The 144,179-nt window shown below is 41.8% G+C and overlaps 1 protein-coding gene across 1 annotated transcript; it reads left to right on the top strand.

Moving 5' to 3' along the window:
- Positions 1–39,537: 39,537 nt before the first annotated feature.
- On the top strand, positions 39,538–40,523 carry HS3ST1 (heparan sulfate-glucosamine 3-sulfotransferase 1). The gene has a single exon (XM_068542277.1). It carries the CDS (start codon positions 39,538–39,540, stop codon positions 40,471–40,473), a length of 936 nt encoding a protein of 311 aa, XP_068398378.1. The 3' UTR covers positions 40,474–40,523.
- The last annotated feature ends 103,656 nt before the right edge of the window (positions 40,524–144,179 follow it).

Here is a 144,179-nt window from a genome sequence, read left to right on the forward strand (position 1 = left end):
CCATTGTGGTCAGCCAAGCAGTGTCATGAGGCTGATGTTGTTGCCTGCTTGTTGACGGACTTGCTTGTTGCTGCAGTCAGTTTTGAAACTTGTCATGATCCCTGCCTCCTGGACTTCATACTTTCCAGTAACCTCATCCCCTACAGTATAGGCTAGACCTAGCTACTTATTTATAACAAACTGCATGTGACAAATGTGACAGGATGTCACTTCTGAGGTTAGGTAATAAAAAGATTCTGCCTTCCATCTGGGGTGTGCATTTTGCTATCTCAGATGAAGCCCACTGCCCTATGGGGAGGCCATATGGCAGGGAACTGAGGGAAACCTCAGAATGGCCAGCGAGGAATCAGGTCCTCAGTTCAATGACCTGTGGGGAACTAAATCCTGCCAACAGCCAAGTGAGTGAGCTTAGAAGCAGATCCTCCAACTCTGAGCCTAGGTGTGACTGCAGCCCAGACAGACACCTTGATTAGAATCTGAGCTACTCTGAGTCAGAGGACCCAGCTTAGCCATCCTGACCCACAGAAACCAATAGAAAAATGTGTGTTGTGTTAAGGCACTAACATTAGGGTTAATTTGTTACACAGCAATATATAACTAATACACCCAACTGCCATCAGTTCAATGTTATCATTATTTGAAGTACATGTGGTGAGTATAATTGTTTTAAAATGTCTTTTAAAAATACACTAAGAATTTTCATTGGAATGAAGTAAGTCAGAAAGAGAAAAACAAATATTGTATATTAATGCATATATGTGGAATCTGAAAAAAAAAATGGTATATACGATCTGATTTACAAAGCAGAAATAGAGACACAGACGTAGAGAACAAATGTATGGATACCAAGGGGGGAAGGGGGTGGGTGGCATGAATTGGGAGATTGGGATTGACATATATACACTATTGATACTATGTATAAAATAGATAACTAATGAGAACCTACTGTATAGCTCAGGGAACTCTACTCAATGCTCTGTGATGACCTAAATGGGAAGGAAATCCAAACAAGAGGGGATATATGTATATGTATAGCTAATTCACTTTGCTGTACAATCGAAACTAATGCAACATTGTAAAGCAACTATACTCCAATAAATTTTTTTTTAAAAGATAGTATATATGCAAAAAGAACAGAAACAGGGCACTGTGGTATAAATGTGACTTCACAAAGTCAATGTCCTTATTTGTAGTAATGACCAGGAATTCTCTATTCTCTTGCAAACCAACAACAAAGTGTTTATGGGACTGTGTTCATTTTTTAGGGCTGCCGTTAACTCAGCACCACCCACTGGATGGCTTAAACAACAGAAACTTATTTCCTCGCAGTTCTGGAAGGTAGAAGTCCAAGATCAAGGTGTTGGAAGAGTTGGTTTCTTCTAAGGGTCTCTCTCCTTGGCTTGTAGATGACCACCTTCTCCCTGTGACCTTGTATGATTGTCCCTCTGTGCATTTCTGTGGCCTAGTCTCCTCTTCATATAAATATACTAGTCAGATTAGGGTTCACTCTAATGACCTCATTTTCTCTTAATTCCCTCTGTAAAGACCTGGTCTCCAAAAACAGTCACCTTCTAAAGTCCTGGGAGTTAGGACATCAACATATGGATTTGAGAGTCGGGGTACACAACTCAACTCATAACATAAGATCATATGTTCACTGGTTCTGGATGTTAGGATGTGGACACCTTAGGAGGCCATTATTCTGCATATATCAAGGGTGGATGATGAAAGAGAGTTTCCTTTATGCTTCAACATGCCACACCTGCGAGTGGAGTACAGCTAGCAAACTTAGAATGATGTGCTCTGCAAAAGAAACACCTCCCATTCTCGCTTATTTAGAAGATAATGGCCCAGTTTGATTTCCCCTGGGGTTGGGGTCTTTTCCTCTTGCTATGTTCCACCCCTTCCGTGTCACTTGCCTTTCAAGTGAATACAAGTCCACTCAGGAAGCAACATCAGCTCTGGTTAATGGCACTACTTGAAATCAGTGACAGAAGGAATATTCCTTGTATTCAGTAAAACCAAAATATATGTGCCATGCACTGTCAGTGGCTGTCAGCTGCGTCATCTTACCTAAATCTCAAAATATTGTCTTCTAAGTACCATTGTGTTTATCTTATGGAAGAAAAAATGAGGTTCAGGGCGAAAATGTGAATAGATTTGAAAGGCAGAGAATCATACTTAGCTTTGTCTGACTCCCAAGCTTTTGCTCTTTGAGAACTCTCCTTCCCTTCACTGCTATGATTTTCAAGCAGCAATGACCTCTGGGGCAGACATTGTCAGTTCACAAGAAGAACTGTTCCCTTAAAGGGTCTGTAATCCAGAGACCATTTAGGGTGCTTAAGAAAGTAGATGGGTTTTGTTGTACTTTTTTTAAGAAAGACGGGACCATCTGATTTAATTCCCTTTTATAATAATGTGCTTGCATTCAGCGTGTACTATATGCTTTACATGTAATAAGAAGAGAAGGGGGCCATTTCTATTTTTACCATCTTAGAGAAGAAGAAACTGAGGCTAAATAAATTGGGTGAAGTCACAGAGCTCATTCTGCAGAGCTGGGATCTGAACCCCAGCAATCTGGTTCTGGAACCTGCTCTCCTGGGGTTTGCGATATCTCCTGAATGTTTACTTTGGAGGAGTTCACTTCATGTTCTCTTTCTAAGTATGAGTAGGGCCTAAAAGGCATAGACTATGAGCCCAATAGACTTACAATAACCCCAGGAAATGACTTTGGCCATGGTAACAATTAGAGAACAGGGCAGTACATAATGAGTGCTAATTGTGGGCAAGGGATAAGTGAATTAGGACCAGGAAAGAAAGAGGGTTAATCAGTTGGGAGATTTTAAATTTACCTCCATAAGTGGCACCCCTATTCTGTGCCTGTGCAATAAAGACAGATGAAAGCTAAATAAGTCCTTCACTACTGAGGGAAGTTACGCTGGAGAATGTACCACATGAGAGCCAAAAGGGCTGCTAGCTGAACCCCAGAACTGGGTACACTTATGTAGGGAGGAAGAGACAGCCCCAGGCCAGAACAGACCTCTCTCCCACAGGGGAGGACCCCAGAGAAGCAGCAGAGGCCCATCCATTTCCCTAGACAGGCAGAGTGTCCCTACCAACCAGAACAGCTTCCAGGAAGAAGTAAATTCAGAAAGGCAGGCTGACTCCAAATAAAGAGCAAGAGCTGGCAAGCGCATTCAATCCTCCAAGGGACGTACTGACACCTTCCTGATTTTCAGCTCTAAGACGACAGCAGGTGCTGTCTCCACTTCACCCTGTATCTCCAGGGCCCACCCCTGTGCCTGGCAGATAGTAAGAGCTAGAAAACTACCTGATGCTGGAATAAACAAACTAATGACCATAAGACACCAGAGCTGAGATCTGAAGCACCACATGAAATCAAGGGTCCCAATGTGAGATAAAGTTTGCAGGAAATACATCTCCATAACAGCTACTATATTAAAGGGCTGATTGTATGTGGGGTGAGAGAAACAATTACACCGAGAACTGAGCTTTTAAGCCTAGAGTGAGTTTACTGAATGCAATTACAGCATGAATATTGGATTTAAATACCTTATGGATAATTCCTAGAATGTAAGTACATTTTCTAGGCATGAAGAGAACCCCAGATCTCTTCTTCTTCATTTGGAGACAGGACATAAAATCCACTGGACTCTTCTTTCTACTTTTTTAAAGTGCAGGGAAGAGAGGAAAGAGAGAATTACATCATGAGACCGGAAAAAAACATAGAAAGACTTGATGTTCACCTGGTCCTAAATCCAGCATTGCTAGTTGTATGCCCTTTAAGAATGTACTTAACTTCTCTATGTCCCTATGTCTCTATGTCTTCTCTTCCCCATTTTGCACATGGGGATAAAAGGAGAATGTATTCGAATCTCCTAGCATAACGCATATCAATAAATGCCATGACTTTTATTTACCTCTACATACCTCCTCCTTATTTCCCATGTTGTCTAATATATTTTCCTAACTTTGTACAAGTTAACCATTTTTTTAAACATGGAATTCAAGCATGGTTTGATCAGGGCTCTGTCTTAATTCTTCTCTGATCCACTTGTTTTGACATCTTCTGTGTACCAGAGGTCAGACTTTGTTTCCCTGCTGAGGTCTCTCATGGTCACAGGACAGTTACAAAAAGGAACTGAGGTATCATACTTGCAGGTTAGTCATTTTTACATTTTATAATAAATATTGTTACTAATATATTGAGATGTCAGCTTGATCATTTTAAATATAAAATGCTTTTTTTTCATTTAGAGCTAAGTTGTCTGAGCTTCAAAGTGTTCTTTCAAATACATATTGCTACCATAAAGGAGAAAAAATATATAAATATAGCTAGCTCTTCTGAGTGTCATTGCAAACTCTTTATAAGAAAAGTATAGCAAAAGTCAGAAAGAGAACTTGAGCATCTTTCAAGACTCTTCTCATAGCTCTGGCTCTATTTTAAATATAGAATCAAAACAAGGCTTAGGGGGCTTCCCTGGTGGCGCAGTGGTTTGGAGTCTGCCTGCTAATGCAGGGGACACGGGTTCGAGCCCTGGTCTGGGAGGATCCCACATGCCACGGAGCAACTGGGCCCGTGAGCCACAACTGCTGAGCCTGTGCGTCTGGAGCCTGTGCCCCGCAACGGGAGGGGCCACAATAGTGAGAGGCCCGCGCACCGCGATGAAGAGTGGCCCCCGCACCACGATGAAGAGTGGCCCCCACTTGCCGCAACTAGAGAAAGCCCTCGCGCGAAACGAAGACCCAACACAGCTAAAACAAACAAACAAATAAATAAATAGAGTAGCTATTAATTAAAAAAAAAAAATGCAAATGTCTATCTGCCTTTGTGTCCAAATTAAAAAAAAAAAAAAAAGTGGCATTAAAAAAAAAACAAAAAAAAAAACAAACAAGGCTTAGAAGTGAGAAGGCAGCCCTGCCGGTTTTCACGGACAATAGGCCACATTCTGGAGGACTTCAGTGGGGACTCCGAGAGGAGAGAGCTGCTAGAAATAGCATGTGCTGCTTGAAGCTGAGAGTTCAGGGTAGGATGTACGGGTGTGAGAATCACAGCCCAAATGTTCCTTTGACCTTCCTAGTATACAGAGAACAGGAGCACATGAGAATCGTCAGACTGAATTGTAATTTTTCTGTTCTGCTCATCTGTGAGCCCCTTCGGGGAAGGGATTACATTTTAATCTTCTCTATAAATCTCAGCCCAGGTACCTACCACAGGGCTGCTATATAGGATTTACCCAGTAAATGTTTCCACTGAACTGACAGGGCTGAAGAGAGAGGAAAAGGTCTTTTTTTTTTTTTTCTTTTTCCTGGAGAGTTTGAACCTCCCAGGACCCTTGAATAAGACCTAAAAGAGAGAATCAGCAAGACCTGCTCATCAAAGCGTCAGTCAGCTTTGGTCCCAGCAAACCTGAAATCAAAGAGAGTGCCACAATTTCCCATTGCCCTGAAGGCTTTCCAGCACTCAGCAGGGTCTAATAATTTGAACAAGGGGACCACTTTGGACCTGCAATATTGCAATTTTTGCAGCACTGATGTGTGTAATTTGGGGCAAAGTTTGACACAGGATCAGAAATAAAAGCAGTATGTTGTCTAGAGTTGTTTACCCAACACAACAAATGGAGCGTAAGGTATGAGTATGAAATTGGGTTTATCATACACTCTTCACCAGAATCAGTTAAGCATTCATCCCTTGCAACATCACCATCTACACAGGGCCAAGCTCTCCATTAGAAGTCATGAGAGGCCAAGGTACTTTCAGTGCTTCTCAAAAAAGTTTTAATTTCTTTTAAAATCAGAAGAAATAACAAGCTTTATATCTCAGAAAATATTTAAATAAATAAGAATAATATACTCTTTTTACACCAATGTGGTCATGCAATATAATTTTAATTTTTAATTAATTAATTCATTTTGGTGAAGGATAGGTCCTATAAAGGCAAAAGTTAGAACTAAACCCTATAACCACATGTGCCAAGAATACATCTGGTATCGGGAAGGGAATGAAAGTTCTGTTTTCAGAAAAAACATCCAATAATCTATTAATCACAGAGGCGTGAAACGTTTTCAAGGACTTATAGATAAAGTTGGGAATTGGACGGGCTGTTGGGGAGGCATGTGAAGGGTGTGCTGGTTGGAAGGAACCACAATCCTACATGTTTTCTGGATATGACCCTCATTTTCTCTCTCACAAGCCGTCTGCTCCAGCTAATTAGCAAGTCAAAAGAAATAGAAACAATTCTAGACCTCAGCACAATCAAATTAGAGGAGTTATTTGAGGATACCATTTCCGCACAGTGTAATCATACTCTCTTTGTTTTTGTCAAATGAGTGAAAATTATCTTTCAAACCCAACTCCCTCTCCTCTACCCAACCAGCTCTGTGGATGGTGGCATTTCATATCTGCTCTTATCAGTTTTACATGTGATCTATCCTATGAAGACAGGAACGCACAATCTACAATTAAACAATACCCATCAAACTTTCTATACAGCAAGGACCTTTTAAAAAATACATTGACGGGAAGCAACGGCATAGCACGGGGAGATTAGCTCGGTGCTTTGTGACCACCTAGAGGGGTGGGATAGGGAGGGTGGGAGGGAGGGAGATGCAAGAGGGAAGAGATGTGGGAACATATGTATATGTATAACTGATTCACTTTGTTATAAAGCAGAAACGAACACACCATTGTAAAGCAATTATACGCCAATAAAGATGTTAAAAAAAAAATACATTGACTTTTAAGGTGATTCAGCACTGAGAGCCATTAGAGCCCCATCTAAATCAAGACTTGAAAAGTTTATTAAAATTGGATTTTTAACCTGATCCCAATTTTCTCTGTTTATAAAGGATCCCACTGGACTCCTTAATATTCATGCTATTAACCTGAAAGATTCAAATGGCCATTAAGGGAGGAAAGGCTGAGGCTGTGCAGGGTAGGCTTACAGATAAAATCAGGTTGAGCCCAGGCAGGTAGAGTGACCGTGGGTCCTGGAGGTGTTCCGAGGAAGCAAGCTCTCTCTTTCTCTCTCTCTCCAAGTCCCCTTCTCCTGACCTCTCTCTTCCATCACATATTTGGGGGAAAGTAAACAACCAAAAATACCAAAAACAAACATAAGCAAACTATTCAAGTGCAGAGAGCATGAGCTAGCAGTCTGTTTTACTGGAAGGGTAGCTGCCTTGAATAAATCACTTCCTCCTCTGGTGCCCTCATTACTCCCACTCACTCATGTCATGACTTGAAACTTTTGTGCCCTTTTTTTTTTTTTTGTAAAATGTGGACATCATGGTTTCTAAGAAGGTCGATGAAAGAACAAGTGGTGAGGTTCATTCATATCATTCACTTTGTACAGGACCTGGCACAAAAGCCTTGGATGAGGGCTTCCCTGGTGGCGTAGCGGTTGAGAGTCTGTCTGCCAATGCGGGGGGCACGGGTTCGAGCCCTGGTCTGGGAGGATCCCGCGTGCCGCGGAGCGGCTGGGCCCGTGGGCCACAGCTGCTGAGCCTGCGCGTCTGGAGCCTGTGCTCCGCAACAGGAGAGGCCGCGACGGTGAGAGGCCCGCGCACCGCGATGAGGGGTGGCCCCCGCTCGCCGCAGCTGGAGGAAGCCCTGGCACAGAAACGAAGACTCAACACAGCCAAAAATAAATTAAAAAAAAAAAAAAAAAAAAAGCCTTGGATGAGTCTCAGCTGGGGGCATTCCTGATTCTTGATCCAACACACAGGCCAGTTACTTCCGCTTCCATTTCTTTCCTGCAGCCTTTATCTTCTGCAGGACACAGTCTGAAACTTAACTGATGCCAGTGAGTCCCGGTAAAAATGGGTTGTGTCAGTCTTGTTTCTCCTTGAGATACGATTTTCTGCTCCCTTAGGGCAGTGGTGATGTCTTACTTTTCCATCTCTTCCTGAGTACCTGGCATAGTAGTAAACACATACCTACTGGGTGCTCTATAAAGACTTTGGTATCTTAGAATATGAGCAGCTGAGAGATCACCTACTAACACCCTCTCATTTTCTAGTTGATGACACTGAGTAAGAAGGTCTTAGGCCACCCATCTGAGAGTGACACCCACTTTTCTAGTTGACTGTTACAGTGTCTCCTATGACCATCCATTCTTACACTGATAGCTTTGAAATGGAAAAACGGAACCACGTCTGACCTAACCCCTGACTCCTTCAGGGAAGTTCAGTTTACAATCTTTTTTGAGAGTATACTATGTTTCAGACACCATGCAAGGCTCTGGCAGAGATAACTAAATCGCACTCCCCATGTTCAAAGCACTTCTAATCTAGTGGGGAAGACAGATCTCTAAGCAGATATTTTCAGTACAGTGTTTGTGTTGTTATAGCAGAGCTGAGTTCTGGTGATACATAAACACCTGGATAGGAAACCTAACTCAGGCCCAGAAGAGGTCAGGGAAGGCTGGCTGTTCAGGAGAAATGACAAACGTTTTGGCAAAGACAAAAATGCTAAATAACAAAATAACCAGTTAACTCTTTCTTAGTTATCTAAGCACAAGAATACTGACCATCGATCAGTGAAATGTTGGCTAAAATCAAAAAATGAAAGAAGCTAAAATTCCAGTCCTCAAATTCTTGCCAGTTGCCAGATCTGCCTTGAGTCACTTGGTGCAAGTGAAGCTTGTAACAGAAACTCAAGGCTGGGGCCTGAGGTTCTAGTTCCCTTTTTGGACTTGTAGTGGGGAACTAAGCAGATCAGTTAACCCGACTTTGGCTCCCAGGGTGCAAATGGAATCACTGCCAGTCTCCCTTCGCATCTTACAAACGAGTTGTGAAATTCAGACTATGGGCACAAAAGCACTTTGAACTCTTAAGGAAAAGTAATCATGCCAACTTAGAACATCAAAGCCACTCCCTATTTTGAAGAACTCATGATCTGTGCTGGGCTTAGCCTCTGGTAGGAGCTTAAGGACACCAGTAATTGGCAAGGGTATATCTTAAACTACCGTTTGACCCGCACAGCCTCATACGTGATTTTACACAGCTTCATAGAATAGGGGGAAAAAAGCACCTCTTTTAAAGCTAATGTAAATTTGAATGTTATGGCTTTTCAAAGTGGGGCTTTAAACTGACTTCGCTTTTTCCAGTTTTACTGAGAAATAATTGACATACATCATTGTATAAGTTTGACATACATCACTGTGTAAGTTTAAGGCATACAGCCTGATGGTTTGATTTACATATATTGTGAAATGATTACGACAATAGGTTCAGCTAACATCCATTTTCTCATATACACACGATAAAAAGTAAGGAAAGAAGAAATGAATGAAAGAAAAAATTCACTTTGTGATGAGAACTCTTAGGATTTACTCTATTCGCAACTTTCCTATATGCCATACAGCAGTGTTAACTATAGTCATCACGTTGTACATTATACCTCTGGTACTTATTTATCTTATAACTGGAAGTGTGTACTTTTTGACCACCTTCCTCCAATCCCAGCCCCTAACCACAAGTCTGATTAAAGTGACTTTTTAAAACATAAATATATATATATATATTTTTTTTTTCTTTTTCTTTTCCTCTTTTTTTTTTCAACCTAAAATAGGCATGTCAAAATTAATCTGGCTCAAAGAAGTAACCAGGGTCATTAAAACCCCTAAAAGTTTATTTTCCAAAATAAGACTTGGCCTTGGCCTCCCAGATGCTACGAGCTTTATTAGACAGCCAGATAGTGTTGGTCGTTATCTTGTTTTCTATTGTGAAAGAGCACTGGGTAACAGTACGTGAGAAAGGGGTCAATTTCCTACAGCATTCATTACTTAGATGGGAGAGTATTTTTAATCTAAGCAAAGTTAATGAAAGATTTCTTTAAACTTAAAGCACAAATTCGAATTCTTCCAAGTATTTATCTTCCAATATTTAAGATATGGAAGAGCTGCTGAAATTTCATCTAAAATAAATTACTTTGACGCTCATCTGGCATTTTTCTTTCTTTGCTTTTTTTTTTTTTTCTTTCTTTTTACGTGTTTGCCGATCTGCCTTTGAGGGCGACTTGCTTTGGCTCGGCTAGGCAGGAAGCCCAGCTTTCCCAAGGAGATTCCAACTCCAGGCCCCTGGAAATCTTAAATCTGAAATTGAACTGAAGGCCGGTCTAGTTCTCACACAAAACTTCCCAGCTACAGGAACGCGGGGTAGGGGGCAGGGAGACCTGCTTAATTTCAGAGCTGACATTTGCAATCCTGGTGCACTAGCAAAGGCAGAGCTGAACGCTCTGCGCTGCCCGGGTGAACCGGCACCCGCTCGCGGACGCGAAACCGAAGCTGGAGGGCGTGTTCAATGGCGACACGGAGCGCTCGGGAGCCGGCTCCTCGCGCTGATCCCGTCCCGGGGTGCCCCGCCACTGGCGTCCCGCTTGGGCTGCGGTGTGTGATGATGGCTCCCACTGCTTCCTGGGCGGAGCAGGGAGCGCCGACGCCTAAAGTGGGCACCTGCCGGGAAGGAAACCGGCGGTGCTGACGCACGTGGGAGGAGCGCAGGTGCCGGGGACCTTGCAAGGCTGGAAAGTGGAGGAAGATGCGGGCTCGGGGTTCGGACCTACCTTTCCCTAGCAAGAGAGACGGAGTAGACAGGACTTCCCAGGTCTGCAGCGACGGCAGAGTCACCCAACCCACAACAGGCCCCACCCTCCCGGTAGCGCTGGTCCCCTCCCCAAGCCCCCATCCCCACTCCCCCAGCCTCCCGGGACTAAAACCCGAGGAACTGCCGTGTCAGGTGGGCGGGACTGACTCTTTCAATACCTATCGGCGGGAGTCCTCAGCCCAGCCCCGCCGCCCCGAGCGCTAAGTAGCCAGCCGGTCACCGAGCGGACCCGACTCTGGGCAGCACCCGAGCGGGCCAGGCAGCAGTGGGCGCTCGCGATCCTCCTCTGCCCGACGCGCTCTCCCTCAGCACCCGGCCTCCTCCGTCCCCTCCTCCCTCTCCGGCTCCTCCTCCTGCTCCTCCCCTCCTCGGGTCTGATAGCCTAGCCTCGCGCCTGCAAAGTCCCCGGCTCGCGGGCAGCCACGAACCTCCGCCACTGCCGGGTCTCAGTGGGTGCCTGCGCCCGTGCCTCACCCGCCTGCCCAGGTCGTCCCGAGGCTCGCTCCGCCGGCCGCCGGTGCTCCACGGCGCTGCCCATGGCCAAGCCCGAGAGCCGACTTCGGGCGCCAGACCGGCTGGAAGGTGGCGCGGCTCAGGTGAGTGAGGAGCGCGCGAGGGGAGGGCCGTCAGTCTGGGGAGTGGCGAGACCAGGGGCCGTCGAGGTGCCCTGACCTGGCAGCCCGGACTTAGGGCAAGAGCAGAGCCCAAGGTGAGTTGAGGCTGGAGCAAGTGGAGTGTACATTGGGGGGAAAAGGAAGGAGAGGCCAGAGGTTTTCCCATCCTCCTAACCTCCTGACTTGGTCCCTCATGTGTGCAAGTCTTCAGGGACTGGTTTTTACAGGCAGGTATCCGGGTTTCTGATTTGGTGGATTGGATTCTTTTTTCCCCCTTACTCCCTAGCAGAGTCAGGAGGTTCGCTCCTGCCCGAGGCTTCTCTCTAGGACCGACCGTGAGGGGTAGCAGGAGCGCAAATCGCAGCGGAGCCCGGGTACCACTCTGGCTGAGAAGTTGGGGCGCGGATACAGTCAGCAAAAAGTCAGTCTGCTGAGGGAGCATCCAGGGTGGGGAAACCTTGGTCTGGTTTGCTTTTGGAGCGGAGCGGAGATGGGGCGTTTCGCGAGGGGCGGGGATGCCCGGGAGCAGAGAGGTCGAGGCGACAGACAGTTACGTACCCTTTTCCCCTAATGCCGATTATGCACGGTTCTGATTTTTCGTGTTACTTTCTACTCTTTTTTTTTTTTTTCTGCATCTGTTTCTATTTCGAGCACCTTGGGTGGTGACGGCAGATGAAGGTGAGGGGAGGAGGGGCGCCAACCCGCGGTGGGAACGCGTAGAACCCGGCTCAGAACCAGGGGCACACTCGCGGAGCCTGGTGTCTCCAGGTGCGCCCTCCGAGCCAGGCGGCAGACCGCGCGCTGCTCCCCCTTCTGTGCCGGGAGCCGGAGGGCCGCTTCCTGAGCAGGCAAAAAAAAAAAAAAAATGGGATGGAGAAGCGAGCGGGGGCAAGAGCTGGGATGCAGCGCGCGGGGTGTGAGGTGTGCTCTGCTCCGCGGACGTTTGCCGGCTCTGTGAGTCTTCCATCTCATCCCCTCCGCCGGGCGGGAGTCCACGCTTCCTCGCACTCCCAGGCCCCTCTCTCGGGAGGGGATTGCATCCCTCTTCCTCCGCCCTCCACTTTGCAGGACCAGTTGTATCCGTTCCTTGTCTTGCGCGAGTCTCGCTCCTCCCCCCAGCGTTGTCCGCCGGCTATTTTTATCCACTACTTGTACAGAGATGCTCTTGGGGGCGTTCTGGGGAGGCGACTCCAAATCTACTGTCTTCTCGCTGCGCTCCCCGAAGCGGTCCCCTGCTAGCAGGGAGCAGCCGCGCGGAGCAGCCAAGGGATGAGGATGGAGTGCGCCCCACTCCTCCTTCTGCAGCCTGAGCTCTCGAAGCCCCGGCACCACCGGCTCGGCTGCTCCGCCCGCCGCTCGCTGCGGGAGCCGATCCCCGGAGAGTTCCTTAGGGCCCGGGCGCAGGTGCTTGACCGACTTTAGTGGCCACAGCCCTTTTACATGCAGGATCCTTTGGGTCCTACACGGGCGTTCTCGCCTCGCTGCAAAATCTTACCTTATTTTGTTGAAATGTAATTACCAAGTTCCACTCAAGTGTTAATTTCAGGAATTTCATGTTAAAAGAAAAAGGAGGGGGAGATAACCCAACTTCTGCCTCCCTGCATTTCTGAAGCCCATTCTTTGGCGTTCGGAATTATTGTTGCCTTCCGCTTTCTCAGTAACGATTGGGTGCGATTCGAATAAGCGTGACCCAGTGAAATTCCAGGAGATGGACGCTTCTGCTACAAATCCCCACGTTACTCTTTGTGTTTCCAGTGCTTAGATTTTTTTTTTTCCCCTCCCATAGGATTGTAGAAGTAACATTGAAATGGACCATTGTGTTACATAAGGTTTCTCCAGCGCTAAGCAGAGAAAGATCAGCTTCTCAAGGAGCTTTTCAGGGCTTCAGCGGGTCCTTTCTAACTCTTTCAGCCGAGTTTGACTGGGATCAGCAACTTCGTGACTAAGCACTCTTAAGTCGAAGCAGTTAATTACGGAGGTAACATCCAGTGAGGATCCCTTACGGAGGCATCTTGAGCGGTGTTTCCGGGCTAGAGATCCAGGCTGAAGCTGCGGGCTGTTCAGGGCACCGTAGCTTCAAGATGGGAAATTCTTTCCTCGGGAAACTGGTGAGAAAGTGCTACCTTGAACTTGCAAAGGGCATCAGGAAAAGTCCATGGTTCTTAGCTGTGTTGTGGTGTGCTTTGTGTGAAATTTCAAGTCCTCCACTTTGCAGATGTTCAGGAACCCTTGGACTCCACAATATAATTGGGGATGCACTTTTGTTGTGAAAAGAAGAAATCCTCTTACTGGAAAAGTCTGGAGTGCTCCTTGAAGGGAAACACAAAGTGGAAGCTTTTCTTATCTTGAACTAAAATTTGATGGCGAGTAGAAAGGGGCTAGGGATGTGGACTGGCTGATGTAAAATTGCTTGATGGGTAAACAGTGCCTTTCCCAGAACAGGGCATCTACCCAGGGTGGCCCATACCCACAGGGAGTACAGAGTCATGTTCTCTCTATTGAGGCCAGTTTGGAGAGAGGGACAGTAAAAGGTAATGATGTCCTGATGGAACTGAGCCTGTTTTCAGGGTCACAGCTGAGAATCCAGGTTCCAGGGCACGCTTCTAAGCCAGGGTCCTTGTGTGAGAGACAGTCTTGGAGGAGTAAAGGCCTGTAGCAACTTTGGAGAGTAGCAACCTTCTAGCTGCTCTGTGGGAAATGCAGTAACTTTCCAGCTGGTGTTGGAAAAGATCTGGGTTTTTCCCCATCACTTTGATGTAAGTATCTTCCTTCAACCTCACTAATGACCCAGTGCTTCTTAGCAAGGCCAACGTTTTCCAGTGGGGAATGGCAAGAGTGCTAGCTGAATTTGGAGCCAGCTTCTTGCCCCAGGACCCTAAGCAAATTATTGTTTACTCTCTGAGCCTCAGATTTTTCCTCTGCAAAATAGAGACTGAAAGATTATGAGAAAGAGAGAAATGTATGTGAAGAGCATTTGGGCAGTTCTCAGACACTGGTGAAAAATGCACAAGGTTACTTAATTTGCTTTTCCTGCCAATTTCATTTGGTCTATTTTAATGCTAAATTTAATTATAGTTTGTGAATGTCTGTGTGAATTACATATGCTAAACATTAAATGAGGGAGAGGATTTCATATAATGGACCACTATCTCCTTGTGATTAAGCCACCTGAAATTCACCAGCATCAGGGCTCCTGGCTTTTGAGAACAATTAGTTTCTTGTTTGTAGAACCAGAGTTAAATTTTTGAGTTTTGTTTTTTTGTTTTTTGTTTTTTTTTTTAGCTTAATGCATTTCGTATGTCTTCAGGAAATATATGTTTCAGGAAGGGCCCTGATATTGATTAACCAAAAAAGGAGGAACTTGCAGATGAGTGTATCAGTTGGGGAAAAGTGATACATGATCAGTTTCAGGAGATGACCTGGGTTTCCCTTGTCTACCTCTGTCATCAGCATAAAGTGTCTCTCTATTGCATTTTGGTGTTCAAAATTTGTCCCCAGGACCTAGCTAAGTGGCTAATACATGCTCGATAAGTATTTTCGAAGTGAGTGAATGAATGATTGAACTGAATCTTCACAGCAACCCCGTGCTGTACACAGGCAGATGGCATCATTTCTGTTTTAAAGATTTGGAATCTGCTGATTAGAGAAGTTAATTAATTTTCTGAGGGTACAAAGGATTCCAGATTGGAGTTCAGGTCTGTCTGTTCTCATTCCATTCCGCTGTACTGCCTGTGTTGCCCTCTTTCTCCCATCATCACTTAAAATCTCCTCCTAATCCATAGTGGACTTCTGCATTTTGGAAGCTTCCCAGCAACCAAACACCCTTCTTATTCAGGGGGTACCACCCTCCCCTCATGGAGGGACTTTTCCATGGGTGGGTGGGGCTCTTCCTCTGTGTCCACATCTCTGTGCCTTGAACTGGGGCTCAGCTGGATGATCCCACCTGAGACTTGGAATCTCGAGGTACTAACTAAAGGACAATTGAGCATTTATTTATGACCGTGGGTCATGAATCAAATGGTGTCAGCAGCAGCCTCAATGTCACAGGATGTCCCAGGGATGCCATTCCTATGGCATTATCCTGACGCTCCCTGGTGCCAGGTTCCCTCCATTCCTTTTCATTTCCAAGCCTGGCTTTTCAGCTTCTCATTAATTCCTAGAGGTAACTCATAGTCTTCAAGTAAATTCTTTCTCTGTTTGATTTAGCCAGAATTGTAACCAGCTGATGCTCAGCCGTTCACAGTTTGTCTTCAGGCCTGCCTCTGGCATGAAGCATTCTCAGCTTCCTCTACCCACAGGGAATTAAGCTCATAGCTTTTTCAGGCCGTTAGAATAATATTTACTGGGCCATAGTTTGTCAGTTGTTATGTGATACCACCAGAGTTTTAGAAAAATGAATACATTATTCTTCCAAGAAATAGCGTAAACATAACTGAAATAGATCCCAGTGGGCATCTTTTCTTTTCTTTCTTTTTTCTTTTTTTTTTTTTTCCATGTTACATGCTTTTTGGTAACTTTCCAGCAGGGGTCGCTCACTCAAATGCCTTCAGCAGCCAGGCAAGGAACAGCCTGAGCAAAACAGGCCTGGGAACAATCAGGGTAAGGGGGGTGGGGGGCTGCAGCTCTGACCCAGCACACAAGTTGGGACCTCAGGCCCTGTCTTGCCACATCTGATTTTTTTTTTTTCCAAGATAGGCTGCAAGTTCACAATTTTATGTAGAATCTACTGACTTTTAAGTACCAGCTCCTAATTCAAAACAATCCTATAGGTAGGCCTCCTCATCTATATCCCACAGGCCTCCAATTTATGGCCTCTGGGTTCCAGGGATAGAAAAGAAATTGGTTGGAATATGAGGCTAAGTAAAATCAGTTCTTGGGAGTATTAAGGCAAGGGTACGCTGGGAGTGTAGTGTAGACAGTACTCCAGTGAGTTAAATTTCATGTCTACAGAATTTGTGTTTGCGGTATTCCTTTTCCTTGTCCTGTAAGCAGTTACACCAATTGCATTTATCCCTTTAACATATGTTTATTGAGTTCCAATCATGTACCAAGAGTTGTTCTTCTCACTGGTGGCACAGTAGGGAATAAAACAGAGGGAAAGCCTTGCCCTTCTGCTTGTCTTCTAGTGGAAGAGACAGGTAAAAGCAAGATGGGTAAGGACAATCTATCCTAGATTAGATCGAGATGTGCTAAGAATAAAAATAAATCAGAGGAAGTGTAAGGGTGCTGGGGTAAAACCTTCGGCAGTGTGGGCAGGAATCTCCAAGTTCAGTCTCTGACTAAGCATAACCAAAGTCAAGTTTCGCTATCGGAAATAAAAGATTTTGGGGTGTGGGAATTTGGACCCTGGATTATATTCTGGGAGTTGCTATTGTGGGTAAACCCCTAATAACAGACTGTTATCTTAATTTTAATGAAATCAACTATTGAGCCCATTCATTGAGTGTCCAGCAGGTGCCGGGCGCTGGATTAGGTGCTACAATCCATTAACAGACAAAACCAATCAAGGGACAGTCCTCAAGGAAATTGTAGACCAGCATGGAAGACATGAATAAATGATCACAAAAGAGTAGATGGCTAAAGTGAACAAGGAGGGTGGAAAGGGTGTCATAAGTATTGAGTTTTGACATTCAGAACGCTGGCATTCAGCATCTTTTTAGTGGAGCATCTGATATGTGTCAGGAACAGTTTAGGTCTGTGCTTCTCAACCTATTTGAATCCTGGACCCCATCATCAGTAAAGATTTTTTTAAAGCTTTTTTTACCTGGCCATGACATTTTGTGTTATTACCAAATTTCATTTTGTGTCAAGAAAACAAAGTATTTAAAAAATCTGTTCTAAGATTTTTGAAACTCTAGTACACCCTCTCCCCAGTCGGCCCAGCCATTAATAGTGACTGTTGTTGCCAGGGCAGTTGTGCAGAAAATTTAAAAAATAGTTCTTGTTCTTGAGGAACTTACAGTTTAGTATGGCAGTCAGATAAATTAGCATTTTTTTTTTTTTCACATATGAGCTGAGAAATGCATCCTGTTTGAGCCTTTGCCTGTGTCATCAGGTAAGCCTGTACCTCGAGAACCCCTTTACAATCAACCTATTTATTTCTTTCATTGCAGTACTCTCTCCCACAGCATGGTTTTGTAGCCATGATGTTTATCTGGAGTCCTCTCATTACTTCATTGGTTCACTTGCTCACTATCTCTCACGCCCCCATCAGAATATGCACCCTGTGTGAGCAGGCATCTGGAGGTGCAGGCTTGTTTCTCCCACCAGCTTCCAGAACAGTGTGTCTGGTTCCAAGTAGTTGCTCAGAAAAGAAACAAGAGGCAACATTTCTGCCTGGGGGAATTAGGAAAGGCTTCATGGGGGAAAGAGAGAGGCTTGCAGAGAAAAGCCAAAGAACGATGATGATACAACATAATCAAAATATGGCCCCAGGCCCTAGGTGCGATCTCATTTGTCGGTTTTAGGGATTCCCAGTGTGGTCAGCCCAGGTAAAGAGCTGACATGCTAAACACAAACCCTTCCCTGATTAGATCCTGGCAGCTCTAAAGCACTCTGGCATGAAAAGAATGAAAATGATTAAAAAGAACAGAAAAAAATGGAAAAAAAAAGAGTGAAAATGATAACTCTTTACTTCCATCTAGTACGTTAATACCCACTGTCTCCTTTTTCTTCTGTACCCAGTCCTTCAAGGGAGACAGGGAGCTCTTAGCATCTTCATTTCGTATTTAAGGAAACCAAGGTCCAGAAGTGAAGCGACTTTCCTTAGATCCTCAGAACGAAGGCAGCAGACCCTGGATCCAGGGCTGTGCTTCTCCGCCTGCAGTGAGCAGATCGTTCAAGGTGGAGATTGGTTAAACCCCTGGAGGACTGAGTTTTCTATAAGCGGAGAAATATATTTAGATTTCAAACATTCACGTCTCCTTTGATTCGTTAAGAACTTCCATTTCAGCACTTTCTGAGATGCGTTTTGTGTCTTGTTGAATTTCCCCTAGAATTCTGCAGATTAGGTACACCCTGCAATAGGGTTGCTTTATGTAAATGTCTTCACTCTTTAGTTTAGGAGAGTAAATCAGAGTCCTGCATCAGCAGTTAAAATACAGTGGGAGAAAGGTGATTGCAGATGCAGCTGAAATGAAAAGGCATGCTCTTCTAGCTGTGCTCAGAAAAATACATACTCAAGTGGCATGGAGTGAAAGCAGGCTGGCACTGTCTCTGGAAAACTCACTTGCACTTAATGTAAATTACGTCTTCAACCAGATTTTTTGCAGTGTCCCAGATAGGAAGGACAGAAAAGGTGTCAATTACAGGCTTCTGGGATTAGATTTCGGAGTTATTCTTGAGGTGGAAACAGCATCGCGTTTGAAGTCATGTCTGTTGGCATTTCTGATCCCCTCCTTACTGATTGTATCACCCTGAGAAATAGACAGTTTTTCTGGGTCTCAGATTTTTCAACATTCTAATGAGGATTAAAAGAGATTGCCCATATCAAATGCCTAGCGTATAGTGCTCAAGAAAACTTATATTCTTCTTATGCAGAGTTGCCCGATTTAACAAATAAAAATACAGGACACCCAGTTAAATTTTAATTTCAGATAAACAGCATATACTGTTTTAGTATAGGTATATCCCAGATACTCAATATTAAGACATGATTGATTGTTTTTTCTGAAATTTAAATTTAACCGGAAGTCCTATATTTTATTAAGCATCTCTATTCTTGCAGTGACAGTTCTGGGTGATGCCTTTGGTGAACGTTCTAGAGCTGGAGGCAGTTACAGAGAGGAGAATACAGTAATTTGGAGGTGAAATGACTTAGCCAGGGATCCAAGGAGAGCAGGAAGGGCTGTTTTCTCTGATGAGCTTAGCAACAGATTAAACCAAGGCAAGCTTACCTGTTTGCTAAAAGAAGCAGAAGAATTGTGGACAAGTCAGATCTCTGAGTGCATTTAATAAGTTAGTCGGATATCTCCCATGCATGCACCAGATTATTCCAAATACCCTTTGGGAAGAAGGTATTTTAATCCCATGAGGCTACCAGGGGAGCATTCAGTCCGCTAACACAGCACATTATTCAACAATATTGCTCCGAGCTCATTTACTGCAGGGCTGGAGTTGGAACTACGAGGCACACACAAGGGTTCCACTGAGTACACTGAAGGAATACTTTGTGCTTTGAAAACTCACACCTGCAATTTCTCCCTCATCAGATGAATCCAAAGCTCATAAAACAGTGAGAGGGCCTTTCAGACCCGCTCCTCCCAAGTAGATGAACTCAGGTTATGAATTGAGTCTGAGATCTCCCCAGGACTGCTGGAATATGTTGTTCTGAGGATGGCCATGAAAATGTGTTTCCATTTCAGGTAATAACCTGCTGGGGAACTCAATAAACAAGACTTTGGCTGCCGGTAGACTTTTCCCAAGCAGGATTTAATGCTTTCTTCTATAGTGAGATACTGCTCATGCCAAAATAATCAGTTTCTGTTGCATCTGATATTACTAACTCCTCATTTAACCTGAGCCGCTTACTAGCATTATGTTTATACAGAATAGGGACCAGAAAGAAGGCAAAGCGGCATGGTGGTGAGGATGTAGTCTTAATCAGCCAGAGAGATCTGGTTAGATCTACTTTGCTACTTCTTGGCCATGCAGTAGGAGGTGTTACTTCCCCTCCCTAAGCCTCAGTCTCCTCATCTTCAAAATGGGCATAATTAAAATTATAACAGAGGATTGCTTAGTGCACATTAAACCAAATAAGTAGTGCCAAGCATTTACATGGTGCCTGGCTCATAGTCAGCTTTTTAAAAAATGTTATTAATAAGACTACAAAAGAAAGCAGTGTAGACCTTGAGACTGCAAACTCAATGTCATGTCACAGAGACCATGGACTGAATCTCATGCATCATATTCCTGGGAGACTCTCTGAGTCTTTTGCCCTTTGTTTCTTTAGTCTTAATTTATATAATCCGTACAAACCTTATTATTTCATTTTCTGGGCCAATAGCTTAGAAGCAGTAATGTAGAAACGGTATTACTGTTAGGGGAAGACACAAAGTACAGAGAGAGAAAGGGAGGGAGCAAGAACCTGGGGAAGAGGGAGGGAAGAGAAGAGAAGGGAGAGAAGCAGGGCAGAAAAGGATTGTAAGAAGACAGGATTTGAAGCCCAGGGAAGTGCAGTGACATCTTGTAAAAGTAAGTCCCTGGTTAAATCCCGTCCCGATGCAGTCATTTAAGTAAATGCCACTCCCTCTCCCTCTCCCAAGGCTTCTCAGGACCCCAGCTTAATACCTATGACCTTGAGGGACGGATGCAAGAACTGTAATGGTGAAACTGTAAAGAATGTGGAATGTGATGGAAATAGAGAAACTGGAACCTTTCCCCCTGCTCTGTAACTGCATAAAGTCCTAGATGACAACTGAACCCAAGGGAACCCAGTGACATTGTGTGGAGGGAACAGCCACTGTGCCCCTCTTGGTCCTCCTCTTGCTGCGAGGGGTGGGTCTGTTATTTTGGGTTTAGTTTTGCATTTCCATTCATTAAACATGGACTCTTATTAGAGAGAGTTTCAGGGTGGCATCTCTCCTACCCCTATTTCTCCCTGTGAAATGGTTCCCTCCCTTCTGATCTTTAAGCACTTTCCACACCACACATCAGAGGAACTGACCTTTTCTTGGGGGACAGGTCTGCCCTCCTCAGTTGTTCAGCCAGGTGGGAGCATCCTTGGGGCCAGAGCACTTTGGAGGCCACAAAAAAGAACTACCCCTGCTCCAGAAGGTAGTGTCTTATCTGAGGTGTTTGACATCGGGGAAAATGATTTTGTTTTTCCCAGTGTTGGTTGCCTTGTTAAATGGAATTATACTTCTTCATGGACCTTTTGCTGCTAGAATCACATTTGATAACATATGTGAAACACTGATTTGAGAGTCTTGTACCAAGGAAGTGTGTATAATGCAGCACTTAGTAGTGATCATTAGCTCTTCTTGCTGGTAAGCCTGATTTTGTGTGAAAAGGAGATCAAGAATGTTGCTAAGGCTGTAGCTGTGTATTGCCTTCCTGATCCCTTTCCAGGTGGTGAGAAGCCCATGGTGCCCCCAGCAGCCTCGCTCATCCCTTTGCTCTAACATAGGAAGGGAGGAAGGTTGGGGAACTCTTTTAATCGGGGAAGGAAACCTTTCTCAAAAGCCTGCGGAAGATTCCCCGGTAGGTCCCATTAGCCAAAAATTTGCCCACAGGCCAGCATTACAGAAGGAGAAACTAAGGCCACAGACATTTGAAACTGTGGAAGAGGCCAATTAATCGAATATGGTCATCCTGAATTGATCCCTCTTGCCTTTGAGCAACTATTACATTTATGTTTGTATCTTGCAATTGGCAATGGCTCCTGCTCCGCTTCATAACATCTCTTATTTCTGTCTTCAGCTGAAATACAAATCCTGTATTCTCCGGGTTATGCTTTTCTTTCCCTCCCCAGCTCCATAACTTTTACAACCATTTGCATCTGCAGTATTTCTCTATGTTAATTTCTCCAGCCCTGACCCGAACAATCTTTGCAAAACACAAATATAATCAGGTCCCTGCCCTGTCCCTTGGGGAAGAATGTCCCATGGAGCCCCATGATTTACCGTATTAGTGTTTGAGTGCAGGACACTTAAACATAGATGAGATCTCGGCCCATCCATGTTGCTACATCACAGCATCCCTTTGGGCAAGGTAATCGTCTCTCTAAACCTCACATACTCTGTGATTTTTAATTATGGATTTTTTCATACACTTATTTAATGTTTAATCTGTTCCCAAGAAATAACTGTTGACTAAAAAAACCTAAGAACCCAATATATTCTGTTTTTAATTCTGATTTGTCAGGATTAAATGTGGTGGTGCATAGGGAACATTTAATGCCCAGAGTGGATGCTCAAAACCTAGCTTTTCTTTTGCTGTTTTGGTTTTTTTAAAAATATGATACAAGTAATGATGCAATTCAAGTCCTGCAGCATGGCATTCACATTCTAATCTTTCAAGCCTTGTCCCTCACCATCCTCTGATCTGACACACACCTTGTGTTCTGACCACAGGACTGCCCATTGTTTCCCCAGATAAATCAGGAACGTGGACATTCCACCCTTTGCCCATGCTGTTCCCTCTGACAGCCTCCCCCCTTTTTTTAAAATTTATTTATTTGTTTATTTTTGGCTGTGTTGGGTCTTCGTTGCTGCATGCGGGCTTTCTCTAGTTGCAGCGAGCGGGGGCTACTCTGTTGCAGTGCGCGGGCTTCTCATTGCGGTGGCTTCTCTTGTTGCAGAGCATGGTCTCTAGGCACGTGGGCTTTAGTAGTTGTGGCACACGGGCTCAGTAGTTGTGGCTCGTGGGCTCTAGAGTGCAGGCTCAGTAGTTGTGGCTCGTGGGCTCTAGAGCGCAGGCTCAGTAGTTGTGGCTCGTGGACTCTGGAGTGCAGGCTCAGTAGTTGTGGCGCACGGGCTTAGTTGCTCCGTGGCATGTGGGATCTTCTCGGACCGGGGCTCGAACCCGTGTCCCCTGCATTGGCAGGTGGATTCTTAACCACTGTGCCACCAGGGAAGCCCTTCCCCCTTTTTTATTAGCTCCAGGCTCTGTCCTTCCCTTAGGTCTGTCCTGGATGCTCTCCAACCACCACCCCCCCAGCTCCATCCATAATAAATAACGTGTATGTGGCAGTTGCATGTGGCAGCTCTGCGGCTCTCTCTCTCCCATGCACAGGGTAGGGTTGCATTTTTGCTATCTGAAGATCAGATGGCCTTGTGACTTGCTGTGGGCAGTGAAAGTAAGAGGAAGCGAAGTGTCACTTCCTGGAGCTTGAAGCGCCAGCTGAGGTTCTGTGCATTTTCTCCCCACTCTGGCGTGATGGCCTGCACTGTCTTTCTAGGTCTCTGAGAGCCTCAAGTGGGCAGAGTCCTGCCACCAACCTGAGTGGGACAAGCCGCCGAGGGAGGAGGCACTGAGATGTGGTGTCGATTCTCAGTTCTCCTGGCTCCTTCTGGCGCCGTGACATTGCTGTGATTGCTGTGGGCTTCACCGCATGCCTCAGGAAACAGCTGCCCCCAGAGAGCAGGATAAACCACTGCTCTTAGAGCTCTGCACCCGCTCCTGCCTGCTCCCCGATCTCAGTGCAGGATTGCTCAACAGAATGTGCCGCTGGGAAGTGAAAGTACCGTTATCATAAACAGAAACATCAGTCTTTGAGAGAAGCCTGATGTTTTAGTTCAGATTTTTTGAGCTCAGGTAGGCAGCTGTCCTTAGTGACTCACCAAGGAATGAAAGTGACCCCAGAAAATGTCCTCTGGGTAAAGTGAGTGCCGCCTGGCGCTCTGTCCTTTCCCTAGCCCTCTCACTGCAGGCAGCCCTGTGTGCATAAGCCTTCCCCTAGCCTGGGAGGCCCCTGTCCCAGGGAAGGCTCTACACTGTTTAGTCTTGAAAGTGGAGCCGGCCTTGGCCTTGCTCTGATCCCAGCCACGCTTCCTCCATCACACAAATTCCAGCAGATGCAGCAGAAGGGCTCTGGGTTGGCATGGAGCCATTAGTGAGGATTCTGATTACACAAGCCACCGGGCCCTGCTGATTTAAACAATCTCATGTGTTCAGAATTGCCTTCACCTGCCGCCTTTTCTTACTTAAATAGTTCTTTACGGTCCTCTGCAAAGATGGTGCAAAGGGTAATTAGCTCATAATTGTTGTCCTTTAAAAACATTAGATTGAGCCACTCTGTGCTTTTCATTCTGCTGTTTTCTTTGTCATCTCTCTCTCTCTCTGCATAGCTCTCAATACTCAAAATTTTCCACTTTTTCTGAAGAATGCTTTTCCTTGTCAATTTTTGGAATGTTGCAATTCCTTTCTTTACTTACGACAATTATTGAGCAGCCTAGTTGTTATAAAAATCTGAATTTTCATTGCTATTATTGTCCTTTTATTTTTCTCTTCAAGCTAATTCATCATACTACTGTTGATTGAACTAATTTTATTGAACTCCTATGTATTGAGGGTCTAACCCTGTGTCAGGTGGACTAAGGTATTTTTCTGCAATATCTCATCTAATTCTTATAGCTACTCAACATGGTAGGAAGCATACCCTATCTTTGGATGGGAAAAAATAAGACCCAGGGAGGCAGGTAGCTTTTCCGTGATCAAATAACTAAGCCAGGATTTAAACCCCGGCAGATATCAACTCACTTGCTTTGATCTTCCCACACCGTTCTATTTATTGCTCTATTTTTCTGTTTATATACTTTACCCTGGATGTCAGTTAAAAGCGGTGAGCTTGGCTTTTGTCCTCATCAGACCTCTGACTGTTTCTTAGGTATTTTTTCACGAAGCATGTCACAAACTTCCCCTTCCTGGCCTCCTTTAAGTTGCTAAAATAGTGTCTACCCCAGAGCCTCCTCCATCTCATTGGGCTGTAAGTCTATATTTCCACATCCATCTTTCCCCTTCCACAGTGGTCCCCTGGAGGCTGAGGGGGGGACCTGTCTCCTTCCTGTATCCCTGGGCAATGCCCGGAAGGGACCTGCCCTCAGGAGGCCTGGTGTCTGTGCCTTGAGCGAATCACATAGACTCCTGGGTGTGGTGTCTGAGGGAAGAAGGAGAGTAATATGTGTAAGAAGAAATCTTCTTGAAATCTAATTTAGTGACTCACACTAAATGTCTTTCTCCCTATGACTCTAAACATTTGAAGGAGACTTGTGGAAAGCCAAACCATAAATTTCAGCACAATCTTCAAAACCTCATTTAATTTGGACCCTTGTGCTTTGGCCAAGCCCCTCCTTTTCCCTGGCATGTTGGACACCAATGCTAATTTGAGTTTGGTCCTAATCTGGAGTACAAAGCCAGGCCTGCATGTTCCTACCAGCTGATGGGGGAATGAAGGTAGTTGTCAAAGTGGGAAAGCAATGTGGCTCAATGATCAAGGGGGACACAGTCAGATTTTTTCTTTGACAACTTTGGAAACATTGTCATGGAAGCATCACATGGGCAGGACCTCAAGACACGTGTTAGCTTCGTTAGTGCATTGATAGCCTTGAGAGGGTGTGAAAGTTGCAGAAGTCTTGAAAACTTAGTTCATCATTGGACCTATCTCTCTCTCTCTCTCTCCCTCTCTCTCCCACACACACACACACACACACACACACACACACAATTTTATGCAGCAGATTCCTTTCAGAAGGAACTGGAATGGGGAATCCCATGGATGAGCCCTACTGAAGTTCCGTCAAATCTAATCAACACCAGAAAACAAAGAGCAATGTAGAAAATCACATGAAGACCTCTGTTTGTTCACTCCCTCTTCCAATGCCTTTGCTTTTTCCTTCTTGTTCACTAAGAATTGGAGAAAGAAATACAGTTATTGGGACATGATAACTCATTCCCACCCCACTTTCCATCTTTGATTTTGAAACACAAAACAAACTATTTCTAAATGCAACTCTGTTACAATTCTTCTCGTCTCTTGACACATTAATAAGACCAAAATAATTTGATGTGTGATGTATGTCTACCCATTATTCTGTTATCTATGAATCTTTCTGCTAATAAGCAGCATATCTGTAGCCATCTCTCAGCCCTAACCTTAGTGCAGTCATCACAGATTTTGCCTCCTCTCCCTCCATTTGCCTCCCAGTACACCCTACACCCCTGCGTGTACCTGAGTTATTTGAGGGCAGGAACAGGATGCAAACTGTATCTCCAATTCCCCAGTGCCTGATACACAACAAGTCTATTTAGGGCTTGGCTGAGTTGTGGCTACGCTAAGCAGGCTGATAATTGGGTTTTTGCAGGTCCAACTATTCTTCAAAAGTTGCATCTTCATTTATTTAGGGAGAGACTGAATGTTATGTGTGGTCAGAACCAAGAAAATGGACCCCTGTGGCAGCCCTCAGCCCTTTCCTGTTGTCTTAAGCAATTTTGCTCACTCCCAAACTTACATCCCTCTCTTACACAAGCAAAAGCCCTAGAGTCCACTGCTTCTATCCAACCTAGGAGGTCCTGAAGCTGACCCTTTGGAGTTGGGTGTGGGGAAGGCTTATCTCACCACACACAACCCCTCAGCCCCTACCCCAGCCTGAAGGGCTTGGTTTAATTGTATATCTTCTAATCACTGAGAAGCCTTTTATATAACGCTATTTTTCTTCATCTTGTTCTGTTCTGGTGGTGACTAAGCATCCTTTGGAGATGGTTCTCTAATCTAGCTGATCCACCTCTTAATCAGGTGGTACGTTCAATTAATATTTGTTAAATGAATGCTGAATACGATCTGAATAGAACCAGAGCAGCAGGTAGTTTGGGAGACCCTACCCAAGGGGACAGTCTTTCCTGCTAGAAGCTGTATTATTTTCCCTTATATCAAAAGGACTTTAGCAGTGTAGAAATTCAAGACATGTTGCTACCTTTAACCCATTAAATTTTAGACTGATGCCAAGTGACAAAACTTTATGATTTATTTTTAACAGTAATTGTTTTGTTTGGAATTTTGGATAATAGTATCTTTTTTTTTAACATCTTTATTGAAGTATAATTGCTTTACAATGGTGTGTTAGTTTCTGCTTTATAACAAAGTGAATCAGTTATACATATACATATGTTCCCATATCTCTTCCCTCTTGCGTCTCCCTCCCTCCCACCCTCCCTATCCCACCCCTCTAGGTAGTCACAAAGCACCGAGCTGATCTCCCTGTGCTATGCGGCTGCTTCCCACTAGCTATCTATTTTACGTTTGGTAGTGTATATATGTCCATGCCACCCTCTCACTTTGTCACAGCCTACCCTTCCCCCTCCCCATATCCTCAAGTCCATTCTCTAGTAGGTCTGTGTCTTTATTCCTGTCTTGCCCCTAGGGGATAATAGTATCTTGCTTTGGTAGTCAAGAATGTTTCTTAATTCTCTAAAGCCTTTGCATTGTAGATAGGTATAAGAGGGCGGATGTTCTTAGCATTTGTGGGCCGATTGTTTCCTTCTGTAAAAGAGGCTTAGAGTATTTCTTTGTCTTGGCCAAGGTCACACAGAAGTCAGGACAGAACTTGGGACTAGACCCCAGCTCCTGACGCCAGCTCAGCACCACGCTCACTCTTGTGCACTGGTCCTTTCAAGCAAAGGTGACTTTGTGGAGATGCATTTTATCTGCCTGAAATGATCGGTGTTAGCAATATTGACTACCTGAATAAGACCTTTATCAGCCACTACGGTGGAAATTCCTGCCAGGGCTGATGATGACATTTGGTGAGGGTTTTCTATATGCAAGGCCCTCTTCTTAGCACTCATGTAGTAAATATCTCCTTTAAGCCTCATGACAATCCTACAAAATTAATACTGTAACCATCCCTACATTTCAGGTAAAAAAAAAAAAAAAAAAAAAAAAACGAAGCACACAGAGAACACGTAACTTGCTCTTGGTCACACAGAGGGAGTAAGGGATGGAGATGGGATTCAAACCCACACTGTTAACCACCAGCCTGCCCCCTCTGAGCTCTTGTAATTCATCTTAGGATTCCTGAATGTCTCCCTCAGATGCCAGATCGTTTCAAATATGTTATTTAAGTAATAATAAATTGAAAATATTTTAAAAGAAGAAACCATAAATCACTCTGCAGCAACATTCAGAAAGAATAAATGACTAGGCTGACAATGATTGAAATTATTGTAGAGTGTTATATTTAATCTGAAGATACTGAAAATATAACGAGATAACAAGAGATCACAGAGAAGCTTGTGTCTAGTGCAAGATATTTTCAATAGATTAAATGGCATTTAAAGATTTCAAGATGACTGAGATAATAAGGTAGGTGTTTCCTGTTTAAAGTAAATTCATTATAGATAAGTTCAAGCTCAAATCAGAAGCAAATGAGACACTAATTCATTTTGTAAAACCTGAAGCTTAAGAATAAAGGAATATTTAACTTAAATAGTGTTTTTAAAAAATTTTTAAGTAAGGGATGAACAGAAATCACAGCCCTATGTGTATGCGAGGGGGTGGAGGAAAAATCCATGCACCACCATTGCTGTATTCAGTGCTGTTACAGGAACAGCAGCAATTTAATTCAAAAAAGGAAAAAAAACAAAAATACAGACAATGTAAAATCAAAACCAGCCATGGCACCATGCTTTAATTCTGTCCATGCCTGTTTCCCTCTCAGCGACTTGCAGGCAGGGATGTCTTAGTCCTCACTGCACCCCCGGCGTGTTTCAAGGTCAGTACTAAGCTCTCACTTAAATGTCTGCCTTTAAATGATCATATTAAACCAAGAACATGCATATCCAAAGCAAAGACAAAAACAAGCTCTTGGACCAAAAGTGAGCAGTAGTTTCCAAGATTTTCCATTAACTTGCCCCATCTTGGAATCTGTGAGTGGCATTGCTGGGATTCAAGCTCAGCACTTTTTGCTTTGATCCATTGCCATGGCTCTTTTTCCCTCCACTGTGTTTCCGAATCTCAAGTCGTGGCCCCTGCTGGCTCCTGCAGCCTCGTATCTGTCACCCTCCCCCATAGACTGTACCTCCACAGCCAACCCCAGCACAGGCTGAGTCCCCGCAACCTGCCCTGCCCTGCCCTGATTCTGCTACAAACTCCATTTAGGATGATTGTCCCTGGGGGACTGTCTGCTGAGCAGACCCCAAGCCTCCTCCCGGGTTATACCCGGCCATTGATCACCTTTTGGTAGAACGGCACCAGGCCCTCCCTGGTCTTCTACCTGTGTGGCCTCTCTCCCCTGGGCTCTGATGCAGCTGTGCCTAATCCCTGCCCACACTGAACACGGTAGCAGGTCTCCTTCCACCTGTATCTTCTACTTTACAGGGTGCTCTGAGGACGGTCACTGGGTTATTTCTGTGTCCCCAGGAACTCAGTATAATCCTAGAAACATCATAGGTGCCTTGTAAAAGTTTGGGGGGGCACCTGAGGCATCAGTCTTTGCAGACTTGCTTTCTAATCTTTTCTTTTTTTCATCTTCACCTGTCTTGGCAACTGATAGCTATTTATTACATTCATAAATAATAATAATCAGGAGTTTTCACATAAATATCCATCGTTCAACCTTGAAAAATCCAAAGATCAGCCCACGCGGGTCTCTTGTCTCCAGCCACATCTGCCGGAGCTGACAGCAGCTGGCTCCTTAGACAGACCACGTACACACATGGCTGCTTCCTGCCGTCCCCACTGGCCAGGAGGCTTCCTAGGCTGATATCACTTGCCTGGTCCAGGAGACCGCTGTGTGCTACCTCTGGGAAAACTTACACAGTGGAAGCAGTTGCAAGCAGACTCTTTTTCTTTACTATTTCTTCTAAGGGCTGTGTATGAGTCTGCTCAGGTAGCTGTAACAAAATGCCATAGACCGGGTGGCTTAAACAACAACAAAAATGTATTTTTCCCAGCTCTCCAGTCTGGGCAGTCCAAGACCAAGATGCCAACAGATTCCGTTCCTGGTGAGAGCTCTCTCCTGGATGCAGATGTTTGCTGTCTCCTAGTGTGCTCAAGTGGCAGACAGAGTACCAATCTCTCTTCTTCTTTTCATAAGGACCCTCATCCCATTGTGGGTCTTATCCTCAGGACTCCATCGATATTTACTTACCTCCCAAAGGCCCCATCTCCAAGTATGCACCACACTGGGGATAAGGGCTTCAACCTCTGAATTTTGGGGGGAAACAAAATTCACTCTGTACAGTCTGGCTCAAGAAATGAGACAAATCTGCCCTCTACCTTTGCCCACCCAGGGGAAGAATTTACTTTGGCTTGTATATACATATTTTCAGCTGCAAAGTATTCTAATGTTCCCTGTCCCAACATAAAAGAAACACAGAGTCCCATGTGTTTCAGCCCCGGTGGCATGGGAATCAGGAGACCTTGCTTTCTGATTCATTTCAGCCCCTACACACTTGACCTTGGAGTTCCCGTTCTGTGGCCACCTGTTTCCCCATCAACAGGGATACGGACAGGACAAGATGACAGTGCAGGGTTCTTTGGCCTCTGATGCTCTGTGTGTCTTTCCTTGCCATTTCTGGGGAAGTGTATAGATTTCATAGGTGCTGGCCATCTGTGGGGTGATCATGGCCGTCCACCTCAGCCAGGGAGGTTCCCACAGTCAGATGGTACCTGTTGGGAGATTGGGTCACACCTGGGGCAGGGATCGAGCCGTGCATATCCAAGTGCACTGAGGCAGCCAGCTCCTGTCTCCTGTCTGCTAGCACGGCCCCCTTTTCCACTCAGCCGCACTGAGTAATAAGAGAGGCCCTGTCCGCCCTCCTGTCACAGAACTCTGCCTGTGCCAGTGTGTTTCTGCTTCTAATGAAGGATTTATTTAGGTCACTGCTGCCTTCTGTGCACAGCACCGCAGATTAAACATGTTGAGGAGAAGTAGCCCCTCCTCCTCAGCCCTCCTGGGGGCCTCCCCACTGCACACATATGGCTGCCCATCACTCAGGCAGGGGGTATTCATGGAGGACCCTCTGGGTGCCCCCTCCCCAGACAGAGAGCCTGGATTGCTTCTGTGTGTCACTGTCCTTTCTTCTGGAAGCCTCTGTCTGGTTGAGTCACTGCAGTACTTTGGATCATGAACAAATGCGTTTGACTAATTATCATCCTTGATTCCCATTTATACCACACAGGCTTCTTTTTTTAGGGACAAAAATAGCTACCACGATTGAAGGGCTTGCCTTGGGCCAGGCAATATGGCAACTTCGTAAGCACCACATAGACCGTTCTGTTTAATCCTCAAAATTGGTATATATTGGGCCAAGGCATTCAATCTAAGGCTCTGAGATTTCAATACTGTCTTGTGGATTTTAGGTTATAGAGCTGAGATTTGAGCCTGAGTTTTTGGCTCTAAATCCTCTGAATTCCAACATCTCCCCTCTGCCCCCCTCCACAGATAACACCACCTCTGTGACCGGACTGATCCCTCTCTATTTTGTCTGCCGCAGGTGGTTCCAAACCTGGATTTAAAAACAAACTGCCCCAACAATCATAAGAAACAAAATCCAAAGGCACGTCAGCCTTCCGCAGCCCAAGGCCAAGGGCATCAGGATCTGAATGTGAATGAACACAGTTGTTCCAAGCTCACTGAATTCTTGCCATTCCGAGGGCTATGGGTGGGCAGACCAGTTCTCCTGGGAGCTTATTGAAACACAGACTCCCAGGCCTCTCCCCAGAACTCTTGGATCAGAATCTGCATTTTGAACTAGATCTCTAGCGGGTCAGTGTGCACGTGTAAGTTTGCAAAGCACCGTTCCTGGTGATTGTCATGGGGCAGACAGAGCTCCTGGGGGGATGCTTTAGTCACCTCCCACTTGCAACTCCTTTCTAGATGCTTCAACCCTAATCTCTCACTAATTTGGAAAACAACGTTGTATGGGTTGACTTCAGACTACCTATGGGGCAGTTTGCCTTTATCATCGTGGTATCATGGAATTCTCAGAAGCTCGGCAAAGCGCTGTGACTGAAATCTTCTGGCCCTAAAGACTTGCCCCGCCATGCTGCCCTCCCTGGTTGGCCCAAGGCCCTCCTTCCTTCAATCCTGAAGAATTACATTCATTATGCAGGTAACCTTTATATATGGAACCTCCCAGCCATGCCATGGAAGCAACAGAGCATAGAAAGTCTGGAAGAGGGAGTGTTGGAAGAGTCCTGATCTTTTTCAAGGGGAAGACAGGGCCAATTACTCCTCCTTTTCCCAGGTAGCCAATGTGGCCCAGAGAAACTTATTAACATTATGTGGACTGACCTGGGGTCTTTTCTACCCTGGACTCTTTCCACCCCATCCTACCTCACAGCAATTACCATAAGTGAATCCAAACAAAAGTGAATGTCAACACTGGATGACAAGTGTCATGTGTAGGCAATTTCAAGAAAATAAATATTAATGCTAGTCTTGAGATCTCACTGTCCTTCTGTAGACTGACAGGCATGAGCTAAATCTGTTTCCTCTTTCTTGGTTTCCAAGATGATCTGCCAAGGATGGAAATTTGACAGCTCTGCCATGCGCTCTTAAGTTAGCATTGCAAAGGTAAAAGTGAAGACATTTTTTTCTCCTAAAGATGAACAAAAAATCCTGTACTGTTAATTGCTCAGAAGTTTGGTTAGATATGGAAATGACAGTTCTGACCAAACTGTCTTGGCTCAGGTATCAGTGCATTCCAGAAAATTAAATCACTCAATACTCGGGGATGCTTGGAGAGAAACAGTTCTTGTAGAGCAGCACAAGAGCTCTTATCCTTCCTGCTATGTTATCATTCTTTGGAGTAAGCTCTCCCCTCTGCCTGAAATGCACTTGCCGCTGCCCACAGAAGGCATCTCCATTCAAAGGCAAAGCAACACAATGGGCTTTACAGATGGCCTGCGGAATTTTAGTCATCACACTTCCTGGTTCTGTGACCTTGAGAAGGTCATTTAACCTTAATAGCATGTTTCCATGTCTGCCTTGGGGAGAGAGACAGGCTATTAACATTCACCGGATGCCCACTGAGTGCCAGGCACTGCACTATCTCTTTGGCGTGGGTAATCTTATTGAGTCACGATGGCATCCCTATGAAGTAGATTTTAGTGCATTTTGCAGAAAGGCACATTGAGCCCCAGAGAGGTGATAAACTTACCTGAGGTCAGTTAGGTATAAGAATTCTAGCCTGGGTCTGTCCAATTACAAAAGCTTCTTTGCTTTTCTACTACTGCACACTGCCTTTTCATTGCTTAAAAAAATATATAAAATAAAAGGAGACTAACCACCTCTTACTATCGTTACAAGTATTAGGGGAGATAATTTATACACGAGTGCCTACTGCCTGAAACACAGTGGGCACCCAGGGAGGAATCTATTTCTTTCCAACCCTTTTGTCAGATCCCTTAGACGACTTGGGTCCCCATGTTTTGATCGTCCCTGTTATCCGAGGAGATTCTCACCTGTGCCAGCTGGGTCACTGTCTTTTGTTGAGAGACTGGGAAGTTTTTCCTGCAGGCACAGGGACCGCAGGTGTCACTGTTCCCGATGCACTGAATTTCCCTCCTGTTAAATATTCTAGTTATTTCATTTTATCCACGAATATACTCCAGTGGTGGGACTGAGAGCAAATATATTGTATTAGTTACATTTGAAATCTAGGTCATTATGTGAATTATGTAGCAAGAAGACTTAAGGAGAAAATTAAAATATTTTTGAAGGGTTATTTCACTGCTTCCCCTCCTTTTGTAATGAAAATATGTTTTAGACTCTCGGGTGATCTTGTCCAATCGCCATGAGAAATTTTGAGTCCCCCTCTTAACATCTGGTTTCTGCTTGACCCTCTAGGGAGGGAAAACTCACTACTTTTTGACACAGTCTTTTTCATAAATGGACAGACTGTTAAGTTTCTCTTTCTGCTGAATTAAAAGCCTTTCTCAGTGCCTTCAGTCATTTGCCTGACTTTCCACAACATTCAATGTGTTCATTCAGCAAATATCATCTCTAGTACCCACTGTGTACTAGCAATCTCGCCAGCCCCAGAGGATGCAGCAAAAAGAGGCAGGACACCGATAAGGAAGCTCTGAATTAACATTGGTTGGGTGGAGAGGCAGACAGTAAACAAGCAAACAATTTTGGATAGTATATGAGGAATATAAAACAAGATGATGGCAAAGAAAGTGATTAAAAGGAGAGTGGGTGGGCTGACATTGCGGGAAAGCCAACATTTGAAATAAAATCTGAATGACAAGAGAGAGCCAGCCTCGCAAAGCCTGGGGCTAGCATCCTGGAAAGAGGGAGCAGTAAATGCCAAGGCCCAGAGCTGGTGTGAGCTTGGTGTGTTCAAATGAACAGAAAAATCAGGGCTTGGCTTAAAGGGGCAGTGAGGCGGGAGGGGCAGGCAGGTCCCATCCTAGGTTCCTCCCTGACCTGAAGAGGAGTTTCGATTTAATTTTTAATGCAAGGGAATCTCCATCTGGAAAATCCTGTGTCCTCTCCCATGTGTTCCCAAGGCCTGGTGTGTGGTCAGCATCTTCATGGTGGGGCCCAAGGACGCCTAGTGTTGCTGATGGGAAAGACTCTTGTCTTTGGAATTCTTGAAACTCAGAGCTTGGTTTATCACTGCAGGATGAAGCAGACAGCCTCCCGGATAAAAGGGAGTGAACAGAGAGTGGGCTGGATCTCTTTTGGGGACCTTTTAACCCATCTACAAAGGGAAGGATGGGGTTCATTTTATGCTCATTCTAGCAAGTCTGGGTCATTCCAAGGAATCCTGTTCTTCATCAAAGAATCAGTGCCTGGCATGATGGTTCAACAAGACCAAAGACAAACCAAGGAGCCCAGTAACTACTTATACACTAACTCTGGGTGTTGCCACCTAGAGCATCACAGGGGTCCTGTGTGCAAAGTTGCCAGCCTAGGGTCCGCTTAGTAGCAGGGTCCACAGATGGCAGCTGCCATCATTGCTTTTGGGAGGAATGTGGTTCGGGCTCCAGGTTCTGTTGAACAGTCTTTGTCTGTGCCTATGCCAGCTCAGGGCTCCAGACTTTCAGAAGATTCCTTTGATAGTATCTAGTTTACTTCTGGAGGGAGAATAATCAATTTATCTTTGTGCTGCTTACAAGTTCAAACTTGCCTTCCTGGTCCTTTTCCTGTTTGGGGAGCTCCTAATTTGTGAATGGGGTAGAGTATCTTACTTATTAAGAAAGCACTTTCCACAGTTAAAGAGATTTCAGAGTAAGAATTGCAACACTGCTCAGTGTTCTAATACCTCTCTGCTGTCCACCTCAGTTGCCAGTAGCCACATGTGGCCTTGAGATGTCCTGTAAGAGTAAATGTATACACACTGGATTTTGAAGACAAAAAAAATGCAAAATATATCTCCTTAATTTTATATAGTGATTATGTGTTGGAGTGATAACATTTTGAAAATACTGGCTTACATGAAAGATGCCTTTTTAAAAAGGGGCTCCTGGAAAATGTACAAGTGCATATGTGGGTCATTTTAACACCTATAATAAAAGTAACAATAAGACATGATCTGTCTTAGGGCAAGATATGACTAAGTGTCAGAGACATAAATAAATAGTGGCTGCTATCACCTTTGAGGGGGGTTGCTGTTACTTTCCTGAGCATCTTTTGATCACCTATGGAGATTTGAGTTTTTTCTCAGAATGTAGTAAAACTGTGTGTTACACTTTTTATTTACACAACTCATCTGCTGCATAACTCCTATGGGGAAGGCACCGTGGTTGGCATAATGGAGGGGAGAAAGTATTGGTGAAAGTGGGGAATTCATCTCAGAGCTTAGCTAAAATGCTAGCTATGTAGCATGAATTCAATAAGTATTTGTTTGATAAATGGAAAATAAAGTGCAGATGTGCTTCACGTTACATTTCTATAGGACATCTCACTTCAGTCCCAAAGTAGCCATTTGAGGCAAGTGGAATTATTACCACTTTACAGATGAGAAAACTGAGGCTAAGAGAGGTTAAGGCACTTGGACCAAAGTCAAAACTGGAGACAGGATTCCTGACTCCATAGCCTGTGTGATTCCTTTAACTCTTCTACTGAGTAGAACAAGTGAATGAGTTTCACCCACATGCTATATGTGTATCCCCTGTGTACCAGCTGATTCTGGAGTTGGCAGCCAGGGCTTGTCACTGCTAGGTAGGTTTTTTGGGGGGGCTTTCTTCTTTAGGATCCCCAAAACACTGCCATTATTTTAAGACCACATGCTAGGGAGATAGCAATAATAACAGAGAGAGTACAGAACTGGAACTCAAGATCCACAAGTTCTAGGCTCTGATTTTCTACCTGACCTTGGGCCTGTCACCTCAGGGCCTCCTCACCCATAAAATGAAAAGCAGGGACTTAATGACATGATGCTCTGATGCTCATAATTCCATTGTCAAGATCAGCTGGCCCAGATGTCCTGGCTTACAGGTTCACCTGAGCTTGGGGATCTTTCCTTTTCTGAGAATGTTACTAAAAGGCACAAAAATTCTCTCTGTACCACTGAGAAATTCACATTGTCAAACTACAACAGGAAGAACTTGGCTCTCAATGGCCACTGTGTGTGTGTAACTACATTTTATATATATTTAGATGTACAAATATATGCGTGTATATATATATAATATATATGTGTGTATATATATACATAAAACTTAGCTAAAGTTTCATACACACACACACACACACACACACACACACACACACACACGTGTGTACATACGAGACTTTAGCTAAGATTTTTTTTTCCATATACCTCAAGTACTTTTGGAATGTAATGTAGATGGCTTAGAATAAGTAAATATACATTTTAGAATCTATTAAATTATAAATGAGGAGCTTTTAAACTACAAACTGCCCAGATTTTTGGTTGTTTTGGAGGGTTTTTGTTTTTGTTTTTTGCTTTGTTTTTGTAAAGGACAAACTATATTTAGTTTCTTGCTTCTGCTGTCTGCTGGTAATTTCCCTTTAGGAAAAAGATCTCAGATGTGCACTGTGCTAATCAAGATGCCTCATAACAGAATGGAAAGACCATGAATAGTCAGATAATATGAATCTCAGATCTGGGCTCTGACCCTAACCCTTAGATGTTGCAGGATCAGGTTGTTTCCTAAGTCTGGATGCAGAGCTGTATGATGGGGATGACAATACCCACCACAGAGGGTATAGCAGTTTAGTGTGGAGAAGCTACTCTCTCCATCACTTCACCCACCCCACCCCCTGCACACGCGCACACACACGTACACATGTGCGCACACACATACACGTGTGTACACACATACATAAACATACACTTGCACATGCACACACATACCCCGAACATGTAAAAGGCAAGCACAGCTGGTCCCTTTGGTCAACCCATATGGGCAGTTGAGAAGGAAATAGAATTTCACTGAAACATACTAAAACGTTCATTTGACTGAAGCAAATGGCCCATTAAATTGGGCTCATCCAATCAGTAAGACCAACCTTGAGCCCCATCTTGTTTGGCCAACCCTCCTTAAATTTTTCTCTTTCTTTTTCCTAAATAAGTATGTCAGGTGATTTGGCAAGTCCCTTTTCTAGTGTTCTATGATTTTCTAAAGGTTTCAGCTTTTTAATTGCTTGATCTTTAATATACATTTTACAAAGTGGCTATTACAGTTAATATCTGAGGGAGGTAGGTCAATTGATCTGATCATAAACATGGAAGTCCTGCCTGTTGTTCTTTATTTACACATTCTAGACAAGTTTTAAGCTAATAAAGTGAATTTTAAACCTGGCATAAAGAAGATGATGGGCCCTCTTGATAGAAAACATTTTTCTGGCTCTGTAAATCCCATAGTCTCCAAACTGGGCCTGTCTGCAACTCTTCCTGAACCGTGTTTAGACAGAGATTACTTAAAAGAGAGTTTCCGGGACTTCCCTGGTGGCTCAGTGGTTAAGAATCCACCTGCCAATGCAGAGGACACGGGTTCGAGCCCTGGTCTGGGAAGATCCCACATTTCGCAGAGCAATAAGCCCATGCGCCACAACTACTGAGCCTGCGCTCTAGAGCCCACGAGCCACAACTACTGAAGCCCGTGCACCTATAACCCATGCTCCACAACAAGAAAAGCCACTGCAATGAGAAGCCCGCGCACCACAACAAAGAGGAGCCCCCACTCGCCGCAACTAGAGAGAAAACCTGCGCTCAGCAGCGAAGACCCAACACAGCCAAAAATAAATAAATAAATAAACTTAAAAAAAAAAAGAGAGTTTCCAATCTGCTGTTTCCGGGAGAGGGTCGAACACGTATTGCTGCTTATCAGCCCCCTAAAAACAACAACCATGGCTCGTGGGTCTTTGGGAACTCCATGCCATCTAGCCCAGCAGTGCCCGTGTTCCTGAGGGACTTTAATGCCCAAATGTGATAAATCTCGGTTAAAGAGAAAAAGGTATAAAGCAGGCAGTTCACAGGAAGAGCCCTGAATTTAGAATTTTAAATTTGGACCGTGAATTTTGAAATGTACTAAATTTTTGTGTCCTTGTGTTTCTATAACTGTCCTGCGTTTCTACCTTACACTGTAGTGTTAGAATGACAATCCACTGAGCAGACTGCAAGACCTGTTCTTTATAAATAGTAAACCCTTGCATGCATGAAGGTTTTTTGCTCTTTCCAGTAACCTCGCCTGTTTATCCCTCTAGGCCCACTTCAAACATTTGCTTTACTAGGAAGACATCTCTAATCATTTCAGGCAAAATGAATGAACATAGGCCCTCACAGTACTCTGCCTAAATTATAATCGTAACATATATCACACTGATGCTTGCAGTCTGGTTGTGTCAATTAACCTTTGCAAAATTTGTGCTGTAATACAAACCACCCCAAAATTCACTGGCTTAAAACCACAAGCATGCATTCTCACTCCTGAGGGAGATGGCTGGGCTGCACACAGGGGACTGACGGGGCAGCTCTGCTGCAGGTGTCTCTTGTCTTCCTCCTGGGACCAGCAGCTGGCTGGCCAGGGCATGTTATTCTCGTGGCAAATAAAAAAAAACCCAAAATCAAATTGCTGGGAAGTACACTCCCCCTACAATGAGGCTATAGAAAGAATTGGATGCAGGGAAGAGTAAAGAATTGAAGTTAATCATTCAATCTTTCAAACAGGTTCACCTGCCCTGTTAGATCAGGAGCCCCTAGTGGGTTGGGGAGCAGAAACAATGCCTGCTTCCATATCACTTGCCCTTCTGCCTGGGGCTGGCAGCTAGTAGATATTCTCTGATGTTTGCCGAGGTCCAAAAGTCCTTCCCAACCTTTTCCTTTATAGCAGATGTTGGCAAACTATGACTGCAGGCCAAAGCTTGGCCTGGTTTTAAAAGCGCCAACAGAGCAGTAAAAATACAAATGTTTGAAAAAAATTAAAAGAAGAAGAATATTTAACGACCCATGAAAATTATATGAAATTCAAATGTCAGTGCCCATAAATAAAGTTTTATTGGACCACAACCACACCCATTTCTTTGTGTATTGTCTATGGGTGCTTTAGAGCAAAATAACATAGTTGGAGTTGCCACAGAGACTATATGTCCCCAAAAGCCTAAAACGTTGACTCTCTTGCCTGTACAGAAACTCTTTGCCGCCCCTGCTTCATAGGATGAAGGACCCGAGGAAGCCCCAGGAGGTGAATGTCGTGCCCAAGACGACAGAGTTGTCAGCTTGATTAAGCCCAGTATTTATGTGGGGTTAATACTTCTCCCCTTTGTTTCCTAGTAATCGGAAGCCGGCGACACCCATGTGTCACTGATCCGGAGGCATCCCTCGCTGCAGCGCTTCATGACCCAGCGGCACCCCGCCCAGTGAAGCCACCGTGGTGTCCAGCATGGCCGCGCTGCTCCTGGGCGCGGTGGTGCTGGTGGCCCAGCTCCAGCTAGTGCCTTCCCGCCCCGCCGTGCCCGGGGCCGAGCTGGGCCAGCCGGAGCTTGTGAGGAAAGCGGCGACCTTGCAGGGCGAGATCCGGGAAGGCGCGGCCCCCAACGGCTCCGCCCAGCACCTGCCGCAGACCATCATCATCGGCGTGCGCAAGGGCGGCACACGCGCGCTGCTGGAGATGCTCAGCCTGCATCCCGACGTGGCGGCCGCCGAGAACGAGGTGCACTTCTTCGATTGGGAGGAGCATTACAGCCAAGGCCTGGGCTGGTACCTCAGCCAGATGCCCTTCTCCTCCCTGCACCAGCTCACGGTGGAAAAGACCCCCGCGTACTTCACGTCGCCCAAAGTGCCTGAGCGGGTCCACAGCATGAATCCGTCCATCCGGCTGCTGCTCATCCTGCGGGACCCGTCGGAGCGCGTGCTGTCCGACTACACCCAAGTGTTCTACAACCACGTGCAGAAGCACAAGCCCTACCCGTCCATCGAGGAGTTCCTGGTGCGTGATGGCCGGCTCAACGTGGACTACAAGGCCCTCAACCGCAGCCTGTACCACGTGCACATGCAGAACTGGCTTCGCTTCTTCTCGCTGCGCCGCATGCACATCGTGGACGGCGACCGCCTCATCAGGGACCCCTTCCCCGAGATCCAAAAGGTCGAGAGGTTCCTGAGGCTGTCGCCGCAGATCAATGCCTCGAACTTCTACTTTAACAAAACCAAGGGCTTTTACTGCCTGCGGGACAGCGGCCGGGACCGCTGCTTACACGAGTCCAAAGGCCGGGCGCACCCCCAAGTCGACCCTAAGCTCCTCAATAAACTGCATGAATATTTTCACGAGCCAAATAAGAAATTCTTCGAGCTTGTCGGCAGAACATTTGACTGGCACTGATTTGCGATAGCTAGGCTCGGAACCTTTCCTATTGTAAGTTCTAGTGTACATCTAGGGGGGAAAAAGAATTTTAAAAGGGCATTTAAGCTATAATTTATTTGTAAAATCCATAAATTACTTCTGTACAGTATTAGATTCACAATTGCCATATATACTAGTTATATTTTTCTACTTGTTAAATTGAGGGCATTTTGTATTGTTTTTCATGGTTGTTAACATGTGTAATATGTCTCTATATGAAGGAACTAAAATATTTCACTGCAAAAAAGAAAAAGAAAAATTCTGGAGACGCTGTCTTTTTTGAATGTAATTAACTTGCCCCCAACTCAAGATAGCTGTCTGTGTTCACTCACTGCACATATTCCTTTATTACTTAAAAAAAAAAAAAAAAAGTTTTTCATAGCTATTATACTCCTCTCCCCTTCTCTCCCTTCTTCATTACCTTTTAAAAATTTTAATGGCTCGCTGTGGTCATCAGATTAATTTTTTTACTTGCATGGTGAGATTTCATTGAGATCCCCTATTATTCTTGGAGGTGATAGTCTCACCCATTCCCAACTTCAGCAAGTACCTGAATGTGGATTTTAACTCCATGTAAACTCCAAGTGAACAAAGAAATTAAGCTGGAGAAGTAGTTACTAACCAGCAAGAGGCTTGCCTCAGAGAGTGCTTGCACTTACTTCTGACTGCAGCAATATGTGAAACTACAATAAAGGGAATTAAACCATTGGCCTTCAGAACGATCTTGGGGCTGTGTACTTTGCCCCAGGTGGCAGTGGGTCTCTGGAAAGCCACTTAGAATAGAAAAGAGGAATTGCAAAACCTATGCATGTCCCCATTTGTAAAAAGCTGACTAAAGGGGTAACTGTTTCCTTGAGTTGGGAGTCTATTAATCTATTTCCTGAAATATAAATATTATACGCCATATACTTTGAGACATAGGTGTATGTATGTTTAAAAATCAACTCTGGAGTCCTGAAGGTGAAAGGAAATTTAAACTCCCAAGGGTTGAAATTGAAAAGAGAAAAGTGCAAAGCAAATGGTAAAAGGTAAAGAATCCCTTGCACCTGCCTCAAGAGGCCAGAGGCCCAGTTTCAGTTTCACTTCTGCCCTGAACAACTGGGTTGTTAGAAGTGATAGAATAAGCCCTTCTGTGCCTCAGTTTTCTCATGCATTCTTCATTCAGTCAGCCTTTTACAGAATTAAATAAATCGGATTTTTTTTCTTATTATGAATGAAATAGACATTATATATAGGAACTCTTTGAAATTTCCCCCAAGCAACCCCAGGAAGAAGGAATTATTACAGCAAGTTCAAAGAGGAAGAAATAGGCCTGAAGAAGATAGGGAACTTGCCCAAGTTCACACTGGCTGTAAGCCAGAGCTCAGAGTACACAGAGCCAAAGCACAGGGTTTTTGGTTTGTTTTTTTTATTTTTTTTTCTACCCAATTTTTTCTAAATTCAAATGGAAAGACCCAGACTCAGAGACAGTTCTTCCTGACATATTCCATCCCTGGTGCCAAATGTCTTCCATCCCAAGAGGTGAGCCTGAGCCAGAGGAAAAGGGCAAGAATGAGCCTGAGGTTCTCTCAGCAGTGCTATCAGGGAAATGAGTCACCTTGGTTATGCTTTGCAGCTGCACCCTGACTTGACCTTAGCATGGCCCATGCCCCAGCCCGGGCCTTGCACAGACAGCAGAGAATGTCTTTTCTCCTCCTTTATTAAGGTTGTCATTAAACAACCAACTCCCCAGAGGGTGTGGCAGAAATATAGCAGGTTTCCTGTTGACGTGGTACTTTGCCATCTGCAGAGTGTTTCTCTCTGTAGCGTATCATTGGATCTTACTTTTATCACACTCATTCAAGACTGAAAAAATGAGAGACTAACAAAGGTGAAATTGAGTTATCAAGTTTGCCCAGGAATTGGGTGACAGAGTGGAGACTCCAATGTGTGTTTTCTGACTCCTAAGAGGGTGCTTTTTGCAAAATACCTATGCATGCCTGTGCCCTGATAAGGATGGTGTGCTTAAAGCCTGTACTGTTGGGGTAAAAGGTGGTGGGTGGGGATGGAGGAGGGGAGGCCCAAGCACTGGAGACACATCTAGCTGCTGCGGCTCACACAGCTGATGGTAGGGGATGATCCAGTTTAAAATGATCAGAAGGTAAAAATTCAATAACTGTTGGTTTGGAGGTATGGGTCTTGACTAAAAATGCATTCATGGGGTCCACCATGGGCAAGGGGTCAGGGGCCCTAGTAGCCATTTCTATTCATCTATTTATGGTACAACCCGAGCCAGCCATTTGGAAGAGAGAAGCAGTATGAGCCTATCGCTCCAGACCTAGCCCAAGCACTTAGATCTCATCTGAGCTCTGTCAAATTCAGAGGAGGTCCTGCAGTAGACCACCTGCACGGAGAGCCAAATGCAATGACTCAGGAGCCAGGTGGGCACCTGATCCCTCTTCAAACACACCTAGTACTAAAGTCTATTAACAGAGAGATGCTGAGGGAGTGAGGTTGCTGCCTGGACTGGTCCAGGCTCAGGGGCAGCCTGGGGGCCTTTGGATGACAGCCTCCCAGACAAGTGGCTGAGGGCAGTTGAGCAGGGCCTCAGCTATTATATATGGAATATTCACTTCACTTGAGGCTTCTGAGTCAGGACAGCCCCCTCCCATTCTCCAGGAATTGGACAGTGCTGAAACCCTGGTAACACTATTTGGTTATCAGCTCACAGCCTGAAAATTTGCCATTTTAGCAAACATGATGATGTGCCTCTGAGCAGAGTGTCTTGCTCTTTCTATCCTGGGAGGCTGTACTCAGCAGAAGGGAGATGTGAGGCAGAAGAGGCCATTGCTCAGGGTGCCTGCTACTTACAGAGGCGGAATCAGAGATCACTGCCAAGAGTTCAGGTATTCATTAAAATTGTATTTTTCTTTTGAGCCCCTACTATGTGCTTAGCATGGTATTAAGCTCTCAGGAGTATGAAAATGTTAATGCAAGAACGAATAGTCATTAACTGTTCTGTGTTTAAATTAAAAACAAAAACAGCAATATGGAAGGGCTAGGAAGGCTGTTCTGTGTTTAAATTAAACAAACAAACAAACAAACAAAACAACACACATGGAAAGGATGGAAAGGCTAGAAAGGCAGGTAGTATTAATTGTGTGTAGACTGACCAGTGCAGTCATTCTCATTGAATTCAAGAACATCCCTGGGGGAAATCAACCAGCCCTGTGATAGAGAGGACTAAACTGGGCATAAGAAATGGACCTGCACTCATTGTTTTAGAATAAATAGAGGAATACTACTCACAATAGGGAGATGGTTGTCCCAGAGATGGGGAATGTTGGAATTAAGGATCATACACAGAAAGTGAGAGATGACAGACATGTTTCACTACACCATTACTCAGGAGTAGGAAGAGATGGGAAATCTTCCCAAAGGTCGCATGGCAAAGCTGTGAACCAGATCACTTATCTTGTGGGCCACAGGACCCTGTTCTTTCCACAGGCAGTCTTCTTGGAGAAATTGCCATAGAGCTGGAGCACAGGAGGCAATGGATATAACCAGAGCAGGGCATTCTGAACAAGGGCAGCTTGAGGAATCAAGACAGTGGTGATGAGGAGGGGGAAGGAAATAGAGAGGTGCAGGCAAGAGACTGTCTACTGGTCATGGGAGTGAGTTAAGCACACTGGGAACTCACTCTGTGGCCTTGACATCTGCTTTACAAGTGGTGGAAGCTTGCTTAGAAGGCACCCATGTGTCTGTCTCCTGTGCAGGTGTATCTGTCATATAAAAGTAACTACCATTTTTTGCATACCTGCTATGTGCTTGGCATTTTAAATACGTTGCTTCTAATCCATTTGACAATTCTGAGAAGCAGGAAATGGCATAGTACTAATTTTACAAAGGAGGAAACTCAAACTCAGACACTAAAGGGCTTGCCCACAATGGCAGAGCCACTGATTGCCACAAATGGAATTTAGGGTCTAATGTCCATGCTCTGCTGCTTTTCAGTCTATGCAATTGTGGGACAGGGGAGGAAGAATTAAAGCATAAGCATCTGTCTATTAGGCAGAGCCTGGAAGAATCATGGGCATCCAGAATGCCAGGATGCACAGAGAGAGTTATATCAGATCATCTTCAAGCCAAGAGTGGCTGGGACCTGATACAAGGGACACATGATAAAGCATGTTCCTTACCGGCAGGTATTCATGTAGAAAGTCTAAGCTTGAGCTAAAGACCAAAGCAACACAATGGAGCTCTCTAAATGGCAAGCAAGGGGTGAGGACCAAAGCTACAGACTGTCTCTGGTTGAGATGCTTGACTGAAGTATTTTGATGTAAGAAATGGCCTTGGTTCTTCAGTTCACCCTGATATCAATATCTTTACTCCATTTTCCTCAAATTTCCCAGTTAGGTGACCTGAGAGAAAAATCAAGTAGAGCCAGGAGACGTGGATGTGAATTCCACCTCTACCAATTTTTAGGTTCAAATTCTCAGAAGCTCAATTTCTTTCTCAATGTAAATGGGCTTAACTCTGTTTTGGGTAGAATTCAATGAGATAAGTAAAAACTGTAAAATCTGTGGGTATGTGGCTTAGTGGTTAAGAGCGTTTAGAATTTCGGGAAGTAGACCAAAACTGGTTTTGAAACAGTCAGCAGGCACCCACTGCCTTGGTTTCTCCATCCATTTCCCAGCTTCGGGACTGTAGCCTTTGCTGTTGGTACACCATCCAGAACCCATTTACCAGGGAAGTGTCCCCATTCCCCACCATCAGAAGAGTTGGCTACTAAAAGCTCACCCTGTACTGTGTTCTGGAGCATTTCTCTTAGTTGTCAGCTGCTGCCTTCCCTGGAGGTGCCTGGGAAGTTATGCCCACCCTTCTTCTCTACTCTCCTTGGGGTTGCCTGTGAGTAACACTTGATTGATGTGGGATGAGGAGTTGGGTGTTGGGGAAGCAGCCCAGACTCCTGGTCTCTGGGCAGGGCAACCTCTATGGTACAACTTATGCTCCAGAACTCCTCCTGGGATCAGGCTGAGGCTAGACTTCTGAAACCACACTTTAGCTTAGTTTCTTCTACCTTATCCTGTGTCCCTTGTTACCCATTTCTTCTGTAATCCCATTCTTAGTAAATGACTTGCCCAAGAATACAGGAATCCCCATCTCAGGTTTGCTTCTAGGGCATACAGTCTAAGATAGTAAACTTGCGTACATGTCTTATTCTCTCTATATTTCATATGAGTAATATGATCAGCCCACAGGGTTATTATAATTTTTCCAGTTAAATAACAGACAATAAAGAATGAGTTCGTTTTATTCTCTGACACATAAAAGAGGTAAATACAATAATAGACACAATTGTTACCAAGTACAATAGTTGTTTCTTCTTTGGCTTATCAGACTATCAACATACTGTTCATGCATCAACATCAAACTTTAACTTCATGAAAGATTTCTGGTTCTCACAAATATAAGGGCATCACGCTGTCTTATGTTACAGGATATCGTATCTCTATTGTTTGATAAGTATTTCATTTCGAGCTTGTGCATGAATGTTTTCTGCTCTTGGTTGCAACACCTTGGCACCTAGCACAGTGCCTGGCACATGGTAGACAGAAAGTACTTGTTTGTGGATTGAATTGTAATTCTAGCCCAGTTGTCAATCTGATGTGAAAATCCCCTCTACTATATCCCAGCTTCATGATCTGACCTCCTGGGAACACCTTCTCTGGGCCAGGCACTGCTAGCACTTCACAATATACTGCTTTATTTAATCCTTAGAAAACCCTAGGGAAATAATCAATCCAAGCTCATTGTTTTTTTCTTACCATCGTATCCCCAGCAAATAGAACAATGCTTGACATAGGAGTTGCAAATATTTATTAACTAAATGAATCATTCTAATGACCAAGCTCTCTCCACTATGCAGTACTATACAACAACTTCCTGAACATAGCACTAGTGGAGAATCCAGTATTCTCTAAGGCAACCCATTACATCTCCAAATTGGCTACTAAAATTCACACTTCCTGTAACTAAATCTCTATTCCCATAGCTTCCTCCAATAGAAATGAGTTCTACCACAGGGCGTCATGAAGAACAAGTCTCATTCCACTTTTTCATGTTGGCACACTGGATAAAACACTGGCCTTGGATTCTGAAGTCCTGAACTTAGAGATTTTTCATAGGTATGTGATCTTGGGCAATTTCCCTAGCTTCTCTGAAATTCTGGTAACTTTCTGCAAAACAGGATAAATCATGCCTTCTTCACAGAGGTTCTATGAGTATTTCATGGTTAGTGACCAATGTATAAATATAAGAGATCATAATTCTATAAAAATTCATCTAATATTGAAAAGTAATTCAGATCTTATGACTGGTGTCATCCCCTATAGAGGGTAATGGGATAATTACTGAGTATTAATGAAAGCTGGGTGTATATTATCTCACTTTATCTTTAGGTCAACCTCTGAGACAGATATTGCTATTAACTTCATTCTATGGATGGGGAATCCAAAGCACAGAGATATTAAGTAATTTTCCCAAAGTCACATAGCTAGTAAATAGCAGAGCCAGGTCTGTTCCCTGGGCTGTCTGTCTTCATGGCTAGCATACTTGAACTCCTGGCTACCCTACCTTTCAGTGCAAAAGAGAACCCTTTCTCCAACATATCTGCCCATGAAAAGAGCTAGAGCACAAAGAAGAAAAAAATAGAGATTAGGAACTTAAGATAAAAGACGTAGTAGGCAGAATTCAAGAATGTCTTCCCAAGATTTCTAGCCCCTGTTGTACACACTCTATGTAATCTTCTCCTCTTGAATGTGAGCAGGACTTGTAAATAAGATGGGATGTTTACCCTCTTGATTAGGTTACATTATATAGCAAGGATAATGGGATGTGACCTATCAGGTTATCTAAGACTCCAACTTAGCAGACTGGGGAGGGAGAGAGATTCTCCTACTAGTTTTGAAGAAGTCACCTGCTATGTGAGAGGACTAGCAAGGGATTGCAGTGGCCAGCAATACTGAAAGTGTCCCTTAGCCAGCATCCAGCAAGGAAACAAAAGCCGTAGTCCTACAGTTGCAAAGAACTTAAGTGTTCCAACAAGCTGTGAGCTTGGAAGAGGGCCCCAAATTCCAGATGAAAACACTTCTGGCTGAGACCTTGACTGTCGCCCAGTGAGGGCCTGCTTGGACTCCTGTTCTATGGAAACTGAGATAGTAGAAGTATGTTGGTTTAAGCTGCTGAGTTTGTAGTAATTTTTTATGTAATAGGAAACTAATACAAAGACTTAAACCTACTTTTTAGCCATCTTCTCAGTTTATACTCACTTTTCTATACTCTCTCTTGAAAACAAACAAAATGCATGACTTTTTGTTACCCAAGGAATACATGTCCATTATATGAAAACCGGATTCTGCAAGTAAGATTATTCAGAAATAATCACTGTCAACATTTTGATTTGTATAGTTTCAGATTTTTCCCACACATGAATGTGTGTGTGTGTATTAAAAAATAAATTACATCTTTTTGACAACTCAGCAACCTGAGAGTCAACATCAGCTGATACCTATCCATTGATAGAGTGGAAATGGATCTTAGAAGTCATTTAAGCGAATCTTCTTGTTTTATGGAAGAAGGATGTGAGGTTTGGAGGAGTCAAGTCACTGTTCGTGCTGAATCTATATGAGAACTCAGAACTACTTCCTAATGCCTTCCACACTGTATGTTTGATGTCTATCACTTGTCTAACTCCCCACCAGACAGTTTGCTCCCCAGGTGAAGGCCTGCGCTTCCTATGAAACCAGTGCCTCACAGCGTTTTGCAGGAAGCTGATATCTAGGTCAGAGTGGCTGACTAAAGTTGTAGCTCTCATTTAGCAGTGTTTTTAGTGCAATGGGAAAAACAATAAAAGCTAGGTAGACGTGGTATTACAGTTACCCGTGGCTGTGTAGCAAACTACTCTAAAACTCAGTGGCCTAATGCAACAATTTATTATCACTCATAGTTCTGTGGGCGGCCAGTTCTTCTTTGGGTGTTCACCCAGTTGTAGTCAGATGGTGGCTAGGACTGAAGTTGCCTGAAGGCTGGACTGTGTTGGAGGTCCAAGATGGCTTCTTTAGTTACATGTTTGATGCCTCAGCTGGAATGACTACAATGCCTGGGGGCTGGCTGGGCATCCTCTCCCACACACACACACACACACACCATGTGGCCAACTTGGGCTTCCTTATAGCATGACAGACCTAAGGTCATTGGTGGAATGTTTTATATGGTACCTGACTTTCCCATGAGAGTGAGTGTTCTAGAAGAATGAAGCGAAAGTTGCAAGTGTTACATAGTGAAACTACTGCTACATTGTATTGTTCCAATGGGGCCAGCCCAGATTCTGTAGGAAAGGACTACACAAGGAGCTGAATAATAGGAGGTGTAGTTCACTGGGGGGACTTCTTTGGAGACTGGCTGCCATGCTTGGTTGTTCCTTGACAATAAAATGGACAGAACACCTACTTAATGGATTTTTGGTCATATTTAAAAGGGAGATTAACGTAGGTATGAGCTTTCATGAACCTTAGAGTCCATTATACAAATGTAAGCTATCATTATTACAAGTCCTTGGGCCTACTATGTAATTTCAGCAATTTTGACCTAGAGCATTTGCCTATTTTCAGTCCAATCTTTTGATGACATGTGATGGTGTTAAGTGATTTTGCATGAATCATTTGTTCCATGTTGCTTACACTGTATTTTTATTATAGGCCAATGAAACCATATGAGAAAAAGATATACTTAGAACAAATTGTGGACTCTGGTCAGCAGGGAAAATTTTGTCCTCTAATGTAGGCAGACCTACAGAACCTCTTAGAAAATCTGTCAGACACAAAAGAAAGTTGCTGAGACATTTAACACTGCATATTAGAAACTGTGTATAACATTCAGAAAAGAATGCATGGCAGATTCCATTTCTACTTTCTCTAATTTGGAAGTTCTATTTTTAGTAACAATTTACATTTTCCACACAAGTAAAGACTCTACCCCAGCTGTGATTTACATTTTTTTCCCTCTGTTTATCTGTTTACCTGCTTCCCAGTAAGAAAACTAAGGTTTAAATCTTGACTTTAGTTGTGAGTAATACTAGACAAATTCGATGAACTATTTTAGAGGCTCAGTTTGCTCATATGTTAAATAGGAATAAGCTTTTATTTAAGGAATTCTTAAGTAAAAGGCCAAGAGCACAGCCTTTTATTTATTTATCTTAAAGGCCAAGAGCACAGCCAGGTGCATAGTAGGCATTCAACACATGTGCATTCATTGTTCTTTTAATACCCTCTTTGTGGACCCCTCCAAAGGGTCTGGCTTTTGGAATAGAACAGCCCTTGGGGTATCACTGCCCATTATGAACATCAAGGGCAACACATCCAAAATCAGTGAGATCTTGTTGTGCCTCTAAACATAAACATTCACATAAATCCAGGCCATTGACAAGCAAACACAGCTTTTGAGACAATTATCTGAATAATAAAAGTCTATTTGTTTTCCTGAAATATTCAAATAATGAAGAAGATAAGTTTGAATGGCCTCTTTGTTCCTTTCTCTTCTATACATGACAGATGCAGATTAAAGGTAATTTAAAAAGAAAATATAGTCCACTAAATAGTTTGTAAATTTACCTGTTTTGATAGAGAAGGCTCCTAACTATTTGCCAAGGACATAAAATGACTGTTTTTCAATTAACTGTCATTTCTCTCATCTGTACCAAAATCATTCCTTTAAAATTCAGTTTCTCCCATCTCCCAATGTACAATGTCCTGCTTAATTCCCCCCCTCCACCCCGCCCCGGGGGGTATGGCAAATTTGAAAAGGAAACTTGAAAAAGTTTTACATTTCAAGGGATATTTTAGCCATGACTATCTATTTATTAAAATCCAGTCCTACTCTCATTCACAGTCACCAAATGGTAGAAACAAGTCAAGTGTCCATAAACAGATTACTGGATAAACGAATGTGGTCTCTCTATACAATGAAAATTTATTCAGCCATGGAAACAAATGAATTCTGATGCATGCTACAACATGCATGAAGCTTGAAAGCTTTATGCTGACTGAAATAAACCAGACACAAAAGAACAAATATTGTATGATTCCAATTATATGAAATAACTAGAATGGCCAAATTCATAGAGACAGAAAGTAAATTACAGGTGATCAGGGGCTGAAGAGAGAGGGGGAAATGAAGAATTGTTATTTAATAAACATAAAATTTCTGGTGGGGTAATGACAAAGTTTTGGAAATAGACAGTAGTGGCTGATGTACATTTTGAATTTAATTAAAGCTCCTGAACTGTATACTTAAGGTGGTTAAAATTTATGTTTTGTTATATTTCTTACCACATATATAGAGATATAGATATATATATATACACAGATATAGATAGATATAGATATAGATACATATAGAAAAGGACACAAATCCAACCTTAGGTTCTATGTTAACTTTTCACTTAATTGCAAGCAAGTCAGCTATGTTCTTAATTCATCTGCAGTTTATGCAGAAGGACCTTCATAAAGGGTTAACTTCACGTGTCACCAACAATTGCATGACAATTCTAGTTTCCAATTACTGCATTATTTATCAGTTTATAGATGGAAAATAAACATGATACTTAATGTAAAGCAGACCTAATTACCTCCACTTTTCATGTACCTAACTTACGACTCATCTTCAGACAAAATAAACTATTTACAGTTATAATTTAAGCTACTGTACACAGTTTTCAATTCTTCCCATCCTGAGAAGTACATTACTGCCTCTCTAAATCATATTGTTCCTAATCTACCTGTGAAATGTTCAACATCACAAACTTGGGGTCTCAGTATCATCAGTCAGATCTCTCCGGAGTGAAAATTAACCCATGACTCTGTCAGTTCTGTTTGACAAAAATTTCCCATCGTGAGTTGAGCTTAACTGACCAAACTGTTGGAAATAAATGATTAAAAAAAAAAAAAAAAAAAGTTCCTTAGCAAGCAAAAGCAGATGACATATGTAATCAGATTGTCTGCCTTGTATAGGAACGGGTTGTTCACCTACATGTGGATTTAGGTCAAGCCAGAAGACCCATCAAGGTGCTTATATTTGCTTCCTATGGAAGCTATAACAAATTGCTGTAAACTTAATTAATGGTTTAAGACAATGTGTATTTATTATCTCAAAGTTCTGGAACCCAGAAGTCCAAAATCAGTCTCAGTGAGCTAAAATCAAACTGTTGTCAAGGACCTGTTCCTTCTGAAGGTTTGAGGGGAAAATCCATTTAATTGTCTTTTCTAGCTTCTAGAGACTGTCCTCATTCCCTGACGAGCAGGCCCATATCACCTCACCTTTTATTCAGGTGATCTCTGCTTCCTTCTTACAAGGGTCCTTGTGATGACATTGGGTCCACCCAGATAACCCAGGATAATCTCCTCATCTCAAGATTTTTAACTTAATCACATCCACAAAGTCACTTTGCTGTGGAAGGTGACATATTCACAGACTCTGGAGGATTAGGGTGTGGACATCTTTGGGGGTCATTATTCTGCTTACCACAGGGCTCTAGAAGTCTGTCATAGAACTGATCATTACTGGAGATGATATACATTTATTTGTAGGTTAAATATGTATATTTTACTCATCTCTCTTATTTCAGTTTTCTTGTGCCAAATGTAATTTGTTCAATTATTCCATGGATACTAGCTGAGCACCTAGTGGGCCAGGCGCTGTTCACAGGACAGGGAATGCCACAGTAGATAAAAAGTAAAGTTTCTTCCATCATGAAGCTTTCTTTTGGTGTTGGTTTACCGCCCTTCCCTTCTAGAACCCCAGCGCCATGAGAGTAGGGACTTTGCATCTTCCATTTATTCCTGAACCCTCAGAGCCAGAACAGTGCCTGAGCCCTACTGTTAACACTTAGTGAATGAATGAACAAATGATCTTTCAAATCTGTCACATAGAAATTTACCCCAGGGAGAAAAGGGGGACAGATTTTGAAGATCTCTGACAGGTAGAGAATGAAGGGATGGAATGCATCTCATACTTCACCCTCATGATTTCCTGTGGTCTGTGTTTGTCCCTATGGTCAGCTGTGGAAAGTGGGAATCAGAGACATCCAATCACTTCCTCAATGACACACAGCTAGACTGGGACAGAGTCTATTTGACCCCCAGTTCCATGCTCTATATACTGTATCTGTTCAGAGCAGCCCAAGCTTACTGATTAGTGACTAAAAGAAAGAGTGAAGGATTGGCAAAGACCTCAGTTACACACACAGTTTCTCTACACTCTACCACCACACATTCCATGTAAAGTAGATGTCTAAAGAGCTAAGGTTTAGACATCTGAAAATATAAATCACCTCAGTGTTTATGAAAGAAAGAGAAAAAGAAGAAGAAGAAGGAGGAGGAGGAGGGTGGGGAGGAGACGGAGGAGGAGGAAGAAGAGAAGGAAGAACAAAGAGAGTAACAAAGTAGGGCATTTAATTGACTATTTGCTCACATTGGTATTTCATCCTGGCCTACAATTCTGCACTTGATGTTATTTACCATCCTAAAGGGATTTCTCAATAGTTTCTTGTGCAGGATTCCTACACACTCCTCAGTAGAGAGCCAAGATTCTCCTCCCAGCTGGGCGCCTCCATCCCATTCACTGCAGTCCCCGTGATGCCTGTTCAGAGCCCAGCTCCTCTGGCGGGTGACCAGGAGCTCAAACAAGCACTGTTCTCTGAGCATAAAAATAAAGTACCATTATACAAATGGGCGGCTGGATTCTGCAATTCAAATTTGGGCCAGAAAATCACCTCTTACCTAAGCTGTTGTTTACCTAGGCAACAGGGGGCTGTGGAAATTGCTGTAGGATATTTCAGTTCATCCTTTCACTGGTTCTGTGGTTTTAGATACATATCTTCACCTCTCTGAGTCTCAGATTTCCTTCTTTGAAAAAGGTCATAGTACTGGATGATCTTTATGTTCCTGACAAGTTCTAGAATGCTATAATTTCTCCTAGTAAGAAAAAGAAGAAAGATTTGTCTTCTCACCCTCCCTTCCTTCCTTCATTTCCCTTTCTTTCTTTTTCCTTTTTCTGTCTTTTCTTCTTCTTCTTCTTTGTGCCAAGATTTTAAGTAACAGGCTGCTCTGGCTGAAATTAGTACCTTAAATTTTTGAAATTGTCCTGGGTAGAAGCCAGAAAAATAATCACTTAAAAGCCATAACCATTTTGTTATGCTCTTAGAGGAGGAAACTGGAGGACAACTTTGCTGCCTCTGTCCTGAGAGCATCTATTTACAAAGCTTATTTCTTGAAAAGTCACCCCTCCATCCTGATAGGATTTAGAGACAGGATTTCAGCATGGGTTTGGAAATGCAAATCCATTTTCCATTTCACATGTTATGTTGGTCAGTCACTGGTGAGGTGTGAGTGGCTAAGGTAGGCTGTCTTGGTCTAGAGTTGGAGCCTGGCAAGGGACTAGTGAGAGGAAATGGATTTAGAATGTTCTGCAAACCATACCTTATCATTGGAGAGATGGAGATGGTGTTTGAAAATTTGTTTTCTGAGACTTGCATGCAGGAGAGGAGACATGGAAGAGGGTAGCTGAAGGAGTTGATTTCATGGGAGATTTTGTGGAATTCTGGGTAGAGCAAGGTTTTCTTAGGATGCAGTGAAAATGTGACTCCGAATGGGGGGGAGGCCAGTGTCCACATCCCAGCCCTTTCCTCCCCAGCCGTACAGACAGTGGGTGTCAAGCCCTTGAGATTCAGGGGTGTCGCTATTGTAGAAACCTCTCATTATATGATACAACCTAAACCTAACCAGACAAACAACCCACCGGGCTGTGGTAAATAGTTGATAATTGTGAGTGTATGATATACTCCTTTTGGGGATCCAATAAAGAATTGGAAGATGCTGATGAGAGGAAATGAGACCCTGTAATCAAGTCAGTAGAGTTCATGACACCATGGTTTTAGATTGCACGTAAATGAGATCTTGCTTGGATTCAGCATTAATGTCTTTGGTATATTCTGTCCCCTTGAACCTTGACAATGATTCCTTAGAGGAGAGGACACTGAGGCTGGGGTTTGAGCCAGGACTGTCTCACCCTACAGCCAACTCTCCCCATCACATGGCACTGAGTCTGTCTTCCCTTTTGCTCTGCTCTCATCTCTGTCCTGCACATGCATCATTTTAATGTATGCATAATCATATCACATTATGTATTTTACTATCACTACACTAGAGACAATGGACCTTTCCTGTTGAAGACCTTGACATATTCACAGTGTAAAAAAAAACAACAACAACTAATGTTTGAAATACTTCATGCTTGGTTCCTCTTCCTATGAAACAAGCTTGGAGTTTGAAAACCCTTAAGCTCTTGTTCCAACACCATGGGGGCTGATAGAATTGGGAAGGTTTCAAATGTAGAGGAATTTGTTGTTTCCTTGGTAATCTCATAATTCAAATGACTTCAGGTTTTCAAATGTCACATTTGTGATATACTATAGACAGTCATTAATAAACATGAATGTGTTTTTGAGGTTTAGATAAAAGTCAGTAAATAAAGGGATGGTAACCTCTATGCAGAAAGCAGGTGGATGGTTTTGGGAGCTCCATTTCTGTAGCTGGCTGGCATTTGCATGGAGTTCAAGTTATCTATGTTGACTGTGATCTTTAGAGGGGTATTAATTATTTCCCACTCACAAACCTTGATGGCTGCCCATTGATGGAAGGTAAGTTTGCTTTTTGCTTTTTAAATGTGACATTTAAAGCCTTTTGCAAGATTGGTCCAACTTTACCTTCTTGTCCTCTTTCTCTACCTGTCTACTTACTTGGCCACATTTTAAGACACAAGAGTGCCAGACACCCTAGCCTAGATTCCCAAACAGGCCACAATTTTTCATGCCTCTATGCCTTGTTCAAAACATGTTCCTCCCTTTGTTACCCAGCAATGGCCTCCATGGCTTTCAGAGCCCTGCTGATATGCCACCTCTTGGATTTAACTTCCCCTGGTCCTCATTGGTGGGAGGACTTAGCACCTCCATGGCATCCTCAAAGCACTTTCTAAGAATATCATCTGTGGGGCAGGCCTGACCATTCAGTGTCATGGTCAATTCTGGACCCGAGTCCCTGACCAGGTACAAAGTCCATCAATATTCCTGTGTCACCTTGTCTCCCTTGCACCTCACACAGCAACGACCTCATAGCAGAAGTGCTAAAAAAAGTTTTGGTGAAAGAATATCTGAATAGTTAATAGATAGTTCATAGATACTGGTATTCTTCTACCTGCCTTCATTTATTATTTTCTTTCTCCACTTTGAGAGAAGGACCTGCTTTTAAATCCAGCGGCATCCCAAGCCCACAATGGGCTACACTTCAAAACTGGATACCCTGAACCTCTGGGTCAGTAACCATTTGTGTAAGTGAACAAGCATTAGCCAAAACCACAAACAGCACCAGAGAGGGAGGAATTAGAATATTAGCAAGACATGCATTGATAACCACCAGCCAGCTGCAAGCTGGACATTCTCCTTCTGGGGCTCCTATGCTATTTGTTCTCTTCATTTTGAAAAGTGAGAAACTGAGGGGCTGTGTAGCCAAATTTAAGAAATGTATATGTAGAGTAAGGAGACTTTCTATCAAGGTCCACCTATAATTCCAGGAGCAGGAGGGAAAAATGTATACTCCCTAAAGGTAAAATACTTACTAAACAAAAATATAGATAATTGCTCCAACACTCCAGGAATATTTTTTAAATTAATTGTAATAAAAGTGAATGACGATTTCACCCACCAAATTATTAAATATTTAAATATATATGTGCATATATAATTTATATGTATGTAATGTTTAACACTGATAAAGATCTATGGATAGATTAGGACATGCTCATGCAATCTCAAGTTCAAATGGTGAAAACATTCTAGAAAGCAATTGAACAATATATATCAAGGTCCTTAATAATGAGTAGAGTCCTCTGCTCACTAATTCTGCTGCAATAAATCTCTTTTAAGAAAATAGCAATACCTGAAGCAAAGACTTATGAACAAAGATTGCATTGAAGTGATATTGTAATACAGATATTGTAAAAGTTATATTGAAAGCAACTAAGTGAGTCTATTAAGACACACATGTGCTATCTATCAATCTAAGATGTATTTGTTACAAAATATATAAAATGAGAGATCTTGCTTGAATATTTTACAAACATCAGCCCACCTGGCATAAGGTCTGAATAAATCCTGATGTGAAGAAAACACTCTCTAACCATTAATTTTTCAAGCCTCTGGGTCAGTAATCATTTGTGTAACTGACTCAGTATTAGCCGAGACCACAACAATTCCAGAAATGTTGGAATTGAAACACTAGCAGAGTTTGCATTGATAGCAACACCTTGCTGGCCAAGATGTGGTTGTACAGAAATTCTTACACATTCCAAGGAGAGATGGATGATTTGTTAAACGTTTTGGTACTTAGGGTTAATCCTGAGAATGAAACCTGAGGAAGAAAACTAAAAATATGGGCAACAACAACGGAAAGTCTTACTTACAAAAATATTCACTGTAACAAATATTATAATACTCAAAGCTTCTAAAAAATCAAATAGGAACAACCTACCTATCAAATGGTGGAATATGGTCAAGTAACTTGTGACCTAGACACGCAATGGTGTATTATCTTGTCTTCAAGCAGCTTTTCAGAAAGCTACATGAAAATATGGGAAAATGCTTGTAAAGTTAAATAGAAAATTCAGGCTAAAAATAAATATATGATTACTATACGTAAAAAATACTCCTCTGTACATTCAGAGGACTATAAATTATTCAGGAAACTATTAACTGGGTGGTTTTCATAGTGAGGTTGTAGATTTCTGTCTTTCTTTCTTTTTGTTTTTCCATTTTCACCCCACCCCCGATTTTTACTGGTCTCTTCAAATGAAAACATATAATAACATTAAAGATGTAGAGTTTGCCTTCAGGGGAAGCTTTTGCATACTCAACTGAGGGCAAATTAAAGGCTATAATACTGTATTCAACACAGAGAAAGCATCTAGCATCACAAAAGAATGAGCGAAGGGAATGTATTTTCCTAAGATGTGAAGACTGGAAATATAAGTAGACTATTAAAAGTCTTAGACATTTTTTGAATGGAAGGTGTACAAAGGATTGTTGAGCTCAGCAGGATATTTAAGGAAAGTACTTAGCTTCAAATTTGATTTTTCCTGAAATGCTTTCGAAATCTTTATCACAAAAGCCTCAGACTGAACGTGTCCAGATTTTTAGGTTTCTATTAAGATCTGCCTTGTGGACTTGAAGAACTTTTATTTGGAAAGATACATGGGACCCTTTCTGCCTGACTCCAAGGAATGGAACAAGGGGTCCCATCACCTTGGTAAGGGACACCTTTCTATTAGTTAGGAACAGTCTGTGGTAGTCAGGGTACCAATGAGAAACAGATGGAAAATCCAAACTGGGGTTATTTGAAATGGGCTTATGAATGGAGCTAACTACAGAGGTATGGGAGAACCACAAAGGATAATGTGATAACCATGGCTAATAAAAGAGCAGGATGAGAGGTTTATCAGCACCCACTAGCTTGAGAGGAGCGGTGACTTCATTCGGGGACTCGCTTGTCCTACATTACCCTTAGGACAGGACCCAAGGAAAGAAGTAGCCTGACTTGTCTCCTCTCACCCATCAATATCCTGCTGGATGTTGGCTAAATTTATTGGCTAAATCTAACTGGAAACAAGAATACGGTTCATAGAGATCATCCTCATGGAGAAAAGCATGTCAAAAAAGGAATATCTAACCATATCAAAGAGTATGTTTTTCATCATTGCTGTTGGTGAAGAGAGGCTGAAGGATCATTTCTTTGGCAAATCCAAGCAGAGCATGGTGTTTGGACCAGATGGCTTAAAATTTTCCATTTAATTCTGAGATTTTGTAATTCTAAGGTACCTCCACTGAACTAGAAACATATAAATAACCAATGCAGCTGCAATTGTGTATTATGATCACCAGCCTCAAGTCAGGAAAATTGAGCTCTTTATTCCTTTTACAGAGCAATAACAATTTTCAGCATTCACACTGATTATCTTTGGAAGATTTTTACAAAGCAATAAAACCAATGATATATTTAATTGAAGTGTGGGTGTTGATGATCAACAAACACAACCTGGGATGAATATGTAATTAGCACTCTTTACATTTGTCACCCAAAGACAAGGGTGTATGAGAAGCACATTTTAATAAGAGCTGATGAATACTAAATGGCCACCATGCACTAGGCATTGAGCCACGTACTTTATATTAACTCATTTCATCCTGCCAAGCATTGTTTGAACTATGCATTATTGTTGGTATCTTCCAATCTGTGCCCAGAAGCAGCCAAGGAAATGTACCACTAAGATTTCTTCTGTAAGAGCACAATTGGCTGATAGTCCCAGCTGCTGCCCCTTTGCTTTCATTACCATGTGTGCCAAAAGCACACTTCCCTTGGGCTACTCCCAGCCCAATGACAGGACACTCTACTGCACAGTGAGATGCAAGACTCCTCCAGAGAGTGACTATCTCAAGAACACCTATTAGAGCTACCATATGATCCAGCAATCCCACACCTGGGCATATATCTGGAGAAAACCATAATTCAAAAAGATACATGCACCCCAATGTTCACAGCTGCACTATTTACAATAGCCAGGACATGGAAGCAACCTAAATGTCCATCAACAGATGAATGGATAAAGAAGATGTGGCACATATATACAATGGAATACTATTCAGCAATAAAAAAGAATGAAATAATGCCATTTGCAGCAACATGGATGGTCATGGAGATTATCATACTAAGTGAAGTACGTCAGACAGAGAAAGACAAATATCATATGATACTACTTATATGTAGAATCTAAAAAAAAAGGACACAAATGAATGTATTTACAAAACAGAAACAGGCTCATAGACTTAGAAAACAAACTTACGGTTACCAAAGGGGAAAGGTTGGGGGGGGAGGGATAAATTAGGGATTTGGGATTAACATACACACACTATTATATCGATATATAAAATAGATAATCAACAAGGACCTAGTATATAGCACAGGGAACTCTGCTCAATATTTTCTAATAATCTAAATGGGAAAAGAATCTGAAAAAGAATAGATATATGTATAGGTATAACTGAATCACTTTGCTGTACACCTGAAACTAACACACCACTGTAAATCAACTATACTCCAATATAAAATAAAAAAAAATTTTAAAAAAGTATATATGTGAGGTGATGAATGTACGAATTAACTTAATGGGGGCGCTGTCACAATGTCTATGTATGTCAAATCAGCACATTGTATACTTTAGACATCTTACAGTTTTATATGTCAATTTTAACTCAATAAAGCTAAGAAAAGAACAAAAAAATACTTATTAGCCTGGCCAAACCTTTCTTGAAAGTGGGCTGCAGTAAAAGATCCTTCCTACTCAAATCTTCCTCCCTTTTCTTCTTTCACAGATATCAGATCCACATAGGGGGAAGGCTCTGCCTACTTTCTGCTCCCTCCATGCTATGGACTGCGTTGTATCCCCTTCCCCTGTTCCTAATCTCTCTCTCTCTCGCTCTCTCTCCCACGTGAGGACACAGCGAGAAGGTGGCAATCCGAAAGCCAGGAAGCAAGCTCTCACTAGAAACCCAGTTGCCCTTGATCTTGGACTTCCCAGCCTCCAGAACTGTGAGAAAGTAAATTTCTGTTGTTTAAGCCATCCAGTCTATGGTATTTTGTTATGGCAGCCTGTGCTGATACTAATCCACTCCTCCAATAAATGTCTTACACCTACAATCCCATCTTGACATCTGGTTCTCAGTGGACCCAAACTAATGCATGCGCCATTGGGAGTTTCAGGTGTTTGCCTAAGTACACAGACCTAGGCTGGGGCTCAAACCCAGGCAGCTGGACTCAACTACCTGTTTACTACTCTGCCTCTTGAGTTACTGACTAGCTTAACTTGCCTAGGAATACCTTTTTGGAACCCCTTTTATCCTCATTTAACCAAAGCATTTCTGCTTTCTTTATCTATTTCGCCTGACTTGAAGTCAGACATCTCTTGTATCTGATCCGAGACTTCTGCACTTCAGGAAAACACCTCTGGTACTTTCTTTCATTCCTCATGATGGAGTAGTGTTCAGATGTCTCTTCACTCTCATTCTCCTGAGGCAACTTAGACAGATGTGAATGTAACCAGTTCTAACATTTCCCAGCTGTGAAACCTCAGACACACTGACTGCCCTGAGGCTTTGTTTAATTATATGAAAAAAAAAAAAAAATGAGACTCTCCATTCCCAACTCATGGGTTCCTTGGAGGATTCAGTGAACATTTAAGCGTCTAGGACACTAGCTGATCCACAAAGCCATTTATAAATAATAAGGTTCTCCCTTATTTGGACCCACTTTTTGATTTATTTAAATTGATTGTTCTTGAATCTATTGCCCACAAGTGCATACGATATTATCATTTGCAATACTCCTCCCCTCATGAAATTGCCAATGAATATACTCAGGACACCCTACTCAGAAGCTCTGTCTAGATTTGACATTCTCCCTTATATTCCTGGGATTCAAGAGAATTCATTTTGATTTCCCAACTTGTTTATCTCATTCCCAGAACATCTTATGAACTTGATAATCAAGTTCCTACAAGCACTTGAGTTACAGTCTCAGCTTATGGCAGAAGTTGCTTTTTCTAAGGGAAAAAAGTGAATCATGGAGGTAATTTTTTCTCATTATGATCTGATCTTCAACACAGTACTGTACTTTCAACTATTTCTAATCATTCTTTACTTGAATCCATCTTAAAAAGTTAAAAAAAAACCCCAATTTTTAGGCTATTTTGAAAATCAAAAATGAGAAGCAGTGTGCTATCCTGGGGGCTGGAATGACCTTTAGAGTAACATAGGTGAGAATTTGGCTGTACTGATAACGAGCTGTGTTACCTTAGACAGTTTCCTTAACTTCTCCATGTTTGTTTCCTGCCACTGGAGAAGGATAATAACGTTCCCTTTCTTGGGATTTCTTCTTGGGAGGATTAAATGAAATTATGAATGAAGTGCCTCCTTGCTGACAGGCAGAAGCACCTAAATAAATGGTTGTTGGTATTGTGCATGATATTTTCATTAATTTGGCACCCATTTCTTCTCTTTCCATATTGTTAAGTGTTCAAAGCTCTTCAGGGTTTTCAAGAACTTCTAATAAAGAATTTCCACTGTTTTTATTTCCAAGAAAGTCTAGGATGGCCTGTTAGAACTTGGAAGTTCCACTCGTGTTTTATATAATTAATAGACTGTTATAGGTTTTTGTTCCTTTGGTTGTTTATTTTATTTTATTTTTTATTTATTTATTTATTTTTAAAAGGGCGTGTGAGGGAGGAGACATCAGACTGAGGTCAAGCGAGGAGCAAGGGCGCATCAGGACAGGGAGGAACCCGGCGACTTCTTTCCGGATAGTCTACTGATGACCCCAGAAGGTTGATTTTTTTTTTTAAATTTTACTTATTTATTTATTTATTTATGGCTGTGTTGTGTCTTCGTTTCTGTGCGAGGGCTTTCTCTAGTCGCGGCAAGTGGGGGCCACTCTTCATCGCGACGTGTGGGTCTCTCACTGTCGCGGCCTCTCTTGTTGCGGAGCACAGGCTCCAGACGCGCAGGCTCAGTAATTGTGGCTCACGGGCCTAGTTGCTCCGCGGCATGTGGGATCTTCCCAGACCAGGGCTCGAACCCGTGTCCCCTGCATTGGCAGGCGGATTCTCAACCACTGCGCCACCAGGGAAGCCCCTGGTTGTTTATTTTAAATTAAAATAATTATTAATTATCTCCATCAAATATAGGTTTTGTTGAGAAATCAAATTTTAGGTCCCACACAGTACTCCTTTGGATGTGTTCATTTCTTTGCTTATCTGGTCTTTAAAGGGCTCCTTTGGAATATACTAGAACATCTGGAAAGTGTTCCAGGTGTTCTAGAATTATACTATTCTCTGAAGAACAATGGATCTTACTGAATTATCTTCTTAAAAGGGATTTTGTTGAATATGTCATGGTTTCTAAAAACCTTAAAAAATTTTTGTTCTCTAGCTTCCTTCTTAATGTAGCTCTCTGCATGACAAGCTCTGATGTTGACAAGCATAGGTATATGCACGTGATGTGCCATGATTCCTTCATAATACTAAGTGTATGGGAATTTTTGGCCCTTGAGTAGGTGACTGCATCACAGTGAGATGGACTCATGGCTGGGGTGCAAGGGCTCTGCGCTCTTATGATAATTGGTGGCTTTCATGAACCATACGATTGCGTTAATTGGTTTTCAATACTATTCTATACTATAGTATGCCATTTTAGACATTATTCCCACATGTGTCTTCCAGTGAGAAATAAACTAAAAGGCAAATAAAATATTTATTTTCAGCTCCTGAGAAGAATCTGTAAGCCCTACCTTTGAGTCTGTGACACTCCAGCTCCTGAATGGACCCCAGGACATCCTTTAAGAACAAGACTTGTCCCTGTGTCTGAGCTATGTCTGCTCAGGACAGGAAACGTGTCTGCAGCCTCAGCCCCAGACTCCAGTGGGAGTCTAGCACAGTGGAAGTGACCCTGGAATCCTGGTTCCATCACTTGTAAGCTCTTTGAACTTAGGCAAGTTACTTAACTTCTCTGTGCCTCAGTTTCCTCTTCTATAAAATGAGAATATTAACACCCATTTCAGTGGTTTATTTTGAGGACTAACCAGGATATTACATGTAAAGTGCCTGATACATAATAATCCCTCAATAAATGTAAACTCTCATCATTATTGTATTTTCCTCTCCTTCCAGGTGGCCCCTGCTACTGAGTCACAATCCGTCTACTCTGTTTCAAGCCTGTCCCCATTCTTGTACAAAGAATGACTGACCCACTGGCTCAGAGTTCATGGGGTCATGCTATAAGCCTCACCACTTTTAGTGACTTTGGAAATTTATTTCATCTGCAACTTACTTATCTCATCTGTAAAAGGGGTATCATACCATCATTAGTGGTAGTGTAAAGATTATGTGAGCTAATTCATGTTAAGTGTTTAATAAAATTCCCTGGCAGCATTGTTACGCAATAATTTATATCAAAATGTATGCAGAACTGAGTTATATAAATCTTTGAACCCACAGTATATTGGGTCTGCTCTCTTAAGAGTCCCACCTTTGTGCCTAGCTGCTGATGTTCATTCTTTCATTCCTATAATAGTCAGTTTGCACTGTGTTTTGTTTTTGTTTCTGTTTTTACGAAACAGACCATGTTCTGAAAAGCAGAGCCCTAAATTTGAGGATAGAGGCACAGAGCAGGCATCACAACTCCCGTTCTTACTGCTTCCATAGAATGGCAAAATTCATACAGGGGCACTAAATACATTGCTATGCTGAAAAGTGAAACTCTGCTAAATAAATATTCATAAAATGCCATTTACAAAAGGAATACCTGTGCTAAGTGACTACGCATAAAATAAAACCTCATTAAACAGGTACAGAATTTAACCAAGTTATAAAATTCATTAACCAGTGAGTACACTCATTCATTAACAAATTAATCAGCTTTCCCTGCTTTAAAAATGAATTCATAATTGAATGGCTTATTATACTGATCTTTCCTCCTTGAAGACTTTTAATACAGGAACAGTGAACATGGAGGCAAGGAAGGTATAGCTAGTGTGTTTTCCTTTTCTTTATAACTGTCCTAAAGTTGTACTGATTCTTCAGTGAAGACTCACGTAAGTTGCACGACAGGGAAAGGACACAGTATCTTTTGATTTGCTGGATTTTGGTACGTTTTTGACATTTACTGAAAGTCAATGAGCATACCTCATTTAATTTAATTTAATGGGTTAAGAATCACTAACCCATTTTGGTTGGAGTTGGCTTGGACAGAGTTACAGGGCTCAAGCATCTCAGAGCAGAAACGTGACTAAGGGCTGTCTGATTCTGAAGCCTGGGTTTCCTTCACTTACATCCTGCCAAGCAGAGATATTAACACTGGTAACTGCCCTAACTGATGGCAGGATGTCAGCCAAACTCTACAACAAATCCCTCCTGCAGTCGTTAGCCTCTGTTCACTGACTCACTGCCCAAACCTGCTGCCTGTGATCCTGTTCTTGGCACTTTTCCTGTCCTCCTCTCGTAAGCAAGCATACTGTATGTAGCCCTCAGCAAAGCACTAATATGAACGGGGCCTTTACCACACTGGAATCACTCTAAATTAAAGTTAAGGGATACCCAGAGGCCATTTCCTTAAATCTAGCTGGAATCAATCAGGTTCATTGTCTTGAAGAGAAACAGTGCAAGCATTCAAGGAAAGTCATGGTGGCTTCGGGTCATAGAAATTCAGAGCTCCGTGTCACGTGTTCACTCCCCTCATTTCCTCATAGATGAAGAAACTAAAGCCCTCTCTCTTATGATGTTTATTGGCCAAGTTGTGTAGTTTGGAAAAAAGCATAGTTCAACAGCGTTTAAAGCTGAAATAACTGTTACGGGTTGAAGTGTGACCCCAAAAGGCACGTGTTAAAGTCCTAATGCCCAATACCTCTTAATGTGACCTTGTTTGGAGGCAGAGTCTTTACAGAGGTAATCAGACCATCAGTGTGGCCGCTAATACAATATGACTGTTATCCCAGTAAAAAGAAAGATTCTTGACACAGAGACAGACACATGTGGAAGGAAGACAATGTAAAGGGACAGAGGGAGGAGATGACTCTATTAGTCTGCTTGGGCTGCAGTAACAAAGTGCCACAGACTGAGCGGCTTGAAAAACAGACGTGTATTTTCTCATGATTCTGTTTTAGAAGTCTGAGATCAAAATGTCAGCACGGTGGATTTCTTCTGAGGACTCTCTCCTTGGCTTGTCAAAGGCTGTCTTCTTCCTGTGTCTTCACACGGTCTCCCTGTTTGTGCCTGTCTCTTACTCTCCTCTTTCAGTCATATTATTGGATCAGGGCCCACCCACAGGACCTGATTTTAACTTAATCACCTCTTTATCTCCAAATACAGTCACATTCTGGAGTACTGGGGGTTTAAGGCTTCAACATATGAATTTTGGGCGGATACAACTGACACCCAAACAACATCCATTTACAAACCAAAGAGGGAGGCTTGTGGCAGATACTTCCCTTACAGCCAGGAGTCAACCCTGCCAATGCCTTGATCTTGGACTTCTAGCCTCCAGAACTATGAGAAAATGAAAGGAACTTGTGGTACTTTGACAGCAGCCACAGAAAACTAACACAACAATGTTTACCTGGAAGTGCCTAGCTGGAGTTTTCAGCTACCAGGTGCAAAGGTATAAAGATTTAGCTGATTTCTAGAAAAATAAAATTGCCTGTTTTGCACCCAAGTTTATGTCCTGAAAAAAGTTGTTCCTGTCTTGTGTTGTTTCATCCTAGTGTCTCCTCAGGTCACTCTCTTGGGTCTTTGTTGTTTTATTTTGTACTTGGTTCCTGATAACTCATCAAATAGAGGACATTTGTAAAAGATGGCTACAGGGATTATGTTTTATTTCCAAATACCATGATGGACTCGAGGAGATGTCCTTTCTGGTATCTTGGAGACCTTGGAGCGTGAGACCTTCCTGGGAGCACTGTTTACACCGCTGTAACTTGAGTTCTTTTGCCTTGTTCTCCAGGTGATTATGCTTAAGTAATATCGCAGGAGAGAACATGGTAATGTGAGTTCACACAATGCTTACCTTCTTGAATCTCAGGAAACTACATTTTCTAAAGTGAATCATTTTCTTGGAATTGGTAAAACTTGGTTCCTTTAAACTTTTACATTTAGAATGATACTATTCTTGATGGATTCTTTCATAGCAATGAAGCACATTTTCCTGTGTTCATAGATGGAAAAACTTTTTCCTGGAAAATTATTTTCATGTTCATGATATTTGTACAATCCTCATATGTACCCTTAAGTTGCATTGAAATGCATAGTCCCCTGAGGATATGTTTATGTACCGAAGATTTTCCCTTTATTTACTCTGGGGTACTATTTTTTTTGGAATTCCTGTCTCTGCTTAGACACAACTTATCATAAACGTTGGAATACACATTTTAAATCAGAGGAGTTTTGTTAGATGCAAATGGTCTACAGTAACTGTAAACCATAAACAAAGTACCTGGTACATGTTAGTTCATCTCTTTCCTAACTGGCTGGAAAATATATTGTCAAACTACTTAGAAGTGTGAATAAAATAAAACTTAACAGGTGCTACATGCTGGCCTGAGTAGTTGTCCTTTGAAAGTTGTACATGAACTTTAGTTTCTGAAATATTTTGGTGGTTTAAAGGGTGTGTGTGTGTGTGTGTGTGTGTGTGTGTGCGCACATATGTGTATTCTTTGTTCTCAGCCTACTTGTAGGTGGGTGGTTAGTGCTGTGCTTTAAGATAGAATTGGGGGCTTCCCTGGTGGCGCAGTGGTTGAGAATCCGCCTGCCAATGCAGGGGACACGGGTTCAAGCCCTGGTCTGGGAAGATTCCACATGCCGCAGAGCAACTGGGCCCATGAGCCACAACTACTGAGCCTGCGCGTCTGGAGCCTGTGCTCCGCAACAAGAGAGGCCGCGATAGTGAGAGCCCGCACACCGCGATGAAGAGTGGCCCCCGCTTGCCGCAACTAGAGAAAGCCCTCGCACAGAAACGAAGACCCAACACAGCCAAAAATAAATAAATAAATACATAAATAAATAAAAAAAAGATTGACTTTCTAATTATCATTATTAAAAAAAAAAAGAAAAAGATAGAATCGGGATTGAATCCTGCTGTATCAGTTTGCTAGGGCTTCCATAACAAAATACTGTGAACTAAGGGCTTAAACAATAGAGATGTATCGTCTCACCTTTCAGGAGGCCAGAAGTCCAAGATCAAGGTATCAGCAGGGTTGCTTCCCTCTGAGGACTGTGAGACAGAGTCAGTTCCATGCCCCACTCCTAGCTTCTGGGGTTTGCTGGCAATCTTTGGCATCCCATGACTTACAGAAGCATCACCCTGATCTCTACCTTTATGTTCACATGGCATTCTCCCTGTGTGCATACCTGTCTCCAAATTTCCTCTTCTTATAAGGATATCAGTCCTATTGGATTAGTGCCCACTCCACTGACCTCATTTTAACCTAATTACCGCTCTGAAGACCCTATCTTCAAACATAGTCACATTCTGAAGTGCTGGGAGTTAGTTAGGACTTCATCATATGGATCTTGGGGGAGAGGGACACAATTCAGCTTATAATATCTGGCATTTCCAGTGACTATCTCTAGTGATGGCAAAGTTATTTGACCTTTCTTCAGTCTCAGTTGCCTCATCTGTGAGAGGAAGCTCATACTGGAAACCTCCCAGGAGGTATATGAGAATTTTTGAAGATATATGGAAAGGTACTTTGTGACTGCCCAAGTGCTACTCATGGGTATTAGGCCAGGGAGATGTCACCATGCCTCATGCACGTGAGAGCCCTGGAGGGGTTGTCAGGGCACCTGGATTTCAAACCCTAATAAGGGAAGTGAAGAACTTTTGATAAGCCCCTACCATGTGCCAGTATGACTCTAGTTGTTCTTATGGGGAACTCAGGTTTGCCTGGCTCTATCTAAAAGGGGCTGAGTGGGTTGGGCTGCAAGCATCAATTTGCTCACACTGGACTCGTTCATTTTTTGGCTGAAGTTTGAGGAGGAGGAATAGGCATTTGGGGAGTCATAGCTATGGCCATAGTCACAGACTACGGGCCAAACTTAGAAGTCGAAGAATCTGGAGCAGAAGCTAAAGGGAACTCTTCTCTGGAAGGCTGTCGGGGGGCCGGAAGTTTGCACCAACCCACCTGGGCACTTGAGGGTTTTATAGGTTTGAGATGCCCTGGACGATGTCTCCATCTTGGGTGTCAGTGGTTCAAAAAATTCCCAGAAATAATACTGCAACATAGGGGGCACTTTGAAGGGAACTGAGGTCATATGATTATGCTGGAAAGTTAGGTAAATGATGATGGGATTCCATCTGTACCCCTAAGCTGAGAACACTGGGGAGGTTTCACATTTGTCATCTAATTTCAACCTTATAAAAACCCATGAGGTAGTTATTACGTCCTATTTTAAGAATGAGGAGACTGAATATCTTCCATTGAGCTATTTGTCTGCCTAAATGTTTCCCAAATAATTCCTGTATCACCTACACAGTCTGGGGCCACATATACCTACCACTTGTATTTCCTTTGTATTTGATATTTCCCTTAAACTGATTTAATTTTACTTAGAGTTGTCTTGAGAAACAATATATATAATTAAGGGCTTACTGTGTTATATATAAACATATAAGATACACATTAAAATAAATATGTAATTAATATTAAAATATTTTTTAACATCTTTATTGGAGCATAAATGCTTTACAATGGTGTGTTAGTTTCTGCTGCATAACAAAGTGAATCAGCTATACATATACATATATCCCCATATCTCCTCCCTCTTGCATCTCCCTCCCACCCTCCCTATCCGACCTCTCTAGGTGGTCACAAAGCACCGAGCTGATCTCCCTGTGCTATGCGGCTGCTTCCCACTAGCTATCTATTTTACATTTGGTAGCGTATATAAGTCCATGCCACTCTCTCACTTCGTCCCAGCTTACCCTTCCCCCTCCCTGTGTCCTCAAGTCCACTCTCTACGTCTGCGTCTTTATTCCTGCCCTGCCCCTAGAATCACTGACCAACAATTCCAATACTAGGAATATACCCACCCCCCCAAAAGAATGAAAACATATATTCACATAGAAACTTGTATATAAATGTTCAGAGCATCATTTTCATAATAGTCCCCAAATGGAAACAACTCAGATATCCATCAGTGATAAATGAATAAATAATATGTGGTATATGCATAAAAGGAAATGTTATGAGGCCAAAAAAGAAGTACTGATACATGTTACAACTTGGGTGGACCTCAAAACATTATGGTAAATAAAAGGAAACCAGACACAATAGGTCACATACTGTATGATTCCTTTTCTATGAATTATCCAGAATTGGCAAATCCATGGAGATAGAAAATGGATACACATTTACCAGGGGGTGTGAGGAATGAGGAATGATTACTTGCTAGGTACAGGATGTTTTTATGGGATGATGAAAAGCTTTGAAACTAGAGAGAGATGGTCGTTGTGCAACATTATTAATATACTAAAAACAACTGATTTATTTACTTTAATATGGTTAACTGTATTTATGTGAATTTCAGCTTCAACTAAAAAAATCATCATCTATGTGCTATAAAATTGCCATGTCTAGGTGTAGGGCGACCACAATACAAACCTTTTATTTTTGGCTCCAAATCTCTGGCCCACTCTGCCTGATGTTGCCACAAGCTGATTGAAATGGAAACCCAGCTTTTACTTCAGCCGAATGTTTGCAGACATCTACTTCCGCAATTGCAGGAGATGGCAGGGCCAATAGGGGAAGAAGGAAGGAGAATTGGTTCCAGACTAGGGAACCTGGCTCCAGCTAGAGCCACACACCACGCTCATGGTCAGCATGCGGGGCTCCCTCGCCGTGGTTGTCGCCTTCGCTGACGGCTCCTCCCTGTTTCAGGTGCCGATCCGGCCGAGTAAAGATGAGGAGGAAAGTGTGAGGCCGGTGGCTTTGGGTGAACCTGTCCTACCTGGCCGCTCAGGTAGCCAGACTGCTGGAATCACGCGGGACACACACTCACGAGCCTTTTCATTTCAAAGGACGCTGGCTGCTGGGGATGGGGCAGAGGGGCCTGATCAGAGGGAAGATGCTCTCAACAGCCGCCCGCCCCCGGCCCCCGAGGGTGCGGCAGGATAGGAAGAGAACCCCTGGGTGTGGAGGCCGGGCTCTACCAGCCATCACCTGCCCCCAGCAGAGGTTTCAATCTTCTCCTTCGCTTTGGCATTTACGCAGGCTCATTTCCTCTCATTTTAATAAAAGATCCCATAATCTCATGCCCCCACCTATTAACACTGCTTTTTAGTGAAACTTTTCCAAAGGGTTTCCCTGGACCGCCTGCCTCTATTTCTCGCGTCTCTCTCATTTGCTCAATCCAAAGGTATACCTGGGTTCTATCCCCAGCCCTCTCCTTCACGGTTCCTGCATGTTGACACCTATTTTACAGGAGGTTCCCGCAGTCTTTTACCTTACCCACCACAACCTCCAGTTTAGAATGCTCCATTTCTTAGCACCCGTGATACCTGTCTCCCGGGGCTTGCCTCCTCCTCCGCCCCCTCCATCGGACCCTAAGCAGAGTGAGGTGGGGAAGAGGTCTGCTTCCTTCAGTATCCACACACCTGGCAATGCCCGAATCACAGTGAAACCCCTTGGGGGAAAGGAACTAATGAATACCTCTATTCTTCCAGGTGGAAGACCTGGATTTCATTCTCTGAGATGTGATAAACTTTTAAACAGAAGCAGTGGACTGTGTCACACTTTATTTTCCCCTGGATAGCATCCAAGCTCTGAAAATTTTAGTTGGAAATCTTCAAACGTTCTGTGAAAAGCTGATCCTGGTTCTGTGAATCTCTTGAGTAATAGGGAAGTAGATTTCTTCAGTTCTGGAAGCACCATGGCTAAGAGCCATGCTTGGGCATCAGACTAACCTGGGTTTTAATTTCAGCTCTACCAAGCAGTAGATGGAAACCTGGATTAAGCGAAGCCCTGGTTCCCACAGATGTTATTGGTGAAAATAATATCCACCTAGTAAATACTGACATAATACCCACCTGCTATTATGAAGCTAAATTAAATGAGATTATATACAGTCAATTTTGCTGTAATGTGATGCACGAGTCCCTAAAAATCATTACACTATGCACAATCATGCAATAAAAATGACAGGGCTCAAGGGAAGCATGCAGTTATTGGCACAGCACTCAAAAACTTCAACACTGATACATTTAAAGAAAAAACAGATAGGAACTTAATAAAAGTGGTGGCACAGCTTTACACATAGTAAGTAGATAAGAAATAAAACACTTCAGTAAATATGGCCCTTGACCTTGAAAAAGACCTGAAGCGTGTATACTGTGAGTGACGGAGAAGCGAGGAAGGAGAGGCATAAAATTGGATGGAAAGTTGTAACACAGGATGTAGATGGGAGAGTGTGGCTTAGGGCACACGCGAGGGACTGGGTAGTTGGTAGATGTCTGAGGTACGTTTTGTGTTCATTGTTTTATTTTCATATGTCTCTGCTCACATGGATGCAGTTTTCTTTGTTTATCTAATGCTTCTTGTGGACACAATTCTGCTAAGCAAACACAAAATTTGTGCTATGCTCAAATTGTTCCCTGATATATCAATTATGCTGGAAAACATTTGTGTTATAAAAATAAGTCTTGTTTCAGAACTGGCTGTAAGGAAGGTGCTATAGTGTCCCTGGCCTGCAGTAAACATCCACATAAATGGTTGGTATTTTTCCTTTCTTTTTCTCTTCCCTAAAATCTGATCTTGTTGAGGGCAGGTGCTATGTTTTGTCCACCTTTTTGCTCCCTGTGACGGACACTCCTTAGCCAATCAGTAAGTATTCCCGATGGTAAGAGCAGGACAGGGCTGCAGCCTCTGGGGAAGGGGCTCCTGCATTTGACAAGACCTAAATCACAAGGGAAAACACAGCAACTCCGATACCTGGTGACATGCAGGTTGGAGTAAGCCCAGAACCTGCTGACCAAATGCTGGACCCTGAGTATTGACCTAGCCCAGAGTTGGGCCTGCGGGTGGAGGGGCCAGTGGAGGGTTCTAGAGACAAGAAATGTCCATACTGTTGTTCCCCAGGGGCAAATGACAAGTTTCAGAGATGTGACACCATCACAAATCTGGTAAGTGACAGATTGAAGTCTTGATCTTGGGCAGAACTGGCTCCAAGCCCATGCTTTTACCTGCATGTCACTACTTACCAATGCCTATGACAAAATCAGTCAAATCTACAAGGTACTACCACAGTACAGTGAACTTTCTACCTGACGTCTTATTTAATCCTCAAAATCGCCATGTAATATAAGATTAATTTTCTTATTTTACAGATGAAAAAAAAATGAGCTCAGAGAAGGAAAGCGACTTGCCCAAGGGCACACAGGAATATGTGGGCAGCTGGCTCCTCATTTAGAGCAGGGCAAGGAGAGGACCGGCTGCCTGTCCTGCAGGGCCAGGGGGAGGACGGATGAGAGAGTGGATAATAAACACCAGTGCTGCTGTCGGCTCTCAGTGGAGGGCACCAGCTGTATCAGCGAACAGCACCACTCTGCTCTTTCCCTAACAGAAGCATAAATATGGCCCTTCTCTGCAATGAGCAATTTCCTTGGCTCTGCTGACACAATAGGAAATATCCTCAGCGAGAAAATTAAATATTGGTGTCACAGGACTATTAGAGAAGCAAATAGCATCCCACGCTTCCTCCTCCCCACCCCCTCCTCTTGCATCTCCACCTTTTCTCAGGCTCGCATGAAGCCCTGAACAGGGGCCCAGGTCCCAGCTATGAAGGTGGAGATTTTTGAGATGTCTGGGACTCGGCTTTGTAAGGTGAGTCATTCGTTCACTGATTTGACACACTTCTATTTGAAACAGCATGAGGTTTTACCGAGAGCTTCTGATTCACATTTTTGAGCTCAAGTCTGGACTCTGCTTCTGAGACGCTGTGAACTTGGGGGAGGTTACTTAATCTTTCCGAGCTCCAGGCTCCTCTGGACCTGTTTCTTTATCTATAAAGTGAAGATTCTCACCATCACTATAATCATCCTCATGAAAATACCTCCTTCATTGGGTTTCGGAAAATGAATCGTGTCAGCCTCCCAAGTCTAACGCACAGAGTGTGTGAACACCCAGGAAAGTGATTTTGTTTTCATTCCTAGGAGGTCCCGGAGCTTGTGCTCAGCGATGTGAGAAACATAGACAGCGTCACGGATAACCCTGCCCTCATGGAGTCCACTGTCTGCCAGGCACAAGAACCCACGTGCCTGACTCCCCAGCCCGTACCTCAGAGAATAATCCCATTTTGGACTTTGAAGGACCTTTTTAAAAGTCTGTTTTGCAACCACCACAGGAAAGTGCTTATAAATTTAATATCCAAGTATCGAAAAAAATACAAGACTGTCATGTATTAATAAAAATGTAAAATGTGTCAGGAGTTTATTTCACAAACCATCATTAATATGCATTTGAAAAAATATTAGAACTTATAAAGGGCAAGGCATTTTATCTGAGGTAGAGACAAAGCATAGTACATATACGGTTCAAAAGCTCTTGAAATCACTCTATGCCTCCCATCCCCATGGCCTACAGGTTGAGAATTATACAAAAACAAAAAACAAAAAAAAAAACAAAACAGTCCCTGGCGGGACTCCTGCTTTCTTTGCCTCTTGAAGAAAGGTTAGAATGACCCATACGTTTTGTGATGATGAGGTGAAACCCATAAAAGGAATGATGTCTCCAAAGTTCTACAGGGATACCCAGGGCCTCAAGGACACGCACAGAGGGATAGCAGGTAATTTAGGAATAGAGGGTGGAGCTGCTCCCCAAATGTAACATTACAAGTGGATCCCATGGATGGGAAAGAGAGAACTGTAGAAACTAATGCACTTTGGTAAGATCACCAAAAATTAACCGAAGTTAATCTCTAAAGTCAGTGTGGCATGCTCTGCTCTGTTGAGGAAGGAGAGATAACATGGTGGCAACATATTTTACACTAGATTCGTTAATTTTTGCTTCTGCTTTTGCTCAAAATATACACATCTGGCAAAGCCTAACATCTAAAGGTCTGTTGAAGTAGAAAGCTGAGCTTTGGGGATGGGAGTATAAAATTCATCTGGAGATAAATTTTTAGTGTTCACTCTTGACTGATGCTCAAATACTTATGTGAGGACGGAAGGAAGTATCTGATGTGGTTTTGGATGGAACGGATTCGACATTCCAGGTGAGGGCTCATGCCGTATAGGAAAAGATCACTTGCAAACACTAGGCACTGTGTGTTGAAGACATCGCTGTCACACCCACTCCAAGCTATGATTTCTCATGTGGGCAAAAGAATAGCCTCCTAATTGGTCTCAGTACCTTCATCTCCCTCCCCATGCCCCACCCCACTGCCATCATGCACCATCTATGCAAAAGCCAGAGGGAGTTTTTAAACTTTCTTTTCGGATCACAACACTCCTCTGCTGACCTGGCTGCAAAGCCCTCCCTAATCTGGGTCCTGCCTTCCTCTCTGACCTCAACATGACCTCCATCTCCCTTGCTCCCTGGTTTTCCTTCTGTGCCTCAAACACCCCGACCTTGTGCATCCTTCTCACCATTTGGATTTTAGCTTCAGAGTCACCTCCTGTGAAAGGCCTGTGCACACCCCTGCCTCTAACATACGTTTGCTCACATAGACCATTTTCTGTCACATTTCTTTATTGTGGTGTCTTCCTAGCAGTTGCCTTTATCTGAACTTACCCTGTTTATCTAGTTGCTAACTTGTATGTTGTCTGTGGACACCCTACTATAAAGTAAGGTCTGTGAGAACCAAAACCTTGTCTGTCTTGTTTATACCAACCCCCCAGTGCCTGGAATGAAAAAGGTAGCCAATAATCCCATGTTGAATGAATGACTGAATGATTGAGTGAGTGAAATAACTTAGTTGATTTACAAAGCTTTGGAATGGTCTGGGAAAACTTAGGAAACTTTATAAAAGAAGAGAAGCTAGAATACTGGTGGAAACATGAACACCTAACTACATCAATAAAAATGTGTTCAGCTCCTGTGACTAAGTCATTTAATCTTTGTGATCTCACTTGATTTCTCACAGCTGCTACTGGAAGTAGGCAAATCATATACAATATCATTATGCTTGTTTCAGATCAGATCAAATCCTAAGGTTATCAACCTAAGCCAACAAAGTGAGGTTGAGAGGAAGGGGTTGAGGGAGGGAAATGGAGTCAATCTCTGCATTGGGGTATGTCCCAAGAACTCACAGCTTCTTCCACAGCCATTGCACTGTTCAGCCTCTGCAACAGCTCTGAGAGGTCATCAGATGAGCATGGCACAGAGGCAAACACAGAGGGATGGTGTGGGCTGACATTCCTGCTCCTCCCATACTGGGGTCATGACTTAGGGAACATAATTGAATCACTTTGTGCCTTAGTTTCCTCTTCTGTAAATGAAGAGGAACGTAATCTCATAGAGTGAAGGTAAAGATTAAGTAAATCAACCCAGGTAAGGTAGTGAGCATGGTGTCTGGCGCATAGAAAATAAACAGCTCAAATGTATTACATCATCTTTCAGAGAGCGTTGAGACTCCTTTAAGGTCCTATATTGAGCAAGTGGAGGAAACAGGGTTCAAACTCAGATCTGGAAGCCACTAAAGCTGAGTGTTGCCACTGAGACATGTGACTGCTCTCCTCCTGGGGCCTCAGTTACTGACGGTCAATTCCATATAATTTATACACTTGGACCATTCCTTGCCATTTTAGTCTGTGCATGTTTATTTTCCTCAGTGGGGCTATAGGCACCTGGAAAGCAAAGATTGCCTATCTGGAAAGCAGGGCTTACCATTTGGTAAATCCCAACACATCTTGTTAGTGTACAGACTTTCACTTAAACTGCATCTAAAACCATCCACCCTCCTTATTGTCCCGATGATTCCCAAGGTGAGTTTGCCTCTAAGCCGACATCCTTGGAATCCCCATACCATACATTGCTGGTATTTGTCGTTCAGGTTTTTCGTCTCAATACTAAAGCATTCGGTAAGTCAGTATAGGTCCCCGATGTGGCCTCTGCCACTAGCTAGAATTGCTATTATCTGATTGTCTAGAACAGCAGCTTGGATAGCAACACAATTCATCCACTGCCCGGAGGGTGTTTATAATAACAAACTTGAGCACAAAATGGTGCACCAAACATTGAAATGCACTTAGGATGCAGAGATGGCCCCGCCCTCAAGAAAATACAGTCCACTGAGGAAATGATATGTCTGAAATAATCACAAGACAGTGTGGTAAGTCCCATGACAAAGAGAAGAGGAGGAAGAGCCCAAGGTTGGAAAAACTCAGAGGAAGAATTTGGCCAGGCTAGGGAAGAGGGAACAGACCAGGTATGGGCTCAGGGGTGACTTTCAGAAGAAGGTAATATCTGAATTGAGTCTTATAGAATTAATGGAATTATATCATCTAATAAAGATGGAAAGATTATTCTGTGAGGTAGTTTGAACAAAAGCATGGAGGTCTGATGCATAAGGAAGGGGGTTGGATGGGACATAGTAAATTTTGAGTAGCTGGAGCATTAACTCAAGACATCCAGTGTCAGAATGAGTCTCTGGGTACTTCCCAGGCTGTACTAGGGAGCTGGGACATTTTCCTGCAGATATAGGAGGATTCAGGAAACAACAGTGAGACAAGTCAGGGAGAGCAGCATTTATTTGTACTTTACCAGGTGCCAAGCACTGTGTTAAGTGCTTTACAAGGATTATGCCATGTTCGTAACAGCCATATGGGACATTGCAGGCAGAACAATGATCCCTAAAGATGCTCGTGTCCTAATCCCCCAAACTTATGAATGTTATCCTACATGGCAAAAGGGACTTTGCAGATGAGATTTAGCTAAAGATATTAAGACAGGAATATATTCTGAATTATCCAGGTGGGTCCACTATAATCCCAAATGTCCTTAAGAGGCAGGAAGCTCAGAGATAAAGAGGGAGAAGTCATGATGAAAACAGAGGTTGCAGTGAAGCGTGGCCATGAGCCAAGGGATGTGGGCAGCCTCTGGAAACTGGGAAAGGAAGGGAAATGGATTCTCTCCTAGAGCATCCAGAGAGAACCACCTCGGCCAAACCATTTTAGACCTCTGACCTCCAGAACTGTAAGATAAAAAAAATTGTGTTGTTTTAAGCCACTAAGTTAGTGGTAATTTGTTACAGATGCCATAGGAAGCTTATTCATGGAGTCAGGTATAAAAAAAAAAAAATCATCTTCATTTTAGTAATGAGGAAACCAAGTCTTGGAGAGGTTAATTTGTCAAAAGGTCACAATGCTGAGAAAAGGCAGAGCTAGTTAAACTGTGCAAATTCTCTCTCCAGCGTTGCTTATTCTGCGTGAACCAATTTTTTGCTTGGGTTACAAGGGTAATTTCTTGTCAATTTCTTTCGCTCCCCATTCTTGACAACACCCTTTACGCAGTATTCATGCCCACCAACATGTGATTCTTTACCAAACAAATGACAGCAGAGAAATCTTTTACTCCTGCCAAAAACCTAAAGGAAAGGGGGAAAAACACAGGTCATGAGCATCTCAGTGAGATTAGAGAATCTGAGATTAAAAATTAGATTGGGTGATAAAAAGCACATTCTTCATAAATATTTAACCTCCGTCAGCATGACAGTAATTAGAGAGCTGAGTGGAGTACACTGCTTGCAATGGGCTGTCCTGATTTCTGAAAGGAAAATCCTCTTTTTGCAGCTGTATAATCCTTCTGGGAGAAATAAATGATTGAAATCCAAGAAAATGAAATACTGCATTGGCCACCAACATTTTATTTGAAATGCCCCCAAAATGATGCTTTTTAAATTGCTGAACTCTTCGCAAATCTGCCTTCCATTTTCAAGCTATAATGGACCTGAAAGCTGTATATAGTCAGCTCAAACAGTTATCCCACTTCATTCTTCTGCATTCATTCGCTATTCCTCTTGTGGTAGATTGATCATTAATGGTCCCGATTTGTTCAAGCCTCCCTGAATGCACACCCCTTGGTAATGCCCTTCAATATCGACTCTGACTCCAGTCTTGGCCATATGCCCTGCTTTGGTCAAAAAGTAGTAACAAACAAGACTTGAAAAGTGCTTGCACATTAGGGCTTGCCCTCTTCCCTTTCTTAGAATCCTGAGTGTGGCAAGCTTGGACAAGCCTATTAGATGATAAAAAGCATGTAGTCCAGTTGTCTTATCAACCTAGATGGCAGCAAGCCAACTGGCACACATGAAATGTGGCCATCTTACACTATCCAGACCCAGAAAACGAGAAGCTGCCTGCTGACCATTGATATATGAGTGAGACCAGCCCAGCCTAGCCGAATCATCTGGTTGAACCCAACCCAAATTGCCAATCTGCAGAATCAGGAATGGAAAAAAATATATATTGTTTTAAGTCACTAAGCTTAGATCAACTTGTTATGCAGGACAGCAAAACTAATATACTTCGCATCAGTAGTCAAGCATGCTCTTGGGTCTTCACTATTAATTTAGCACAATAAAATAATACAAGCAAAAGGAAACAAACCCACAGCTCATCCTTGCAAGGCAGCTGCTTCAAGTAACAAATCTACACCATTGAAGGGGAACAGCTTTGCTTGGGGGTCACTAGCTGTCTCTAATTTACTACTTAGACATTAGCTCTGCCCCAGCATCACTTGTACAGCTTCACTTGTACATTTCTTGCTTACTCTTGCTATTCTTTAGTTTCAGGTAACTCTTTATTCACTTCAGTCTGGTTTCCAGTCCTAACACTTCACTGAAACTGCTCTTACTGAGGATTGGTTAGGACTCTATAATTTAGTGACAAGCAACAGAAACCCAAATTGGATAACTCACAAACTAAAAAGGAAGGTTATAATTAGGGCATAGAGTATCTTGCAGAACCCAAGAATGGGGTCCACCAACACCTCAGCCACCACTGGAACCAAGTCTTGCTCTCTTTGGGTCTCACCTTTGGGCCTCTCCACATGTTTCCTTTTTTATTCTCTCTTGCTGCAAGCTAATTGGCTCTGTTCCTGAATCTGTAAAACAGAAAAAAAACCCAAAACGGTAGCAGCCAAAATCCTCTGGGTTGCATCACTCAAGTTCAAGAGAGTAGCCAGGCCTAACTGTCATCTCTTAGATGGATTTCATCTTCCCTGAGTATCTTTTTATTAACCCAACTTGAGGGAGACACCAATTTATGAACTGACTTGTTGTGTCTAGGGTTTGGGGTCATACTGTGTAATCACACAGAATCTCTTATGACGACCATGCAGCTATAAATGAGGGAGGGAGGGACAGATCTCAGAAAAGGAGAAGTTCCCAGAAATGTGGTAGAACTAGGCAGACAAAGCAATTTTTGTTCACTAGAGCTTACCTCTTGGTTTCCAATCATGTATTCTATCAATACACACATTTTTAAAACTTTCCTACCCTAAATGAGCAAAAATCTTCACACTGTGGATCTTAATATCAGCTCTCAGAGTCGTAGCTTTATTCTTCTTTTTGTACAATTATGTGATTCGTGTCTATTTTCCCCACTAGCTGATATCTTCATTAAAGCAGAGTCCAGTTTGTTGTTTAGCTCAGGATCTGGCTCTAATGGTAGGAACCTAATAAATGTTTGGGAATGACCCAAGGAACACCGAGTCATTTTTAGGTTTGGCATCTAGAAATAACGTCATGGGATACTATGTTCTGATCCACGTTACCTGTATTGTCAGGTGAGCAAAATAAGACATCAAAATATTAGATAATTCACCCAGTTTCATGCAGGTAGTCTATGATAGACCCTGGATTTTGATCCTTACGTTTTTGCTTCAGAATCGACACTTTTAACCATTCTGTTCTGTGGATTCTCAAACATACTAATATACAATAGTGGAGGAAAAGCAGGATAATGGCAATAAACTTTACCAGGAGAAAACAAGGAGGAAAGGTGACGGAGCATATGCTGATCATTGATCCAGACCACAAATCACATTTGGTTGGACAAATATAGTAAGGTCATTGAGAGGATGAATAGAGCTCATGGAGATAAATTTTCTGAATTACCTCTTTGATCAGGGAGTGAGATTCGTGGTCAGCCATATGGCTGCATCTAATTCTGTCAGTTGGGAGGATTTCTCTTGCATATAAACTTTTACTGGAAGTCTTTATCATCTACTGTAGAATGTTGTCCCTGCTTTGAATCACATTCTAACTGAGTACTTAGGGAAGAAGACTTCACCACCATAGAAAGAAGACTTTAACACATTAGTCCCACAGGATAAGGGAGGGGCATAAGCAGGAGTCCTTTGGAGAGGCATGCTGGTTCAGATTGTCAAGTCATCTGACTCCTCCCACATATCCCTAATCCACATTTCCATTATCATACACAGTGACCTGGGCTCTCAGATCTCTAGGAACATTAATAAATTGATGTTCCTGTCCTGACACTCAATTCCTTGTCTTAAGGTAAAACAGCTTGAATTGGAGAATATTTCTCTTATAGTATCTCACAGAAAGCCATCAATAACTGCACACACACAGTATAACGACCTGATAAAGTGCTTTTAAGCTTTAGTCTCAATGCACACATCCAAGACCAAAAATCAACAGATAATAGTTTATCCAGTTAGTTCACTAGAACACAACAAGAATGGCAAGCTTCCTAGTCCAGAGTGAATATGTTGTCATTGTTTCCAATACCCACTTCTCTTCCAGTTCTGAGCATCTGCTACTTATAATTCTGCTTGTGGTGAACGTATGAGGTAGTGGTTAAAATATATAAAATGTGGATATAGAGTATATGTGTTAAGTCCTAGCTCTGCTACCCACTGGCTGCATGACTTTAGACAAGTTACTTGACCTCTACATGCCTCGTTTTCCCTGTTATGATGAGTTAATAATAGGGTTATTGTGAGGACTTAAGCATAGTGTGTGACTGTTTCATAATATTCCTTAACTATCATAGTATAAATTTATTTATTTGTTCAAAATATTATCTTTATTAATAACAAAGTCATACTTGAAATAACTGAGGCAAAAATGACATAAGGTTTGTGGAAACTAAGGCCAGAATGAAGCTAGAAATTTGGGAAAGCTGGGCATATAAACTCATACACCACCATACATTCTTGGCACGGACAGGTTTTCTCTTTGCTATAGTCTGGATGCAGCAAAAATGGCCACAGTCAGTGCTTTCTTGTCTTACTTCTCTTCAATTCAAAATATCAGTCAAGCTTAGCGTAAATATTAATTTAATTCCCAATTGCCAGCTAAGTATTCTTATTGGCATGTTTTGGGCCAAGTGTTCTTTTCCTTGACTCAAACAACTGTGGCTTGGAGATGGGATGAAGTTATACTAGTGGGCATCTGCCAGAGTAACCATATAGGTTGAGTAGGGAGGAAAGGAGATGTTTCACAAAGGGGAAAAGGTGAAGAGAACAGTTGTCAATTAAGAGGAGTACTGTGTGAGGAAAAGGATAATCATTTTCTACCACAGACTCTGATAACAAGGTTGTGGCAAAAATTCGAGAAACAGTTTTTAATGTTCCTTGTGCTTGATTTCTCAATAGTTGACTCAATTAACCAAATTCCCTCAAAATGGTGTCTTTCCTTGGAGACTGTGACATACTTATTTTTTTGACTCTTTCATCACCCTTTCTATGCCTGTGCTCTATGCATCCTTCTCCACCATTCCACAGTTGACTATTGGTACTTTTTTAAGATTTTTTTTCCGGGTATTTTTGCTTTGTATATTTTCTTCTAGGTAATCTCATCCACTACCAGTTTCAAAAGCCATGTGCTGATGACTCCAGATGTATATGTAGAATTCCGGACTGTCCACTCAACCTCTACATTGGATTTTCTCACAAGGATCTCAAACTAAACATGTCCAAAGGAGAACTCAAAAGCTTCCTTTTTGAACTAGCTTCTGATCCATTATTTTACCATTTGGTATTTTATGCATACTTTCTCCAGAAACAGGCATAACGGAGCATAACTGACAGCATTAGGGCTTCTATTTTATTGAAAGCCCCATTTATAGTAATTCTAGAAAGATGAAAGGGAATTCCTTGAACTCACAGTAATAATATAGTGGAAAAGATCTTATCAAATGTCAAAGAGGTAGTTAATTTAAGGTTATAAATTTGGATTTGTTTCTGCAAAGCTGAGTTGTTGCCTGATAGCTTAAGTAAATATAGGCGATATAGAGCTTAGCTGTTTATATATTGTCCATAAGCTTTCATGAAGATTCTTACATAAATAAAGATTGTTCTGTGCTATTCAGGGGTGCTGAGGGACATAAAGCAAATAGCTAATAAAATAACAGAACTGGGATTTGAAGCGCCATCCATTCAATACCAAGGGAGATGTGTCAGAAACAAAACAAAATACAACAGTGAGGGAGTTTCAGAGACAGAAATTCACAGAAATGCCTAACCCATACTTGAAAAAGTTCTCCAGCCCGTGCACCTAGGGTAGGGTGTGGTCCTTAGTAGAAGCTAAGTGCTTGTGTATTGACCAAATAGAGAGCCACTGCATCCTAGAAGTCCCTGAAAATCATCATGGAAGCATAGTTACCAAAGAGGCTGGAAACTAGAGAATGGACTTGAGGATATGGGGAGGGGGAAGGGTAAGCTGGGACAAAGTGAGAGAGTGGCATGGACATATATACACTACCAAACGTAAAATAGATAGCTAGTGGGAAGCAGCTGCATAGCACAGGGAGATCCGCTCGGTGGTTTGTGACCACCTAGAGGGGTGGGATAAGGAGGGTGGGAGGGAGGGAGACGCAAGAGGGAAGAGATATGGGAACATATGTATATGTATAACTGATTCACTTTGTTATAAAGCAGAAACTAACACACCATTGTAAAGCAATTATACTCCAATAAAGATGTTAAACAAAAAAAAAGAGGCTAGAAAAAGAGGATCCTGCAGGTAGCTTCCAGACGGGCATTTGAGATGGAGGGAAAGATGAAGTAACACTCTGAGATACAGCTCTTTCTGTGAAGAAATTCTCTCTCTCTCTCTCTTTTTTTTTTTTTGGCCGCATGGCTTGTGGGATCTTAGTTCCCTGAGCAGGGATTGAACCCAGACCCTCGGCGGTGGAAGCAGGGAGTCCTAACCACTGAACAGGCAGGGAAATCCCTATGATGGAATTTTTAATTTACAGAAAACATAAAGGAAAACATTTTTGCGTAGGAAACCCCAACATTTTCAAAAAGCGTATACTTTTATTGAGGAAAAATAGATACGTGATTATCGGGGCACAAAGTGAATTCTATAGTTGGAAGTTAGCCTAGAAATAATCTAGTTCAGCCACTTCATTTTCCATTTATGGAAACAGGCAAGACAAGTGAGGCATGAGAGGAGTCTGCAGAGAGAGAATTTTTGTGCCTCCTCTGACTCCAAAAGTTACCATGTGAACCTCCCCTCTTCTACCAGCTTGTTAGAGCAAGTTATATATACTTGTTACATCTCCTCAAATGTGTAGCAAAGAAATCCGTTCCAAAAATAATCACATGTGACTGACTTTTTCTTATTTCCTCATAATACAAAATAAACAGTGAAAGCGTATTCATTAAATACAACCTAGAAAATACAAGAAGAGAGAATGATACTGAGGATGATGATAGTATGATGATAATGATATTATTATTAATAATAATAAAATCATTCCTAGTCCTATCCCCCCAAAGATAGTCATTATTATTATTATTATTTGGGTATGTATTTTCTTTTGTTTCTTCTAAAGACATAGATTCAAAGACATAGATTAAGAGTGTGGGCTTTCCTTTGAGGGAAACAAATGTCAAATCTCAGTCTTCTGCCAGAAGATGTCTGACCTTGGATGTGTGTTCTGATGTCACTATGGTGGTTTCCTCATCTGTGAGCTCCAGGTGCTACCAGCACCTGCCTGATAAGGCTGTGAGGATTTAATTGTGAAGCGTTAGTCCATTCCAGGAAAAAGCATGCAAAGCTCTCAGCTATTGTTATTTTAATATATGCTTTACAACCTATACTTGAAAAATACAGCATACACCAAGATCTGTATGTTAATATATACATGTCTAACATATATGGGTAATTGTATGTTCTACTTTAAGTTGTCATTTATGATAAGAAATGTTCATGATATAATATTCACATTCAAATATCATTTTATGGCTAAAAATAAAAGGATATGTGAAATCAAACGTCTCTCTTGACATTTAAGGTCTTTCAACATTTTTGCAATTACAAATAATGCTGTGATGAATATGTTTATATATAGTCTCTTTTTATGGATACATTTCAGAAATGGAGTTATCACAGCAAATATCAGGGGTATTTATAAAACTTATGATGCATCTTGCTGGATTGCCCTCCCAAGGGGTTATACCAATTTACACAAAAATTATCAACACGTGAGATTTTTTCCATCTTTTGGTACATGTGAAAGCATTCCATTCTGATATTTTAAAAAAACTTTGCAAATTTGATATTTAAGCAATGAGATTTCATTGTGATGATTTCAATTTTGCATGACTCAGACGACTGGTGAGTTTGAATATCTTCCCATTGCTTTTTAAGCAAATGCCTTTCCACCAAGGGAGACGTATTATTTCCTCATTTATCTACAGATATACAAGTACATTTCTTATTGATTTGTTTGGGCTATCTGCTTATTATTGATAACAATCCTATTCTGTGTTTCCTAAAAATATGATTTACTAGTAATAAATTTACAATGTCTTTTTATATACTTTAGGTTTATTTGTTCATTACTTTGTTTTAACTTATATGCACTCTGATCTGAGTATTTTGATAAATTTATCAAATAACTAGAAAATTATTATGATTTAGGAATTATGTGTCTGGTATGTATATTTTGTTCCATTCATTTGTTTGTTCAGGCCTGGGTCAGAATCACACCCTTTCAATTTCTGTAGCTTTATAAAATTTGAATTTCTGATTAGATTAATTCTCCCCCATGGACTTCTGTTTTCAAAAAACTTCTCTGCTATTTTTACAAGCTAATTTTTTACAAGATAATTTTGGATTAATCTTTCCTAACTAAGTAGACAATCTGTCATGATTTTGAGAGAAATTACATTCTACTTTAAAGCTACTTGAAAATAAATAATAGTTTAGAATCTTTAGTCTTCTCATCCAGAAATATGATCTATATGCTGATGACTCAGTATTATCTTATATTTTTCAAGAATATTTTGTTGTTTTCCACAAATATCCCTGCATATTTCTCATTGATATTACTTCTAAGTATTTTATTCATTTAGCTATGGTTAATGAGATATTTCCTGATTAAGTATTTTTAAATCCAGTTTTTGCTAAATATATGTTTACCATTCATTCAGTTTACCGAACTCTGATTCCAACAGTTCTTTGGGTGATTCCTTCAGGTAAAAAGTGCCTATATTAGTTATCTTTTGCTGCATAGAAAACTTCCCCCAAACTGAGTGGCTTTAGACAACACATTATCTCTCATTTTCTGTGGGTCAAGCATCTACACACAGCTTAGTTGAGTCTTCTGGATTAAGATCCCTCACAGACCGTAATCAATAAGTTGGGCAAGACAGTCTAAGTCATCTTAAGGCTTGACAGTGGGATGAACCTTTTCTTGCTCACTAACTTGGCTTTTGTCAAGATTCAGTTCTTTGTGGGCCGTTGGGCTGAAGGCCTCATTTACTTGCTGACTCTTAAATAGTGGCTAGCCCTCAGGTTGTTGCAACCCAGATCTTTCCATGGGCAGCTTGCTTCATAAGAGTGAGAATAGCCAGAGACATAGAGGGATGGAGAAAGTCAGCAAGATGGAAGTCACAATTTTTATCACCACATCCCATCATTCTTGCCATATTGTATTGGTTAGAAGTGAGTCACTAGGTCAGGTCTAGACCACACTCAAGGGGAAGGGGTTACACATGTAGCAAAAACCAGGAAGGTGGGGACCATTGAGAGTCTATTCAGAAGTTGCCTACTGTAGTACCTTTTGAGTGATTTAGCAAATAAATAAGTTCAACTGCAATTTTAATTCCAACTAATCTACTACATCTCCTGCCAATTAATAAGAATAGCAGTTCATTCTCTCAGCCAAGACCACAAAGGTTGGGCCTCTTCATATGAGAGGTCCACAGCTGGTTGTCTGAACTTTGGACTCTCTTGCAGAACTTCTAGACTGGGCTGATCACAATGTCCTCAGACCACGCCAAACCCAGAGGATGGCTAGCCATTAAGTTACCACGTTGGACAAGGGTACTACTCTGTGTTCACAGCTCTGTCCTTTCACACAATCCCAGACAGGAAAAATGGAGTTCAGGGTACATAGTTGAAGAATTATGTATAAAATTGCAGCGTATATTTAGTGGAGAATGGTATTTTTCTCCTCAGTCTCCAAACCAGAGTTAGATTGTACTTTATTAGTGAAGAATTAAGTTGCTATCTCTCATTTCTTTTGAAATAGGGAATCAAAAGTTCAAGGGGTCTTGCCAGCTCCCAGAAGTTTGCAAGCCAGGACTCCAGAAGCACTACAAAAAATGATACTAATTGCTTAAGGGAGTTCTTCAAAACTGAGTGCTTTAGTCCGTCTTCAAGGAGAAAGAAATGGAGTCAGTGATTCCCTCTTGCAACAACAGACACTTTCTCCTGCACCCAGTTGAAAGGAGAAAATGAAAGAAGTGTTAAGTGAGAATTGACAAGTGCTTGCACAGACTGTCAAAGTAAGATGATAATGAGTTTCAGAGTTTTAAAAATTGTCTCTCCTTATTACCATATTCCTACTCTCATGATACATATTTCCTGAACCAAACACAGACAACTAACACCAGATTTTTCCTTTTTTTTTTTTCCTTGAAAATTAGGAGGTTGAGTTTAGGAATAATAAAAGTTACTTAAATTGGATTAGAAAGAACCTTGCAATGGAGGGGATACACTGTAGGGTTTGCAATCCAGACCTGGATTTGAATCCAGCCGATCTGCTCTAAATTCACTGTCTATGCAACTTTGGACAATTTTGCCTTTCAGAGCCTGTCCCCATATCCAACAATGATAATGCCTAACTCGGAATTCATTCAACAGACATTTATTGAGAAGCCATTATGTGCCAGGCATTCTTCTTTATTCAAGAGGCATGATAGTAAATAACCAAGGTCCTAGTAAAGAGCTATAAGTAAACAGAAGCCTATATAAATTCTGTAGCAATATGTGATAAATTAGGTTAATGTGATAACCCAACTGGTCAGAAAAGGCTTTGCTGAGGAACATAATATATGTAAGATAAGACACATGGTCCTTAGAACATCATAGGGGCTCAAAAATGCAAATTCCAGTTTGTTCCCAGTATCATTGCTCTGTTTATTAAGCAAAGGCACAGCATAGGAGCAGCATTAGCCATCCCATCATACTTTTTATATTGTGTAAAACTCTGAAAATTTTAGAAGCAGCCTTAAAGTTATCCTAGCCTAGCTCTTATAGTTTATAGATAGGGAAACAGAGGTCAGTAGAAGAGACTGAGCTGAGGCAATACGGGTTGATTTTCATCCAGAATACTCCACTGCAGAGTTAACTGAGCTGTTGTGTATCAGTGAATCAGCCTCTTCCCTGGGCAGCTGAAGACATTAAAGTCCTGGCATCTGTGAGATCAGCTTTTCCCAGTTCTGGAAACAAAGAAACCCTGGCCTGAAAGTCTCCTGACCCCTGACTGAGAATTCCTCTATCTTTAGAGTTGTGATAATGCCCACACCCTTCCTAGCTCCAGCCCAGGGCAGTGGGGAGCGGCCAGCGAGGTGAGAGCCGTGGAGGAGTAAGTTGGGGACAGTGGAGCCAGGAACAGGAAGTCCTCCGCCCACAGTCCTGTCCCCTTTCATCCACTCTCCCTACTCAGGTCAGCAGGACATCATTCTGAAGCTCAGATCTGATCTGTCACTTCCCTGCCGGGTCGGTCCTCTTCACTATCAGGATAAAGCCAGATTCCTTCTGGGATGAGATGACTTCACAGTCTGGCTCCTGTATTCTCACCATTCCTTTTATCAGTTTGTCCGTACAAACTGAGCTCACTGCCACTTCAAAAATATACTATTCCCCCTTGTGCCTTTTGCACATGTTCTTCTCTGGCTGCAACATCCCTTTATCCCACTGATGCACCTGAAAAATACCTATTCATCCTTTGAGGTCTGGCTTTGGCATCACCACCCTGGCCAGCCAATGGCACTCCTGCCGCCCAGGCCAGGTGCTTACCTATGTTCTGTGTACTTCCCTTTCACTCCGTGCTTAGCCCCATCACTGTGCCTGTCACCCTGCACCCCTGCCCTGGATTTTGTCTCTTTCTTTGTTTGTCTCTCCCACTAAACCAGAGTAAGATCCGCTGAGTTCACTGTGGAACCTCAAGGGCATTTCACTGTGCTTGACACAGAGTGAGACACCAAATACATATTGTTGAATAAGTGGAGGGATGAATGACTGCATGGAAACCATAATCATCATTAGCTCTGGTCAATAATTTAAGAATCTGAGGGGGCAGGGAAGGCCATGATTGTGTTATAGTTCTTGGGCTCTGCATCCGTTTTCTCTAGGACTAGACCTTGATCCATGGACCTCTAGCAAAAACTGTATTGAACTTTTTGATCTAAAATGTAGGCCCATATTAGACCTTGTATTCAGTTCTTAGGGCTGGTGTAACCCTGCTTAAGGAAAGACCTGGTCATCTCTGTTTCATTGGCTGTCCTCCCCAATCCCCTTTCTGGCTCTTTAGCTGATCCTTTCTGTATTAGTTTCTTAGGGCTGCCATAACCAAGTACCACAAACTGAGTGTCTTAACAAAAAGAGATGTATTGTCTCACAGTTTGACAGGCTAGAAGTTCAAGATCAAGGTGTTGGCAGGTTTGGTTCCTTCTGAAGAATCTGAGGGGAGGATCTGTTCCAGGCCTATCTCCTTGGCTTATAGACAGCTGTCTTCTCTTTGTGTCTTCACATTGTCTTCCCTCTATACTTGTTTGTGTCCAAATTTCTTCTTTGTATAAGGATACCAGTCATATTGGATTAGGGCCCCACCGTATTCCAGTACATCTGCAATGAACCTATTTCCAAATAACATTACAATCTGCGGTACTAAAGGTTAAGACTCGAACATATGAATTTTGGGGGGATACAATTTAAACAGTAACAAGGTCCATAGTGGGTTGAATAATGTCCCTCTAAAATTCATGTCTATCCGGAGTCTCAGAATCTGGACTTATGTAGAAATAGTGTTTTTGCAGATATAATGAGTTAAGAACTGTGAGAAAATATGTTTCTGTTATTTAAGTCCCCAGTTTGTGACACTTTGTTAAGCCAGCCCTAAAAGACTAATACAGAATCTAACATGTACCTACATTTTAGATCAGAGATGTCCAATACAGTTTTCACCATGTCCAAGGAGCAAGATTTAGCCCTAGAGAAAGGGAACATTGGAACTTAAAGATCAGGACTTAAAGATCATCAGACCCAAGAGAACAGAGTGACTGATGGTTACAAGGGTGACTTTGGAGTTAAAGTGCTCTTGTTCATAGCCTAACTCTACCACTTGCTGACTGAGGAGAACAGTTCCGCTGTCCCATGACCAAAGTGAGGAGTAAAAGAGATAACGTCTGTAAAGTGCTTAACAAGCACCTGGCTCAAAGTCAGCAAGGTGTAGACAGGGAACTAGGAACCTGCCCAAGATGGACCAACCATAAATGGAGATGCTTAATAGGGCCCTGTACTCTGATACCCACATGGCCCTCCTGGGCTCGGTCAGTCCTGCACCACCAGCAGAAGGACCCTGGACTCTTTCCAGGCCCCTGAAGGGTGGGGAAGAAGCTCTTCATACGAGCAAGTGGGTCAGACTCTTCTAGCTGAGTTGGTGGGACGGGGTGCGGCTGGGGGTGGACCCAACCCTTCAGGAGGCTGCCATGTATTCTGCTTCTGGGGAAGGCAGGAGGGGTGCCAACGCTCTCCTTACTGGGCTCCCCACCTTCCACCAACCGACAGAAGAGTAAACAATCCCAACTCTTGCAAAACCAAAACCAATCCTTTTGTCAAATTAATAGTTCTTTTTTTTTTTTGGTTTGTTTGTGTTCTAAACTCCCAGGACACTCTGTTTCTATGTACAGCATTTAACAAAGGCAAACATAAACAAAGGCAGCCTCCATAGCAATGATTGGCCCAAGGCTGAACCCCTTTATCAGAGAGCACTCTGCCTTAGGCAGGATGGGCTCTGACTCCCTCACGTCTATGTACATTCACCTCCTCTGGTTACGGAGCCCTGGGAGAGTCCAGTGATTCTCAGGAAGCCTCTTTTAATAAGGAAGGTGCTAATGTGTTTATTTTACTGTATTACTTAGAATCCCTTTTTTGGTCTTATTTCCTTGAATTTTTCTTTAACACTACTACCTCCAGTTAGACTTTAGGAGTGACAGGAAATTACTTGAGAGGAAAAGAAGGTTTGACACCACATTTTACCGTTGAGACATTTAACTAACCATGCATCCCCCACCCAGCTTGTGATAAACAGCTTTAAATCCCCTCCACACTCAGCAGCCTTTGTCACCACCGCAGATGAGTTCTTCAAGGCAAGATGGTGAGAGATGTCATGACCATGCCCCCTCAGCCCTGGAAAAGGGGATCTGGAGTGAGAAACTCATCCCTGGGCTGTCACATGGCTCTCTCAAGGGCCTTCAAATCATAGTCAAACCAACTTCACCCCTACGTGCTGCGTTACGGTCGGCCTGCCATTCAAAACCAGGGGCACTGACAGAAAGATGAGAGGAATTAGCATCCCGGGTGGGCAGTCTATGCAGAAGGGAATCTCTGCCTTTGCAGCAGAGCAAAGAACCAGGCCCCAGATGCACCTGAGACCCACTGTTTTCATTCTAGGACTGTGTCAGGTGGTACCTTGTCCATCATAGTCATAATAATAATCATGATAATAAGACTTAACTTTACACATTTACTTATCAAAGACCTACTGTGTGTCAGAGACTGCAAATTCTTTAGCATATGTTTTCTTAAAAGGCATGCAATCTCTGCAGAGTTGATATTGTTATGACCATTTTGTAGCTAGAGAAACTGAACTTGCCCAAGTCACACAGCTGTGTTGATCAGAGGTCAATCCAGGGCCTGCTGATTTAGAGACCTATGATCCCCAAGCCATTGTTTCATCTGAAGGCAGTAAGGAGAATGGTATGTGCTCAGATCTAGGGCCAGACAGTGGACGGCCTTTGAATAACTAGTCCTCTGGTGACTTGAAGAATGACATTGGGCAAATTATTAAATGTTTCTCAGTGTCCTCATATGTGAAAAGGGGATTCATTGTTCATGCTTCCTATCAACATTTAGTGAGTGCCTACTAATGCCAGGTGCTGAAAATATAGGAGAAAACAGGAGACAACAATTCCTGAACTCTACCTTCTGGGAGTTGGAGAAATGGAGGAAAATGAACAAATTCATAAGCAAACAACATTGCATATTACATGGCTGTTAGGGTAATGGGGGAAATAAAACAGGGAAGAATGAATCGGAAGCACAGCGCTAGGAAGGAAGGAGTGGTGTCATTTGTAGTCTCTGGGAATGCCTCCCTGATAGGATGGCATTTGAGCCAAGTATGGAATAAATCATGTAGATATTTGTGGGACCAGCATTTCATGCAGAGGGAACAGCAAATTCACAGGAGCATACCTGGCAGATTTGAGAAGAATGGGGTTGGGGGCAGTATGGCTGAAGTTGACTGAGCAAGAGGGAGGGGGGTAGAGATGGATTCAGAGATGGGGGTGAGATTGCTCAGGACCTACACAGACCTGTAATAAGTGGTTTTTAACTCCGAGAATAGAAAACACTGGTGGGTTTGAAAGGATGACTAACAGGATATGAGATGTTTTCAAAGTATCATCCCGACTTTTAGGCAGAGGATGAACTAGAGGGTAGCAAGATCAGCTGCAGGGAGGTTGCAGCCATAATCCCAGCAACAGATAACGGTGGCTTGGATGAAGGTGAGGTGATGGGGGAGAGGTATACAGTGGTTAAATTCTGGATACAAGATGATGTTAGTTGAATGCACTGCATAAGGTTACTGTTACAAGGTGTAAATGTGTTGATATAGGTAAAGCACTTCCAATAATGTACAAAGTAAGTGTTAATTGTATTTTTCCTTATTGATAGACACAACATTATCGATAATAGCACACTGAGAAGTCATTCTATTATAAAGCCAATAGTTTCTCCTCCCTCCTTCCCTCCCTCCTTCCCTCTCTCCCTCCCTTCCTTCCTTCCTTCCTTCCTTTACGTATTTATGTATCCACTCAAGGACCAATATTTATATTGACTATATTTGTAGGGTCTGGAATCATACAGATTTGGGTTTAAAGCCTTGGTTATGCCATTTTACAGCTGTGTTACCTTGAGTAAAATTGAGATTCTCAACTTCTCTGAGCCTCAGTCCCTTCATCTCTAAGGTACATATAACAATGGTACCTACAGTAGAGGGTTGATTTGAAGATTGAGCTAATTTGTATAAAACCCTTAGACTAGTTACTTAGACTAGTAAATGCTCAATAAAAGCTGGGGTTTTTTTATTTATTGTATTATTAAATTTGTATTAACAGCTAATAAGTACTGTATTATATGTTGAAGGTTAAACATTTATTTACATAGTCCTAGCTCTCTTAACACCTCATATCTGGAGGAAGAGGTCTGGAGAAGAGGTCTGGGGAGGAAGCACAGATAAGTTGTACAGAACAGCATAGTAGAGGAAAATATGGTGTGTTGCCAGGGAATTATCCAGTGATAACTAATCCAACCCATCAATTCAAGGTTGGCTTTCTGGAGGAAGTGATGTTTAGACTCAACCCTAAGGGATCAATAGAAGTTTGTAAGGAAAGTTGGGAGTTGCGAGAGGTTTCTCAACAATATTTAGGCAAAGGAAGCAACATGAGCAAAGGTCCTGAGGCAGGATATGGCATGATCCAGTCAGAAATTGTAACCCGTTCAAAGAGATCAGTAGAGAATCCTTTGTCAATCAGGTGCATGTTAAACTGGTGAAATGAATTAAAAATTTGGAAATTGTGACACTGACTCTTTTCTTCCACAATTATTCTATTTGGTAGAATAGAGTTTCAGAAGGAATTCATGCTTATTGCCCCTGTCTTAGCTAGTGTCCAAATAATGATGTCAGGTAAGGGGAAAGAAAAGCAAATTTACCCCCCTCTACCCAAAACAGCTTCTCTTTCTGTGTCCCATGCCCCCACCCTCATTTTTGCTAATAGCATCAGTATCATCCAGCAGTGAAACATCTCTCTGAGTCTTCTACCCCTCCTTCCACTACAAGGGCACACACACACACACACACAAGCATATATATCTTCATTTAACTAAACACAGAATTGTGTCATTTCTACCCCCAGGATGTCTCCTATCTTTTTCCTGTCCTTTCTAAACCCACTGCCATGATCCAAGTTCATGCCATCACTCAGCTAGATTGTTGCATCAGCCTCACAACTCATCTTGCAAACCCTTCTGTTCCTAGGACAGGTCAGGGGTTTGAAGACCATGGCTACCAGATTAGTCTTTAAAACAAGCGTCAGCAAACTTTCTCTGTAAAGGGGTCAGATAGTGAATATCTTATGTTTTGTGGGTCACAGGGTCTGTGTTGCAAGGACTCAACTTTGCCCTTGTAGTGCAAAAGCAGCCATAGACAATACAAAAAAGAATGAGTCTGGCTGTGTAATAAGCAGATGCCAGATTTGACCCTGTTCTAAAGCAAGACTCTTAGCATCACCCCACAACTGCTTCCCATAACTTCCAGAGTAATGTCTGTAGCTTAAAATTAAACACATGTAATATATCTTTTCATCTACTGTTTCAATCACTTTCCTCTGGATCCCGCACTATTTCCTGTCCCTGTAGGTCTTTAGCTTCCTGTCCCACTGAACATTCTCTATCTTCTGAACAGGCTCAATTTTCTGTCTCACTTGGGTGCCCTTTTCTCCAAAATTATCTTGTTAAAATTCCCCTTATCTCTCAGGACCATCTCTGATGCTGGTTTCAGTTCCCAGGGGTCTTTTTCACAGTAGGAGTTCATCCCTTCCCAAAGGGTCAAGAAGAAACTGTTGAGTGTTAATGCTCCTACTGGTAGTTTTCTGTGAGGAAGAAACTTCTGCCATCTTGAGTGAGACACTAAGACCCTTGCTCTTGCCTGAAAAATCTTTGACAAAAGTCCCATTGAGAACCAGGATCTGTGACCGCTCATCTTGAATCTGGGCAGGCTCTGTGATAACCGTGACCATAGAATATGGCCAATGTGAGTGTCATATGCTTGACGTATGTCATATGTCATATGTGTGTCAGTGTCAATGCCTAAGTTTAAAAAACTGACATCTTTTACTTTATGCCTTTTAGAATACTCTCTTTGGGAGCCCTAAGCAACCATATAAAGAGTCTGACTACTCTGAGACCATTTACTGTCATGCTGGAAATGCCAGATATTAGTGCTTAGATCAATAGTATTAGCTGAACCCGGCCATGCCTCTCAAGGCACCACATAGGTAAGTAAAGCCATCTTGGAACCCCACATTAGCCCATCCAGCAGCCAAATACCTCTATATGACCTCCATCACCACCACATGGGGCAGAAGAATTGTCCAATCAAGCCCTGCCCAAATTCCTCACCCACAAAATCAGGAGATAAAACAAAATGATTGTTTTTTTAAGCCATTAAGTTTTGGGCTGGTTTGTAACAGAGTGATACATGAGAACATAGGCTTCTAGATTAACCACCCTGTTCTCCTCAACTTTTGTGAAGGGGAATGTCCTCAACTCTTTTCCAAGCCAAGAGACTTCACATTCCCATTTACTTTGTGGTTGCTCTTCCTCCTGCTTGGAATGCTTTTCGACTGTGACTTCCTTGTATTCTTTACTTTTTGCCTATTAAAAATCCATTTTTACAGACCCATTTATAATACCACTTCCCTATGAAGACTTTTCTGATTTCTCCAGGCAGTTATTCAGCAAGGCCTTGAAGTTCTCCCAGCACATGGTTTAAAAGCTCATCACTGTAGTGATTTCTTTTGTGAGTTTTCTTTTAATGTGGCTGCCTTCTCCAGTGGGCTGTGACCTCCTCAGAGGCATAAACCATGCCTTACTCTTCTACACAGCTCTGTTTGTCATATGGTTGCTGACAATTATTAGCCACTTAATAAACATCTATTGAATAAATGAATGCAAGAGCTGGAATGTGCACACTAGTAGTTGCCATGTTGGATTAAAGATGATGAAGGCAATCTGAGAGGAGTAGCCAAGATGGTGGAGCAGGAAGACCTGAACTCACCTCCTCTCACAGGCCCACCCAAATTACAACATCTACAGAACAACTATTGATGAGAAAAACTAGAAGATTAGCAGAAAAGATCTACAACTAATGATATAAAGAAGGAACCACAACGAGACCAGTAGGACAGTAGGAGGGGCAGGGATATGGTATAGTTAAGACCCATACCCTATAGTAGGTGACCCACAAACATGAGGGTAGTTACAATTGCAGAGGTTTTCCCCAAGGAGTGGTCTCAACTCCACATAAGGCTCCCCAGCCAGGGCTCTGGCACCCTGAAGATGAGCCCCCAGAATGTTCAGTTTTGAGGTTCGGCAGGGCTTAATCTCAGGAGACCCAGAGGGCTGTGGGAAATACAGATTCCACTCTTACTGGGCACACACAAAATCTAACATGCTCCAGGACACAGGGAAGGAGCAGTAATTTGAAAGGAGCCTCAATTAGACTCACCTATTGATCTTGGAGGGCCTCCGGGAGAGGCAAGAGGGCGACTGGAGCTCCCCCTGGGGACATTGATGCTGGGGGAAGCCATTTTGGGGAGCTCGTTCTACCACGTGGACACTGGTGCTGGCCTCCTTCCAGCTTATTAGCACCGGCCCAGCCCAGCAGCCTTTTAGCACTGGTACTATGTCTCAGGCCAAGGAACTACCTAGGTGGAGACACGGCCCCACCAACCAGTGGGCTGACACCCGCTCCAGGACCCCTAAGACCCTGCAGCCAACAGCCTCATGACTAGCCCCGCCTATGAGTGGCCAACTTACCAGACACCCATAGTAGTCAGCCCACCACAACATAAAAATTCACATAGCTCACAAAGGGGACACCCCTAGAGCATATAGCTCTGGGGATCAGAGAGGAGTGAGCGGCTGGGACACGTAGGATGTCTCCTACAAAAGGTCACTTCTCCAAGGTCAGGAAACATAAACAACTTACCAGATACATAGAAATAAAAACAGCAAATTAGGCAAAATGAGGCAACAGAGTGTGAAATAAAATTCATATTTAATGGCAAGATAAAAATTTAAACAAAAATTTTTCTCTGCCGTTTGGCCTCCTCTTTCCCCCCACTGTGCATCATGTATCTGCATTATGCATTGACCAGACCTCCCCCATCAGCAGCAATACCTGCTCAACCATAAAGAGCAACATTCCCCCCCCCCCCATCAACAACTCCTTAAAGATAACATTCCTTCTTGATCTTGTAAAGGGTCACATGGCTCTTAGATCTGGATTGTGTAAACTGTCAATAATACATCATTTGATGTATAGCCCTCTGTCTCAAAAAACCTGTATGACTGTGACTTGATTTCTAACGTGTGAGACAGTTCTCAGAGCTTTCTGACATGGTCTATCCAGGTTATAATCCTCAAATTTGGCTTGAAAAAAATTTTCCATTTCTTTCTTAGATCAACTGATTAATTTTTTGTTGGCAAGAGGAATATATTCAAAATGAAGGGACAAGATAAAACCCCAGAGGAAGAATGAGCATAGTGTTGTAGGTCAATTATACTTCAAAACAAACAAACAAACAAAATCAAAGAAAAAGAGATCAGATTTGTGGTTACCAGAGACAGGGGGAGGGGTTGAGTAGGAATTGGATGAAGGTGGTCCAAAAGTACAAACTTCCAGTTGTAAGGTAAATAAATACTAGGGGTGCAATGTACAACATGATCACTATCATTATCCCTGCTGTATGTTATATATGAAAATTGTTAAGAAAGTAAATCCTAAGAGTGCTCATCACAAGAAAGAATTTTTTTCTATTTCTTTAATTTTTTATCTATTTGAGATGAAGGATGTTCATTAAACTTAATATGATAATCATTTCATGATCTACGTAAGTCAAATCACTATGCTGTACACCTTAAACTCATACAGTGCTGTAGGTCAATTATATCTCTACAAAACTGGAAGAAAAAAAAGATGTTGAAGGGAATCTGCTCATTTACTGACAAATCTAATTCAAACTTTCTCATTACTCATTCCAAAGGAAAGGATAAATGAGTTTAGTTTATTTCTAACATATAACATGTCAGGAATGAAGACAGAGGCTAGGCTGTGCGGTGATCAGAAGTAAATCCTAACTCTCAGTGGGTTAAATGGCAAAGATTTATCCCTCTCTTTATGTCACAGTCCAATGCAGATTAGGCAACTCTCCTGAGCAGGTCTCCTCCAACTGAAACTGTGCACCTCAGATTGGGACTTGAACTCCATGGCCGGGACTCGAACCCGGCCAAAACCCACAGTCTTCCAACTGAGATCATACACCTGGTTTCAGGACTTAATGAAGCTCAGGTTCTTGATGTCTCATCACAGAAAGAATTCAGTGAATTCACAAAGATCTTGTGTGAAATTTCAGTTGAGCTTCTAGTCTGTACTCTCACACTCTATTTAATAAATACTTGAGATAATTCAGTGCATTACAACAATGTATATTTATGAGTTCCTTTTTTCACAGAATATTCCCAGTGATTTGCAATGGTTCAGACTGTGACATCTGGTATCAAATTTCCTGGGTTCAAATTCCAGCTTTGTCACTTCCTATTGAACATAGGGTCGGTAGCATAACCTCCGCACTCTGTTTTCTCATCTGTAAATCAAGAATAATAACAAGAGTAACTCTTGCTAGGGTTTTGGGGAAGATTCAATGAGGTAATATATGTAAAATGACTGTGAACTCTCCAGAATATAATAATAGCTCACTAAATAGTGCTTAATTACTTGTCGCAGTGCTATTTCTCTGACGTGGGAAGGGGACACCCATGGGTTCTACATCCTTTGTTAGGATGACAGGAGTTTGCTTTTTTCTTTTTTCCTGCTTTTTCTCAGGTAATAGATGAAGAAGTGACAGCGACAACTCTTTATTGTTATCTTCTGATAATGCAAGTGTTGAGTCAGCACAACAATTTTCTTTTAAGTCATTGGCGAGCTGGAGAAGAGAAGACAGAAAGGAACCTGCAGGTACCATCAACCATCTGAAAGCCAGTCAAGTGGAAGGGGATTAGAGGTGTGCTCTGTCACTTTGGAGGACAGAATAGATCTTTGGATGGGAGTTATAGGAAGTCTAAGTTTTATTGAATGTAAAGAAAAACAATTTACTGAATGTAAGGAAAAATATTCATGGTGTCAAACAATAGATGGGCTGCTCTTGTGTTTTAAGTTGATTTCCCAGAAGCAGCCCCTGATATGATGAGCACAAAAGCAAATCAGAGACATGGGAAGTAAGATGAGGAAGGAGAGGAGGCCAAGGAAGTATATGATATCAAGTATAAGGTATACCCGCTCTTGGAGGGTAGCTTTGGCTCAATCCCACAGGGGAGCCTTGGACACAGTGAAGGGCACATTCCAGAGTTCCTGAATCAGGGGCAAGGGAGCTGGAGTATTTACACTCCCACACTCATCATTAGTTAAGCCCTAGGATGACATACATTCCCAGGTACTTCTGGGTCTTTTTGCCATTTGCCTATAGGCAGTGAAGGCTCTGGTAGCCTGAAGGCAGCCCTCCAATTGCTGCTGTTGGTAGCAGAAGCACATGAAAGCTGGTGGACACAAAAATAGTTAAAGGGATCTGAAGGAATATAGATGGAACACTGACATCATCTGCTAAGCTTTGTCTGTAGTGAAATCCCATTTCTGAGGAGATCCAAGCAGAGGCTGACAACTAAAGATATGGTCTCTCGACACCTATTTTAACTCAGAGTCATTTAACAAAGACTTTCCTTAGAATGAAACATTACCATTGCTTGGTTTCATTTGGCACTTTTAAAAACCAAGTGCCTGGAGAAAACCTTCTCCTAAATACATAACCTGGTCTCCAGTTGACCTGCTCTTTGGCTACTCAATGGACTCTATCTTCAGACAGACTTGGTTTCTCTTTCCTGCTCTACTCTCTTTGGGCTGAATCAGACAAACCACCTAACATCCTTGTTCTTCAGTTACTTCAGCTGTAAAATGGAGGAAATAATACTTACCTCTTAGGTCTAATAACAATATCTCTATATCTGGCTCACACTAGGTGTGTGTGTATATATATATATATATATATATATATATATATATATGTATATACTACATGCATTCCTTCATTCTCAATTTGAGGCAGTAGAAATTAAAGCAGAAAGATTAAGTCCCATCTCAAGTCTCTTGGAGAGAGTGGAGATTATTCCTATTCTACTGACTCTTTCTCTAGCACAATTTCTAATTTATCGTTTCATATGGAAATAAGGATATGGATAAGGCCAGATAGAGTGTAGAAAAACAATAAATGAAAACCCAGTATCACTGCTGGTGTTGTGGCAGTTTTTATCACCCGTATCTTCTATTTACTAGCTATTGGACCTTAAGAAATTACTTATGTTCTCTGTGCCTCAGTTGTCTCTACTCCAAAACATGAACATTGGGCTACATGGACATAAAGTTCCTTTTGGTTCTAACCACCTATGATTCTAGGAGGCAAAGAGGAGACAAAAGCATGCAGGTACTAGAAGTCTAAGTGTAGTGATATGGATGGAGTTGTATAATATTTCCTCAAGAGGTCAAAAGCTTCTGTTGCCCATAGGGGGAAAATGGTAAAACATAGCCTGCCTATCGATGGAACTTGCATTATCTGATTGCTGGTTGGATTTAGACTTATTTACTTGTTTCTTTTCAAGGTTATTTCCAATCCTGAGGTTAACGATTAACAAAACCATAATTCTAACAAATTACCTGAGAGGCACTGAGTATATGTATCTAAGAGAGGAAAACTGTCTGCGAATGAAACAGAATATTTGTTCAGTGAGCGCCTCTTCCCACAGATGCTGGGAGGTTACAATGCCGCAACTGAATAGCTCTTTGAAATAGTTCACTAAATTACTCTGTTGGGTACCCCTTATTAAGCAATCTGCTTCAGAAAGTTCTTTTTTTTTTCTTCTTTCTTTTCTTTTTTCCAGGGCTGGCAAAGTCTTACAATTTCATTATGCTGGGGGGCTTGGTGCTGTCTCTTTTGAGAGATGTGTCTGCCTGGCAAGTGGCCCGAATTACCTTCGTTGTTGGGCCTTGATAAGTGTCTCTGAACGAAGGGAAAACAATTTGTACAACTCTTCCAGTCAATTGGAGGCTGAACTGTGGGACTGAACAAAGCTCTGCTCCATCCCACAGTGCCAATTTGCCCTTATCAGGTGAAGCAGAGAAAATGTGATGGCCGTTACTGTGAGAATAGGCAAGCACTCCCAACAAAATGAGAAAACAGTTATTGGACCAGTTTTATCAATCCAGAGCTAGCTCTGCAGCAATTTTCATACAATTATGACATGTTAGTATTGCCTCACCATATGGCTAGTCATTGGTCATTTTGCCATGATATTAATTTAATGTGTAGTGTGGATGTTTGCTTGTTCTGTTAATAAAATTTTCATTTTGGTGTCCTGATTCTATCATAGAATGTGTGAGCATTGATAGGCTTTTAAATAAAATTTGTTGACATTTGTAGAATAAAAATCTCTTTCATAAACCTCACACTATTTGAACTTTCATAAGAAAGTTATTGAGTCCCATATACAGAAAGACTGACTGAGGCTGAGAAGTTCCTAATTTGTCCCAAGGTCAAGCCAGTGGTAACTGGAAGGTCAGGGTTCAGTCCATTTTTGTTGTTGTTGTTGTTCAGTGCGATATTCTTTCTGGGCTGGGATACTAGCTTTCTTTAAATAGAATTCCTTTATAGGGATCCTGTTGTGACATATTCAAGACCTCTCCCAACCTACTGGAGAAACATATGTGGAACCAACTGAGTGGCTCTCCCTCTGCCCATGTGTGGAGATCTAGGGGACATATTACGTACTCTGGAAACCAGAGCCCAGCTCAGGCAGACATGAGAAAGCCACCAATGAGGCATCAAGGTTCATATAAAAGGCTGAAAAGCACCTCTGCAATGCTCTAGTTTTGAAATTCTGTTTCCCAGAACTTCTAAGATTCTGTGCAGGCATCTCAGAGTCCACTGCAGAGGCCAAGAAGAGGGTTTGAAGCTTTCTACCCTCTGCCTCAGCCAAAGCTGTTTAAATATAGGACTTTCATGAACACTTTCCTTTGGTAAGAAGGTTCACTATGGGACAAAGTGTTTGAAATAACTGGTCTAATCCAATACACTCTCTTTCTGAAGGTGGGAGAAGCCAGCCCTAGAGAGGCCATGGGTCCAGGAGGAATCTGCATCCTTCAGGACATGGGTTCGAGCCCTGGTCTGGGAAGATCCCACATGCTGTGGAGCAACTAGGCCCGTGAGCCACAACTACTGAGCCTGCGCGTCTGGAGTCTGTGCTCCGCAGCGAGAGAGGCCGCGATAGTGGGAGGCCGGCGCACCGCGATGAAGAGTGGCCCCCGCTTGCCACAACTAGAGGAAGCCCTCGCGCAGAAACGAAGACCCAACACAGCCAAATAAATAAATAAATAATAATTAAAGGTGCTAATAATTAAAAAAAAAAAAAAAAGAATTTTGGAGTGGTAGGGAGGAATGTCTAAGTACCTATTAAATCTCTAAGGTCTTTCTCTTCAATAGCATTTTATTATTAATTCACTTTAAATTATTATTCTATGATTAATTTCCATGCCTCCTCTCCATTCCCACTGTGTTGCATCATCTCTTAACCAGTGTCTCTGTCTCCTCTTTTGCCTACATCAAATGCATCTTATGCACAATCACCAAAACATATATTTGCAACATACAAATCCAACTGCGCTACTTTCCTGCTTGGAACCTGCCTCTTTAACAAGATGACATCCTAACATCTTAGCTGTACTGCAGAATGGTTGTTTCTCCCTCCCTTATACTTACTGATTACTTCTCTGGCTTCATCTCCCACTGCTGGTCCCCTTGTTCAACAAGTTCCAACCATAACCCTTTACTTTTTCCTCCACACACTCATCACTGTTTCACACATGGACTCCTAGGCACGTTCAGTCCCTCCTGTCTGGAAAACCCTTATGGCACTTGTGTACCTGGAAAACTCAAGCTTCAAGATTTACCCTAAGAATTGCTTGTATTGGGAATCTTTTTTTTTTTTTTTTGCCTATACCCATCATGTGTTAAATAAATGTTCTATAACATACCTTTATCTAGCAATTGCCTGACTCCAGTGAAATCTGCACATGATGTGATTATATCTCTCATTAGTGAAGCTTTCTAGGGCAGAACCGGCATTATACTTTCTTAATCCCCCCCATAGCACCCAACACAAAGAGTGCTCGATAAATACCTCTTGAATTTAAATGTCTCTATTTCTGATTCCATGTATTAGTTAAGGCTCTTTTGTTAAAGGAAATAAAACCACCTTCTACAAATTCAAACCAAAAAGGGGATTCAGTAGGAGTACGCAGGGGTAATTAATAGTATCCTAGGATGTGAAGTTCAGCAGGAATTGATGGGGGTTCGAATGCTAGAGGCATAAAGTCCATTCCTCCATCTCTCTGGGACCTCAAGCTCGGTCATCCCTGCTTCTTTCTGAGGATCTGATGAATTCTCTTCTCATTTTGTCTCTGAGGATTGCTTTTCTCTGCTTCCGAATACATATGGAGGGAAATGATCACCGGAGCCCTAGCTCAATGTACCATCTGAGCTGGGCCTAAAACTTCTGAGTCCTGATTTGAAAGAGGAAGGATAGGACTCTTTCTACTTTTCTAAGCAAACATTGTCAGAGGGGAAGGCATGGCTATGAAGATTAACATAGAGCCTATAATTACCCATTTGGTTGAGTCTGTTTGAAGAAAAGAGGGTTGCACAAGCATCTCAGAAGTATCCACCTTGAACGTGCTATTTGTATCATGATTAGGCAGTCTAGAGTGAGGCTGGTATTTCCCACCGTGTTTTCCACTGAAAGTTAGTTCCATTGGGTGATGAAAGTTGATATAAGAAAAACAAAAACCTCTAGTCCCATAAGCTTGAGAAAATGCTCAGTTAAACACACTTATCCAGGTTTCTTTTCTTCAAGACTCCTTAATGGCTTTTACATGCAAATGTGATTTGTGGACCAGAAAAGAAGGTTATCATGTGTTGCATTCCCTAAACTTATTTGTCCACAGAAACACTTTTTCCCCCAAGAAACATCTTTTAGTATTAAAGTTCCATAGAGTATACTTAGAGAACACTGGAGTAGTCTAGTGTTAATTATCTCACCCTCCTGGTGGAAATACCTACTAACCGATATGTTCTACACCACCAATTATAGTAGTGGCATTTCCTGGACTGTATTTAGGAGCCTTTGAGAGGCGATAAATTCCTCTTTCTCTCTCCCCTCCTCTCAGCAGGAGTGAGTTGTGATTTCCCTAGTAACCATCCCTCAGGTGGAATCTTCTCTTTCTGTTCAACTTTAGGCCCAATTAAATGTCTGCTATGATTTTAACAGATTCCACTTAGGATGTGAGTACTGGTTCTTCTTGAGAAGTTGTTTCAGCAAGTAGAGATGAGCTGGGAAAACAAAAGCAGCAGTTATTTACAGGGCACAGCAGAGTGCGTTGACATTATGTTTCCAGGTTAATGATTGGTTCAGGTCCATTCATCTCATGTTTATTGAGTGCTTGCTTGATTTTAGGCTCCAGGCTGGGCATTGCTGATACCAAGGTAAATAAGACTAGAGCCTAAACTGTAGCAGCTCTAATTTTCGTAGAAGAGACAGACATGTCACCAGATAACTTCTGAATGTGATAAACACCTTGGTAGAAGAAAGTAAATGATAAAAAGCTAGCACAGAGACTAGGACCATTTACTCTGGAGGAGGCTGCAAGAAAACACTCTCCAGAGGAAATGACACACATTCCCTATTTTGATGAAATGGTAAGTGTTTTCTTTTCTTTCTTTTTGTCTGTGTTGGGTCTTTGTTGCTGCACACAGGCTTTCCTTAGTTGGGGTGAGCAGGGGTTACTCTTCGTTGCGGTGCACGGGCTTCTCATTGCGGCGGCTTCTTTTGTTGCAGAGCACTGGCTCTAGGCATGCAGGCTTCAGTAGTTGTGGCTTGTGGGTTCTAGAGCTCAGGCTCAGTAGTTGTGGTGCACGGGCTTAGTTGCTCCGCAGCATGTGAGATCTTCAGGACCAGGGATTGAACCCGTGACGCCTGCATTGGCAGGCAGATTCTTAACCATTGAGCCACCAGGGAAGTCCCAAAAGGGTAAGTGTTTTCAATGAAGATTTAAAAAATAAACCTTTTTATGCATGACTGAGAAGAGAAAAGGGTCAAGGACAGAACCCTGGGTTATACTCACAATTAAGTGGCTGACAGAGGAAGTGAATCCAGGCCAAGGAACTGAGAAAGGATGTCCAGAAAGTTTGGAGAATTAGGGAGAAGGGTAGAAAAGAAAGAAGAAAATTTCACGGAAAAAAGAAAACAAAGAAACAAAACCAGAGCATCAAATGCTGCTGCAGAAAATCCAACAAGATTCCAAAATCAGTGGTTTTAAGGTTAATATTCTCAACCTTGAGCTTGAATATATTGGAGCAGTTTGGGCTCCCATCAACTTTTTCCACTCACCCAGTGAAAACCTTAAATGGACCCATGATAAGATAGTATAGACTGTTATTACTGAATCAATGCAAACTTCAGTTAACAAAGATACAAAACTTGAGAATAAAGAGAAGGGAGGGATGGAAATCAAAGGGGTCTTTGGTGGGTTATGGGTTTATAAACATTTATATTTGATAAAAAATATGCATAAGAATAAGGAATCAGGAGACCTGATATTAATACTGGATTCTACCATTAATCAATCATGTGAGCTGGATCTGACAATGACTGACATCTAGTGAAGAGACCAGGCTGCCATGTTGTGAGCTGCCCTGTGGAGAAGCCTATGTGACGAGGAACTGAAATCTCAGCCAATCAGCAGTGAAAACCTGAGACCAGCAAACAGCTGTGTGAGAGACAGTCTGAGTGGAACCTGCCTGTGGAGCCTCAAGGGGACAGTGGTCCCTCCCAGTGACCACCTTGATTCCAGCCCTGGGAGAGACTCTGAATAGAGGTATCAGTTAAGCCACACCTAGACTCCTGATCCACAGACACTGTGAGATAACAAATGTTTGTTATTTTAAGCTGCTACATTTTGGGGTAAGTTGTTACACAGCAATAGAGGACTAATACATGTGTTACCCTTACAATGATCTACTTAACACATATGTTTTCAAATCAACTTACTTTTTTTACATGACTATATTTATTTAGATGGAAAACTTTATATTACAAATGTAAGAGAATGGTATCAATTTCCACAGATGGAGGTTGAAAGCATCCCATTTTTATATACCTTGAAGAATAACTAGCTAATCGGAAGAACAAAGGTTTGTGAGAGAGACCCTGGTTTGAATTCCATGTTCACTTCTTGTTAGCTGTGTGATACTAGGAATGTTTTTTATGCTCCAAGACTTAGTTTCTTTGTCTGTACAAGAGGAAATTTATCTCTATATTTTAAGAGGTTTTTGAGGATTAAAAATACAGTATTGTGAAAGTACCCAATGATGATAATGATGATGATGACAATGATGATAATTGCCATCTTTTTAATACTTAACTCTGTACCAAGCACTATGTTAAATGATTTATATTCCCCCAAACTTTATTATATCATTATAAACATTTTGCCATCCAAGAAACTCTTCTGGAGAGGTTGGATAACTTGAGGTCACCCAACTAGTGTAAGGGTGGGTTAAGAATTCAAACACAAATCATTTTCATTACGAAGCTCCTATTCTTCACCATAATAGATTACAGAATACACACAGTTAAAAATACGCTGCTAGTGTTGGTTGCCTCCTCTTGCTTACGAATGATACTTTTTCAGTTTTCTGCCTCCTACTTTAAAGTAACATTGAATGCTTGTTTTTCTAAGCCAGATTTAACTTCATCTCTTGGATCATCCTCGGTTTTCTAATGGAGCAGTGGTCAGGACCCCATTTTTCTAGGTTCACAGCAGCTCGTCAAACATCACCCAGGGTCAATTGGAGCTGCCTGTAGTAATGACAAAATCCATGCCTTCAATTTCTTAATTAACTAAATAGGATGAAGCCTGTAAATTGATCAAAACAGGATCTCATATAGAATTAATTAGGAAATTGCGGGGGAAGACTTGGTAATTAATTTCGACTTTATAAATCTTACTGGGAATTTTATGGAAGCCCCAAATAAAACACTGTTTTTAAAAAACATTAATTTAGAATGTGATATTCACTTCAGCATTTTTTCTTTATTTGGGAGCATGAAACATCTCAGCTTCCAGATGCTGTGTTAAGAGGGTGACATTCTGGGGTTACACTGTGCCTTGAAAAATGCCCAGTGGCAGTGCCGTAAGTGGGCAGATGGGAGCCTTTTGTAAATTTCATGATTGCCCTTTCCCAGCAGATGCCTCTCAACATTGCTCTCGACACAATCATTTTAAGCAAGCAGCGCCATTTTTTTCTCATCTTATAGAAAGTGTAAATAAAAGCATTCTTAGAAGACTTTGCAATGTTTCTCACCTGTTACAAAACAATCTGCAAAACCAGAATGCTTAATATTATGGTTCCAAGAAAAGTCCCCCAGCTTTTCCACCCCAAGCCAATGTGTATGAAAATTCTGGGGCCACCACTCTATTGAAACCCAGGCTTCATTGGTTTCCTCCATCCTCAAAGGATCATACCCATTTGATTCATGGCACTGTGCCTGGCACTTGTAGAAGAGCAATGCATGGGGCACCTGTCTTTGCCTTCAGGAGCACACAGGTGAGTGGAGGATATGGACGGGAAAATGGGCAAGTTCACAAAAGTGAGTTTGATGGTGGGACCAGCAACCTTGTGTGGAGCACTAGTGGGGGTGGGGAGCTGAGACTCTACACTGAGGTGCCAGCACTTGAGCTGAGCTTTGAAGGAGGAGAGACTGTCACCAGGCAAGCTCGAGGGAGTGGCATGAACCTGGAGGACTCAGGGACAAGGTGACATCTAGCACATTAAAGGGACTTGGGTCTATGATGGCTGGAGCACTTTATTTTTTGGGGTCCTGACACGTTGGAGGTGATGATTGTTCCGTAATAGCACTTCTGTTGCATTGGCTCAGCCAGAATCTTTCTGATAATGAATTAAAAATGCAATTATTTAAAAAAAAAAAGAAATGCAATTAGCTATTTTACATTGTGTTCATATGTGCAAATTAGAGAAGAGACTTGATATAATTATGTAGAAAATGGAGGTTAATAAATACCTGTCTGGGCTGTAATTATCTGTACATTCCTAGAGAAGGATAGTTTAGAGTCTGATTTAATGGAGTAAGAGAAAGGAAGAACTGTATGTCAGCTGCTGGGCTATTTTTAATTGACTCCTCTGACCATGATGCTGAGAAGGTCACATTATCCCCGGTTTACCGATAGGAAATCAAGACCCAGAAAGGGAAGGCAGGTGTTGAAATTTGCACAGCCATGCCTGACCAGCCTGGATCACGCCTGGCTTGGTCTGACTCTCAACTTTATGTTCCTGCCTTTTTCCCTCACTTTGTTTTATTATTATTTGAATTTTTCATGATTTTATGGTGTAGTGATAGCTGGATTCAAATGCTAACACCTGAAAATGTATTAATCATTTTTTGTTTCTTTCAGGTAATTTAGCTAACAGTATACTTTGACAATATGACCGTCAATTAATGACATCATAGTATGTGCAACTTATAATATTTGATTTCCACAATCTTAGTTTTTTTAAGGAAAAAAAACCCCAATAAATTCAAAGCATAAAACTAAGCCAGCTTACATTTACCCTTCAAAATTGGAAACTTTCAAAATGTACAATAAGGAAAATTGAGTAAATTATGTTATACTATTGGGTTGGCCAAAAGATTCGTTCCGGTGATTAAGAGGCCTGGTATAGATAACTGGGGAACTGGCAAACAAGCTATAAAGTCTGCTCTGCAATTGGAGAAAGCATTAAACAAACTGCTGCCAGAAATGAAGACCTTGGCTTCTAAGAATAAAGAAACCAATCTCTCACACTTCATGAAAAAGTTCCTGGATTAACAGACCAGGAATATAAGCTATCTGGAATACCAGTTTAACTATCATAAGGGCTTAGAAAAGGCGGACTAGAGTGAAGGACAGCCTGAAAAGGCTGCTGAAGCATCTGAAACACCAAGTAAAGAGACAACATCTGAAGGCAACACAGCAAGTCTTCCCACCCAGCAGGTCCCAAAGTCAGCTACTTAAAAATCTTGATCTTCTCCATTTGACAGAAGTGTGCTTTCCTTTTCACCTCACAAATTAATCTGTTTTGCACTATAAAAGATATCTTACGGAAAAATCCGAACAAACCTTTTGGCCAACCCAATACTTGCGAGGAGTATTAAGTAGCAAATGAAAATATTGTGTTCAAAGACTATAAAATATACACAGAAAAAAAAAAGAATTTGCTCTGTATGCATTTAAAATTTTTTTTATAATAGGCAAATATTTTAATAGAAAGTTATACTTTATTATTACTTTTAACTGAGCAGACAGGATATAAAGACTCCATGTTGATTTTACATTCCTTTGAAATAAGCTCCTTTTACTTTAAGAGCAAAGTACAATAAATATCTCTAAATAATAATATCAGTGCATGATTAATTAGCCCTCTGATTTATACAAGCAAGGTGAATAAATTCCAGGATATTTGTAGTAAGAGAAACAAAGCAGACTTCGGAATGAGTCCCAAAGCCAGCAATTACTCCCAGACACCTCTTATTTTCAGCCACTGTTTCTGCATTTACTTTTGTCACTTTCCTTTGTCCTTTTGGGTTCATCCTTTTTTTGCACGGACTTGTGCTATGCCCCATCTGCTGTGACTCACCCTGTTCTAATTATACAGCACACATCCTGTCTCTATGAACCAGAATTTTATCAGGTTTTTAAAAAATAATTAATCAGGGCCTCCCAGGTGAAAGATAGGAATGCAACATTTTTAAAAGAGATGTTATTGCTGGAAGTAACTTGCACAAGCCTGAGCACATTTGAGACTTGTGATTATTTGGGACAGAGGGAGAACATATATTGTAAGTAACTCAGTTTCCTGGAAGGCTGCCTGGTCCAAGGCAGAATAGTGGCCTGAGAGGAAGGACCCCTGACAGCTTGCCACAGTTCTGCCTGTTACTAGCTATGACACTTTGGCCATTTAACTCCCTACCTCTCAACTTTCTCCTCTTTTGAGATGAGAGGTAATCTCTGATCTTCCTTCCAGGTCTGATCTTTCCTCCAGACCTGACCCCTCCTTCTTAATTGAATCACTTTTCCCCATTCATTTGTTCAACAGATATTACTGGAGCACCTATTTATATGAGACCCCAGGTTCAGAGACTTGGAATCCACTTGTAGTTCTGTCGGGAAACAGCTAAGTCAGGCCTGAAAATTCATTTCTATATGTTTCTACTTTATTTACTTAGAAAACATTTCTATCACATCTACTAGGTGTCAGGCACTGTTCTAAGCACTTTATAAACAACTTATCCTCTCCATTTTACAGATTAGGAAGGTTCAGTAACCCAGTGCTGTTGGCTGAATTATGTCCCCCCCAGAGTCATGTGTTGAAACCCTAACCCCCAGAATGTGACTGTAATAAGAGATAGGACCTTCAAAGTGCAGATTAGGTTAAATGAAGCTGTTAAGGTGGACCCTAGTCCAATATGACTGGTGTCCTTATAAGAAAAGTATATTTGGACATACAAAAAGATGCCAGGGATACGTGCAAACCAGGCCAAGACTATGTGAGGACACAGGGAAGAAGTGGCCGTGTGCAAGCCAGGGAGAGAGACCCCAGAGGAAACCAAAACTTTCCACACCTTGATCTTGGACTTCTAACCTCTAAAAGTGTGAGAAAATAAATTTCTGTTGTTTAAGTTGTCTAGTCTGTGGTATTTTCTTATAGCTGCCTTAGAAGTCTAGCCTACCCACCCAAAGTCACGTAAATAGTAAGCATTGGATCTTGTATTCATTTAACCATAGTTTTATGCTATCTCTCAAAGATGTAAATATACCTTCCCCTATTACCCAAATCTGGGATAGTAGAAAGAGCCTACTTTTCAGAATGGAGTACATCCAGGAACAATTAATCCCTGCCTGGGCAGTCCTTAGCTGTGTGACCTTAGGCAAGAAACAGAAACACTCTGATCTTCAGCTTTCTCATCTGTAAAACTGAGATAATAGTACCTACTTCATTGAATTGTTAGGTGGGTTAGAAGACATTGCATCTGTGTAAAGTACCTACTAGGGTATGTGAACATACAGAAGATTCAAATGCAACTCTTTTTCCCTTCCGTGAGACGATGGATATGGAATAGAGATGTGAAATTTGCAAGTGAAAGTCTACAAAAGGTATTGATAATAATATCTCCTTTATACTGCATGCTTTTTACCTGCCAGGCCCTTTGCATATGCCATCTTCAATCCTGTGAGGATGCCCAGGATGGTTTGCTGTAACTCTCCCCATTTTAGAGTTCAAAAAATGGAAGCTCAGAGAGTTTCAATAACTCACTAACATCATAGAAAGTCACTGACAGAGGGAAGTTTTCCCCATGGTGATTCTTATGCCAAAGCCTGAATTCTTGCTGAAATTATATTTCCTCTTAGACTCCTTCCTGTTTCCCAGTCAACTCCTTAGCCCCCAAGGCCAGAAGCTATATTTAATTTGTGTGTGTGACTCCTATTCCAAACCAGCATCACGAATGGCATAGGCACAAAGAAAATTAGTATTTAAATGGCAGTGTAAATAAACACATTAAAGATGCTGGGTGTACACACCCCTGATTCTGCTTGCTTTCTCAGGTGGGTGAAGGGCTGACCATGGACCTCTGCTGGACCATCTGGAGTGGATGTGGCCCCCACATCAGGAATAACAGGACCAACCAACTACAATCTGGCAGGCACCTCACCCAGCCAACAGGGGGCCCTTCTGCAGCTTCAAACAAAGCTGAAAGTCCACCATTTTAATGCTGCCCCAGAGCTTTTCTGCCTGTTAGATCCTCCAGGGGGCAATAAAATAGGAAACCTCCTGTCTCTCCTGGCCCCAACTTCCCAACAGTTACTTTTTTAATATTCAGGCCCTCTGGCCTCCAACCAGATCAATATAGCATGATCTTTCACAGAGAATCACTTCAAAATGACTTGCCTTTGGCAAAGCAAGCTGTTCATCAGACCCTCTGCAGATCAATGACGGTACCCTCAGCAGAGAGGCACGTGTTGTTTCCTTATTACAATTTAAGGATTGTGTTTAACCTTACAACAAAGGTGCCCTTGAATGCTTAAGTAGTTGGCTTTTGATCCAGGTCTTGGAAAGTAAGAACTTTGCAAGGGGTGGCAGTTAAGCCTGGGAATGGCAGAAAGAGGGACCACCATGTCCAAAAAACATGCAGGTGAGAGCCTAAATAATAAAAGGAAAATTGATAATTTACTGAGCGTCTACTTTATGCCAGGGACTGTGTAGGGAGATTTACTTCCTCACAAAAACACTAGAAGTTAACTATTTTTATCTCCATTTTTTAGAAGGAAAATCAAAGGCTCTAGGAGTTCACATAACTTTCCAGAAGTGGCATAGGTGTTTGTTTGTTGATGGAGAGTCTGAATGTTGAGTTGACTGATCCAAAGCTCACTCTTTCTAGAAGGACAAACATAATATAGAGGCTGGCCTGCTAAGCCTCCAGGTTCTGTTCTTAGATACTTGTTTATGGGAGTTTTATTTGTTTGTTAATGTTTGTTTATATTTCAAGTGATGGTTTTAGAACTTGATGAATGAGATGGTCAGGAGTTACAGGCAGGGATTTAGAGAGATTTTATTTCATGAGAAGTTGTGGTCCCTCTGTTCTTTGTTTGTGATACTTGGAGAAGCAGACTGCTTTGATGAGGCTAAGAGGGGAGAATTTCAGATATTTAGATGGAAACTTCAGAAGAAATGCTACATTAAATATCCGCCCCTGAGTGTTGCATAGGCCTCCATCCAGTAGGCATTTATTTTTTCATTTATTCATCCTTTCCTCACCATCTATGTATGTAACACTTCCTAGGCACCAAGCACAGGGCTAGTCCTTGGGGCACTAAGTGGCCAAGTGACCCTCCTTCTCTGTCCCTGGAGGACTCACTCTCACATCCAGGGCAGGCAAAGGAATTGACAAAAATGAGAATATCGGAGAAGGCTAGAGAAAGGAGTAAGTGATGATGTTCCAGGTGGATCTGCAGGGGAGAAGGAGCCCCAGGATGTAATGTTCCTGAAGATTCTCGGAGGGAGAGATGGGCTGCTTGCCATCTGGATTCAGAGCTGGGCAGCAGCTCCCGAGGACCTGGGAATAAATCCGAGGACAGCAAGGTGGTTCCAGCCTGGGTACTTGAAAGACAAAAAGCCCCCAGACTGTGACTTCCTGTCTCAGAGACCACCTTGCACTTTCTTACTTTGAAGACATAGACTTCTCATGAACAATAAAGTTCACACTTTCCAGAGGGAGAATCAATCTGCTAGTGTTGGTTCAGGTTAGAATGTAAGGGTTCGAATAGATTCTATTTGATGTAGCTCCTCAAAATTAGTGTCAACTCTTTTAAAAGCAATTTTTTATTGAGCACCTCCTAGGATGGGCAGGTATCTACAGAGATCCTTGCACATAGGAGGGCTTTGTAAGCGTATTTTCTGTGTTATGTACGTGGATTTCATCTCTTCCCCCAAGTTATTGCCTTAATCTCTACAATCCCCTGTGCATCTGATTGCTTTTCCCTCCCTCAATCTTTGTTTCTCTCTCTTTCTTTCTCTCTGACACACACACACACACACACACACACACACACACACACACACACAGAGTTCCATCTGATTTTGCCACCTTTGTTCCTTCCTCCCTTTGTCCTTCTGTTTCCTCACTTTCTTTTTCCTCATTATTCGTTAAGTGCAGAGTGATACCGTCCTGGAACTAGTTTACAGTGACTGTAAAGACCCCTGTGCTAGGCAGTGAGTGGTCACTGTCTGTCTCAAATCAGGGCACAGGAGAGACAATCCTTGGCACGTGCACAGGCCTTTGCAATTTAAAGGAATTCTGCCATTTGCATCAATTTTCTCCATTAATTTTTGCCATAGCCTGGAAGGGAGGGATTCAATAACCCTCCCATATGAGGACCCTCCACACAAGGATATAATGAGTGAAGTAAATGTGCAGAAGAACCACCTGGAAACCTGTTAAAAATCCAGTTTTGGGGGCTCTGCTATAGGAATTCTGATTCAGGAGAAGCCAGAAATCTCCATTTAACTAACTCCTTAGGTAACTCTGATGACAGGGGCCTACACTTAGAAAGGTGGTTCAGAAAAATAGACCTTGATAAAATGAGGTTTTAGATTCATCAGGGTTGTGATGGGGGTGAGACTTTGCATTTCTAACAAGTTCCCAGGTGATGCCTGGGGTGCTCTGGTCCAGGGACCACACTGGATGTAGCAGGGGTTTAGTAGGGGTCTTTATTATTCTCCTACATTTTGCAGGCCTGGAAACCATGAAGGTAACTCCATTTCCTCAAATCTGTAGAACTAGTAAGTAACAGAGTTGGATTCACTGCCGTGGGCATATTGTTTTACTTCTACACATGGAGATTCCCTGTGAGAGAACCAGGAAATGCAAAGTATCAAGACTTTTGATATTTAGATCATGTGAAAGACACAAGATGGAGATAGGAAGTCAAGTTTTGCAGTCTTTTGACAGTCTTGTTCATTCTACTCTTCTGATTGGACCAGCCAGCCCACCTGGGCTCACACCACTGCCTTGTTTTCCCCAAGGCTGGTCACCATCTTTCTCTCTGGGGAGCCAGGTCCATAGAAAGCTTATGGCCTATGGAATCCTGCAGGCCTGAATTAATATGTTGGTTCTGCCAACTCAAATCATATCTGTAGGATATTAATATTACTTGCTAATGAGGAAGTTGTAGTTCATTTCCCCCAACTTCAGTTTCCTTTCCCACAAAGCAAAGGTCATCTTCTGCCTGCCAGAAGAGCTATAGCAGGGAGTGTCAGGGAACTCTTAGATCTTACTTCTGTGGAGGTGAGAGCAGGGGGTGATGCCCAAGATGGTTACAGATCATCCTCTGACCCAAGTCTTCTGCTCTTCACTGCTTCTTGTCCTGTCCCTGTAACTGGTGAGTTCTTGAAGTGCAGTGACCGTGAGGATTAATAATTGTAAAAGCATTTAGAAAGGCGGCTGGTACATAGCAAGTGCTTGATAAAGGTAGTACCACTGCCATCATTGTTATTAACATGACTCATCTGTGTTTCATACATGGTACCTGGCACACAGCTGAGGAGAAGCCTGCTGCTGGGGGTTATATAGTAACCATAGAATGAGATCAAGAAACATTCAATGACTACTTAGCCATAAAAAAGAGTGAAGCAATGCCATTTGCAGCAACATGGATGGACCTAGAGATTATCATACTAAGGGAAGTAAGTCAAGAAAAGAAGGACAAATACCATATAATATCACGTATGTGTGGAATCTAAAATATGACACAAATGAACTTATCTACAAAACACAAACAGACTCACAGACATAGAGAACTGACTTGTGGTTGCCAAAGGGGAGGGGGAATGGGGGAGGGATGGGTTGGGAGTCTGGTATTAGCAGATGTAAGCTATTGTACATAGAATGGATAAACAGTGTCCTACTGTATAGCACAGGGAACTATATTGAATATCCTGTGATAAACCATAATGGAAAAGAATATGAAAAAGAATGTATATATATGTACAACTGAATCACTTTGCTGTACAGTAAATTAGCACAACATTGTAAATCAACTATACTTCAATAAAATAAATTTAAAAACAGAAAAAGAAATGTTCGATGACTTTAGGACATATTTCCATCTAATTTCTGGGCACTGGACGAATTCTGCTTGGGGACATGTATTACTATGTAGACATCTGGCTGTTAGAATTTGAGTGGCCTCTTTCCAGACGCTCGCAAATTCTCCTCAAGGCCAGGCCTCCCTGCCTGGAGCTTGGTCCCAAAACTGCAGCTTCCCTGTTCCCAGTAGGTAGTTTCCTTTCTTTGACCTCTTTCCAGGCAATCCTCTGGCCCCGACAGGGATGTTGCCCTGCCCCCCATTCCTACCTGTAACACAGCTACAAGTCATCTCTTCAGACTCAGCGTATAGAGGAGGCTACGTAGGTGATTACTATGAATTCTCTTGTGGTCTAACATAGTCCCATTGTGTAGTGGTGTGCCAGTCCTCCAAGATGCTCTCAGGTTTCTCAACTGGAAATATATGGATGATCACACCAATCTAGTAAGGTAATAATGGTGATCAAGCTGTAATTAAAGTACTAGCTATGGTTACTGGATGCACAGACACTGTGCTAAACACTATTGGGATTCTCTCCTTGAATCCTAGGAGATCAGTCTTATTAGTCAACCCACTTACAGATGGGAAAAGGCTTTAGAGGTTAAGTACCTTTCCCAGGTCACAGAAGTGCTACATGTGTCTTGACAATATTTCTCAGGCAATCATTCCCATTGCACTTAGGACAGAAACAAAATCCCAGCTCCTCAGTGAAGCTGGGTGCATACGAGGTCCTGACCCAGCCTATGTATCTCTGTCTGACCTTGGCTCTGATCTTGGTTCTTGATGTTTCTCTCGGGTGCTTGAGCTGTGGTGCTCCCATGGCCGAAAACACTGGTTGGCTGTTCCTCTCTCTCCACTCTCACCTCTGCTCTGGTTACTCATCTTTTAGGGACTGGAGGAGCCTAACTGCACTTTTCTGGGGGGAAGCCTTCATATGGTGCCCATGCATGGAATTCTACCTTGGCAGAGAGAGTGCTTTTTTTTTTTTTTAATTTTTTTTAACATCTTTATTGGAGTATAACTGCTTTACAATGGTGTGTTAGTTTCTGCTGTATAACAAAGTGAATCAGCTACATGTATACATATATCCCCGTATCTCCTCCCTGTTGCATCGCCCTCCCACCCTCCCTATCCCACCCCTATAGGTGGTCACACAGCACCGAGCTGATCTCCGCGTGCGATGCAGCTGCTTCCCACTAGCTATCTATTTTACATTCGGTAGTGTATATATGTCAGTGCTACTCTCTCACTTCGTCCCAGCTTACCCCTCCCCTTCCCCGTGTCCTCAAGTCCATAGACAGAGTACTTCTGAGATTGGATTCTTGCCCATTTCCTTGTCAGCCTCCTACTAGGTCGTGAGCTTCATGAAGGCAGGGTCCGCATCTGTTTTGTTTGTCATGTTACTCCTAGTATCCAATAGACATTTCCTAAATACTGGAGTGAATGAATCCACTATTGCTTTCCCTCCTGACTCCATCCCTAGATCCTGAGGTTAGACCTCACTTGAGTCATGGGCCATGACAATACCATTTATATATGTTTTTTTGAGTTACTTTTCTGGAAGCCAGGAACCCTACTCATCTTCTTCATTTCCTCCCATGATGTCACAAAACTGGTGCTCAATGATTAAATGCTTATAATTGAATCAGACACTATTACACTTGAAGGAATTATTCACAATCATTGAGTATAAATACCTCTATTCACAGATGGGAGAATTGAGATATGTTTGTTGAATTGATTAATTTGTTTATATAACTTGGGTTAAAACACTCACACACGCACACAGAGAAACAATATCAAACGCTTTGGTGTCATACATTACACGTTTCTGGGCTTGGATTCTGATTCTGTCACATCTAGTTTCATTGCTTTGCATAGTTTTTCTTAACTTCATTGAATCTCAATGTTGTCATCTCAAAAAAGTGGGCTCATAATAAGTAACTCAGCAGGATGTTGTGGGAATTACATATTGAAAGCATCACTTGAGAGAGAGCTTCTGAAAACCATTGAAGCCTGCAGTACAGTGCAGGTTCCATCCAGTTGTCAGCCTAGCTAGGTTCAGATCCCTGCTCTGCCCCTCACTAACTGGGTGATCCTGGACAAGTTACTTAACCTCTCTGTGCCTCAACTTTCTCATCTGTAAAATGGGGATTATAATAATCATATCTACTTCATATGATTGTAATGAAAATGAAAGATCTAAATATTATAATCTCCTTTCTCTCTTTCTCTCTCTCTCTCTCTCTCTCTCTCTCTCTCTCCGGGCAAATAAACAGGACTTGCCACATCAGAACATTCAGCAGATGCTGACTGCCACTAGGAAAAGGAAGGAATTTCTGGACTATTCTAGACATGAATCTAGCTATTTGGGATCTTTGATCACTGAGCATGGGACTTACCATAATATGGTATGCCCACCTCAGAGACTGGTCTATCCCAGGAGAAGTTATATCATTTTTCTACCTGACACTCTGCTTATGGGCCTAGGAGACAAGATATGACAGATGTTCTCTCTCTGAGACACTGACCCCAAAGGAATCACAGTGCATGGCCAGCAGCAGGGAGACAGTGCTCTGCTTTGTTTGTGCCTGTTATTGCCATGTCTGTTTCTAACTCAGTGTGAGGGGCGATGTTTGCAGAGGAACCCTTGCGGATCTTGGGAGATTGGCCATGTAGAGGTGGTGATGTGGGCCAGGGAGGAATAATGCCTTCAAGCTGCTTCCTCCAAGTTGCTCAGTCAGATGCCTACATCAGGACCAGAAGTGCAGAGACACTATGGTGTCCTAAGTGATGATTGACTTTCCCAGGCATTATTTGTCTTCTTGGGAGCCTTCTTTATGTATCCACATAGTCACACTTTGATTCATTCAATAGACATTTGTTGGTAACTGCGACATGCCAGGCACTGGTCTGCGATAGCAGTAAACAGGCAGGAGCCATCGCCCTCAGGGAACTTAGAACAATAGGAGACACAGTTACAGAGCAGTGTAGGAAGGCATTGTAACTGCAGAGGGAGGGCCGGGGGAGCACAGATGAGGTGCATAGAATCAGCCTGGGGAAGGCTTCCTGGAGAAGGTGGAATGGGATGGGATAAGGTACAACTACCCACTCAAGACACCAGATGTCACAGTATCATAGGTGGTTATGTGGCTTGGGCATTACCTCCCCACATAATGGATGGAGACAATGAAGGAAGCCAAGTAGGGGAACACCGCTACAGTGTCGAAGGCTCTTATCTAAAAATTGCAGTTCGAACTACATCCAAGTAACCTCCAATGCCAGTGACGCCTTGAAATGTGTTGATATAAATTTGGTCCTTACATAGTGAGTGGTTACAAAGCAGAAGAAAGACACTTATGAGAGTGAAAGGGGGAAGGATAATTATGAGGTGACAACGGGCGACAACCTAAGGCCTGTCTTGGCAAAGGAAGACATGTGTCATCTGTTTAATGGTTAACAGTGGGAGGTAGGGAATCAGGCAAACTTGAGTCCAAAAACACATTTCCACCAACTCTGTGTGTGGCCTTACGGGGTTGTACTCTGTAAATCTCAGGGGAATGCGATGTTTGAAAACATGTGCATGATTGTCATCAGATGTCCTGGGTTTCAGGTTGACAGATTTAGTGAAGAAAAATACAGGGTACTCAGAAATACATAAAGGACTCTTCAAACTCAACAATAAGGAAGAAACACCCGATTAAAAACTGAGAGAAAGACCTGAACAAGCACCTTGCCAAAGAAGACATACAAATGGAGAATAAGCATATGAAAAGATGTTCCATATCATTGATCATCAGGAAAATGCAAATTTAAGCAACAGTGTGATACCAGTGTTAAAATGGCCAGAATTGGAGCACTGACAACATCAAAGGCTGGTGAAGATGTATAACAACAGTACCTTTCATTCATTGCTGATGGGAATGCAATCTGGTACAGTTACTTTGGAAGACAGTTTGGCAGTTTCTTACAAAACTGAACATGCTCTTACCATGTGATCCAGCAATTACACTTTTTGGTATTTACCAAAAGGATTTTAAAACATCTACCCACACAAAAACCTGCACACAGATGTTTATAGCAGTTTTATTCATCACTGCCAAAACTTAGAAGTAATCAAGATGTTCTTCAGCAGGTGAATGGATAAATAACTGTGGTCCATTCAGACAATGGACTATTATTTTGTGCTGAAAAGAAACGAGCTATGAAGTCTTGAAAGACATGGAGGAACCTTAACTGCATATTACTAAGTGATATAAGCTAATCTGAAAAACCTATATACAGTATAATTCCAACTGTATGACTTTCTGGAAAAGACAAAACTCTGAAGATAGTAAAAAGATAAGTGGTTGCCAGGGGTTGAGTGGAGAAAGAGGAATATACAGAGCACAGAGGATTTTTAGGGCAGTGAAACTACTATGGATGATTCCATAATGATGGATACATGCCATTATACGTTTGTCCAAACCCATAGAATGTACCACAAAGAATGAACTGTAAGGTAAACTATGGACTTTTGAGGATTCTGATGTGTCATTGTAGGTTCATTAATTGTAACAAATGTACCACCGTGGTGTGGGATGTTGATACTGGGGGAGGCTGTATATGTGTGGTGGCAGGGGTGCATGGGAATCTCTGTACCTTCCCTCAACTTTGCTGTGAACCTAAAACTGCTCTAAAATAATAAAGTCTGAATATTTAAAAAAAAGAAAAAGAAAAAAAGCAAACTGCTCAGTAAATTTGAATTTCAGATAAACAACAAAAAATTGTTTTAGTATAAGTATACTAATAATCAAATAATCATTGTTTATTTGAAATTCATATTTTAACTGAACATTCTATATTTTATCGGGTGATCTTACTTGGGTTCAAATCCTAGTTTCTCCATTTCTTCATTATATTACCCTCAACAGGTACATCAGTTTCTTCATCTGTGATCTTGAAGCTGTCATGAACTCATAGATATAAAACTTTCAGTAAAGTCCCTGACACAAACAAGAAAAGTCAGGCACTACTATTCTTATTATTCATTGTACATATAGTTTCAAGGGCCTACTAAGTGCCTCATCTCTCAAATGGAGGTGTATCGTGTCCTTGAGGATTTATTACAGGGATTAAATGAGGCATTATATTCAATGTGCCTGGTGCAAGGACTACTTGGTAGATGCTGGCTGGTAGCTGTATCAGTATGTGGGTCCAACTGACCACTTCCTATCTCTAAGGAGCCCAACTTTGTTTTCTCTATTCACATTCACCCCAGGACTAGGGTGAGAAAAGCAAGACATTCACCTTGAGAACAAAATTTAAGCAGTGCCAAAAGGCTCAGTAATAAGATAAATAATATCTTTATAGATTATTTTAATATATTTAAAGAAATGTTAAAATTCAAAATTAATGCAAAAAAAGTCTACTCTGAACAAAATATAATTTTTTAAAAATACAGACAGGATCAGACTCTATACTTGCAAGACCTAGACTCATTTGATTAACCTTATTCCTGGTCCTGCTAATCACTTTAATGAAATGATTGAATATTTTCTTCCTGAAAAATGATCTAGAAAAGAAAGAGAGGCATCGTCAATTGCTGGTGGTAGAAATAAAGTGAAAAAGAAGAAGTTTGAAAGACTGGTGGCTCTTTGCTACAATATAACATGCCACAAAATTTCTTCTTTTTTTGGATAAAACTTTAGAGGCACATAAGTTTGACAATCTTTTTTTTTTTAACATCTTTATTGGAGTATAATTGCTTTACAATGGTGTGTTAATTTCTGCTTTATAACAAAGTGAATCAGTTATACATATACATATGTCCCCAAATCTCTTCCCTCTTGCGTCTCCCTCCCTCCCACCCTCCCTATACCACCCCTCTAGGTGGTCACAAAGCATGGAGCTGATCTCCCTGTGCTATGCGGCTGCTTCCCACTAGCTATCTATTTTACGTTTGGTAGTGTATATATGTCCATACCACTCTCTCACTTTATCCCAGCTTACCCTTCCCCCTCCCCATATCCTCAAGTCCATTCTCTAGTAGGTCTGTGTCTTTTTTCCCATCTTGCCCCTAGGTTCTTCATGACCATTTTTTTTTTTTTTTTTTTTTTTAGATTCCATACATATGTGTTAGCGTACGGCATTTGTTTTTCTCTTTCTGACTTACTTCACTCTGTATGACAGACTCTAGGTCCATCCACCACACTACAAATAACTCAATTTCATTTCTTTTATGGCTCAGTAATATTCCATTGTATATATGTGCCACATCTTCTTTATCCAGTCATCTGTTGATGGACACTTAGGTTGCTTCCATGTCCTGGCTATTGTAAATAGAGTTGCAATGAACATTTTGGTACATGACTCTTTTTGAATTATGGTGTTCTCAGGGTATATGCCCAGTAGTGGGATTGCTGGGTCGTATGGTAGTTCTATTTTTAGTTTTTTAAGGAACCTCCATACTGTTCTCCATAGTGGCTGTATCAATTTACATTCGCACCAACAGTGCGAGAGGGTTTGGTTTTCCCTACGCCCTCTACAGTATTTATTTTTTGTAGATTTTTTGATGATGGCCATTCTGACTGGTGTAAGATGATATCTGATTGTAGTTTTGTTTTGTTTTGGTTTTTTAAATTAATTAATTAATTAATTTATTTATTTATTTTTGGCTGTGTTGGGTCTTAGTTTCTTTGAGAGGGCTTTCTCTAGTTGCGGTGAGCAGGGGCCACTCTTCATCGCGGTGTGCAGGCCTCTCACTATCGCGGCCTCTCTTGTTGTGGAGCACAGGCTCAGTAACTGTGGCTCACGGGCCTAGTTGCTCCAAGGCATGTGGGATCTTCCCAGACCAGGGCTCGAACCCGTGTCCCCTGCATTGGCAGGCAGATTCTCAACCACTGCGCCACCAGGGAAGCCCTCATTGTAGTTTTGATTTGCATTTCTCTAATGATTAATGATGTTGAGCATTCTTTCATGTGTTTGCTGGCAATCTGTATATCTTCTTTGGAGAAATGTCTATTTAGGTCTTCTACCCATTTTTGGATTGGGTTGTTTGTTTTTTTGATATTGAGCTGCATGAGGTGCTTGTATATTTTGGAGATTAATCCTTTCTCAGTTGCTTCATTTGCAAATACTTTCTCCCATTCTGACGGTTGTCTTTTCATCTTGTTTATGGTTTCCTTTGCTGTGCAAAAGCTTTTAAGTTTCATTAGGTCCCATTTGTTTATTTTTGTTTTTATTTCCATTTCTCTAGGAGGTGGGTCAAAAAGGATCTTGCTGTGATTTATGTCAAAGAGTGTTCTGCCTATGTTTTCCTCTAAGAGTTGGATAGTGTCTGGCCTTGCATTTAGGTCTTTAATCCATTTTGAGTTTATTTTTGTGTATGGTGTTAGGGAGTGTTCTAATTTCATTCTTTTACATGTAGCTGTCCAGTTTTCCAAGCACCACTTATTGAAGAGGCTGCCTTTTCTCCACTGTATATGCTTGCCTCCTTTATCAAAGATAAGGTGACCATATGTGCATGGGTTTATCTCTGGGCTTTCTATCCTGTTCCACTGATTGATATTTCCGTTTTTGTGCCACTACCATACTGTCTTGATTACTATAGCTTTGTAGTATAGTCTGAAGTCAGGGAGCCTGATTCCTCCAGCTCCGTTTTTCTTTCTCGAGATTGCTTTGGTTATTCGGAGTCTTTTGTGTTTCCACACAAATTGTGAAATTTTTGGTTCTAGTTCTGTGAAAAATGCCATTGGTAGTTTGATAAGGATTGCATTGAATCAGTAGATTGCTTTGGGTAGTAGAATCATTTTCACAATGTTGATTCTTCCAACCCAAGAACATGGTATGTCTCTCCATCTATTTGTAACATCTTAAATTTCTTTTATCAGTGTCTTATAATTTTCTGCATACAGGTCTTTTGTCTCCTTAGGTAGGTTTTTTCCTAGATATTTTATTTTGTTGCAGAGGTAAATGGGAGTGTTTCCTTAATTTCACTTTCAGATTTTTCATCATTAGTGTATAGGAATGCAAGAGATTTCTGTGCATTAATTTTGTATCCTGCTACTTTACCAAATTCATTGATTAGCTCTAGTAGTTCTCTGGTAGCATCTTTAGGATTCTCTATGTATACTATCATGTCATCTGCAAACAGTGACAACTTCACTTCTCCTTTTCCAATTTGGATTCCTTTTATTTGTTTTTCTTCTCTGATTGCTGTGGCTAACACTTCCAAAACTATGTTGAATAATAGTGGTGAGAGTGGGCAACCTTTTCTTGTTCCTGATCTTAGAGGAAATGGTTTCAGTTTTTCACTATTGAGGATGATGCTTGCTGTGGGTTTGTCATATATGGCCTTTATTATGTTGAGGAAAGTTCCCTCTATACCTACTTTCTGGAGGGTTATTATCATAAATGGGTGTCGAATTTTGTCAAAAGCCTTCTCTGCATCTATTGAGATGATCATATAGTTTTTCTCCTTCAATTTGTTAATATGGTGTAACACATTGATTGATATGCGTGTACTGAAGAATCCTTGCATTCCTGGGATAAACCCCACTTGATCATGGTGTATGATCATTTTAATGTGCTGTTGGATTCTGTTTGCTAGTATTTTGTTGAGGATTTTTGCATCTATGTTCATCAGTGATATTGGCCTGTAGTTTTCTTTCTTTGTGACATCTTTGTCTGGTTTTGGTATCAGGGTGATGGTGGCCTCGTAGAATGAGTTTGGGAGTGTTCCTCCCTCTGCTATATTTTGGAAGAGTTTGAGAAGGATAGGTGTTAGCTCTTCTCTAAATGTTTGATAGAATTTGCCTGTGAAGCCATCTTGTCCTGGGTTTTGTTTGGTGGAAGATTTTTAATCACAGTTTCAATTTCAGTGTTTGTGATTGGTCTATTCATATTTTCTATTTCTTCCTGGTTCAGCCTCGGAAGGTTGTGCATTTCTAAGAATTTGTCCATTTCTTCCAGGTTGTCCATTTTATTGGCATATAGTTGCTTGTAGTAATCTCTCATGATCCTTTGTATTTCTGCAGTGTCAGTTGTTACTTCTCCGTTTTCATTTCTAATTCTATGGATTTGAGTCTTCTCCCTTTTTTTCTTGATGGGTCTGGCTAAAGGTTTGTCAATTTTGTTTATCTTCTCAAAGAACCAGCTTTTAGTTTTATTGATCTTTGCTATTGTTTCCTTCCTTTCTTTTTCATTTATTTCTGATCTGATCTTTATGATATCTTTCCTTCTGCTAACTTTGGGTTTTTTTTGTTTTTCTTTCTCTAATTGCTTTACGTGTAAGGTTAGGTTGTTTATTTGAGTTGTTTCTTGTTTCTTAAGGTAGGATTGTATTGCTATAAACTTCCCTCTTAGAACTGCTTTTGCTGCATCCCATAAGTTTTGGGTCGTAGTGTTTTCATTGTCATTTGTTTCTAGGTATTTTTTGATTTCCTCTTTGATTTCTTCAGTGATCTCTTGGTTATTAAGTAGTGTATTGTTTAGCATCCATGTGTTTGTATTTCTTACAGATTTTTTCCTGTAATTGATATCTGGTCTCATAAAGTTGTTGTCAGAATAGATACTTGATACGACTTCAATTTTCTTATGTTTACCAAGGCTTGATTTGTGACCCAAGATATGATCTATCCTAGAGAATGCTCCATGAGCACTTGAGAAGAATGTGTATTCTGTTGTTTTTGAATGGAATGTTCTATAAAGATCAATTAAATCCATCTTGTTTAATGTATTATTTAAAGCTTGTGTTTCCTTATTTATTCTCATTTTGGATGATCTGTCCATTGGTGAAAGTAGGGTGTTAAAGTCCCCTACTATGATTGTGTTACTGTGGATTTCCCCTTTTATGGCTGTTAGTATTTGTCTTATGTACTGAGTTGCTCCTATGTTGGGTGCATAAAAAATTACAATTGTTATATCTTCTTCTTGGATTGATCCCTTGATCATTATGTAGTGTCCTTCTTCGTCTCTTGTAATAGTCTTTGTTTTAAAGTCTATTTTGTCTGATATGAGAATTGCTACTCCAGCTTTCTCTTGATTTCCATTTGCATAGAATATCTTTTTCCATCCCCTCACTTTCAGTCTGTATGTGTCCCTTGGTCTGAAGTGGGTCTCTTGTAGACAACATATATACGGGTCTTGTTTTTGTATCCATTCAGGCAGTCTATGTCTTTTGGTTGTAGCATTTAATCCATTTACATTTAAGGTAATTATCGATATGTATGTTCCTATTTCCATTTTCTTAATTTTTTTGGGTTTGTTCTTGTAGGTCTTTTCCTTCTCTTGTGTTTCCTGCCTAGAGAAGTTCCTTTAGCATTTGTTGTAGAGCTGGTTTGGTGGTGCTGAACTCTCTCAGCTTTTGCTTTTCTGTAAAGATTTTAATTTCTCCATCACATCTGAATGAGATCCTTGCTGGGTAGAGTAATCTTGGGTGTAGGTTTTTCTCCTTCATCACTTTAAATATGTCCTGCCCCTCGCTTCGGGCTTGCAGAGTGTCTGCTGAAAGATCAGCTGTTTACCTTATGTGGATTCCCTTGTGTGTTATTTGCTGTTTTTCCCTTGTTGCTTTTAATATTTGTTCTTTGTATTTAATTTTTGATAGTTTGATTAATATGTGTCTTGGCATGTTTCTCCTTGGATTTATCCTGTATGGGACTCTCTGTGCTTCCTGGACTTGATTAACTATTTCCTTGCCCATATTAGGGATGTTTTCAACTATAATCTCTTCAAATATTTTCTCAGTCCCTTTCTTTTCTTCTTCTGGGACCCCTATAATTAGAATGTTGGTGCGTTTAATGTTGTCCCAGAGGTCTCTGATACTGTCCTCAATTCTTTTCATTCTTTTTTCTTTATTCTGCTCTGCAGTAGTTATTTCCACTATTTTATCTTCCAAGTCACTTATCAGTTCTTCTGCCTCAGATATTCTGCTATGGATCCCTTTTAGAGAATTTTTAATGTCATTTATTGTGTTGCTCATCACTGTTTGATTGCTCTTTAGTTCTTCTATGTCCGTGTTAAACGTTTCTTGTATTTTCTCCATTCTATTTCCAAGATTTTGGATCATCTTTACTGTCATTATTCTGAATTCTTTTTCAGGTAGACTGCCTATTTCCTCTTCATTTGTTAGGTCTGGTGGTTTTTTGTCTTGCTCCTTCATCTGCTGTGTGTTTCTCTGTCTTTTCACTTTGCTTAACTTACTGTGTTTGGGGTCTCCTTTTCGCAGGCTGCAGGTTCGTAGTTCCCGTTGTTTTTGGTGTCTGTCCCCAGTGGCTAAGGTTGGTTCAGTGGGTTGTGTAGGTTTCCTGGTGGAGGGGACTAGTGCCTGTGTTCTGGTGGATCAGGCTGGATCTTGTCTTTCTGGTGGCCAGGTCCACGTCTGGTGGTGTGTTCTGGGGTTTCTGTGGCCTTATTATGATTTTAGGCAGCCTCTGTGCTAATGGATGGGGTTGTGTTCCTGTCTTGCTTGTTGTTTGGCATTGGGTGTCCTGCACTGTAGCCTGCTGGTTGTTGAGTGGAGCTGGGTCTTGGCGTTGAGATTCAGATCTCTGGGAGATTTTCACTGTTTGATATTACATGGAGCTGAGAGGTCTCTTGTGGACCAGTGTCCTGAACTTGGCTCTCCCACCTCAGAGGTATGGCCCTGACACCTGGCTGGAGCACCAAGAGCCTCTCATCCACATGGCTCAGAATAAAAGGGAGAAAAGAAAGAAAGAAAGAAAGAAGATATAATAAAGTAAAATAAAATAAAATATAGTTATTAAAATAAAAAATTATTATTAAAATTTTTTTAAATGTAATAAAAAAAGAAGAAAGAAAAAAGAGAGCAATCAAACCAAAAAACAAATCCACCAATGATAACAGGTGCTAAAAAGTATACTAAAAAAACAAAAAAAACAAACAAATAAAAACACGTACAGACGAACCATAGGACAAATGGTAAAAGCAAAGCTGTATAGACAAAATCACTCACAGAACCATACAGATACACACTCACAAAAAGAGAAAAAGGGGAAGAAAAAAAATATATATCATGGCTCCAAAGTCCACCTCCTCAATTTGGGATGATTCATTGTCTATTCAGGTATTCCAGAGATGCAGCGTACATCAAGTTGATTCTGGAGATTTAATCCACTCCTTCTGAGGCTGCTGGGAGAGATTTCCTTTTCTCTTCATTGTTCTCACAGCTCCTGGGGTTCAGCTTTGGTTTTGGCCCTGCTTCTGTGTGTAGGTCGCCTGAGGGCATCTGTTCTTTGCTCAGACAGGACGGGGTTAAAGGAGCAGCTGATTCGGGGGCTCTGGCTCACCCAGGCCAGGGGGAGGGAAGGGTACGGAATGCAGGTCAAGCCTGCAGCAGCAGAGGCCAGCATGACCTTGCACTAGCCTGAGGCACGCCGTTAGCCTGAGGCACACTGTTAGGCTGAGGCGCGCCGTGTGTTCTCCAGGGGAAGTTGTCCCTGGATCACGGGACCCTGGCAGTGGTGGGCTGCACAGGCTCCCGGAAGGGGCGGTGTGGAGAGTGACCTGTGCTCGCACACAGGTTTCTTGGTGGCGGCAGCAGCAGCCTTAGCGTCTCATGCCCGTCTCTGTGGTCCGTGCTGATAGCCGCGGCTCGCGCTCGTCTCTGGAGCTCATTTAGGCAGTTCTCTGAATTCCCTCTCTTCTCGTACCGCGAAACAAGGAGGCAAGAAAAAGTCTCTTGCCTCTTCGGCAGCTCCAGACTTTTTCCCAGACTCCTTCCCAGCTAGCTGTGGTGCACTAGCCCCCTTCAGGCTGTGTTCACGTCGCCAACCCCAGTCCTCTCCCTGCGATCCGACCGAAGCCGGAGTCTCAGCTCCCAGCCCCGCCCGCCCCGGCAGGTGAGCAGACAAGCCTCTCGGGCTGGTGAGTGCTACTCGGCACCGACACTCTGTGTGGGAATCTCTCTGCTTTGCCCTCCGCACCCCTGTTGCTGTGCTCTCCTCTGTGGCTCCAAGGCTTTCCCCCTCTGCCACCTGCAGTCTCCACCCGTGAAGGGGCTTCCTAGTGTGTGGAAACCTTTCCTCCTTCACAGCTCCCTCCCACTGGTGCAGATCCCGTCCATATTCTTTTGTCTCTGTTTTTTTCTTTTTTCTTTTGCCCTACACAGGTACGTGGGGAGTTTCTTGTCTTTTGGGAAGTCTGGGGTCTTCTGCCAGCGTTCAGTAGGTGTTCTGTAGGAGTTGTTCCACATGTAGATGTATTTTTGATGTATCTGTGGGGAGGAAGGTGATCTCCATGTCTTACTCTTCCGCCATCTTGAAGCTCTTCCAAGTTTGACAATCTTTCAATAGTTTATGAGAGAAATGGTACTTGCCAAAGTGATATTACCAAACTTGGGATATTTCTGAAAGTCTTAGAGTTTGTCAACAGTTTCAAACGTTAGCAGTACCTCTCTTTTTGTACTTCTCCCTGTGTATTTAATTTGGGGGAGAAGACAGGGGGAAGAATAGTTTCCTCCCATGACTATGAACTTCTAAGTGTCACCCAATGACTGACACCTAACCTGGTATCGAGAAACAGTCAAGGATGTGAGGTGACTCATACAGTTTCATAGAAAGTGAATGGCCCAGAGTTAATGGTGGATAGTAAACTTAAAACATTTAGTCTTATATTCTTCCACACCTTTTTGTTTTTTTTTAAATTTTTTGATGGCCTAATAAAACTTGAAACATGTAGTTGTTTATGTTACTATTTTTGTTTTTCTTTAATGTTTCATGAGGGCCTAATAGGAGTGAGTCACTGTTCCATACACTCATAGGCCTTGTATAATATAACTTGGTCAAGTTCTCCCAATCCTATATAATTGATACTATTAATCCCAATTTGCAGAGGAGGACACAGGTTCAAGGAGATCAGCTAATTACCCAAGACCACAAAGTTGGAGTGTGGCAGAATTAGGCACCAAATGCCATCTGGCCAGATGCCATACTTTAGCCTGACATATTCCATCACCCCAAGACCAGAGATAAATGAGATTGTCTTAAAATAAATCAATAGTGTGTGGGATGTTTATCCCTATGTGGCTCATCCTTCATGGCCCAGTTCATACCCACTATTCTAGACAACACCCAGTCTTTGTGAGGTTTTATAGATAACCATCTGCTAAGAATGACATTTGCCTTCTCTATAATCACAATTCACTGACAGTCTGTAAATATGGACTTAATTAGAGCTATTGTCTATATTATAACTTTTTTTTTCTTAGGTAAGATCTTTAGTTTCTCAAAGACCAATCCCATGTCACATCCTGGAAGCATGTTTTCCCCTATCTCAGTCCCAAATCATAAACTCAGGCCATAGGGTACAGATTTCATGTATCTAGGGAACTCCTCATCTAATGCTTTCAATTTATAAATGTGGATGCTGAGACCCAGAGAAATTAAGTAATTCAAGCAAGGCCATACAACTAGCTCATCCATTCATAGACATTATTTATTGAGTATTTATTATATGCTAAGCACCATGGGAGAGAATTAGGCAAAATTAAAATAAATGAGTGAATATACAGATCATTTCTGATAGTGACAAATACAATCTGGGGGGAAAAGCACAAGAGAGATATGACAGAGAATGGGGGGGGGGCGGTTGCTGAGTTATGCAGGAGAGCCAGAGACACCATATTGAAGGAAACAATAGAAGCATGAAGACCTGACTGAAGATAAAGAGATGATTATGTAAACTTCTGGGGAGGGGAGGCATTTCACACAGAAAATGCAATGGTCTGTGGTGTGAACAAGGCTTCTGTGCATAGGAGTAGAAAGAAGACATTGAGTCTGGGGTGTAGGAAGGTTAGAATTTGACAACAAGGTAAGGGGAAAGCACTTGAGGGTCTTAGGTAAGGAAGCCACAGGATCTAATTTATATTTTACAACAGTCCTCTGGCTGCCATGTGAAAAATGGGTTAGAAAGAAGAATGAAACAGAGATTGATTGGGAAAACATGCCATTATTCTTTTTAACAGCTTTGTCGAGCTATAATGTATGTACCAAAAATTGCACATACTTAATGCACACAATTTAGTTTGGACATATGCATACACCAGTGAAAACATCACCGTCCTGTTAAGATAATAGATAATATCCATCACCTCCAAAAGTTTCCGTGTGTGTGTTAAACATAAGCTCTACCCACTTTAGAAAATTTTAAGTGCACTATTGTTAACGGTAGGCATTGTGTAGGACAGCAGATCTCTAGAACTTATGCACCTTGCATAACTGAAACTTTATACCAATTGAACAACTTCCCATTTTCCTCACCCTCCAGCCCCTGGTAACCACCATTATATTCTCTGCTTCTATGAGTTTGACTTTTTTAGGTAGCTTATATTAAGTGAAATCATGCAATATTTGTCCATCTGTAACTGGTTTATTTCACTTAGCCTACAATGTCCTCCAAGTTCACCCATGTTATCACAATGACAGGAGTTTTTTTTTCTTTTTCAAGAAGAAAATTTTATTTTGTTGAGCTAAGTTTCTTCTATAACTACTTTGTTGAGAGTTTTTATGATAAAAGTTAGCTGAATTCTGTCAAATGCTTTTTCTGCATCTGTTGAGATTACCATGTGGTTTTTATTTTTCACTTTCTTAATGTGGTGTATCACATTGATTTTTGTATGTTGAACCATCCTTCTCTCCCAGGGATAAATTCCACTTGGTCATGGTTAAGATCCTTTTAATGTACTGTTGAATTCAGTCTGCTAGTATTTTGTTGAGGATTTTGGCATCTGTGTTCATCACGGATATTGGCCTGTAGTTGTCTTTTCTTATGGTGCCTTTGTCTGGCTTTAGTATCAGGGTAATATTGGCCTCATTAAATGAGTTTGGAAATGTTCCCTCTTCAAATTTTTGCATGAGTTTAAAAAAGATTGGTGTTAATTCTCCTTTAAGTGTTTGGTGGAATTCACCAGTGGAGCCATCTTGTCCTGGGCTTTTTGTTGTTGTTGTTGAGAGGGTTTTGCTTATTGATTCAAGCTCCTTATTCATTATGGTCTGTTCAAGTTTTCAATTCCTTCATGATTCATTCTTGATAGGTTGTAATTTTTAGGGATTTATTAATTTCTTCTAGGTTATCTAATTTACTGGCATACAATTGTCCACAATTGTGGTCCCTTATGATCCTTTTTATTTCTGTAGCATCACTTGTAGTGTCTCCTCTTTCATTTCTAATTTTATGTATTTGTGTTAAAAGAACCAGGGTTGGCATTTAGTCCTTTGGATTCCTTGACATTCTCTATCTACTGCTCTGTGTTTCTTTCTGTTGTCTACTCTGTTTTTTCCTTCATCCCAAAATATCTTTCTATGAAGTTCTCTCACTACAGATATTGTGTTTTACTTCAGAGATGACCCTGATGAGTAGACAATGAGATGGCCCTCTTTAGGTCTATACACTGAGTTGGATTTGGGGTACATTTCTGAATGAGAGGTGCTGCAAACCTGTGAGGTGATATTGTGCAAGATGTCCATTCTTGGCAAAGCTCTGTACCTTTAGCACATAGGCTACATCCTCGTATGTAATCTTTTCAAAACAAAACAAAGCAAAACAAAGACCCAGGGGAGAACAAATGAAGTTCCTATGGGACACACTTCTCCAGGCCCTACAGCTCAGTGTCCATTTGGCACAATGTCTAGAGATTAGCCGGACAGTCAAGTAGGTTGAAGAATAAACAGTGGTCACATTGCTCCTATGCATTTTAGCCAAAGGTTATTGATATACTCCCTCCATTTTCCAAACAAATCTTATTATTTCCTATATTATTATTATTATGGACATCTTCCATGTTGAAGAGTGAACAAGTATGCTTGCATTGGGATGGGCCCCAGGTGCCAACAGACACCCACACTCCAGGCAGAGGTTCTAGCTGACTCTGAGGATGGAATACCAGCTAAAATTATCGTAGTTTCCATTGAGAAGAATATTTTTATAGCTTCCTGATCTGCATACCTCTGCTCCACCCTCAATATTAATCTTGAGTTAACTGAGGTCTCAAGGAGCCCAGTGAGGGCAAAGGTTCCAATATTTTGGGCCAAGGACATGATCTGTGGAAAGGGATGGAGGAATGTATAGGTCTCTGCTTTATCGGTACCAGAAACCCTGGAGTGAAGAAGAGGCCTCTAAAGAAGGCAAAAGAAGTTTCTGGTCAGAATGGCATATCAGAAAAGATTAAGAGCAAGTAAAAAAACCCAGACTGTGAAATGGGAAGAGGAGAAGAAGGAGACTTTTCAGAGAATGTTGTTTACTCCTCTTATTAGCTCCACAAGGATAGATCGCCTGCCCTAGCCTTGCCGATATGGCAGAGGAGGCTCTGAAGAGTGAATTTATCTGTCCAGGCCATGCAGACAGCAAGACACAAGGGTAGACTTTGAACTCAAGTGTTTCTGTGACATGGTCCTCTCCTAGGAAGGGCTATACTGTAAAAGGAATGTGCAGGAATGTAAAGTAATGGTCCTTCTATGGGGGACACATAGTAGGGGAGCCTCTCCTTAGAGCCCCTCCTTTCAGAATAAAAAGGCAAGGAGCTCAGTGGATGAGGGAGCTTGAAGTGCTTGGCTTTCCTCTGCCTGTGCAAGTAGCTGAGGGTTCGTGGGGTTTTCTGGTAGGCCTGGGAATCTTCAACTTTAGGCATCCAGATAATTCTGGGTTATTAACCAATTTCCATTTCTCTAAACTCTCTGCCTTCCTATAAGTAATCCTTTCCTAATCCTTCCCAATAGGAACTGTATTCACCAAGACTCTTCTGGTTGCAAGCGACAGAAGCAAAACTAGGAATCGTATTGGCTCATGAAATAGAAAAATCCAGGCGGTTGACCTAGCTTCACATACAGCAGGATCCAAGTATTCAGTGTTGTCATTCACAGGCAGACATTTTCTCTCTCTAGACCTATCTTCCTAAACACTAGTTTCCCTCTCAGGCAGCCGTTTTAAAGGATATAATGGCTTCTGTGTCTCCAGGTTTGCCTTCTCAGTGAGCCCAGACAAAAGAGAATATCTGTATCTCAGTAATACTAGCGAACTATGGAAAGTCTCTGATTTGTATGGCTTCTGTCACACACCCATTGTTAATATAACCAATATGGCACAGGGCTAGGGGGCTAGAACACACTAGTTGGCCAAGCTTGAAGCACAAGTCCACATCTGGATCACTAGCCCACACCTGGGATCAGAATCCCACACCTGGACCATAAGCCCGTGCCTGAACTACAAGCTCACTCTTGAAGCACAAGACCACTCCTGGACCACAAACGCATGCCTGGAGCTGGGATGTGGGGAAGAATTAGACAGACCTCAGGACCCTGGACTGACAGTGTGTGGTGGGGCATGAGAGACCCGCCTGATGACAGAAGATGGAGGAAGGGATTCTGGAGAGAAGTACAAAAGATGGATTGATACATCGGAGCCCCGTGTGGGAACCATGTTATCCAAACCTTCAGGAACCTTTTCTAAATCGTAGCTATTCAAAGAGTGGTCTAGGAACCAGCCGTGTCAGCAGCACCTGGGAGCTGGTTGTAAATGAAGAACCACAGGTCTCACCAGGACCCACTGGATCAGAATCTTCATTTTAAACAAGATCCTTCTGAGAGCTGTGTGCCTATTGAAGTTTGAGAGGCACTGATTAAACTTCTTCAATCATTATTTTTATCAATGAGCAAGTACTCCTTAGGTAGAAGAAAAATAACTCAGTTTGGGAATGAGGAGAACTGGATTCTGGAATCCGGGCTCTGCTACTAAGCTCAGGAATTCCGTGATGGTCCTTTTTTGCTTTCTACCCTCTGTTTCTGTTTCCTCATCAGGAAAGTGAGGGATATGGACTAGCAAACCTCCGAGATTTCCGCCGGTTTCTGACCTTTCAAAATTCTGGATTTGTTAAGTCCCAAAGGAAGAGTTAATTTGGACATTACACCAACCATAATAAAGAGTTTTCTGCAACTGTCAAAGAAGAAAGATGCATCCAGAAGTAATCTTTGGAATATAAAGTTTAGATTCTCCAATGTATAAACGAAGCAAAGATCTACACTGGTGGTTTTAAACTATGGGTGCAAAGAACCCTGCAATTCCAAGAAAGGGGGCATGCAAAAGCTTGAAGATTCTGGACGAGTCACACGGTTCTAAGGAGAAGTTCTTCAGAAACTCAAAGAAGAGGGAGCAGTTAGCATCTGCTACAAGAATCCAGACATCCATCCTGGAGGAGACAAGGTACAAATTATGCCTTGAAAACTACATAGGAATGGGTTCTGGGAAGCCTAGAGAAAGCTTTTAAAAGTTCAAACCTGCCTCTCTTCACTCCATTAATTGCTTTTCAGAATATAAAATAAATTAAGTAACAACAGCTCCAATTAAATAATAGCAGCTACCACTTCCTGTGGTAATTAGGGAGATAGATCACATGTAATTAATCCAGAGCCCCCAGAAGCGACTTTCACCCTTCAGAAATCAGCTCTCAGCCATTCTCTTTTCAATGGAAGGAACACCGAGGATTTCTGGTTGCCTTTTATGTTCAGTGCATTATTACTACCCAAAATACCTCTGTGAGAAACATTAATTGCCTGCCTCCCAGCTCACACCTGAATCTGAACACTTGGTCTGTTGAAACCAAATCCATCATCGTGCTTTGCTGGGTAACTGACCTCACCCGTGGAACTTTAATGGAATCCTTGATGAATTTGATGTACACTCTTCATCCCAAACAGAATATTTGTCAGCACAACCATTGCCCTCAAGAAGAAAAATACATTTTAAAAGAGAAAGCAGGCAAAAGCATGGTTCCATCCCATTTGCCAGTGCTACTTGTTTATGAGCTAGCATCCTGGGGAGCAAATTAAGGAGATAATGACTTTGGTAAAACTCGACTTGAAATGGCAGTTTGGAAGGGGAACACTGCTAACAGCTTGTCACTGCCTTTGTAAGAGGAGCTGAGGGGAAGACAGAAGAGGGAGGAAGCCAGGGTGCTCATTGCCTGGCCAGATAAAAAGCATGGAGCTCTGTTACAAGTGACTCTTCAAGGTTCAGGAAAATTTTCCCAGGATGAGCTAACCTAGTGCTGTGACCTGCAGCACCATTTATAAACACATGACCCTCCAACCTTGAACTCCAGGCTTCTCCCCTTGCTCTAACTCCTCTGAGTGTCTGTTGGTCTTTCCAGTTCACTCTTGTATCACTCAGGGACCTGGCAGCAAAGAGTTGGCATATGATGACCAAACAAATTAAAATTCAGGTTACCTAAGCATTCCTTTTTTTTTTTTTTTAAATACAAGGACAAAGGTATAGGCAGCGTTCAGGAAAACCAACAAACGGCTTGGCTGTACTTACATCCTAGTCCTGAAAGGGTAAGAAGAGAACAGAGCGGCTACACGCGATGATGGAGAGAGTAGCTGAGGACAGGACCTCCAGCAGGAGCTATGGCCTTTGGAAGAGAGATGGAGTCTGCCATTGCAGGCCATACATCCAAGGAGCCAGGGCCATGCACAATCTGCTTGCACTCTCCTTCCACTGTCTGCTATTCTGGAGCTTTCTATTGGAGAAAAACAAAACAACTGGAAGAGAGAGGGCAAGAAGGCCCATTGAAGCACTGTCAGCTCCCAGGGCGCAGAGCTTGACAGAAATAAGGGAGAGTCATTGGGAGGGTCAAATGGAATACATTCAACACAGCTTGCTAGTGGGTATTTCAAACCCACCAAGCCCCAAACTGAACTCTAGATTTCTTCTTACTCTGCCCCAAACCTTCACCATCCCAGTCTCCCCCATCATAGGAAAGATACCGCCAACTACCTAGTGACCCCAAACCTCAAACCAAGGAGCTGCTGTTGAGTCTTCCCCTTTACCCAAGCCCCAACCTGCATTCTCTCAGCAAATCTTATAGATTAAGTTTCCAAATGCATCCTTATAGCTTGTCCCCATCTCTACTGCTTCCATTCTGGCCCGAGACACTTTTATCTCTCTAGTGGATTATTGCAATGGTTTTCTAGTTTGTCTCCTTGCTTCTCCTCTAAAATTCATTACTGACACTTAGAATAAAACCCAAACTCCTTATTCATTATTACAAAGGTCTGTGTCGTGGTTCCTGCCTGTCTTTCCACCATTATTCTTTATCCCTCATTGCCTTAGACACTCTCTTCCACCTTATACTCATCTCACCCTGTCTCTCAAGTAGGTCAAATATGTTCCTGCCTTAGCACCTTTGTGCCAACTATTCTTTTCGCTTGCAAAGTCCTTTCTGGAAACTCCAGGCATGTTCCTTTTGATATTTGAAGATCAAATTACATGTCACCTTCTTAGAGATATTTCTAGACCATCTATTCTAAAGTTGCCACTGGATCAATCTCTATTGTGTCACCCTGTTTTAGTTTCTTGTATATTCATTAACTTGTTTGTTTACTTATTTGTTGTTATTGTTGTTTTTGTTTCTCTCTCACTCTAATACAAAGCCTAGGAGGTCAATGGCCTTTTTTCTCTTGTTTGTCTAGGAGAATAATAGGGGCTCAGAAAGACATTTCTGATTGAATGCTTGAGAGCAGTTAACATCAATATATTTTTTAAATTATCCAGAAGGAGAGACAAAAGGAAGCATTTTGACTTTTGGACAGAGACAACCTGAATTTAAATCTGGGTTCTACCACTTATGAGATCTGAGAAACTATGGGGAGATTTCTGTGTTTTTATGCCTCATCCTTTTCGTCTGTTAATTGAGATCACAATATTACTTATTTCACAGGTTTCTGAGAGGAGTAAATTGAAGGATGAATGTAAAGTGCCCAGCAAATTGAAGGATGAGGAGGTTATACCCTATCAATACTAGCTGTAATTTTATTTAAAACAAAATTAATAGTGTTATTAGGGTAGGAAACCAAAACAATTTATGAAGAAAAACTAAGAATGCTCTATATATTTCAATTTATTTGACAAGTGAACTTCATTCAGGCTATGACTGTTTTACTCACCACTGTAGAACTGGAGTATCAGATACATTATAGATGCTCACTTGTGAATGAATGAATGAATGAACAAATGGGTAGTGAACAGAGCAATAAACGGTGCAATAGAATGGAAAGGAGCTTTGTAATACAAACCATATTAATGTGTTCATTCAAAAAATGCTTATTGAGCACTAGCTGCGTGCTGGTGATTGTTCTAAGTCACGGGGAGACAGCAGGGAAGAAAACAAGCGTGCTTCATGAAGCTTACACTGAAAAAAGTAATTCAGGAAAAAGAGTTACAGTTGTAGTTTTAGAGAAGTGTCACTGGAGGCCTCATTGAGAAGGTCACATTTAAGCAAATACCTGTAGGAAGTGAGGGATCCAGCTGGGCAGGTGTCTGGAGAGCAATCTTCCTGCTAGAGAGGAAGCACATGCAAAGTCCTGAAGTCCAAGTGTGCAGACAGGAGTCTGCTAGTTGGGGTGTTGGAGCAGGTAAGACAGTGTAGGGAATAGGGCAGAGATCAATGTGGGCAGAGAATACAGAAACGCCAGGACCATCATAAGGACTTTGGCTTCTACTGCATGCAGGCAAGAAATCCTCGGAGGGTGACTGCTGGAGGCATAGAATCTGACTGCCTTTAGCAGGAGCACTCTGGATACTCTGATGAGAACCGACGGAAGGGGTAAAGGGTGGAAGCAGAGACACCAGTTAGAAAGATTTGGACCAGGATGAGAGCAAGGACAGTGGTAAAAAGCGGTCATGTTTAGAATTTTCTGGGAGATGGGATGTGATTTTGAGAGAAAGAGATAAGTTCAAGAAAATTCCAGGGTAAAAAGGCACATTAGGAGTGTGTATAAATTAATCCCAAATTCCTAAATAATCTCTCCCCGGCACTCCCACTACCCCCTTTGGTAACTGTGAGTTTGTTTCTATGTCTGTCAGTCTACTTCTGTTTTGTAAATAAGCTCATTTGTTTCATTTTTTTTTAGATTCCACATATAAGTGAAATCATATGATATTTGTCTTTGTCTGACTTACTTCACTTAATATGATAATCTCTAGGTCGCTACATGAGCTCTCATTTGGTGATGTGTCCATATCTACTTTTCTTTTCAAAGATGTTATCTTTTGATTTTAGTTGCTATAAAATTGTTGAAAACTAAATTCTGCAAGAGAATCAGAATGAATATAACACGACTCCAAGTGCTCTAGCATGTCTGGACAGGATGGCAGTTATTCCTCAAAGTTTTTTCCCTGTAACATCTTCCCCATGAAATTTTAATGAAGGTTATTAAAAAAAAGTCAAGTAAGTTTACTAAAAGACAAAGATAAATAATATATTTGCTCCCAGATTGATCAGAGCCTCTAATATATTACTGTGCATTGTGAGTCTTCGAGGTCACAGTATCACAAGAATGTACCAGGCTGAATTGTGTCCTCTCCCAAATCCATATGTTGAAGTCCTAATCTCCAATTTCTTTGCATGTGACTATATTTGGAGATAGGCTCTTTAAAGAGGAGATTAAGTTAAAACAAAGTCACATGGATGAGTCTTAATCCAATTTTACTGGTGTCCTTATAAGAAGAGTAGATTAGGACAGAGACACACAGAGAGCAAAGACCATGTGAGGACACGGGGAGAAGACGTCCACTGACAAACCAAAGAGAGAGGCCACAGAAGAAAGCAACCTGTCCACACCTTGATGTCAGACTTCTAGCCTCCAGAATTGAGAACATACATTTCTCTTGATAAAGCAGCTTAGTCTGTAGTATGTAGTTATGCAGCCCTAGGAAACGAATACACCACGTATTTGTCCCTTTCACTGAACTTACCAAAGGCACTGCAGCACTATGCATCGGCACTAATAGGAGCTCAAAACCGCTCAGGAAGTATCTGAGGTGATAGGTAGGTGACTGAATAGGAGGGAGGTCCCTGAATGATAGCAGAAGTGACTGTATAGTTGCTAACGGCAAAAATCCATCCAGAAGGAGAACATGAAAACATATTAAAGTGGGGGGACATGAAATGTCACATAAAGTACATACAAGAGGCCTTGCTTAATTACTCTGAGGACAAGAAATATGATGAGGGTTTTAAATTACGGCGAGGAGACCACACCCAGCTGAAGATGTACCATGGATCTTGAGATACCCAGAGATGATGTTACAACATGATCCAGTAAGTGGAGTTTCTCTATTTAGCTCCTGGGATTAGGATGAAAGACTGATTGAAATTTGGAAAGAATGCGGAATGACAGAATCAATTTGTATTTGGTAACCTGGCACTTAACATGCTTATGATATGCTCTACCCTGTTAATTGCATTTTATTTTGAAAATCTCTTGAGATAGAACTGCTAGCACAATTCTGAGAAGGTGTGCATGCATGTATGTCTACAGGGGCTGATGCGTAATATACCATCATGGGCTACCTTCCATGAAAATAATTCCCCGGAGAATTTGCAGAAGGGAGCACTAATACAGGTGTTACTTGAAAAAACATTTTGTACAAAGAAGTGTTCTGTCATTTCTGCCATCCAACTCAGTTAATCCACTACTCTTGAAAGGTTTCCTATAATTTACCAAGAGAAGAAATTAAATACTCTTACTGAAATGTTTTTTTTAAAAAGTGGCATGGGCTGCAGAAATAATTAATTCCTTCCCTGTAGACTTGTCCTCAACACCTGATGAGGTGCTACAAAAAGAAATTTCACGTCTCATACCATCACTTTCAGATGGTATCATTGACTACCAGACTAATCACAAAATGGACCACAAGACAGAAACGAAAACAGAACCAGTAGGGCGTTTCTAGGAAGAAATGAGCATTAAAAATTGCATGTACTGAATTCCTTTAAAGCAAATCTGAACATGGAGAGATAGTAGATGGAAAAACGTAGGTCAATGGTGAGCTAATTTTAAAATGATGTTAATTTTGAGGACCCTTTCCCCTGAGCATACATTAATTAGCCATATGTAGATATTATGTTAAGAAGTCTTGTCTTTATGCCTCATACAATACGTTCTTGTGTGTGCAAGTCTCACAGCTCTTTCCCATTCCTAATCTGTTGTCCTTACTGAATCCTTCACAACCAGCGTTAATCTCTGCCCTTCTCAGCCATCTGTAGGACTTACATTTGATATGCTCTGTAGTGGTTTGTGTATCCTGTAGTGTTCTAAGTAGTTTTCATATTCATACTTCTTGTAATAAATTAGGTACCTTTGGAACTCCAGGGGAGCTCAGAAATAAAGTCTGTTATCTCTTCTGTAAAAGAGGAATAATAGTACCTTCCATGACGTGTTCTTATGAACGTTAGAGGGAATGTTAAAGAAAAAAACAAAACACATGATAGTATCAATAAATGCTAACTATTTTTGTTTCTGATTAAATTAACATCCAGACTTATTTTAATCTAGTTCTAACCTATCCTTCTCATTTCATAGATGTGCGAACAGAGGCTTAAAAAATATCTAATTTTAGTACTCCAAAAATTTAAAGGGGAAGTGGTAGCAGATAGACCAAGGTTTGAGAACACTAGCCCCCTGGATGCTGTGAGAGGTATTTCACCCTTCTGACTTGCCTCAAGGAAAACCTCAGGTTTTTCTTTTTTTTTTTTTTTTTTTTTTGTTTTTGACTTCTATTTTGTAGGATAGTTTTGAATATAAAAATGATAGAACAAACATATTTGGTTATGTGGTACTTGGCATATTTTAGACCCCTAATAGTTATTAGAAAAGAAAAAATAAAAGTCTGTAGATAAAATATTAGGAGTGTGACAAATATCTCTTCTAGAACTTTGCGTGTTGTAAGAAGAGGAAGAGAAGAGTGTGAGAGAATTTATTCTAATGGTCTGAGCCAGTCAGTCAGAAGCACAGGTGACAACCTGGACTTGGAAGTGGTGTCTGAAGTTGGGGAGAGGGCAGTCTTGCCAGATTGAGCCCTTAACTCGCGTCATCTGATGACCTGATGCTAATTCCAGGTAGATAGCCTCAGAAGTGAGTTAAATTGTAGGACTTCCAGATGGTGTCCGGAGAGTTGGAAAATTGCTTGGTGTTTTGTTAGAAGCAAAGGGCTGTAAGTAGTGGAATTGCAGCAGAATAGAAACACAGAGTGTTTTTCTTTTTCACATAGTGTTTGGTGTTTAATTCATAGTTCAGACTAAAACAAAAATAACAACAAGAAGGCAAATGAAGAAACAAAGCAGTTTTTAAGCCCTGAAAATGTAAGCCGCATATGAGAGGAAATATAGCCAAAGCACTGCATAGAACAATCAGAGATAGAATGTCCGTAGGTAAAATATTATAAATTCTGGATACTGGATTATCCAAAACAGCTGCTAAAACTTTATTGGGTGGATGAAGGAGATGGAGGTAATGAAAGTTTATGTTTGGAGGTGGGATTAGCCACAGCATTTTCTCTCTCATGGTAGAACATCAATAGATAATATCGAAGGCCAAGAATCAAATTATGGATAGTCTGTTTGTCTACAACATGTGTGTCTTGTGGGAATTGGCTTACACATGTTTGCTGTGCATATATGTGGAGATTTTGTTGGTTTACGGGTGATTTCTCTCAGTAGCTATTTTGAAACTATCAAAGGCAAGCTTTCTCAAAATTTAAAAGGAGAGCATTAGCATCATATGAAAACTTAAAAAAATAGGAAATCCTACAGAAATGCCTTTCTTTGGATCAAATTGTGACATTTTAGTGCTCTAAGAATCATTACAATTTCCGTTAAGGTATATGGGAACACTAAGGAGGTATTGATGAAGAGATTACAAAGATATCTCTCTTTGTTAAGAAAGGAAAAGATTGATGATGAAGTCTACACCTTGGGAAAGATTTTTAATCTTGATGAAAGTGGTATTTTCAAAGCAGATACCCTTGAGCATCGACATTTTGGAGGAGAGAGTATGAGCCTCAGGGTATAAAACTTTGAGAATCCAGGAATGTCACCCTGGGTGCAAATGCCACTAGAGATTTAACTGGGTGACTCTTCTTAGTAGGGTTGCTATTCTTTTAGTCGATGCTCTACATTTTGACATCCTTAGATTTTGAGTGGTCTGCCCTTAATCCTAATTTTCTCATAAATCTGTTAGGCTTTTCTGGTAATACATTTAACATTATAGCAGAAATGTCTATGCTTAGAAATATGGAGATAAATGCCAGAAGAAAGAGTTAAAATAGATGAATTTATTGCCTTCGAGAACAGCAATTGAGGGAAGTATGAGAACATGGGCATTGTCTTTATAAGACTACTATGTATAACATTGATAAAAATAAACTTTAAGCACATTAATAATTTTCAATGAAAAGATTTAAACAAATGCGTATGTCTAGCAATATAACGGATTAGATAAACTTACATCCTCTTATTACCAACCACTCAAAAATACTGGGTACATCATAACAAGCAGCCTTTGAACACATAGTTGAGTGCTTAAGAAGGTAAATCAGGCACTAAAAATAGATAAGGAATTAAAAATCAAGGTGACGGATGTGAGCTCCTGAGGGAGGTGAAGAGTTGATTAGGGGGTCTCAGTAAGTAGAGACGTTGAGATTGAGATCCACACATAAAGCTGAAAAGCTCAACTGGCTCTATCCACAATTTTATATATATTCTCCTCTCAACACAGGAGAATTATTACAAAGCTTGCCGGTCCTTGCCTGGATGCTACATGAGAAAAAAATCTCCCAAAATTTTATCACAGCTCTCATGAGAGTTTGAGGGTTGCATTCAGACTCATAAGCTGGTTAATTAAACTAAAATGTGGTCCTGAGCTGGGGACATCCTGGGGTGCTTGGATAAAGCAAACACAAAGCACATCTTTAACTGGGCCACTCAAGAGATCCACATATAAAACTTAGATGAACATGAGCTCGCAGACCAAATTACAAAGCCCACAAAGAAAAAATCCACTATTTAGCGGTTCATCATATATGTATCAAGACCAGTTGTATGCCCGGCATTGATCCAGGCACTGGGAATGCAGCAAGGAAAAAAATGTTTCCAAAGGAACTTTCATTCAAGTGAAGGAGACAAAGTGCAAACCCACCAAAACTCCCAGCAGAATTCAATTTCCCAAAATTCAAACGGAACAATTGAGTAGCCTTTAGTGTGCAAACATTGCTAAGATGGCTAAAATTAAGAGAACACCAGGGTCATATAATAAAATTACTAAATAGAAACCAAAATGAAAAATACAGTCACTGGAAAAAAAAAAAAAAAACCTCAACCCATGGCTTGAACAGCTGATTCCACAGGGCTGAAGATTAATGAATTAACAGATAAATATGAAAAAATTTATTCAGAATGCAATAAAGATAAAAAAGTGAGAAAAATACGAGAGTTTGAAATTTGGAAAAGGTAATAAAAAGGTCCAATTACTGTAGAAAGAATGAGAAAGAGGCAATGTTCAAGAAATAATGGGGTGTTGATAATTTTTCAGAATTTATGAAGTTTCACGTTAGGAATAAACTCTGACATTTCCTCTCTGAGTCGATAAATCTATAGCATTTTGTGCATTATCATACCAATGCAATTTTTATATTCTATTATAACTTTTTGTTTGCTATCACTTTTCTCCCTCCCTCCTTTCCTCCTTTCCTCCCTTCCTTCCTTCCTTCATTCCTTCCTTCCTCCCTCCCTCTCTTCCTCCTTCCTTCCAACTTTTCCTGAGTACCTGCCACTCCTGGTCACTATGGAGAATGCAGTACTGAGCTCTGAAGGATTGTCTCTTCCAGTGGAGAAGAGCTGCCATGTACGTTAGTAAGTTCTGGAGAGGGAAGCTGATGAAAGGATTGGTTCCTGGAGTCACGCAGACCTAAGTTCAAATCCTGATGCTTGTTAGGACTCTGTGATATTGGGCCAGTGAACTTCCATTTCCTCATCATAAAGCTAGGATAATAA

Source organism: Eschrichtius robustus, chromosome 4 (assembly GCF_028021215.1).
Source record: "Eschrichtius robustus isolate mEscRob2 chromosome 4, mEscRob2.pri, whole genome shotgun sequence".
Classification (NCBI taxonomy): Eukaryota; Metazoa; Chordata; class Mammalia; order Artiodactyla; family Eschrichtiidae; genus Eschrichtius; species Eschrichtius robustus.

Excerpts from the sequence above, each read along its gene's own strand:
- HS3ST1 (XM_068542277.1), top strand. The coding sequence starts at position 39,538 with ATGGCCGCGCTGCTCCTGGGCGCGGTGGTGCTGGTGGCCCAGCTCCAG.